The 144,179-nt window shown below is 38.5% G+C and overlaps 1 protein-coding gene, 2 long non-coding RNA genes and 1 other non-coding gene across 4 annotated transcripts; all 4 read left to right on the top strand.

Annotated features, from left to right (window-relative positions):
• Positions 1-6,613: 6,613 nt before the first annotated feature.
• LOC138819753 (endogenous retrovirus group K member 6 Gag polyprotein-like) lies at positions 6,614-8,502 on the top strand. The gene is made up of 3 exons (XM_070011296.1): positions 6,614-6,985; positions 7,134-7,278; positions 7,379-8,502. The coding sequence occupies exons 1-3, from the start codon at positions 6,614-6,616 to the stop codon at positions 8,500-8,502; spliced, it is 1,641 nt and encodes a 546-aa protein (XP_069867397.1).
• An 8,770-nt stretch (positions 8,503-17,272) lies between these two features.
• LOC138819755 (uncharacterized) lies at positions 17,273-47,674 on the top strand. Its single transcript, XR_011369610.1, has 4 exons — positions 17,273-17,538; positions 30,259-30,309; positions 40,510-40,750; positions 47,462-47,674. It is a non-coding gene; the product is annotated as an uncharacterized lncRNA (long non-coding RNA).
• Positions 47,675-74,469: 26,795 nt separating this feature from the next.
• On the top strand, positions 74,470-127,892 carry LOC138819754 (uncharacterized). The gene is made up of 4 exons (XR_011369609.1): positions 74,470-74,739; positions 75,781-75,888; positions 80,537-80,587; positions 127,648-127,892. It is a non-coding gene; the product is annotated as an uncharacterized lncRNA (long non-coding RNA).
• Positions 97,858-97,959, top strand: LOC138819758 (U6 spliceosomal RNA). Its single transcript, XR_011369612.1, has one exon. It is a non-coding gene; the product is annotated as a U6 spliceosomal RNA (small nuclear RNA).
• Positions 127,893-144,179: the final 16,287 nt, after the last annotated feature.

Below are 144,179 nucleotides of genomic sequence, written 5' to 3'. Positions count from 1 at the left end.
AAGACCTTCAGGGTCACCCGAGTCAGAGGGGTTAACTTTCATCCTCATTTTGACTTCCACTGGGCATGTTTCAGTGCATTCTTGGTTGAATTTGACCTGGTCCTTTTCCTTCTCACTTCCCAAGTCCTTCTGTACTCCTTCTAGGCCTAATGTTGCCTCCTCCTCCTTCTTCTGTGATAAAGCATTTTCCTTTCATGCCCAACATTGGGCACCAGATGTTGGGTCTTCGTCCATCCCATGAAAGATGGATAGGGTCTGAAGAAAGGTCAGTGTGGCGCTCGACCATTCCCTAGTCTCCCTCAGCCCGGGGGACAATCAGACACAGCCGGGAGCCAAGTCAAGCAGGAAGAAAAACTCATTTATTAACAGAGAGCAGCCTTTTTAAAGCCAAAAAAGGGCAGGTGGCATGGCAGGGGAGGAAGAGGAACCAATCACTGTCAAGGTCACACCTTATCATGCACCTAAGCTTTCACGGGGTGGTTCCCCACTGAACATAAGGCCAATTGGGCTCAGCCCACTCTATTCTCTCAGAGCCATCTTTGCTTCCCATGTGCTCTGTACCTAGGTAGAATGGTAGGTAGGTTGGTAGGTAAGTAGGTAGACAGACACACAGAACGAACAAAGGAAAGAAGGAAGGAAGGAAGGAAGGATGGAAGGAAGGAAGGAAGGAAGGAAGGAAGGAAGTAAGGAAGGAAGGAAGGAAGGAAAGAAGGACAGAAAGGAAGAAAGAAGGAAAGAACGAACGAAAGAAAGAAAGAAAGAACGAAAGAAAGAAAGAAAGAAAGAAAGAAAGAAAGAAAGAAAGAAAGAAAGAAAGAAGAGAGAAGAAAGAAAGAAAGAAAGAAAGGAAGAAAGGAAGAGAGAAAGAAAGAAAGAGAGAAAGAAAGAAAGAGAGAAAGAAAGAAAGAGAGAAAGAAAGAGAGAGAGAAAGAAAGAGAGAAAGAAAGAAAGAAAGAAAGAAAGAAAGAAAGAAAGAAAGAAAGAAAGAAAGAAAGAAAGAAAGAAAGAAAGAAAGAAAGATAGAAAGATGATAGATGAATCTGGTCTTGGATTTCAGGAGGAAAGTAGGGAACATTTCCCAGTCATTAGGCCTTATGCAGTGTGCCAGGACACCAGCATCGCCTTCACACACCCACAGAGTAGGAAGACTGTCTCTTTCCCACTTCTCAGGTAGCCAAGGGCCCCAGAGACAATTGGTCAGAGCCAGGTTCTAACTCCTGTGCTTGGAGAAAGAAGAGAAACATCCCTGACTCTAGTGGGTCTGGGGATTTGCATTAATTATGTGGAAAATGAAGGAAGGAGAAAGGACTGGCAGAAGTAGAATGGCCTTCAAATCTGACAGATGGAGAGTCAAAAGCCCACTCCCTAAGAACAGAGAGCAGGGTTTTTCTACTCTGTTCCTCCCCTCTCCCCCACTAAATTTGCTCTTTATTGTTAGCCAAAAGATATCCTGAAAGTCCCTTCACCTGTGGGAGGAAGGTTAATTAGAAATTGTTTGAATAGGCTGAGAAAAGCCTGACCCTGGTGTAACTCTAACAAATGTTTCAGGTTTCTCCCCATTGCTGGCAGTGCCTGGAATAAATGAAGTGGTTTTGCTGCTCACTTACCTGTTGAATGTGTACATTCTGCCTCCTAATCCTGTAGGCCTGTTTCTGCACCTAGCCTGGCATTTGAAACTGTTTTCCGTCCTTCAAATACAGTGTTACACTGGAGTTCTTCCTGCTAACAGGGCTAGGGCTTGGATCCTGAGAACTTCATCTGAACCCAGGATGGGTCAATAATGTTTCTTTCTTGCTTCTATAGCTCAAAACTCCAAGAATATTTAGAGTGCAAGTACTTCTCATCACCAAAGGAAACACAGGAAGCTCTTGAATATGTGACCTTTCAGAAGTGGAAGTCAGAGTGTCATAGACTTTTCTGCCTGGCTGGCTTCACCCTGTGATCCTCAGACCTCAGCCTCCTGAGCTAGGATGATGGGCTTGAACTACTGGTGTTCTGCTAGGTTCAGAACTGTAATGACTTTATCACAAAGGGCTTGAGGAGCATATTAAGCCTTTCAACATTGACCTTTCAGAACCCTGTAGGACATAAGATTACAATGCTACAGTCTGAGAGGCTGGGCAAATGGATATGTTACACTTGAACCTTAAGCTCTGAATCCAATTCTGGTATACATCAGTGTTCATTTTCCAAAGTATGATCTCATAATTAGCAAATAATAATTAGCAAAATTAGAAAAGTACCTGGATTAACCTTCACTTTTTTTTCCCAATAGTGTGTCTTGAACTCAAGCCTGGGCACTGTCCCTTAGCCCCTCAGGTCAAGGCGAACACTCTACCACTTGAGCCACAGTGCCACATGGGGTCTTTTCATGGTTCACTGTAGATAAGCGTCTAACAGGCTTTCCTTGATTAGGCTGTCTTTGAACTGTGATCTTCAGCTCTCAGCCTCCTGAAAAGCTAGAGTTCCATGTGTGAGCCACTGACATCTCATCTATTGTTTTTGGCAGTCCTTGGGATTGATCTTAGGGCATGGGTACTGTCTCTGAGCTCCTTTTCCTCAAGGTTAGCCACTTAGGCCCCTCCACAGCTTCTGTTTTTTCTGAGTATGTGGCACTGAGGATTAAACCCTGGCATTCCTGCATGCTAGGCGAGCTCTTTACCACTAAGCCACATTTCTAGTCCCACTCTTACAATTTTATCCCTCACTTGCCTATACTCAGGAAAAGATTTCTGACTATAAATCATTGAAAGAAATCCCAATAGGAAGATATTCAAAGATTGCACAAAGCTCATACTTGGGAGAGAGTCTAAACATGTGAAGACTGTGACAAATGCTTCCATTTAATTATGTATTATGTTTCAACACTTAATAAAATATTAATAAAAATGAGTACATATCCTAAATTATTGTATAGAATTTTATTATAGATGTGCAAATTGTAATAAATATTATGTGTATAATAATACTAAATACAATAATCAATCAATAAATGAATACAAGATAAATAAAATACAAAATCAATAATAAAAATCTTAATATGAAATTAACATACATATGTAAGTGTATATCATATATTAAACATGTATAGAAACATTTTTTGCATTGCAGAGCCTTCATTCAGGCCCTGGGAACTCTAGCCTGAATTTCTTTTCCTCAAGGACAGTGAACCTCGCCTTCAACCATGGTATAAAAGAGTTACCTGGTCAGTGATCTCAAATCCTAGCAATGGCAGAAATACTGGCCCCAGTTCCAAGACAGTGACTTTTTTTAAATGGAAACATTTATGGTTACTCAGTTCCATACTGAACATTAAAAAAAAGCAGTGTGGAATTTGTACAGCTATTCAGACATCCTTTCCTTACTTCTAAATTGCTTCTCTGAGAACAACATTGTTTCTCTTTTTTTGTACTTTTTTATTGCAAAAGTGTTTTACAGAGGGATTACAGTTACAGGAGCAAGGTAATGAGTACATTTCCTATTGAGCATTATTGACTCCTCCTTTGTTTTCCCCCTGCCATCCCTTCCCTCCTATCTCCACAACTACTTCCCCTGCCAAGGTCAGTGACTTAGTTTTTCATTTTTGTTTGGCATGGGGTTTGAACTCAAGTAGTGGCAACTGTTCCCTCACATTGCTACAAATTTGTCAACACCCTGAGTTCAAATCCCAGGCTACGAAAAAAAACTGGCAGAAATTCCAAACCAGGGAGCTTTATTTTTTATATAGTTAAATAATTAATATTTTTATTTTTATTTTTTGGCCATCCATGGGGCTTGAACTCACGTCCTGGAAACATTTCCTCAGCTTGGATCTCCCTAGGCTGGGGTACAGTCTCCAGACCCATAGCTGATCCTGAGATCCTAGGCCCAAAGGGCTTGCAGGAAGAAAAAAGAAGCTGGAAAACACAAAAAGTGGTGAGCTGCAGAGGGCTGGCACTTTATGATTTTTTTTTTAGCATGGTGACCATCCTGGATCTGAATGACATGGCTGCAAAGTGGACCTAACCTGCAATTGCTGATGGCTGGTGGGCTATCAGTGAAGCCATAGGCCAACCTGTCAACATAAGCCCTGGGTTCAAATCCCAGTCCTGACACCAATGGCAGGAGAACACAAGAGACTCATTCCTATTCATGGGAATACCAATTGAATGAGTTCATGCATCCGTCTAATCTAAAATTGGATGCAATTGTCCTAGAATGCTGATTGATCTTAGATTGATCTTAACGTATAGTTCATTAAGCATGAAAAGAATAATATTCCTTCAATGGTGGTATAATAAATACCTAAAAGTTGGTAGGAACGTAGTAGGTGTCATTCAATCATAGATAGATGGCTCTGGGACTCTTTAACAATATATATTTATTTGTATACCACTGTCTGCCTATCCATATATCGCTGTTTTGGCCTAAAGTGAGGGTCGATCTCAGCGCCTGGGAAGCACTTGACAGCTTCATTGGCTAGAGGCTCCCATGCTCAAATTCACCCATTCATGAATTGGGCCTGCTAGGCACTGAGTTCTCCATCACTGCCAGGCATGATTGAGAACACATCTAAAATCTAGATTCTATGTGTTAGGATGTAAACAATGTAATAAATGGTATAGGTGTCATCAAATTCAATAAAATAAATGGTGAATAAATGAATAAAACAAGAAATAAAATGAATAAATGCACCAAACACAATATGGACTGAAGATCTGAATGGAAATATAAATCCTATCGTTAAAATGTGTATAAGGAGTATGTTTTCCAGGACTAAGGCTTGAATTGAGTTTCCCTAGGAGGAGGAAATGGCGGGAGATCCTGAGATACTTGTTTCTGGACCTAGAAAGAGTCATGGCATGCGATTGATTTCATCCTTGAATGAGTAGTTCATGCATGATGTGAGTAGGAAATAATATGCAAGACTCATTGGGTATAGATTATTTGTAGAGAAGAGTTAGTAAAAGCACGACAATAATCATCACAGACATGAAATGGATAAATCAGGAAAGATCCAAATATAGGTACTCACAGATTGGATTCCACCACAGGTCACCATCAATCCTACTCTATACAAATATGTACTTATTTGCATTCTACCTTCAGCTTATGAATGGATGACTATTGTGCTCCCCACTCTCCCCCAGGGGGGCTCAAATTCAGGTACTGGGAATGCCTAGCTCCTTCGTTGCTCACAGGCTGGTGTGCTCATGTGGACTCATTCACCAATTGGGCCTGCTAGGCCCCGAGTTCAGATCCCAGCCCTGCCAAAGGATTCATCTTGATGTCAGAAGCCAATTGTTGCATCTGTTTTCCTTTTTTGTGCAAGTCTTGGGTCTCAGCTAGGATGGAGAATGCATGGGCCACCTTCTGGTTATGGGAATAAATTGTTATCCATGTCAGCCCAGTTATACCTGTCATCATATACATAAGAAAATACACAATACATCCATGAATAGCATACAAAATAAACACAATAAGTACACTCAATGAACGATGCAGTCCACACACGAATGTGAATATATATCCCATGTTTCAATGATGCATTGAGCACTATTTTGGCCTCCCTGTGGCTCAATCTCAGTTCCTGGGAAGAGCCCATCTCCTTAGTGGCTCAAAGTCTGGTGTGATCACATGGACTGATTGGGCAGTTGGGCCTCCTAGGCCCCGAATTCAAAACCCAGCACTGCCAAAAATTCACCCTGATGTGAGAAGCCAGTCGCACCTGTTTTCCTGTGCTGTGCAAATTCTGGGTCAGAAGCCAGTTGTTGCACACGTTTTCCTCTCCTGTGAAAGTCCTGAATCTCAACCAAGAAGAGGAATTCATAGGCAACCCTATAACCATAGGAACAGGTTGTCATCCATGTCAGCAAAGTTATACCTGTCACCATATTTAGTAAAATACACAATACCTCCATGAAATAGAGACAAAATAAAGAGAAGTTCACTAAATACAAGATGCTGTTTATGTGGGGAGCCGGGGCGAACGCAATTAGACTCCGCCCACTGCCCACTCCCTTCCAGTGTTGAGGTAAACAACTCCATATTAGGCAGTGCTTGGCGGGACGGTGGGTCCTGGGCTTTGCGCATGCGCGAGCCACGTACAGTCCCCAGCCAATCCCGTGGCACTTGGTGACGGTGAAAGGCAGACGACCAATGATAGGACGACACGTGTCCCTATTCCCTATATAAGCGGCCATTTTTTCTGTGCTCGCTCTCTCGCGCCCAAGCTCTCCTACAACTAAAAGGCTCTCCAATAAAGTGTGATCTGAGAAGACTCCTGGTGTGGTGGTCGTTCTTCCTCGCTGGTCGAGTAGACGGCCGCAACAAGTGGTGCCGAAACCCGGGACCCGTGCGAGAGGCTGAACAGGAGCCAGAACTCAACACACGGAGAGGAGACGTCGGTAAGTATCCCCCCGGAATGCTGTTCACGGTAGATTACTGGTTGCTTGCGTTGCTTCTTCCCTTGTGGTTTGTTTTTTTAGTGGTTCTCTGCGTTTGCCTACATTGTAGCGAACCTGGGAAGGCCTGCCGCTGTTAATAGCAAACAATTGTAAAGCGAAAGTAAAGCCACGGTAGATCACGTGGTTTTCGCCCCGAGAGATAAGTCACTCGTACATAAGGGTGCGACATGGGAAACGGACAAGAGAAGCCCTGCAGCTTAACGGACTTTTATGCACCTCTTCAGGCCTTGTTAAGGCAGCGGGGGCTTAAAGTTTCCAAAGCCACGGTCCAGAAGGTGCTGAGTGATTTTGACAGACAGGCCCCATGGTTCGCAGTTTCGGGAGACCTTACGCTCCCGTGCTGGGATAAGCTGGGTAAGGACCTGGCTAGGGCCCAGGAAGAGGGTCAAGTGACAGGTGCGACTCTCCCCCTGTGGCGAATGATTCGCACTTGCCTTGAGGAGGGTGGTTCTGATCTAATACGGGAGGGGCGTAGGGTTTTGATGCAACACCAGGATAGCCTTTCAGAGTCAGCATCGGAAAGGGAGGAAGAAAAAAAGGCAAAAAAGAAAAAAGAAAAAAGGAAAGGACTCTAGAGAGTCAAAACAGGAGGGACTGCAGCCCTCACAAGCTCAAAAGGAAAAGAGCCTTGACAAAACCCCTGAAAGGGAGACTCCAATAAAAAACTCTTTATACCCTTCACTGAAGGAATTTTCTAATCGGTTCTCCGCCCTACATGTGGAAGGGCGGGACCCACAAAGTGACGTTGAAAGTCACTCAGAGGGAGAGGAAAGTCAGCTCGATCCGGGCGATGCTGAAGATCTAGAAAAGGTAGCAGCCGAGTATGAGGCAGGCAGATATGGGGGGTGGCATGCTCTGACAACAGACCCAAGGCCACGACAAAAGGGAAGCGGCCAGACTGGCCTCTGCCCATCTGCCCCCCCCATACCCAGAAACGGGGAGGAGCCATTTTATAAAAGGCAATACTTGGTCGCGGTTAGCGGCCGCGTTTCCGGTCTTTGAAAATCCTACCACCAATGAGAGAACTTTTGAACCCGTGTCTTATACTCAACTTAAAGATTTAGTTGAAGCAGTCCGATCCTACGGGGTAACAGCTAATTATACTACAGCCCTGCTCTTGAGATTGACCGTACACGCTATGACACCCACTGATTGGTTTGAGGTAGCCCGGACTTGCCTTAATCATGGGCAATACCTAGATTTCCGATCCATTGCCCAGGATAAAGCCCAGGCCCAGTATAGACAAAACATTCGAGATGGGCACCCCGAATGGAACGTGGACATGCTTTTGGGGCTAGGGCCCTATACTGAAAACCAGACGCGGTACCCTATTGAGGTGTATCAACAGGTAAATGCCCTTTTTTACCAATCATGGAGAGCCCTCCCCAATAAAGGGGAAACGGCGGGTCCCTTAACAAAAATTACCCAAGGCCCTAGTGAGCCATTTTCTGATTTTGTTGCTCGCATGTTGGAGACGGCAGAGCGCGTCTTGGGAAACCTAGAGACTGCCATGCTGTTTGTACAACAGATCATTTTTGAGCAGAGTACTAAAGAGTGCCAGCGGGCTATTACCCCAGTAAGAACTCAGAGCTTGGAGGCATGGTTAAAAGCATGCAGGGAGGTTGGCGGTCCCCTAACCAACGCGGGGCTGGCTGCTGCGGTCTTGTCGGCCGCTAAAGCGGCCCGGGATAACAGCAAAAAGGGATGCTTTCGCTGTGGCCAGTTAGGCCACTTTAAGCGACAATGCCCTCAGAAGGAAAAACTTCCCCAGGAAGTGTCCCGACCCGCTAGGACCCCTGGGGTGTGCCCTCGATGTAAAAAAGGGAAGCATTGGGCTAATGAGTGCAGGTCAGTCAGAGACATTAATGGCCACCTTATTCCCCAGGCCAACAAAGATGTTAACCCAGATCAGGATCAAAAAAACGGGATGGGGGGCCCCCGTCCCCAGGGCCCGAAAATTTATGGGGCAGCTCAGGATCTGACTCCCAACCCACAAGGAGGGCAACCACAGGCTCAGCAGGGTTGGACCTCTGTGCCACCTCCCGACTGGTATTAACACAACAAATGGGAGTCCAGGTCATGGAGACAGACATGACAGGACCCTTAGATAAAGGCACTGTGGGAATAGTCTTAGGACGTTCCTCCTCTACAATGAAAGGTTTGATCATTTTTCCGGGAGTTACTGACCCGGACTATACGGGGACTATTAAGGTCCTCTGCCATGTCCCCCATGGGGTGGTGTCTATTTCCCCCGGGGACAGAATTGCACAGCTTCTGCTTTTGCCTTCCCTTCATGACAACTTCACTGCAAAGGCGATAGAGAGGGGAGATAAGGGGCTAGGCTCCACTGGAGTTGACCTAACATGCCTATCTATAACCTTAGACCAGAGACCCATGCTAACTCTCCAGGTGGAAGGGAGAAGATTTGAGGGACTGGTGGATACAGGGGCAGATCGAAGCATCATCCAAAGAGGAGAGTGGCCAAAGCAATGGCCAACTCAGAAATCCTCCCAGACCTTACAAGGGCTGGGCTATGCCGATGCCCCACAGTTAAGTGCAAAGGAATTGACTTGGAGAACAGACGAAGGCCAGGTTGGAAAAATGCAGCCATTTGTGGTAGACGTTCCTGTCAATCTTTGGGGGAGAGATGTGCAGCAGCAGCTAAAGTTGACCTTAACAAATGATTATTCTGAGGCCAGCCAAAACATGATGAAACAACAAGGATTTGTGCCCGCCCTAGGGCTCGGTCGGCGTCTCCAAGGATGCAAGGAGCCGATGGAGCCGCTCCCCAAACAGGATCGAAAGGGTTTGGGTTTTTCTTAAGGGCCTCTGAAAATAAAGCTTCCAGCACAGGTGCGGTGCCCATACCTTGGTTAACGCAAAAGGCAGTGTGGGTTCCACAGTGGCCCCTCTCTCGAGAAAAGTTGGAAGCGGCACAAACTCTTGTCCGGGAACAGCTACAGTTGGGGCATGTTGAGCCTTCAGTGTCATCTTGGAATACCCCAATCTTTGTGATCAAAAAGGCCTCCGGAAAATGGAGATTATTGCATGACCTTAGAGCAGTAAATGCCCAGATGCAAATTATGGGACCCATCCAAAGGGGACTTCCACTGCTCTCGGCATTACCTAGAGAGTGGCCTATCTTGGCTTTAGACATTAGGGATTGCTTTTTTCCCATACCTCTTTATGAGAAGGATAGGGAGCGCTTTGCCTTTACTTTGCCCTCTGTTAATCATGAAACCCCGGATGCTCGCTATCAGTTGAAAGTCCTCCCCCAAGGGATGGCTAACAGCCCAAAAATTTGTCAATTGTTCGTGGGGGCTGCATTAACCCCTGTTAAGGAAAAATTTCCAAAGGTGCGGATTGTCCATTATATGGATGATATCTTGTTGGCTGCTCCCTCGGTAGAGACTCTTCATGAGGCATTTGGGCAGGTAACGGAGACCTTAGCTGATAAAGGATTAATTATTGCCCCTGAGAAGGTTCAGCAGACTAGTGTCGTTCAATTTTTGGGAACCGTTGTTTCTCCTACTGAGGTCAAACCACAAAAACTTTCCATTCGGACTGATCACCTTAAAACACTTAATGATTTTCAACAATTGGCAGGGGATATTAATTGGATAAGGGGGTTTCTTAATCTCCCTCGGTCAGAGCTGTTACCCTTGTTTGCTATTTTGGAGGGCGACCCTGAAGTCACCTCCTCTAGATCCCTGACACCTTTAGCACTAAATTCCCTACAAAAGGTTGAGGCAGCTTTGTCTAGGGCTCAACTTTCACGGGTTGATTTAAACTTACCTATTGATTTATGTATATTGAAAACAAAAAATTATCCCACGGGGGTTCTTTGGCAAAATGGCCCCTTATTGTGGCTCCATGGTAATTCTGTGGGAGCAAAAACTGTTCAATATTTTCCTGAATTAGTGGCAAAACAGGCAATTTTGGGTATGAAGTATTGTTTGATACACTTTGCAAAAATTCCAGATAAATTGATTATTCCCTACACCCGTGAGCAAGTTGAAATTTTAGCAGCCACATTGGATATGTGGGCAATTCTTGTTTGCTCATTTCCAAATGTAATTGATAATCATTATCCTAAGCATCCTCTGCTTGCCATAGTTAACAAAAATTTAGTGTATTTTCCTGTTGTCACTTCAAAGGAGCCCTTGGTTGATGCTCTGACCATCTTTACGGATGGATCAAAATCCGGACAGGGTGCCTTTTTTGTTCAAGGACACAAACAGCTGGTAGTTTTTAATTTTCGGCCGAATGTCCCACAGGCTGTTGAATGTTTAATTGTGCTTGAAGTTTTTAAAAGATTTGATCAACCTTTTAATTTGTTTTCGGATTCATTATATGTTGTAAATGCCGTTGCCTTTCTTGAAGTTGCTGCTTCAGTTAAGCAGGCCAGTACAATTTCTAATGTTTTGTTACAGATTCAATCCTTTATTTTAAACAGAAAATACCCTTTTTATATTGGACATATTCGTGCCCACTCTATGTTGCCGGGCCCAATGACAAAGTGTAATGATTTGGTGGACCAGGCAACTCGGGCTGTGGCTCTGGTTGCTGCTGATCCTGTAGAATTGGCAAAAGACTTTCATAGATTGTATCATGTACCTGCTAATACCCTTAGGAAAAGATATAATTTGTCCAGGCATGTGGCAAGAGATATTGTTAAGGCCTGTAAATCTTGTGTTACCTTTCTTCATCCTCCCCATGTGGGGGTAAACCCCAGGGGGTTGAGACCAAACGCCCTATGGCAAATGGATGTTACTCATCTGACGGAATTTGGTAAATTGAAATATTTACATGTGTCTGTGGACACCTTTTCTAGTGTCATTCATGCCACACCTCTGGCAGGAGAAAAGGTGTCCCACGTCAGAATACACTGCTTGGAAGCTTGGGCAGCTTGGGGAAAGCCCCTTAGACTCAAGAGGGATAATGGCCCTGCTTATACTTCCCATGGTTTTCGCGCCTTTTGCGCACAAATGCAGGTTGCCCACACCACCGGATTGCCCTACAATCCTCAAGGACAAGGTATAGTGGAAAGAGCTAATCGAAGCATAAAAGAAGTGCTTCAAAAACAAAAAGGGGGAGTTGCTGAGTCTGCGTCCCCCAGGGAAAGACTTTCTCTTACACTCTTTACCCTCAATTTTCTGATTTTAAATGACAATGATCAGTCTGCCGCAGATCGGCATATGACAAGAGACTCCATGGATACTAAAGACATGGTCATGTGGAAGGATGTTATTAATAACAAATGGTATGGACCGGATCCGGTAATAACGAGATCCAGGGGAGTTGTTTGTGTTTTTCCACAGGATCAAGAAGTACCTCACTGGGTCCCGAGTCGGCTGACGCGGCTGGTCCTACAAGGTCAAGAAAAAATTGAACAAAATGACCAGGCTCCTGCTGTTGGTGATACAATTGATGATCAAGACTCATCTCAGCAGGGAGGAACACAGATGGGCAATTCTGTTGGCGTTCCCGAGGCCGCTGCCGGTTCGACATGATGCGAGACTTTTTCCCCGCCTGTTTGGCACCAATAGGACCATGGACCTTCCGTATCTTTTGTTGGACCCAGAGGAAGCCCCCATTGGGGAAAATAGATCCTTCCACTTGGGGGGGAGTCTTTGTTTTCAGTTAGTGAAAGACAAGTCGGCTCCCTCCTTTTCCCCATGCATTTTGCTTTTATCTCAGACTGCAGGCTGGTTTGATGTTCCCCACGGCGGCGGCCCCTGTAAACAGTCCAATGCCACTTGGTTTTCCGGCTGGTGGCCGGCAAAGCGTCAGGAAAAGGGTTTGCCTAGCTTTCCAAAGTGGGCCCCCTTTTGCATGGGTTGGCACTCTGGAGACACTTGGCCCTGGACGGGCTGTCAATCCCGTACGGGGGCCTGGGTTACGCAAGACCAAACCTTTTATTTCTCCCCCGGCATTAGCACAAGTTTTAATCAAACCTATAAGGGAAAGAATTATACTGACCAAAACCCTTCACAGGCCTATGTTTCCAATCCATTTGATATTTGGTTGCTGTGTGGCGTAAAAGGCAGTTGTATAAATTTAGAGCCTATGGCAATGATAGGAGGGGGAAAGATTGGAGTGAGTCGGTTTGGGTGGAGCACTTCCAAACCTTGGGCCTTTTGGGATCCAGAGATCGAGAGCCCTACCAGGACCGATAGCGTTGTCGCTTGGTCATCCACCGTGGGTTGTGGGGGGGATGGAGTTCAACCATATTATAATATTAGCTATAAGGCTACCCCAGTCTGTGTTTATCCCCCTTTTGTTTTTATAGTCAGTGACAAAGGTCTGCAGACCTGTACTAATGATTCTTGTTTTTATACTTCATGCTGGAAAGCTTCTAAATATGAGTATGCGCTTATTGCTCGCATTCCTCGCTGGGTGCCAGTACCTGTTAAAGCTTCCAGTGCCTTGACCCTTTTACGCCAAAAAAGAGATTTCGGCATTACTGCTGCCGTGGTGACAGCTATTTCGTTAGCTGCCGTGGGAGCTGCAACGGCAGCTGTTGCCATGGGGCAATCAATACAAATGGCACAAACGCTAAATGACCTTTCTGCCAATACAGCACATGCTTTGGATGTACAACAAGGGATTAATTCACAATTGAGGGGAGGGCTGATGGTGGTTAATCAGAGGATTGATTTAGTCCAAGAACAGGTAGATACGTTGTGGCAGATTGCCCAGCTGGGATGTCAGTGGAAGTATGAGGGGTTATGTGTAACAAGCGTACAGTATAACAACGCTACGCAGGCTGCAAACTTGTCTAAGCAGTTGTCAAGTTATCTTCTAGGTAACTGGTCTGGCGAGTTTGATGATATGCTTGACCAGCTGAGGATTGCCATTGTGACCGTAAACTCTACACGCGTGGACCCTAAATTCGTGGAGGGACTTCAATCTTGGATCTCCTCTGCTGTTTCCTGGTTTAAGGAGTGGGTGGGAGTTGGATTATTTTTGGCCTGCTGCTTGGGAGGATGCGTGGTCTGCCTATGGTTGGTCTGTCGCCTTCGAGCCCAAACCAGAAGGGACAAGGTTGTTATCTCACAAGCATTAGCCGCTTTGGAGAGTGGATCCTCACCCCAGATCTGGCTGTCGGCTCTGAGAGGCAATTAAGCCTTACCATTTTGCATAGCCTTAGCACCCCGAGGGATCAGGGGATCCCATTGCACCGGGACAGGTATGCAACTTGCAATTTGGGACAGGGTGCGAGGCAAGTGCACTGCACTTGAGGAGGACCATCGCCTCAAGAAGAGCATGTTGGGTTGCATGTGGGATGATGCCCAAGATCCCACCTCTGCAAAAAGGCATCGGACGGGCCTGGTCATCACTGGGGAAGGCGCCCCTCAGGCGAAGACCAGTGCAAGGTCCTCTCATTAATGTTTTAGACAGAGGCCCAACCTCTACTCTTACCTGTCGCCAAAAAACAAAAAGGGGGAACTGTGGGGAGCCGGGGCGAACGCAATTAGACTCCGCCCACCGCCCACTCCCTTCCAGCGTTGAGGTAAACAACTCCATATTAGGCAGTGCTTGGCGGGACGGTGGGTCCTGGGCTTTGCGCATGCGCGAGCCACGTAGAGTCCCCAGCCAATCCCGTGGCACTTGGTGACGGTGAAAGGCAGACAACCAATGATAGGACGACACGTGTCCCTATTCCCTATATAAGCGGCCATTTTTTCTGTGCTCGCTCTCTCGCGCCCAAGCTCTCCTACAACTAAAAGGCTCTCCAATAAAGTGTGATCTGAGAAGACTCCTGGTGTGGTGGTCGTTCTTCCTCGCTGGTCAAGTAGACGGCCGCAACATGTTTAGACATGTATATCAATATAGATTGTATGTTTAAATTATGAATTTATGACTATACTGGATGACTCTGGGGATCAATGTCAGATCCTGGGAATGGCCTACATCCTTAGTTGCTCACAGGTTGGTGTGTTCACCTTGACTTCTTAGCCAATTGGTCCTACTAGGACCTGAGCTAAGATCCCAGCACTACCAACAAGTGGGTTGTGGAGTAAAAAGCCAAGGGTGAAATTGTCTTCCTTTCTTTGAATATCATTTGTGAACCTGAGAACACTGACAAGATGGAGAACATTTATACAAATCTAGATGGTCTCTGATAGGATGTCATCAATGTAATAAACGGAATGGGTATCATCATAGTATAATCAATGGTAAATAAATGAATAAAACAAAAAATTCAAGGAATAACCACACACATGTATGGACTGAACATCTATAGGTAAGTATAAATCCTATCTTTACAATGTATATAAATATTATGTTTCCAGGGCTGGGGCTTGAATTTAGGACTAGTAAACAGGCCTGACTTTCTTATCTTCAAGTACAGTGATCTTCCCTTTCATCCACATTGCTGCTGATTTACCCAGATCCTGAGTTCAAATCCAAAGTCTAGAAGAATATACATCATGAATTGCAAGGGAGGGAGCTAAATTTTTTATTTTACTTTTCTCAGTACGGGCTTGAAGTCAGGTTGTGGCAACTGTGCCTCAGGTTCAATCACCCTAGGCTGGGGTGCAGCCACTAGACCTACAGCTGCTTCTGGGATCCTAGACCCCCTGGTCTTGCAGAGAAAGCAATGCACAGAAAAAATGTGGCCTTTTTATATTTTCTTCCTTTGCACGGTGATCCTCATGGCTCTGAATGACACTGTTGCAAAAGGTACTTCACCTTGCATTGCTGAGGGCTGACAGACTATCTGGGAATCCATAGGCCCACGTGGCAACATAGGCCCTGATGTCAAATCCCCCTCCTAACACCAATCAACGGCAGGAAATACTAAGAAAATGGTTCCCATCCATAGGAAGAACAATGGAATGTTATCAATGTCAAAGTTCAATGAGTTGATCATGAATGATGCTCCTATAAATTTAGACAGCATCATTTCAGGAGGCTAATTGATTTTATTTAATATTTGTGAAGCATAAAAAGAGTATTATTACTTAAAGGAACACAATAATTTCAGGACACTGATTGATTTCTTTAATAGTGTAAGGATGAAAATAATAACATTAATTACATGGATGCATGATTAATACCCAGGAATTGGAAGGAATGTAGTCTATATAACTGAATAATATATAGACATCTCTAAAAACTATAAAAATACATATTTATTAGCTTTCTGCCATCTGCCTGTCAATCTGTTCTTATTTTGCTAACACCTGTGGCTTGATCTCAGGCCCTGGGAACAGCCTGTCAGCTCAGTTTGCCCCAGGATGGCATGGTAACCCTCACCCATTCATGAATTGGGCCTTGTAGGCTTGTAGGCCATGAGTTCAGATGCTAGCACTCCCCAAAAATGAATTATGGAATAAGAAGTTGATCGTGACACATGTTTTCTTTTTCTGTGAATGTCCTGGGTGTCAGGTATGAAGTGGAATACATATGCAGACCTGTATCTTATGTAATCAATGTAATCAATTTTTATGTGCCATAATAGTAAAAATAAATGGTCAATACATGAATAAAACAAAAAAAATAACTGCACTGAATGCAATATGGAGTCAATATATGTATATAAATATAAATCATATGTAAATTGTACATGAATAGGATGTTTTCTAGTGGTGGTGATCTATTTCAGGCCTAAGGAACAGACTTGAATTTCTTGACTTCAAGGAGGCCAGTTTCCCCTTCCCACACACTGCAAGAGAGTTACCAAGTCCATAGGTTCCAATCCCATTCCTGGCAGAAAAATGGCACCTTTATATTATGTAATAGAATAGTAATTCTTAGGTATTGCATTATGATTCCGTATTATGAATGTGATTGTTTAAATGCTTCATAAACATTAACTCACATCGATCAGTTTCCTATAACATAATTGTATATAATTTTTATTTATTTATTTATTTTTTTTGTCGGTCGTGGGGCTTGAACTCTGGGCCTGAGCGCTGTCCCTCAGCTCTTCAGCTCAAGGCGAGCACTCTACCACTTGAGCTACAGCGCCACTTCCGGTTTTCTGGAGGTTTATTGGAGATAGGAGTCTCACGGTCTCTCCTGCCCGGGCTGGCTTTGAACCTCGATCCTCAGATCTCAGCCTCCTGAGTAGCTAGGATTACAGGCGTGAGCCACCAGCGCCCGGCAATTGTATATAATTTTATCATAGAATCATTCAGGAACTGCTCTTTCAATCAGGACATACATTATATTCCATTGGTAATCATATGGACAGGATTAAGTTTCTTAGGATCTCCTTCCATTTGGAAGTGGCAGAACCAGGATTCCATCTATGGGCTACAGCTCCCACCACTTAAATCCGAGGATAGGGAGCTCACCAGTCTGTCCAAGAACATCAGTAAGACCAATGATTAGGCACTCACCAGTGGCTCTCAGCAGTCTTCCTTGATACTTACAAGGCTGTGATGGGAGGATCATGGTCGAAGTCACCCTAGGCAGGAAAGTCCAACTTCAGTGCCAACAAAGCCAAAATCCCTATGGCTCCAGTGTGGAAGGCTAGCCTTGAGCCAAAGCAGCTCACAGACTGTGCCCATATCCTCAGTTCAACGTCTGGGACTGGGAACAAACAGACATACACAACAATCTGTGTGGTCATCCCGCTAAAGCAGGTTACCCTCTTGTCTCCAACTGAATTGGACATTGTTCCCCAGGAAAAGGACTGGGGGAGCTGCTATCTCCTTGACTCCGCCCATGCTGCTTGCATCACAGGATTCTGGCCACACCCCAATTATTTCATGGTTCTTTCTGACCAATGAGATACAAGAATGGTGGCCACGCTCACATTCCATGCTGCCAGGTAGCACCGGGATTCCCTCTGTTAGTTTACACCACTACCAGCAGTTGAGGAAGGTAGAGATGGCTGAGTGGTGAGGAAGAGACTCAAGGCAACTTTGGAATTTTGAACGAAAATGATATGGCTGCCCATGCCCCAGTGCCCTCCCTGCCCATGGTTCAGGATTTCAGACATCAGGCAATACCCTGCCAGGCCGCGTAAAGCCCAACCTGGTCCCTGGCTCTGAGGCCATGTGTCTGAAATGCAACTGCCATCACTGCTCGCCCCACCTGGAGCAGCCTCAAGCAACTTTTCACAGCAGCACATGTGAGTGGCTGGCCCAAAACTACCCCTACCCCGGGTCAGACACCCTTCTGGGGGCACCATGACCTCCTACTTCTGTCCAATCCCTGGCTCTGAGAAGCCACCTTTCTGTTTGGGGCATTCCTGAAACAGAGCCTCAATATATGCTCTGGCTGGGCTGGATCGAGGTCCTCCTATCTATAACATGTATGCTCCACCAGGCCTGGTCCTCTGTCGTTGGTATAGTAGATATGTAGCAACATGCTCAGTCATCAATTTAGATGGATTATCCCAAACTTTTAGTCCACATCAGGCGATTCTTTTTTTTTTTTTTTATTGTGAAAATACTGTACAGAGGGTTTAAAATTACATCGGCAAGATAATGAGTACATTTCTTATCAAGTATTGTAGCTTCCTCCTTTGTTTCCCCTTCTCATCCCATCCTCTCCCCGCCTCCCTTCCTGTCCCTCCACCTCCCCCTACCAAAGTTGTAAAGTTCATTTTCGACATACGACTTCTATGTCTCATTGTTGCAATGGGTCCACCTGTAATCTCTATTTAAATGATTCGTTTTTTCCCTTCCCCTCCATAAATTATAACAACATCAAATACAGTTAAAGCAGGGATTATACTGTGGGGGAGGGACATAAAAAACAACAAAGAAATAATCTTATAAATGTAATAGAAACAATCGAATGAAAGAAAAAATATTGAATACATATTTTAAGGTTCATTTCCCTAACATCAACTTATCTGACCTGTTTTGCTTGACTCAGACATATACTAGTTATTGCAAATAAGGCAAACCATGGAACCTATGTTTCTTTGGGCCTGGCTTATTTCACTTAATATAATTTTTTCCAAGTCTTTCCATTTCCTAACAAATGGAGCACTGTCATTCTTTATGATGGAGGCATAGAATTCCATTGTGTATATATACTACATTTTCTTGATCCATTCATCTACCCAGGGGCATCTGGGTTGGTTCCATACCTTAGCTATCGTAAATAATGCTGCAATAAACATAGTTGTCCTGGTAGCTTTAATGTGGTCTTGTTTGTGAACATTTGGGTAAATGCCCAAAATTGGGATTGCCTGGGTCATAGGGGAACTGTACATAGAGTCTTTTGAGGAACCTCCATACTGCTTTTGAAAGTGGTTGAACAAATTTACACTCCCACCAACACTGCAATAAAGTTCCCATCTCTCCAAATCCACTCCAGAATCTGTTGTTATCAGAGTTCTTGATTATAGCCATTCTAACTGGGATGAGGTGGTATCTCAAAGTTGTTTTGATTTGCATTGCTTTTATGGCTAGAGAGGTTGAGCATTTGTTCATGTGTCTATTGGCCATCCTTCTTTTCTCTTCAGAGAAGTTTCTCTTTAAGGTTTTAGCACACTTATTTATTGGGCAGTTGTTTCTTTGAAGATTTGTTGTTGGGGGATTTATTTTAGCTATGAGACCCTTGTCAGTTGTATGGCTAGTGAAGATTTTCTCCAAGTCTGTGGTCTTTCTATTGATCTTGCTAGCTATATCCTTTGCCATGCAGAAGCTCTCCAATTTCATGCAATCCTAATTGTCCAACCTTTCTTTGGTTTGTTGTGTTTCAGGGTCTCTATTCAGAAAATTTCAGCTTTTGCCAAGTAGACCTGGGATTTTTCCTATTCCATCCTGTAATGTTTTCAGAGTGTCTGCTTTGGCATCGAGGTCTTTGATCCATTTGGAGTTGATTCTGGTGCAGGGTGATATATAAGGGTCTAGTTTTAGTTTTCTACAAGTAGTTAACCAATTTTGCCAGCACCATTTCCTGAAGAAGCTTTCTTTCTTCCATTCTATTTTCTTAGCTCCCTTATCGAATATTAGATGGCTATAGGTCTGTAGGTTCATTTCTGGGTTTTCAATTCTATTCCATTGGTCCTGTGGTCTGTTCTTGTTCCAGTACCAAGCTCTTTTGATTATTATTGCTTTGTAGAGGAGTTTGAAATTTGGAATTAATATTCATCCAGGACTGTTCTTTCTGTTGAGGATCATTTTTGCTATTCGGGATCTTTTATTGTTCCCTATGAATTATTGGATTGCCTCTTCTATTTCCTTGAAGAATGAGGTTGGAATATTCATAGGAATTGCATTGAATTTGTAGATAGCCTTGGGAAGTATTGCCATTTTCATGATGTTGATTTTTCCAATCCAGGAGCATGGGAGTTTTTGCCACTTTCTAAGATTTCTTTTGATTTCCTTTTTCAGGTTTTTTACATTTTCATCATAGAGGTCCTTCACTTCTTTGATTAAGTTAATTCCTAGGTATTTTATTTTTTGTGTGGTATTACGAATGGAGATGCTTTCCTAATTTCAGCCACACTTTTCTCATTGTTGGCATACAGAAAAGCCATTGTTTTTTGAGGGTTAATTTTATACCCTGCTACTTTGCCAAAGTTTTAAATCAGCTAGAGTAATTTGGGAATGGAGTCTATGGGATTCTTTAAATACAAGATCATGTCATCTGCAAAGAGGGAGAGTTTTGCTTCTTCTTTCCCTATTTGGATCTCCTTTACGTTTGCGTCTTGTCTTATTCCTGTAGCTAGGCATGCTAACACTAGATTGAAGAGAAGTGGAGACATTCTTGTCTCATTCCTGAGTTAAGAGGAAATGGCATTAATGTTTCACCATTAAGTTTAATGCTGGCTGTAGGATTGTCCTATATAGTCTTTATTATATTGAGGAAAGTTCCATGGATTCCTAGTTTTCCCAGAACCTTAATCATAAAGGGGAGTTGGATCTTGTCAAATGCTTTTTCAGCATCAATTGAGATAACTATGTGGTTCTTACCCTTGCTCCTGTTGATGTGATGAATTATATTACTTGATTTTTGTATATTGAGCCAGCTTTGCCTCCCTTAAATGAATACTGTTTGATCATGGTGTATGATTTTTTGGATGAATTGTTGAAATCGATTGACCAAAATTTTGTTGAGAAGTTTTGCATCAATGTTCATCAAAGAAATGGGTAAATAGTTCTCTTTCTGTGATGAGTCCCTGCCTGGTTTGGGGATGGGGCTTATGATGGCTTCATAGAATGTGTTCGGTAGTGAATTTTTTCTTTCAATTTCATTGAAGATTTGGAGGAGTATTGGTGTGAGCTGTGTTTTGAAGGCCTTATAGAATTCTGCTCTAAAGCCATCTGGTCCTGGGCTTTACTTAGATGGGAGGTCTGTTATTGTGGTTTCTATTTCAATGCTTGATATGGGCCTGTTAAGATGGTTTAACTCATCCTGGTTTAGTTTCAGCATGTCAATATTTGCTAGGAAAAGGTCCATTTCTGTCAAGTTGTCAAACTTATTAGCATAAAGTTTTCAGAAATATTTCCTTATAATGTTCTGAATCTTGGTTGATTCTGTGGTGATGTTTCCATTCGCATCTCTGAGTTTATTTATTTGCGTGTGTTTTATTCTTTTTCTGATAAGATTTGCTAAGAGTCTGTCAATTTTGTTAATTTTTTGAAGTAACAAATCTTTGTTTTGTTGATTCTTTTGATGATTTCTTTTGCATTCTAATTCATTTAATGCTGATTTAATTTTAATTATTTCTTACCGTCTACTGGATGGGGGATTATCTTGCTGTTTTTTTCAAGGAGGCTCAGATGTCTCATCAAATGGTGGGTTTCAGATCTCTCGAATTTGTTGATGTAGGAACTCAGAGCGATGAACTTGCCCCTGAGTACTGCTTTTCCTGTGTCCCAGAGGAGCTGGTAATTTGTGTGTTCAAGAACATTTGAATTTCCTTTCTAATCTCTTCCATGACCCACTCGTGATTCTGCAGTGTGTTTTTCAGGCTCCATGTGTTATAGGATTTTCTTTGGTGGCTTTTGGTATTAAGTTTTAATTTTATTTCCTTGTGGTCTGAGAGAATGCAAGGTATAACTTCAATATTTCTGAAAAACGTGTATTCTGATGATGCTGTGTGAAATATTCGGTAGATGTCTGTGAAATCTAGTTGATCTATGCAGTTGTTTAGATCTGCGTTTTCTCTGTTGAGTTTTTACTGAGTTTATCTATCTAGTGAGGAAACTGGTGTGTTAAATACCCCACAAATTAATCTCTTTGGATCTCTGTCAGATTTGAGGGAAAGTAGTGTTTCTTGGATAAATTTGGGGGCTCCATTGCTTGGCGAATAGATATTCAGAATTGTAATATCTTCTTGAAGGATAGATCCCTTAATTAGTATGTAGTGACCTTCTTTATCTCTTTTCACAAATTTCATTTTGAAGTCTCTTTTATCTGATATTAGGATTGCAACTCCTGCCTGTTTATGGGGGCCATTTGCTTGGTAGATTTGGTTGCAGCCTTTCATATCCAAAATGTGTTTGTTTTTATATGCAAGATGTGACTCCTGATCCTAGCAGATAGAAGGATCTTGCTTTTAATCCAACTAGATAGTCTACGATGCTTAATTGGAGAGTTAAGTCCGTTAATGTTGAGAGTTAAGATTGAGAGGTATTTGGGAGTACCTGCCATTTTATCCACCTTCTTGAGTGCTGAGTCAACTGGGTTCTTCTTATGGTTCTTGGATTCTCAGTTTGGGTGCGATTTCTTGGCCTTTATTGTGATCTTGTTGGTTTTCTATGTGTAGGACATCTTTAAGAATGTTTTGTAGGGCTGGTTTTGTGGAGATATATTGTATCAATTTTTCTTTGCTATGGAAGGTTTTTATTTTACCTCCAGTTAAGGAGAGTTTAGCTGGGTACAAAATTCTTGTTTGATAGTTGTTTGTTTTTAGGGCATGGAATCCATCATTCTAGGCTCTTCTTGCAATGATTGTTTCCGCTGAGAAATCTGAGGTGATTCCAATTGATTTCCATGTATAGGTGATTGATCTTTTCTCCTCGTCATCTTTAAGGATCTTTTCTTTGGTCTGAATTGATCCTGTGTGGATTATAATTTGATGGTGGATGTCCTATTCTGGGCTGGTCTATTTGGAGTTCTACCAGCTTCTTGTATCTGAATAGGACTTTCTTTTTGCGTGTTTGGGAAGTTCTTTGCTAGGATCCTGTTACACAAATTTCCTAGACCATTAACTTCTGTCTCTAGCTTCTCCTCTACACCCGTTAGCCTCAGATTAGGCCTTCTGATGGTGTCTTCCAAATGTTGGATAGATTTATCATATTTCTTGGATTTGTCTTAAATAGTTGTATGTTCTTTCTCTATAATATCTAGGCTCTCTTCAATCCCCGAGAGTCGATCTTCTGCATGGTCTAACCTACAATAGAGACTTTATACTTTGTTTTAAATTTCTTCTTATAGTTGGTCAACTTTGTTGGCTTCAAATTCTTTGTTGCAGCATTGTTTTAGAACTTGTATGAACTTCTTTTCTTCCTTAATTTGGTTTTCAGTGTTTATTCTCAAATCCCTTAGTTGATTTGTTATTCCCATTCCTTCTGTTGGGGTTCCATTCAGCATTCCCTTTGTGGTCTCTCTGACTTCTTTCAGTTCTCTGTTTATGGATTCCATGAATGCCTTTAGTGATCTTTCTGCATTCTCATCTCACTCTCTCAATTCCTGTATTTTTTTTGATTAGCTTCTTCACGTTCACGCAGTTCCTGTAGTTCTCTTTGACTGATCTCAGCCTGCTCATGACATTCCTTTATTTCTCTTTGAGTGCTCTCCATCTGCGCATGCAATTCCTGTATCAATCTTTGAGTAGCTTCCTCACGCTCATGATATTCTTGTATTAATCTTTGTTTTGCCTCCTCTCTCTCCCTATCACGCTCATGCGGAGTCCTTTGCAGGTTTTCACTCTTTTCATTTACTATATTTACCAGTAGTGTTTATAGAGCTTTTTGAGAACTCTCCTCTGGATTATTGATTATCTTTTCTGACCCCTGATTACCATGAGTGGGAGTTGAGATACCCGGACTTGTCATTTTTCTTGTGTTTTTCCAGGTTGCTCTGCCCATTTGGGATGAAAGTAATGCCAGTTTTGTGCTAGCACACTATTTTAAGGCAAGCATCAACCAAAGTCTGTAGTTCCACACTCAAAAATCTGCAGATACAATCTAGTTCTACAGATATACCTATTCAACATCAAACAACTATGTATTAATGGGCTACAAACCGCAAAGAAGAATTTGGCAAACAGAAATGATTAAGTTTAGGGAGAGATATGGGTAAAACTAGGCACATAAGTATGTGGAAAGGCAGTGGGATAGTTAACTTAACTCAATCCTAATCTCAAAGCGGGAAATAGGTTGGATAGAATGATAGTAGAGAGAGAAATAAGAAGAAAGAGAAAGAAAAAAGACAAGAAAAAATAGAAAAACAAAAAAATAAAAATTAAGAAGTTCAACACTTAAAAATTATGCAAAATGAAAACGTAATATTCAGAGAAGAACGTGGATAGAATAAGAGAAGGGGATGGATAGAAAGGAGATGTGAAAAACTTAAAAATAAAAATTCTTAAAATATTATACAGGTAAAAAGGGTAGTACTGCTATTAAGAAATTTAAGGCTAAGAGGTTTTAAATTGAGTAATAAATTTCTGGATTAAGGGTGTACACAATGGGGCTAAGGTCTAATAATCGACTATTGGCATATCTGAGGATTAGCAGAATAACAATTAAGTCACGCAAAGAAGATAGGAAAGAAGAAAAAGTGAAAAGAGTAAGAAGGAAAGAAACAAAGGGCAAATGGTCAGTAGAGCTAAACAAAAAAAATTTTAAGAAGACAAGAGAAAAAAGTACACACACATATACCCCTAAAATGAAAATTCTGAGAGGAAGAAAAAAATGTTAACAAAAAACAAAAAAAATTAAAGTAAAAAATTCAAAATTAAAAAAAAAAACTTTTAGAAAAACATTTTTTATAAAGGTACAAAAAAAGAGTTCTTTGATATTTTTGGGTGGGGATGGTAATATAATGTATCTCCCTTGTGTCCTTAAGCTGTCTCTTGTTGCAGTCTCTGGTCTGTTTGTGGTTTTTGATTTTCCTGTGGCTTGAATGGTTTCTTAAGTCAGTTTGAGCAGGCAGAATAATCACAGCAGATGATTCTTGACCACAGGTGAAGCTCTGGGTAGGGTCACAACCATCAGACCTCATTCTCCTCTCAGGACAGTTGTGAGGAAACAAGGGATTTATACAGAGGGAACTCTGGAGCATGGCTAGGCACAGAGGGAGCAGCCTTCAGATAAGTTTCTCCGCAATTCTGTGAGCAAATGACAGGAAGATAGCTGGGAAGGGCTCAGGTGGGGCCTGTTATTAATTGTCCAACAGATGTGGGCTTATGAAACAAAACATGGCTCTCTTTCATCATTACCCTATCGCCATGAGGAAGAGGATCCTTCACTATGTTGAGTTTTGTAGCTGGTGAAACCAAAGCACAGAGAAGCCAGTTGACCTACTTATGACTTCAATTTCACAGGAAGCTCTGCCTGACTTTGATACCCTGCTCCCTAGGAGAATGGATGCTATTCAGTCCACTTCTTGTGTTAGGAAGTTCACTTCTTGTCAGTTGTGGGGCTGGAACTCTAGGCATGGGCACTGTTCCCGAAAGCCTCAGCAAAAGGCTATTTAGTGCTCTACCACTTGAGCACAAAGCACTACTTCTGATTTTCTGGTGGTTCTTTGGAAATAAGAGTCTCACAGACGTTTCTGCCTGGGCTGGTTATGAACCATGATCCTCATATCTCAGCGTCCTGTGTAGTTAGTATTAGAATTCTGAGCCACTAGCACCAGACTTAATTGTAATTCTGACTTTTTTTCTCTCTCTCTTTCAAAAGTACTGATCCCCATGTGGCTGGAACCCGAGGTGGCCCTCTCATTCTGGAGGTTGGCTGTGGGTCAGGAGCTGTCTCGCTCAGTTATTGAAACAGCTCCATGGGATAAGCCCCTCTGGCTAGACCGTGACAGTTATTCATTGTCCCTCCTGCCTTACTAGACTTATTGTATTGCTTTCTACATCATTTTCTAGCACCTGGCCAAAATTATGATACGTAGTTATGGAATGAAAAAGTAATGCCATCTTAAGAAAGTTATTTAGGGCTCTGGGAATGTGGCTTCATGGTACAGTGATTGCCTAGCATCCATAAAAGCCTGGGTTCAATTCCTCTAGTAACACATAAAAGAAAAACTGGAAGTGGTGCTGTGCCTCAAGTGGTAGAGAGCTAGCATTGAGCAAGAAAAAAAAAAGCTCAGGAAAACTCCCTACCCCTGAGTTTTAGCCCCTCGACTGGCAAAAAGAACAAAAACGAAACAAAACAAAACAAATAAACCATTTAGTTAGTAAATCAAAAATAAAGAACCCATACTTGGAATATATAATTGCTCCTTTCATACTGACACCTGACAACAGTCCCTAATTCATGTACTTTACTTATATGAGGATACTGTGTTGAAAAAATCTTTGTTCATTAAGTCACAGCAATTAATACTAGGAATGTGCTTAGATGCCAGGTAAAGTTTAATTCTGGAAATTCAACGATTCCAGGATTTGTGTCATCACTGAAAATCACAAAAAGAAGGGTAGGCTAAGTGTGATTTTGAAATTTTTTTGGTCCATTATGGCACCAAAAAGGCAGAGGCTAATTAATAGTTATGACAGAAAATAAGGAATAACTCCAGATAGAAGGAATAAATGATAGTAATTAAGGTATACCAGAAACTGGTCTTGAAAACAATTTTTGGTTATTGTAGAACTAGTTGTTAACTAGGCTTTTCCTCATTGCCTTTAGAATTCCAAATCTCTTAGGCTAGCTCTTCATCTCTGTGTGATAAATGTATCGCCTATGCTATTCTTTCATACCTTATCTCCTTTACTTTCTAAAAATCTCATTCTTTCTATATTTCTCTATGAACATTTCCTGATACTAAATACACTTATACAGATGGCAGAGGATGCTAATGTAAGGGTCCCATAGCTCATGAGTTATTAATGTCGGAAAATGGAAAAGGAGGACTTCAATTTTAATGTCATCATTTGGTTAAAATTTCCATTCTTTGTCTACACTGTGTCATTCAGTGCACATAAATGCAAATATGAGCCAGGTGCTGGTGGTTTACGCTTGTAATCCTAGCTACTCAGGAGATTGTGACCAGAGGATTGTGGTTCAAACCCAGCCTGTTCAGGAAAGTTCATGAGACCGTAACCTTCAATTAACCACCAGAAACCCAGAGCTGGTGCTGTAGCTGAGCACCCAGGATCAGAGTTCAAGCCCCACAACCTATAAAAAGGTGAAATATGACTTTAAGTTTCCCCAAAAGGAACGACAAGATCAATAATCTTCCCAAGCAAAAAAAAAATTCCAAAATGATTCAGTGGGCCTACTTTTGCTGAGTTATGTTATGGATTCTATGCTGGACATATTCTTTAAAAACAAATCGTTTAACTAGGGATACAGGTGGAACCATTGCAACAATGAGATGTACAAGTCATCATGTTGAAAAACGAACCTTACAACGTTGGTGGGGGGTGGAGGGTCGCCTGGGAGGAGGGGGTATATGGGAAGGGATGGGAAGGGGAAACAAAGAGGAGACAACAATGATTGATAAGAAATGCACTGGTTATCTTGCCCATGTAATTGTAACTTCTCTGTACGGTATGCTCACAGTAAAAAGGAAGTAAAAATTGTCAAATATTAGCTTTACAATAAAATTCATATAATATTTCTCGTTTGAAAAGAGAAGTCTATACAGTTGATGTCACTTGGCTTTCTTACTATCCTAGTTTAAAGCCAAACCAGGCAGGATAGTCTGTCAAAGTCTTATCTGTAATTACACAGGAAAAAAGCCAGAAGTGGAGTTTTGGTTCAAGAAGTAGAGTACTAGCTTTGGGACTAGGTGAGCAGGAAAGAAGACTGTTCAGAGACAGGGTCCAGCCTCTGGGTTCAAGCCCTAGAACCAACACCAGCTAAACAAAAAAGCAAACAAAAAACCAGATATTTCATTGGAACCCTCCTTAAAGGACTATTGGTGTGAGAAATGGCTCCTTTTGCTGTTCATACATACTGGTTGCTTTTTTGGAATCCTTATTGCTCTGGAGAACTCAGGACCAAACAAAAGGAATTGATAACTGACTCCTGCAACAAAAGAATCATCTCAGGGGTAAAATATCCATCCATAAAACACTTTAAAACCTCCATGTCTTTGTTTCTTTGCAGTAGATTTTTTGGGGGGTCCAGTCGTGGGCCTGAAATCTGGGCCTGGGCACTTTACCTCAACTTTTCAACTCAAAGCTAGCGCTCTACCACTTGAGCCACAGCACCACTTATGGCTTATATTTGCTTATGAGGTGCGAGGAATCGAACCCAGGGCCTCAAGCATGCAAAGCAAATGCTCTATCACTGAGTCACCTTCACAGTCCCTGCAGTAGAACATATTTAAAACAACGTTATTTCCTTTTGTTCTATGCTGGCCATCAAATGGCACATTATATCTTTTTGTAATATTCTCAATTTAGAAGTTTACAGAAAAATTATATATGAGTAAAAACACACTAAAAAAAGTCAGGGACAGAGTTTCCTTCAAGCCTTCGGATTCTCTTCTTTTACAGTAAAAAGGAAAGCACAAGTTAACTTGAACTTTGTCAATCCTCTATGTTCCATTCTTCTCCTGGGATCAGTTTCCACATCCAGTAATAGTTATTTCCAGGAACAATCTATGGTGCTGTCTAAGGTATAATGAATGTTTTCTGGCTTCACCGAAATAACCCAAGGACACCTTTGGACCTGAGGTAACACGTGTTTCAGAGACAACTTAGTATAGAGAAAATATGAAATTGACATTTCTTATAAATACATTATCCATGAGTATATTGAGTTCAAACTTTGTAAATTCTCTGTAAATTAAGGTGAATTTTAAAGGGGAATATGGTTCTCAGATAATTTTTTTCTGAGTGTATATGCTGCACATTATTTCCCAAGTTTACATAAATTTGTTAACTCATGTTAACTATAACAATAATAAGAGAAAGAGAAATTCTGTGTTTAAGACTCTACAAATAAGACCACGTTGAAACAATAAAGCCAAATCCAGTATGTAGATTTATGAGTGTGATATAGAGAAAGCATTACTCCTACGTGGAACACGAAGTGTATTCTAAATCACACTTGCTAACGACACATCTTTGTAGAAAGAAGAATGGAAGAATAATTCTGTTTCCAATGCAAGGCAGATATAAGAGCATGGACTTGTCTGGAAAAAAAGAGTCCATCTTGAGAGAGCAGGGATTATACTAGCCATGAACTGGTGGATAAGATCACATTTTTTCTTTCCTTTAGTTATATATTTTTTGTTGGTGGTGGTCTTGTCACTTGAACTCTGGGCCTAGACACTGTCCCTCTGCTATTCCGCTCAAGGCTAATGCTCTACCACTTGAGCCAACAGTGCCACTTCCAGTTTTCTTGCAGTAAATTGGAGAAAAGAGTTTCCGGGACTTTCCTACCTGGGCTGGCTTTGAACCCCAATCCTCAGATCTCACCACAACGTAGCTTAGGATCACATTTCTAACAGTGTACACTCAGCATATGTAATTTGTATATTCATCTATCTGTATATGAAATCTTGAGTTAAAAATCTGGACTACAGCTTAGACTTTAAACTCAAAAAATGTTTGTAGTTTAAAAGTTCATTCTACTGGATAAATGAAACCTAAGAATGTAAAGGAGTCTGGGAGGTTCAGTTTGCATCCAGCCTGGGCAGAAGAGTGTTTGAGACACTATCTATAATTAACCACCCAAAATCTGGATTGGAAAAATGGCTCAGGTGATGGAATAACAGTCATGAGCAAGAATGATGAATAAGAGCTTGAGGCTTTTGCATACATACATATAAACATATACATACACACAGAGGCACTTATATGTGCACACACATATACAAAAATGAAGCAACTCTCAAAATATGTAGAAAAGTTAGAAAACAATAGAAAATATGTCCTGAGTAAGACTGGAATCAAGTGCTAATTTTTAAAATTAGAAAATCCTCAAGTGAACTTTCTTCAAAATGTTTGAGCATATTAGAGAGGTAGGGACCAGAGATAGTAAGAGAGTCAAGTAATCAATATTAAAAGGATTGGATCCATGGAGGAATGAATCAGAGACCCCGCAGGTGCACTTGAAAATGTTCATACCCTGTGTCAAATGTTAGAACATCTTTGAAAATAGTACATGAACAGTCTGAGAATTCTAGCTGATAATATCACTAGAGAAGTTCAGAATTGCTAGTCAGTATCTAGATTAAATAAACCAAGAAGGGGCTGGGAAGGTGGCTCAATGGTAGAGTGCTGTGTTGCATGCATGAAGCCCTGGGTTCGATTCCTCAGCACCACATAAGCAAAAAGAAAATAGCCGGAAGTGGCTCTGTGGCTCAAGTGATAGATCGCTAGCCTTGAGCTGAAGGGCTGAGGGACAGCACACAGGCCCAGAGTTTAGGCCCCATTACTGGACCCAAAAACAAACAAACAAACAAACAAACAAACAAACAAAATAAATAAACCAAGAAACTATGGTTGGGCAATGTGATACAAGCCTTGAATTCGAGCACTCAGACTGACAGGAGATTAGGGACTGGAATTTCTACTGATACCTTCCCTAGACCAGGTAGTATAATTTTGTCTTAATAAAATAAACCAAACAAGAAAGGAATACACAGTTGGAAATTTGGGCTAATTTCTTCATTATGTTTTGAGAAGCCAAGATTTCTATTGAAATGCAACTGGTATATCATCCTCAGTTGTGTTTAAATGTTCTCTTTATTACAGAATATTCCTAGATGCAAAATGGTTCATTATTCCCATCCAAAATTTGAAAAAGTAAGTAATCATCATTCTGTTAGATTCCAAGGAAAGATGAAGGATTACAAAAGCATAAACCTGGAGGAATAGCAAAGTTCATCTAATGTAGGTCTTTATAGAACTTGCTAAATTAGAGTTTAGACTTCAAATAAATATTTCGGTTTTGTTTGTAATATCATATTCTATAGGATACTACAAAATTCTTTTTAAGTAGAGGGTTTAATTGGTGTGTGTGTGTGTGTGTGTGTGTGTGTGTGTGTGTGTGTGTGTGTGTGTGTGTGTGTGTGTGTGTGTGTGTTGTGTGAGAGAGTCAGACAGAGGTGAAGTTTGGGATAAAATACTTCTTCCCTTCAGCATTTAGTTTTGGTATCTATTGTTTGTCCCACCTCCCCAATCTGGAGTTCTAAAGTTGCCTTCTAAATACATTTATCCTTTGATCTTCTTGATATTCAGATTCCTAAGGTCTGCCTGTGAACTTCAACATTGGCTTCATGAAGGTGATGCCTTTATTCTAACTTGTATGAAGCCCATTGCTCTGTTTAAATGCAGTTTGTGCTGTGTTAATGGTTTTACTTAGCCCAGACTGTGGTGCCCCAGGCTGTGACTGTTAATTCTGAGATTAGTTTAGGCGAATAAGAGATACTATACTTTCAGGTATATCAGTGAAAGAAGTTCAGTATCTTTATTGAAACAATTTCCTGGCTGTAAATACAAACAAAAACATCCAGTGATATAAATGTACTATCTGTTGTTTTTAGTTAATTGTGCACCACTCTAATAAAAAAATCTTTTTAAACTAAAATGAGTATTTGTAATGGGAAAAATCAAATGTTACAAACCTTGAAAATTGATCAAGTACTAAAATAAAAAGAAAGACACTAATCAGGAATGAAGTACAAATGTAAGTGTTTAATAAATAAATACAATGTTTGAGATTCATATCCATGTAGCAAATACAAAGGAAAATAGAGGAAAGTCACTGAGATCCTATCTTACACACTAGAATAGCTATCACCACTCAAATAAATAAACTGCTGGAGAGGTTGAAATAAATCAGGAACTATATCTGGTTCTGTGGCATTGTAAACCAGCGCAAACCATAGGGATACCTTAATGGAAATTTACACAATATCAAAAAGACAGATGTGTTGATGTCCTTTACCGCAATTGGATACATATTGAAGGAATATAAATCAACATGAACATCCATGTTTATGGCAGCAATATTCCTAGCAACCAAGCTGTGTAATCAACCTAGATGCAACAGAAAGAAGGAATGAAGAAAATGTGCTACTCATAGCTATAAACATGTTCTGATATATGAGAAGTGAATGTTTCTACTGTATCATTGCTAAATATTTTGAATATATACCTAATCTTACTTTCACGACGTTTTGTGGCATTGTGTTTTTGCTTTAAGGAAGAATGTCCATATTGATTTTCAGACTAGTTACAATAGGTTGAAGATATCCTATAATATGTGGATATTAGATTAAAGTTTAAATATATCAATGAACATATAGAGTACCATCATATATAGTTTATGATTTGAAGCAATTTTAAGAAGGCAACAGTTGGGGAAAAAGATGTTGTTAGAAGCTTAACAAATACACAGACATGGAAAAATACAAAAAATGTGCAAGTAATTACTGCTAATAGTAAAACATTTTCCTCAAGTTTTAACAATGAAACTATTAAAATAATACTTAATAATATCAAATAAATATGCCATGGAAGAAAATGTACCATTGCTATACGTTTCCCCATAATTTGTTTTACTTTATAACAAATGGATTAGAAGAAAGTGTAACTACATGTCTGAAGATGCTAACACTTTCAAGTGTCATTGATTTAATCCAGCAAAGGAAAGTAACAGAGAAGTAGAGAGTAAGAACAACCTGGGGTATGGATAAAGATACTCAGTAGAACTTTGTGAGGAAAGAATGTGCTCCGTTTTCCTTATCACAATAGAGCTAGGACAGCTAACTTTTGACAGAACACTTGTAATGTAGAGTAGTGGAGTTAGTAATTTAGGTAGTAATTTATTACTTTTATTCCCTAATCTTATGATGTGATTCCCAAATGATGTGAGTGTTCCTAGATTTTCTTTCTTTTTCTTGGGGGGGGGGGTCCGGTGGTGGGTCCTGAACTCTGGGCCTGGGCGCTGTCCCTCAGCCCTTCAGCTCAAGGCTAGCGCTCTACCACTTGAGCCACAGAGCCACTTCCAGCTTTTTTCTTTTTGATTATATGGTGCTGAGGAATCAAACCCAGGGCCTCAGGCATGCAAGGCAAGCTCTCTACCACTGAGCCACTTTCCCAGCCCCCTGATCCTAGGTTTTCTGAGGCCTTTTTTTCACCAACAGTTTCTAATTCCTCACTCTGCCAATGGTTCTTCTGCTACTCTCATTTCTCCTTGTTTCTGAACTAAACTCCTGTAACATTTTGGTTCATGAGAAAGAGCTGGAGAAAGATGAAGATGGCTTGGAGTCTGAGCTAACATCCACTCCAGCTTGGAGGATCTGGTAAAGGACTTCCACCTTGGTCTCAGAATCAGATATTAATTGACATCTTTGAAAATGGAGAAACTCACTCCCTCAGGCAGAATCTGTCATTTCTTGACTTTCTCTGAAGTTTTGATACTAGGGCACAATTCAAAGAATGAGCTTTCCCATTGTCAGAAGGAACAGGTTGAAAACTAAAAGTGACCTCAGGTCCCAAAGGGCCAGTCAGAAACCAAGAGATCACACTTTCCTCCTCATCAGGGACCTTCTGGTAGGAATAGAGTCTGAGCAAAATCTAAGATAGAGATAAACTGAGACTGGGCCTAAGGAAGAAACAAAAGAATGACCCTCTCTTTGACTACAAGTGAGTTGTGTAGTGAGACATGACAACTTCCTTCATATAAGAAAATTCACTAGGTAAGTTATCTCACTGCCACTTTGCAGGAGGTCAGTTTCCCCAAAGGAGAAGTTGTTAAATGTTGTGAATGCCAGTTTGCTCTCTAGGCTGTTGTGTCTCTGACCCCCTCTCATGTCAGGAATGCATTGCTTCTTTCAGGCACTCAACTACTTGTCCTGACTCCTAGGCAGGAATACTGTAGGCTATTCTTTGGCTAACCTCTTACATTTAAGGTAGAATAGGCCCAGGCTCTCCTCATGCCAAGAGGTAGATGCAAGAAGTGAATATAAGCTTTGTACAGAAAAAACAATCATATTGAAAAAAATTAAAATAAATTAATAGTTGAGTAATTTAGGGTTTATAGCCACAAAAAATTAGGTAATTATTAGTAATACATCTAGAATTATGGATTAGGAAGGCAACAGTGAAGTAGGTTCAGGATACAATGGAAAAGACACACCATAGCCATAAGAAGAGATGAGAGTATGAAGGATCTATTGGCATAGGTCCATTTACTATCTTAGGAGTGACCTTTGATAGGAGGCTTTTAGAATAATATCTAAAAGAGAGGGACTTGCTGGGCACTGGTGGCTCAGACCTATAATACTAGCTACCCAGCAGGCTGAGATCTGAATTTTATGATTCAAAGGAAGCCCAGGCAGAAAAAGCCAAAAGTGGTGCTGTGGTTCAAGTGGTAGAGCATGAGCCTTGAGCTCAGAGACAATGCCCAGGCCCTGAGTGCAAGCTTTAGGATCAGCAAAACAACAAGAAACAATAATGATAAAAGAAATAAAAGAAGGACTTAAAGATATGCGATGGAATGATGATCATGTGTGACTGTTTAGGGAACATAAAAGGAGACAAAATTTGGGGCAAAATGATATCTATTTTTTTACTAATGAAGGATGCAAATCAAATGCCAAATTCCTCTTCTCAAAAACTTCAAACTTGGGCTGGGAATGTGGTTCAGTGGTAGAATGCTTGCCTTGCATGCATGATGCCGTGGTTTCCATTCTTCAGTGCCACATAAGCAGAAAAAGCCAGAAGTGCTGCTATGGCTCGAGTGGTAGAGAACTAGCCTTGAATTGAAGAGGTGAGGGACAGTGTTCAGGCCCAAAGTTCAGGCCCCTTGTCCGGCCTAAATAAAAACAAAAAAATATAAAATCAAACAAAAGAAACAACCTCCAAACTTATCTTTTCTCAAAATTGAAGAGAGGTTCCTTTTACAGAAATTCTCCTAATCTAGCTCAAGGTCATCAGAACTTTAGTAGACTTTTCCTGTTGAGATGTAATGCACCTGACTCTACTGAACCTAATCATGGCTAGGAAAGTATGGACATTGATACTTTTGTTGTATTTTTCCTTATAAATATATAACACTGTCAGTTATGATATATAATATATATTATAATATAGAATATATTATACATTATATAATATATTAAATATATTATAACATGTATTATGTATTAAAAGACTTCCTAATTTTAGATGTAGGAACAGGCAACATATTGAAAGAAAAATGTTTGAATTTCTGAGTTATTTCTCTACCACAGGACAATACCAGGTTTCATTCTTATTACCCAAAGAGCAACATAGGAAAGCAATGCCCATGAATGTGGTTCTCTGGATTTTGGAAATTGTGATCATATATATATATATATATGTGTGTGTGTGTGTGTGTGTGTGTGTGTGTGTGTGTGTGTGTGTGTGTGTGTGTGTGTGTGTGTGTATTCATATATATGAAATATCGTTTAATAATAGGGAATATGTAAAACTATAACAACAGATACACCTATGTGCACACACTCCCAGTCACTTTCATGTATAAGAATTTCTTTTCTATGCTCCTATTCACCTACACAGAGAGTACATGAGTTGCCCTTGAATTGTCCTGGAAGTTCTTTATTGGAATACTGTAGCTTCACATCCTTTGTTCCCTAAGTAGCCAGATTTTATGTATTCAATAACAAAACTGTTACAGGCAAAAGTATCCACTCTGACACACAGAGGAACTTGGATTTCAGAAATGCCACAAATAAGTGGGAGGTACAGCAGTACTTTTCAAAATTGAATAGATTACATATTTATTAGAAAGCTTGTAAGAAAAAAAAACTTCAGTGTAGGAGGATACACTTGAAGAAAACTACAGTTTAAATTACACATAGCCGGGTGCTGTAATAGACAATAAATAAGAATAAAAAAATTACATATGACAACAAATTACAAAGTTCCAGGGCATTTCCCTACTCATGAGAACTAAAGTAATGCAGAGTAAAAATAAATAAGTGAAAATGCAAATATTTTATACCAAATTTCAAAACATATTATATGTTATACAAAGGAAATGCAATAAGCATGCATATGACAGTCTAGTAACATCATATGGTATGATGAATCTGATTAACTGATTCATAAAAATTAATACAATGCATTACATCTGATATCTCAAGTGTCAACTTAGCAGAATACTTTCAATCTATGGTGTCTATTTTGCATATTATCCAGTCCTATCTATCCCACAATGGCAGAAGGCTCTTCCTGAGAATGTCCAGAGACCCGTCTACTGTGGTGCTCAATATAGACCTGTTCCAATTCTCTTTTATTTGGCATGTGACAGACTATCTGTTAACTTGCCAAAGGCACAATTTGGACAGGCTTCCAGTAATGATACTTTAGCTCGCAGATAAAAAGGGAAAATGAAGACAAAGGGAAAATCTACCAGATCCCTGAAAGTTTTCTATCATTGTGCTAAAACTGTAGCTTTCTACTGACACTTCAACAAACTGAAGTAATTGCCACTCCAACCACATGTCCAAATGGTAGCTTTCCAAATATTGGCCTATTTTCACTTTGGTAAATCAAGGCACACTACTGTGGCCCCGTTTCACTTAAACTATCAGCTATGGTTGGACCAAAGGATAGTTGAACCTATCAATTTCTTAATTTTAGGTCATCACACAATCAGTTCATAGCCTTAAACATTAAAAATACCTACCCATATAAGTCTGCATTACATACGTATTACTGTTTTTCTTCATTTGTCATGTTTTACATACTTGTGTATCCCAGGGCTTAGCTCTGTAATATTCCTTCTCATGGTTGTTGAGTGGCTTTCTTCACTGGGTGACTTTTCCCTGGGTGGAGCTGAGTCTGGCATGTCACGCCGTTAAGTTCTTGTGACCTGCTAAATGACTCCTTTTATTCCAAGGCCTGAGTTGGAGCTAGCAGCTCTGCCAAGCTTTGTCGGTATCCAAGATGGAGTCTCCAGTACTGGGGAGGGGGGAAGGGTGGCCTTCCCTCCTCTGCTCCCTAAGAAGGAGTGAGGACATCAGGCTTCAACTCTTGCCGAATCTTGGTTCCTGGATCATCTCTGGTCTGTGAACTGCAGGATGAAAATGTCTGCTCCTTGTCGGTTCTTGCTGGTGTTGAGTAGAATCTGCTCACCCGCTGTGTATGGCTCTTTCCTCCTGGACTCTCACTATTTCAGGTATGGCAGTAAGGCCGCCACCACCCCTGCTGCCGCAGTGGCAGCTGCTGGGAAGAGCTCAGATCTGTCCCCTTGCTTGGATTTTTCCTCTCTGGCCTAACTCTCTGTTGTGTGATGGCACACTTGGCGTGATTGTCTGGTTTAGGACTGTTCACTGGAACTCTAAAACTGCTTAATATGTGAGAGCTTGTTTAGCCTCCAGCTTGTCCTCCGCCATCTTCCTGGAACTCCACAATTTTAAATTTTCTTAATAGGCTAAGTTGTTAAAAATGTTGAAGAATTAAAATTTACCTGTCATAATTGTAAAACTCTTTTGAAATTCCTTTATCAGAATCGCAAATTCACCAATCCTAATTCCACCTTTACCATCAGAAACAGCTAACATTGTTTTTATGATATAGTGTCCATGCAACTATTCTTTTCCAGTGGCTTTGTTATGCATATATATTACCATAGAAGCTAATGCCGAGCAAAATGAACTACAAGATATGGAAACAGAGGCTTTTTTATTAGCTTGCTGTTTTTAATGTAGTATGTGATTTCTATTTTGCTTTGGGTTTTCTCCCTATAGTTTAATCCCTGCTGTATTTGATTTTGGTGCCCTGTATTTTGTGTATACATTTACCTTAATTAGGGAATGGAAGAGGAAAAACAAAATGGTGAGAAAAAAGACAAAAGGCAAACCAATGCAATAGCAATGCTCACAAGACAATATAGGGGAAATGTACATAACAACTTGTGAGAGGTATTGAGGAAAAGGAAAACTGTGAGAAAAATGAGGGAGGAGGTAAGAAGTATGAAAAGTTATGAATTAAGTACTTTAAAATTACTGACAGGATCATTGCAAGATAATGTTAAAGCATGCATAGATGCCTCACCAGCAGCCATTCAAGGAATGGCACATGCTGCAGCAATGAAAGGAGAACCCTTCAGTGCTTATGTACAAAAATTACATAAGAAATGACCTCAGGCCAGAAATGGGGTCTGTTTCTCATGTGACCAGTCAGAACACATGAGTAAAGATTTTCAACAAAAGAAAAATAAGCCTAGTAACAATAAAAAGGGTAAAGCGCCTGGACTTTGTCCACAATGAAATAAAGGCAATCATTGGAAAAATGAGTGTAGATCAAAATATCATAAGGATAGAATTCTCCTAACAGAAGAAGAAAAGGAGACAAAAAACAAGAAGAGGGGTGCTCCCTCAGCCCCGTAAACGAAAGAGGGGAAACACCTACTGTTACACAAAAATCCCCTAAGGGATCAGTTCCATTAAATCTCTTGTCACCTTCATTTGCAGTATGGGATTTGCCAAGAGCTACTCCAGGAAGTGCAGGGTTAGATCTGGCAGCAAAAAAGAGATTACATTGTCTCTATCATGTATGGTATTCAGCTAATAAACACTCAAGTTTACAGTCTTGTAATTGAAGGAACTGTGGGCTTGATAATTGGTAGAAGCTCAAATTATAACAAAACTTTGAGATATTACCTGGAGTAGTTGATGCAGATTATCAAGGGGAAATTAAAGTAACGGTAAGGTTTTTAAAAGAAAATATGTAAATACATATGGATCAAAGATTATCTCAAATCTTAATTTTAAATTATGTCCATCTTCGAAATGAAATCCTAAAACAAGATCGAGGTACAGGAGGTTTCAGTTCCACAGAAACTGTGGCCTGGGTACAATCTATTTCTAAGGATGGACCCATGAAAACCAAAAAAGTGGATACAAAGCCTGTTAAAGGTCTCGTGGACACAGGGTCAGACCCAACATTTATTGCAGGAAAAGACTCGCCCTCCTCCTGGCCAATTATGAAGACAGAATCTACATTAATGGGATTGGATATGGCTAACAATGTTGCTCAAACTTCAAAATTTTTAAAGTGGGAGTGTGAAAATAGATTTGGAAACTTTCAACCTTATATTATATCTTTTTTGCCCTTACATTATGGGGCAGAGACATTATGCAAAACATGGAACTAAAATTAGTTACCGCAGATTACATTAGTGTACAAAATTTTTCATAGGGGCCGCTGATGAGAAGTTTGCTGATGCAATATCATGGAAAAATGATCAGCCAGTGTGGTTTGATCAGTGGTCCCTAACTCAAGAGAAGATACAGGCTGTAGAACAATTGGTAAATGAGCAAATACAGAAAGGATATTTAGAGGAATCCAATAGCCCTTGGAATACTCCAGTTTTTGTAATTAAAAAGAAATCTGGGTAATGGAGGTTGTTACAAGACCTCACAGCCATTAATAACACCATGTATGACATGGGGACTCTTCAGCCAAGACTTCCATCTCCTGTGGCTCTTCCTAAAGGAGATTATATAATAATCATTTATTTTCAGGATTTTTCCTACAATAAAATTGGATCCTAATGATTTTCAAAGATTTGCATTTCGTGTGCCCTCATGTAATTGGAAAAGGCCCTGGCAGAGATATCAGTGGAAGGTCTTGCCACAAGGCATGAAAAATTCTCCTACATTGTGTCAAAAATTTGTGGATTAAGCTTTACAAAAAACTAGGGAAGAGTTTTCTAATGCTTATATTATTCATTATATGGAAGATATTTTAATAGCTGCTGAAAGTAAACATTTAACAGAACAAATTTTAACAATTAACCATTGAGCAATTAAACAACTTTGGTTTGCTTATTTTTCCAGATAAAATTCAACATAATAAACCTTTAAATTATTTAGGAAAAATAATACATCATGTCACAAAAATGAGTATTAGGCTAGATAAATGAAAAACATTAAATGATTTTCAAAAATTACTAGGAAACATAAATTGGGTTAGACCCTACTTGAAAATTATCACAGGAGAATTACACCCATTGTGTGAAGCCCTAAAAGGTGATTCTAATCTTAACTCTAAGAGACGATTCACTCCAATAATGTTAGAAAAATTTCATTGGTGGAATAAAAGTTACAAGCAAAAGTGGTCCAATTGGACTATAATAATGACTGGGATTTTATAATATTAAAGACATCTTATACCCATACAAGATGTTTATGGCAAGATGCATTCCTGGAATGGCTTCACTTGCCTCACAGTCAGACAAGAATGATAGCTTCTTTTGTATATTTGTGCAGCCAACTCATTGCCAAGGCAAGGAGTAGGTGCCTAGAGTTATTTGAGAAAGAAATGAATAATATAATTATACCTTATTATAAAAAACAATTAAAATATTATTACAGAATGATGAGAATTGGGGATTAGTATTATTAAATTATACAGGACAAAAAAAATTTCATGTTCCTCAACATCCTTTATTAAAATTTGTGGAAGAGATAAAAACCATTTTCCGTTAGTGGTAAGAACACCTTTAGAAGGAGCTCTAACAGTTTTTACTGATGGGTTCTCAAATGGAACTTCGGTGGTATACATTCCAGACCACTTCCCCATTACTAAAAGGGCATCCGACATTTCAGAGCAACAGGCGGAAATTATTGCTGTAATTTTAGCTTTAACCATATTTCCCCAGCAGCCTAACATTTACACAGACTGTAAGCATGTGGTTAACTTATTTCCCGCCATAGAGACAGCTCTTTTATCATGACAATAAAAAATTATAGACTTGTTACATCAGTTACAAAAATTAATTCAACTTAGAAAAGAAAAATTATTTATTGAACACATAAGAGACATACAAATTTACCAGGTCTTCTTTCATTTGGAAATATGATGGCTGACCTATTAACTAGAGAAACCATCATGCTTTATTTGTAATTAATCACAAACCCAGGGGAAAAAAAAAAACAACAGAAGATGCAAATGAAGAAAGCGATGCAAAAGCTCAAAATTCTTCACCTTTCTCCTGAACAGGCGAAGACAACAAAAGAAGCCCAACCACCAACCTGGGAACTAATTAAGAAGCTCAGCCATTCTGCGGAGGAGATTGTTGTTTCTACAGGAAAGACTATCACTGTTGAAAATATGTTTCTTGCTATGCTTGCCATTATTGCTGTGCAGGCAGTGTCTGTTTCAGGAGAACAATACTGGACTTATGTTCCTAATCCTCCTCTTCTACATCCCGTGGGATGGGAGGGATAAGGATATAATACAGGTAATGACAAATAATAGTGACCTGCTAGGGGGTTTGGAGGACTATTCTAATTCTCATATGATTTCTCAAACAATTAATTATGAAGGAATGACAGATACCACTCCAATTTGCATAACGCTATCAGGAGAAAATCTCCCCGGGTGTTTGCCTATAAACTATAGAACTTTTTTTTTTTTTGAATTGTAAAGATGCTATACAGAGGGTTACAGTTACATGAGTGAGGTAATGAGTACACTTCCTATTGAGCATTGTTACCTCCTCCATTGTTTTCCTCCTACCATCCCTTCCCTCCCTACCTTCCCCGAGGTTCTTTTTTTTTTTATTGGGATTAAGTGATTACATAATTTCCCATATTTCACAGTATTATGGAATAATGATGCTCATTTAAAGTCATAGGTTCATTCTAACTTTCCTGGAGCAAATTGTCTATCACAGTCTGTAACATATAACGGTGTTCACATGTTATACACCATACATGTGATCAGCAGCATGGGTTATTTAGTAGTGGTTCGACCAGATGATTGGGAGTTCTTTGTTTCTTAAGTCCTGTTGGTTTTGTCGTATAACCTAACATTTTGGATTTAGCATACACTTATCAGGGAGACCATGTACCATTTGTCTCATCGTTCTTGGCTTACCTTGCTCAACATGATTCCTTCTAGCTCCATCCATTTCCCTGCAAATGCCATTATTTTGTCATTTCTAATGGCTTCATAATACTCCATTGTGTATAGATACCACAATTTTTGGATCCATTCATCCGTGGTGGGGCATCTGGATTGTTTACATATCCTAGCTATTGTGAATAGTGCTGCAATAAACATGGAGGTGCATGTGTCCGTTGTTCAGGGTAGATGCCTAGAAGTGGTATGACTGGGTCGTAAGGGAGGTCAATCTTTAGCTTTCTAAGGACCCTCCAGACTGCTTTCCAAAGTGGTTGTATAAGTGTACATTCCCACCAGCAATGTAATAGGGTTCCTCTTTCTCCACATCCCCTCCAGCATTTGTCGTTGGCTGATTTGTGGATGTGGGACATTCTGACTGGGGTAAGGTGGTATCTCAGGGTTGTCTTTATTTGCATTTCCTTCACCACCAGGGATGATGAACATTTCCTCATGTGTTTCTTTGCCATTTTTATTTCTTCATTTGAGAAGTCCCTCTTTAGTTCCCTTGCCCATTTAGCAATTGGTTTGTTAGGTTTGGGAGGGATTAGTTTCTTGAGTTCCCTGTATATACAGGATATTAACCCCTTGTCTGATATATTGCTGGTAAATATTTTTTGCCAATTAGTTGGTTGTCTTTCTAGCTTAGTTGCGATAGATTTAGCTGTGCAGAAGCTTTTTATTTTAAGGTAGTCCCATTTGTCGAGTCTCTCTCCAACTTGTTGTGACCCTGGGACTCTGTTCAAGAAGTTCCTTCCTGTGCCTATTAGTTCATGTGTTTCTCCTACTCTGTCCTGCAGTAGTTTCAGAGATTCAGGTTTAATGTTAAGGTCTTTAATCCATTTTGAGTTGATGTTGGTGCATGGTGATAGGCTGGGGTCCACTTTTAGTTTTCTGCATGTGGCCACCCAGTTTTCCCAGCACCAGTGGTTGAAGAGGCTGTGTTTCTTCCATTGTATGTCTTTGGCTCCTTTGTCGAATATCAGCTGGCTGTAGGCCTGTGGATTTATTTCTGGATCTTCTATTCTGTTCCATTGGTCTTCGGGTCTGTTTTTGTGCCAGTACCATGCTGTCTTTGTTATTATAGCTCTGTAGTAGAGTTTGAAGTTCGGCATGGATAGCCCTCCCATATTGTCTTTATCCCCTAGAATTGTTTTGGCTAGTCTAGGTCTTTTGTTGTTCCATATGAATTTTTGGACTGTTTTCTGTATTTCAGTGATGTATGTCATTGGGATTTTAATAGGAATTGCATTGAATTTGTATATTAGTTTTGGAAGTATTACCATCTTTACTATATTAAGTCAGCCTATCCAAGAGCATGGGAGGTCTTTAAATTTCCTAGTGTCTTCTGAAATTTCTTTCTTTAACTTTTTATAGTTTTCATTAAATAGTTCTTTTACACCTTTGGTTAGGTTAATTCCTAAATATTTTATTTTTTGGGAGGTTATTGTGAATGGGGATGCTCCCTTTATTTCCCTCTCTTCTTGTACATTGTCAGTATACAGGAAGGCCACTGATTTTTGTGGGTTTATTTTGTATCCTGCTATTTTGCCGAAGTGATTAATGATTTCTAAGAGTTTGTGGAGGGAGTTTTTTGGATCGTGACGGTATAGTATGTCGTCTACAAAAAGTGGTAGTTTAACTTCTTCTTTCCCTATGCGGATCCCTTTAATGTCTATTTCTTGCCTTATTAACCTGGCTAAGGGTTCCAGGACTATATTGAAGAGGAGTGGAGAGAGTGGGCATCCTTGCCCTGTTCCTGATTTTAGGAGAATTGGTTGTAGCTTTTCCCCATTAAGTATAATATTGGCTATTGGTCTGTCATAAATGGCTTTTATTGTTTTTAGAAATGTTCCTTCTATTCCTATTTTCTCCAGAGCTTTTAGCATGAATGAATGTTGAATTTTATCAAAGGCCTTTTCTGCATCTGTGGCGATAATCATGTGATTCTTCACCTTGGCTCTGTCGATGTGTTGGATTACATTTATTGACTTATGTATGTTAAACCATCCATGAGTCTCTGGGATGAAGCCTACCTGTTCATAGTGTATAATTTTTTTATCTTGTTCAATAGGTGTTGCATTCCCTTGCTCTGGAATTCCTCACCTTCTTCCACTCCAATTATACGAAGGTTAAATTTCTTGGCATTATCTGCTTGGTCTTGAATTTTCCTTTGGTTTAATTTGAGTGATTTTTCCATATCTGTCACTTTTTGGTCCAGTTGGTGTATTCTGTCTTCTGTATCTGACACTCTACCTTCCATTTCATTCGCCTCACCTCAGCTCATCACTCCCCACCAACCCTAGCACTTGCTCAGGGGATCGAATCTCCCCTCAGCTCCACTACTAGAGGAGACACTCCTCCAAGCCTTTCCACTCCACATATCAAGAACGTGCACAGTGACTGAGTGAGAGAGAGAGAGAGAGAGAGAAAGAAAGAGAGAGAGCCTGAGAGACTGAGATACTGAGAGATACTCAGACTCAAGGACTCAGAACATAGCATCCTTTGAGAAGACTCAGCACACAGCATACTTCAAAAAACAGCACAAAGTACCCTGAGTAATAGACTCAGCACAATGTGCCCTTTGAAGGACTTAGCATATAGTAGCCTTTGGGATGATTCAGCACACAGCACCCTTTGAATGAGGGAGTCCATAGCACGCAGTGTATAGGACTCAGTGCATGGCACGCTTTGAAAAACTCGGCACGTAGCACTCTTTCCCAGGACTCAGCAAATAGCACCCTGTGTTAAGACTCCATACACACCACACTTTGAAGGGCTGAGTATGTAGCACCCTGTGTAAAACACTCAGTGTCCAGCACCCTTTTAAAAATTCAGCACATAGCATAGTTTTGAAGGACTCTGCACATAACACCTTGTAGAAGAACTCAGCACACAGCACCATTTGAAAATCAGTACAGAGCAAACAGTCTACAGGACTCGGCAGACAGCACTCTCCTCATTCTTCTCTTCTCAAGGATGCAGCATATTGCACCCATTGGGATAACTCAGCACACAGCCTTCTTTATTGGAGGCTTGTTTTTCCTTTGAAAACAATTTATTCTTTGTGATAAGCGTAACATAGCCCTCTTCCCTGGCCACCAATAGGCCACTAGATGCCCCTTGAATTTGGGCCACCTCCCAGAAGCCTTTGCCCTACCCAAACCGCAGTTTACCATTACCATGACCCAGCAGATGTAGGCCTGAGAGAAGGCCACTTGGCCACCTACATATGTTGGCTGCTGAGGCCTTGAAGAGTCATGTCACATAGTCATCATCTGCATCACTCTACAGAAGAAAGGGAGGGAGTGCTCCTCACCTGAGCCCATGAGCTGTGGGTGTCTCTAGATGTGGGGCAGCCGTGGCAGGATGTGCTTTGTGGGGGAGTCCTCTATGGGGTTGGGAACCTCGATCTCTCCTCTTGCAGTTTCCACACTGTGTTGAAGTGGTAATTCTTCAAAACTTTTCTGCTCCCCCCTCATTTCGCCCGCCCTGGAGCATGGAGGCATCCAAAGCGGCGGCAGCGACAGGAGGCTCAGCCTGTGCTGGCATCTGGAGCCCGTTGTCCATGTCTTCCCCTGTGAGGAGTGACAGCGGGTCCTGCAGCTCTCTCCTCTTCTCCATCTTCTCCTAGGACAGTTGGTACACACGCTCAGGTTTCTTCTGACACAGCTCAGCCAGAATGAACATCTGCTCTTTACATGCCACGAGGGACTCCTCAACAGTGCAATGTGTGCCGAGCTGGCTGTATCTATGTTGAGGATCACCCGCTGGACTATGGAAGTCCATCTCATCAGGCAGGTCGTGGACAAAGTATATTTTCTTCTCGGACACCCAGGTGTCCCTCTTCCCATCCCCACACAGGCTGTGGTGCCAGCTCATGGGATGGAGGGCCTGTGGCTCAAGCTTTCTCTGGCACTTGAGCTGCCAGGTGAACCGGTTGCCCACAGCAGGCCTGCCACTCCCACTACAGGAGTTTCCCCCTGTGGATTTCAGCCACTAAGAGTGCTCACAAATCCACATCCCTATCAATTTGGGGAATGTCTCCATCCTCTGCAATGTTCATGTGTATGGGGGGAGTCGACTCCTCAACTTTTGCTTCTCCAGGGTTTTTGACTTCCCTTTCCCCAGGGAAAGCCAGGAAGCTCAGCTGGGCCTGCCGCCCCTCTTCCTGTGGTCTGATTGCTTTCAAGCACTTGAGAGTGTCCTGCCACTTTGGTGGCACCACCTAGTCTCCCCAGTTGGTCGGGCCGTGCACTTGCTTCAGCTGCTACAGGTGTTGGGTCTGCCTCTCTAGGTGCTGCTGCAGGGCCTCCTTCTTGGAGCTCAGCCGCTAATTGGAGATGCTGTGCTGTTCACAGGTGGCTCTGAGCTCCTGCAGCTGGGCCAGAGACTGTTCCTGCTGGTCCTGAGATGCTTGGCTTTCTTTCTATCTCAGCCACTTCTTTCCATTCCTCTATCTTCTCCTCTGTGTGGACCAGCTGTTCCCGCAGGTGTTTCTTCACCTGCTGCTCTGTGTCCAGGATGCTCCCAAGCTCCTCCTTCTCACCGCTCACCCTGTGGAGAGCATCCCTCAGCAGGGCCAGCTGCTCCTCCAGCTGTCCGTCACACATATGTGCGCATCATAGGGTTTCAGGGATCTCCTGCCAATCCTTGGCCTTCTCCTCCAGTCTCCACCATTGCTACTGCTGCTCCGGGTTCTGGAGACGGAGCCTCTGGTTTTCCTGGACCTGGATGTGAAGTTATTCCTCCTGGTTTTTCAACTCCATGTGCGTGCAGTAGGCATGGGCCTGCAACTGTCACTCGACCTGAGATGGGCCATAGTTCCTCCAGCCTGTTCTCTAGGCCAAACACCTGCCTCGCCCCTCTCCCTTTTGCTCCTTCTCCTCTGTCAGTTCGTTCATCCACTGGGTCAGCAGCCGGGCCTCCTCCTTCCACGTGGACCTCTCAATGCTCAGGTCTTCTGTGAAGATGTCTCTCTCTAGATTCACTGTGCTCACCAGTCAGCTCAAGTTGTCCAGAAGTCTCTTCAGTACCTCATGCCCACCAGTGCTTGTTGGAACTTGCAGATTCCTTTCTTCCTGTTGTCCAGAGCACTTCCAGCTCCTCCTATAATTTTGAGTTTACTTGCTCCAGGTAATCAAAGATTCTGGCCTTTTCCTTGAGCAGAAGGTTCACATCATGCAGCTGTTCAGAGAATATTTCAGTCTCATTCTGTGATCATTGACCACAGAAGCCGACATCTTCAGCTCTCCCATGCACTGCCATTTTTTCTGCCACAGCTAGGATTCCAACTCAGATCTGGGTAACACTATAGCACTGTGGGTGAAGGGGAAGATCACCATCCTTGAAGACTACAAGGTCAGGTCTGCTCCCAGGGCCTGAATTGAAGCCCCCGCATTGGCAAAATTCATATACCCACCTATTTCAAACATATGATCTTTATTTAAATACATGTCTGGAATGCATCATGTGTTCACTGTAGTTATTCTTTTTATTGTGTATCTTAGGGATGCATTTTGTATTTTATTGATTATGATGAGAGATATAACTGTGCTGGCAGGGATGAGAACTAATTCCCATGTCTGTAACATTGCTTAAGCCTTCTGCATCCTAGCTGAGACCCAGAATTTTCACAGGGCAGGAAAACAAGTGGATGTATTGGATTCTCACATCTGCATTCCGCTTTTGGCACTGTTGTGGTTGGAACTTAGAGCTTAGCAAACACAACAGGAGAAAGGGTCAAGGTGAGGATACCATGCTGAGAGCTAAAAAGTAACTAAGCTGTTCCCAGGACCTGAGATTGAGCCCCAGGAGTGGCAGAGGGAGAGCACAATACTCATCCCTTCATAAGCTGAAGGTAGTCTGCATATTTGCATACATTAGGAGAGATGGCGACCTGTGATGGAATCCAATATACCCCATGACTACCGATTCTTGGATCTTCCCCGATGCCTCCATTTCATGACTGTGATGATTATGGTCAAGCTTCATCAACTCTTCATTGAAAATAATCTATACACAATGAGTCTTGCTTATCATTTCCTAGGTGCATCCTGCAAAAAGTACTCATTCACAGATGAGATTGATCAAATTCCACGACCCTTCCAAGTGCTGGAAAAGAGTATCTCAGGATCTCCTGCCATTCCCTCAATGGAGGGGGACTGACTTGGATTCGACCTTGAGGTCTCCGATACCCCGATGCCCTTGGGCTTCCGCGAGAGCCAGCAGACCTTCAGCCACTCCAGGTCACCTTCACTCTGCAGGCCGCTGAGTTCGGACCCAGCATGATCACCATGCAAAGGAAAATGAACATAAAAGTGCCAGGTGGAACTTCCTGCAACTTTCTTTTCCCTTCGCGGCTATTTTTTTTGTTCCTGCAAGCCCTGGGGTCCTAGGATCCGATGATGGGTTGTAGGTCCAGAGGTTGCAGCCTAAGATGTTCGGAACTGATCAGAGTTGCCACAACTTGAGTTCAATCTCTGACTCTGTTAAAAAAAATTATGAAGGAAGCACCCTAGTCCGAATACTCCCCATTTTACTGCCAGAGCTGGGATTAAAACTCAGGTCTGGGTAACTCTGTTGCACTGTGGAAGAAGGGGAACATCACCTTCCTTGAAGACTACATGTTCAGGCCTGATCCCAGTGCCTGAATTAAAGCCCAACACTGACAAAAATCATATGCCTACCTATTTTACACATAGGATCTCTATTTACATACATGTGTGGAATGCATCATGCTTTCAGTTTAGTTATTTATTTTGTTGTGTGTCTAAGTCAGAGATGAATTTGGTATTTTATTGAGTGTGATGATAGATATAAATGTGCTGACATGCATGACAACATATTCGTATGTCTATAGAGTAGCATATGCCTTGTCCATCCTAGATGAGACCCAGGACATTCACAGGACTGGAAAGGAGGTGAACTGATGTACTGCTCACATCAGGATTCATGTTTTGACAGTGTTACGATTTGAACTCAGGACCTAGCAGGCCGAATTGGTGAAAGGGTCAAGGTGAGGACACTGGAATGTGATCAACTGAGGAGCTAGACCATTTCCAGGACCTGACATTGAGCACCAGGGAGGGCCAGGATGATCATAAATTCATAATTTAAACATAGGACCTCTATTGATATACATGTGTAGACAGCATCTTGTGTTCAGTGCACTTCTCCTTAATTTGTGTCTAATTCATGGAGGTATTGTGTACTTTACTGAGTATGGTGCCAGGTATAACTGTGCTGACATGGATGTCAACCTGTTCTCATGGCTATAGATTTGCCTATATAGAATGTTCCATTCCTAGTTGAGAAGCAGGACTCTCACAGCACAGGAAAAGAGGAAGATCACTTGGCTTCTCACATCAGTATTCATCTTTTGACAGTTCTGGGATTTTAACTCAAGGCCTAGCAAACCAAAGTGATGAATGGGTCATGGTGAGTACAACATTCTGTGAGCCAATAGAGGGTTAGGTCCATCCCGGGACCTGAGATTGAGCCCTGCCCAGGCTGGCTTTGAACCATGATCCTCAGATCTCAGCCTCTGGAGTAGATAGGATTACAGGCATGAGCCACTGGTGCCCAGCACTAATATGATTTCTATGTACTCCTTTTTATGCCCCTGACACAAGTCTGTTTCATGTACTCATCACTGGTCACCTAGTATTAAACAACTTTTTACAAAGTATATTTTTTCCACATAGTGTTTTCATATTGGTCCTCTCCATCAACAAATTACTGTTCCTTGTTAAGTGTGCAGAGGGAAGAGCTCAGACACAAATTCTAGTATCATTATTTACTCACTAAATTGACTGTTGGCCTTACATTTCTCATCTATAAATGGATGTAATCTACCAGAAATATTGAAGAATACTTTGCTTACTCCTAGAGGAAGAAAAAAAGAAAAGTGAAGAGTCCTTACATTTTCCACCTTAGCTTACAAATAAGGAAAGAGTCAAATTCAGTTTGTTGGTATAAAGTCACAAATTGCTTCATGCAGAAATAAAAATAAATTTTACCTCCTCGCTCTAAGGGCTGTGTCCTTTTAAGGCAACCACAGATATGTAATTGATATTATGTAAAGTAGGTCATGTGTCTACATTTGTATTGAAGAACATACTCAACATATCTCTGAAAAACATTGGTTATTGAATAGTATGTATATGAGAAGTTACTTGAACTAATCACACTAGGTTGAAAACTAATCTTAGTCCATCAGAATTTTCTTATTGCTTTATGTGCTGCCAAGTGTGCTTCATAAATTTATACATAGATTTTCTTCAGTGAACTGGATAGAAACTAAAACTGACCAAGGATTTCTGCCTAATGAGTGAAGCATGCTTGTGGCATGTGTTGTTACCTTCTAGGGATATATAACTAAGCCACTGGCTATGTGGGTGGTGAAAGGCTTTCTCCTAAGTTCCCAAGGCTAGAACAAACAAGATCATTTGATAACAAAGCAGTCAGCTTATTATATTTTATCTATGTGGGATAATAAACGTGAAAATAAACAATTTTATTTATAAGAAAACAATACCACCAAGAAAAGTGAATATACATTAGAGAGACTACAAGAATAACATTAGGGATTTACTGTCTCACATGATTATGTGATTGTTATTTCTTGATATTGAAACTCTCCTATTGTTATTCTTTTTTTTAATTTTATTTTGTTTTATTTGTGAACATACTGTACAGAGGAGTTACAATTACGTGGGCAGGATAATGCATACATTTCTTACCAAGCATTGCAGCCTCCTCCTTTGTTTACTGTTCACATCCCTTCCCAGCCTCCCCCCTCCCCCCAATCCCAATCCTTCTCTTCCCCCCCCTGCACCGACATTATAAAGGTAGTTTTGGACATGAAAACTTGTACTTCTCATTGTTGCAACAGGTCCACCTGTATCCTTAAACAACTGGTTTTTCCCCATCTCCTCCACAAGTTATACTGACATCAAATATAGTGAAAGCAGTGGTTATAATGTGGGGGAGGGATATACAAAGCAACAAAGAGATAATCTTATAAATGCATTAGAACCTCATGCATGAAAGAAAAAAAAACATTAAAGTACACATCTAAGGGTTCATTTTCCTGACATCACATTATCTGACCTTTTCCGCTTGACTCATACCTATACTAGATATTGCAAATAAGGGAAACCATGGGACCTATGCTTCTTTGGGCCTGGCTTACTTCACTTAATATAATTTTTTCCAAACCTTTCCATTTCCTAACAAATGGGGAAATGTCATTCTTTCTGATGGAGGCATAGAATTCCATTGTGTATATATACCACATTTTCTTGATCCATTCATCTACTGAGGGGCATCGGGGTTGGTTCCATATCTTATCTATGGTAAATAATGCTGCAAAAAACATAGTTGTGCTGGTAGCTTTAGTGTGGTCTTGTTTGTAAACATTTGGGTAAATGCCCAAATGTGGGATTGCTGGGTCATAGGGGAGTTCTATGTGAAGTCTTTTGACAACCTCCCTACTGCTTCCTTATTGTATGTAATCCAACACTGTTTATTATTATGTATTCAATGTGGGAAATCTAAATTCAAAGATGTCTAAAATGTATTCCTTTTCAATTATAACATTGCCATTATCAAAGTCATTCTTATCATCATCTTCAACAAAATTATTATTAGGATCTTAAGTGTTAATTATTGAAAATCTGGTATGTGCCTATGATTTTGTATTATTTGTATTTTATTAATAATTTTATTATTACCACTGTGCATGCATCCGTGTTAAATTTTTGAATAAATAAGAAACAAAAAAACTAAATCATAACAGGTAGCTTGATTATGTGATTATAACAAATTATTGAACAGATTTTAGAAGCATTGCACATTTCTAACCAGTGTGAATTAACTTCCCCTCTTCCTCCCATTACAAACAAATATTTAAGGGTTTGAACAGAATTTTTCAATTAATATACTATAAATATTACTACTATATCATGTGTATATCTAAAATTACCTTAAAAATAATATGTTCGACTTTCTATTGAAACTTTAGTCATTTTACTCTAGGAAACTTTTGGAAAAATAGACTATATCTTTGAAATGAAAAGGGTAAAAAAATAGTAGCATAAAAATTTTAGAGGAAGTATATATATTCAGAAACATCTATATGTGTGTGTGTATAAATGTTATGTGTAGAAAGTCATACATTTTTAGAGGGAATTTGTCGTCATATATATATAAATTTATCTATAGAATTATGTGCATTATAGTGAAACAAACATCTTAAAACATAATTAAAATTAAAAAATCATCAAACCAAGTGCCAGTAACTCACGCCTGTAAATCTAGCTCCTCTGGGTGCTGAAATCTAACAATTGTTTTCACATCCAGCCCAAACAGAAAACTACAGTTGAGTTTCTTATTCTCCAATTAACCATTCAAAAACAGAAATTAGCCCTGTGATTCAGGTTGTGCAGTACTGGCCTTGAGCACAAAAATGCTTAGGGACAATGCCCAGGACTTGCAAACAACAACAACAACAACATGTCTCACATTAATTTCACAAAAGCATTTTTTAACTGCTGTGCACATTTCTTAGAATCATGAATGTATGACCCTGGAAATGTTTAGGTAAAATTATAGAATATTTATGTCTATGTTAAAGACATGACTATTTAGATTGTTTAAGATATTTAGGTAATGATTAGAAATTAAGCATAATGATAGGTAGGTAATAATTGGGACTGCTCTTTTATTCTGTTTTATGATAGTGATAAAATGATACTTGTAATGATTATATAAAATTACTCTTGCTTGGTATTTGAATTATAATAAGTGAAGATTTTTATTGTGAAAATACTCTACAAAGGGGTTATGATTACATGAGCAAGGTAGTGAATATATTTCTTTTCAAGCATTGTTGCCTCCTACTTTGTTTCCTCTTCACATCCCTTTCACCTCCCCCCCACACTCATCCCCACTCCCTCCCTCCCCCATTCCCTGGCCAAAGTTGTAATGTTCGTTTTTCTACATAACAAAAAACAACTCCAGTTTTCACTGTATTATAGTTGGTATAATTTGAATAGGGTTAGAGAAAAAACAAATTGTTTAAATAGGAATACAGGTGGAACTATTGCGACAATGAAATATACAAGTCGTTATGTTGAAAATTGAACTTTACAATTTTGGTGGGGGGGAGTGGATTGGGTAAGGTGAGTCTGGGAAGTGATGGGATGCAGAAACAAAGGAGGAGGCAATAATGCTTGATAAGAAATGTACTCATTATCTTGTCCATGTAATTGTAAACCACCTGTACTGCATTTCCACAATAAAAAAATACCTCTCAGTACTATCTCTCAACATTACCGGATTTAACTCTCCAATTAAGAGACGTAGATTGTCTAGTTGGATTAAAAAACAAAATCCTTCCATCTGCTGCCTTCAGGAGTCACAACTTGCCAATAAAAACAAACACATTTTGAAAGTGCAAGACTGGAACAAAATCTACCAAGCAAATGACCCCCATAAACAGGTGGGAGTTGCAATCCTAATATCAGATAAAATAGGCTTCAAATTAAAATTAGTGAGAAGAGAAAAAGAAGGTCACTACATACTAATTAATGGATTGCTCCTTCAGGAAAATATTACAATTCTAAATATCTATTTGCCAATCAATGGAGCACGCAAATTTATCCAAGAAACACTACTTTCCTTCAAAGCTCACGTAGATCCACAGACATTAATTGTTGGTGACTTTAACACACCACTATCCACACTAGATAGATCTACTCGGCAAAAACAATAAACTTCAGGCCTAAACAGCTCCAAGGATCAACTAGATTTAACAGACATCTAACGAATATTTCACACAGCAATATCAGAATACAACTTTGTCTCAGCAGCATATGCCACATTTTCAAAAACTGACCACATTTTGGGTCACAAAACAAAAGCATAAATTCAGAAACATTGAAGTTATACCTTGCATTCTTTCAGACCACAGGAAATAAAATTACAATTCAACGCCAAAAGCCACCAAAGAAAGTCCTGTAACACATGGATGCTGAACAACATAGTGTTGAATCACGAGTAAGTCATGTAAGAGATTAGAAAGGAAATTCAAATGTTCATGATATTCAACAAAAACCAGCAGACAAATTACCAGCTCCTCTGGTACACAGAAAAGTCAGTACTCAGGGGCAAGTTGGAGATATATGAAACCAACAATTTAATGAGCCATCTGAACCTCCTTGAAAAAGAGCAGCAAGATAAACACCAATCCAGTAGATGGAAAGAAATAATTAAAATTAAATCAGAATTAAATGAATTAGATTCCAAAAAAAATAGAAAGAATCAACAAAACAAAGAGTTGGTTCTTCTAAAACATTAACAAAATTGTAAGACCCTTAACAAATCTTATCAGAAAAAGAAGAAAAATCACCCAAATAAATAAACTCAGAGATGAGAATGGAAACATCACTAGAGAAACAACCAAGATTCAGAACATTATAAGGTTATACTTCTCAAAACTATGCTAATAAGTTTGAGAACTTGGCAAAAATGGACCTTTTCATAGCAAATATCGACATGCTGTTGAAACTAAAACGAGATGATTTAAACCATTTTAACAGGCCAATATCAAGCATTAAGATAGAAACAGCAATAAGAGAATCCCTATCTAAAAAAAATCCCAAGACCAGACAGATTTACATCAGAATTCTACAAGGCCTTCAACGCAGAGCTCACACCAATACTACTCCAACTCTTCAATGAAATTGAAAGCGAAAGTTCACTACAGAACTTATTCAATGAGGATATTAAAACCCTCATCCCAAAACCAGGCAGGGACTCATCAAAAAAGAGAAGTTTAAACACATTTCTTTGAAGAACATTGATGCAAAACTTCTCCACAAAATTTTGGTCAGTTGACTTCAACAATTCATCCAAAAAATAATACACCACAATCAAACAGGATTCCTTTCAGGGATGCAAAGTTGGGTCAATATATGCAAATCAATTAATATAATACATCGCAACAACAAGAGCAAGGATAAGAACCACATGGTTATCACAATTGTTTGAGAAAAAGCATTTGACAACATCCAACAATCCCTTTATGATGAAGGCTCTGGAAAAATTAGGAATCCAGGAAACATTCATAATAGAATAAAGGCTGTATATGACAAACCTACAACCAGCATTATACTTAATGGTGAAAAACTAAAGCCATTTCCTCTTAAATCAAGAAGGGGACAAAGGATTGCTGGGTCATAGGGAAGCTCTATGTGGAGTCTTTTGAGGAACCTCCATACTACTTTCCAAAGTGGTTGAACAAATTTACACTCCCACCAACAATGCAGTCAGGTTCCCGTCTGTCCATATCCCCTCCAGAATCTGTTGTTATTAGAGTTCTTGATTTTAGCCATTCTAACTGGAGTGAGGTGGTATCTCAATGTTGTTTTAATTTGCATTTTTTTATGGCTAGGGAGGTTGAGCATTACTTAATATATCTATTGGCCATCCTTCTTTCCTCTTCAGAGAAGTTTCTCTTTAAGGTTTTAGCCCACTTATTTATTGGGCAGTTGTTTATTTGAAGATTTGTTGTTGGGGGATTTAATTTTTTGATTTCCAGGTATATTTTAGATATGAGACCCTTGCCCATTGTATGGCTAGTGAAGATCTTCTCCCAATCCGTGGGCTTTCTACTGATCTTGCTAACTATGACCTTTGCCATGCAGAAGCTCTGCAATTTCATGCAATCCCCTTTGTCCAACCTTTCTTTGATTTGTCGTGTTTCTGGGTCTCTATTAAGAATATTTCAGCCTATGCGGCATTTACCCAAATGTTCACAAACAAGACCACACTAAAACTACCAGCACGACTATGTTTATTGTAGCATTATTTACTATAGCTAAGATCTGGAACTAACCCAGATGCCCCTCAGTAGATGAATGGATCAAGAAAATGTGGTATATACACACAATGGAATTCTATGCCTCCATCATAAAGAATGATATTGCCCCATTTGTTAGGAAATGGAAAGCCTTGGAAAAAATTATATTAAGTGATGTAAGCCAGGCCCAAAGAAACATAGGTCCCATAGTTTCCCTTATTAGCAGTATCTAGTATATGTCTGAGTCAAACAGAAAAGATCAGATAATTTAATGTTAGGGAAATGAACCCTAAGGTATGTATTCAAATATTATTTTTTCCTTCATGCGATTGTTTCTAACACATTTGTAAAATTATTTCTTTGTTGCTTTGTATGTCCCTCCCCAACAGTATAACCCCTGCTTTCACTGTATTTGATGTCGGTATAATTTGTAGAGGGGAAGGGGAAAAACAATTCGTTTAAATAGGGATACAGGTGTACCCATTGCAACAATGAGACGTACAAGTCTTAATGTTGAAAATGAACTTTACAACTTTGGTGCCGGGGAGGGGGGAATTGGGTGGGGGCGGGGCGAGGATGCGTAGGGATGAGAAGTGGAAACAAATGAGGAGATTACAATGCTTGATAAGAAATGTATTCCTTATCTTACCCATGTAATTGTAACCCCTCTGTAAAGTATTTTCACAATAAAAAAAAAAGAAGGGGACAAGGATGTCCACTCTCTCCAGTTTTTTTCAATTTAGTATTAGAATGCCAAACTACAACAATAAGACAAGGTGCAAACATAAAATGTATCCAAATAGGGAAAGATTAATTAAAACTTGCCCTCTTTTTGATGACATGATCTTGTATTTAAAGAATCCCATGGAATCCACTCCCAAATTACTCATAATGATTCAAAACTTTGACAAAGTTGCCAGGTATAAAATTAACCCTCAAAGACAATGGCTTTTCTCTAATCCAACAATGAGAAAAGTGTGGCTAAAACCAGGATAACAATTCCATCTATAATAGCCCCCTCCCCCAAATAAAACACCTAGGAATTAACCAAAAAGGACCTTTATGATGGAAACTTTTTTTTTTTGTCAGTCATGGGTCTTGAACTCTCTGTCCCACAGGTCTTCAGCTCAAGGATAGCTCTCTATCACTTGAGGCACAGCAACACTTCCGGTTTTCTACTGGTTTATTGGAGATTAGAGTCACATGGACTTAACTTCACTGGCTAGCTTTGAACCATGATTGTGAGATCTCACACTCCTGAGTAGCTAGGATTACAGGCGTGAGCCACCAGTGCCCAGCTGATGAAAACTTTAAAAACCTGAAAAAGAAAACAAAACAGTACTTAGAAAGTGGAAAAAGCTCCCATGCTCCTGGATTGGAAGGATCCACATAATGAAAATGGCAATACTTGCCAAGGCTACTTACAAATTCAATGTGATACCTATAAATATTCCAACCTCATCTTTCAAGGAAGTAGAAGAGGCAATCCAAAAATTCATACAGAACAATAAAAGACCCTGAATAGCAAAAATGATCAAAAACAGAATGAAAAGTGCTGGAGGTATATCCATACCAAATTTCAAACTCTACTACAACACCATTGTAATCAAAACAGCTTGATACTGAAGACAAGAACAGACTTCAGGACCAATGGAATATAATTAAAAATCAAAAATTAACCTACAGACCTATAGCCATCTATTCTTCGATAATGGAGCTAAAAATTAGAATGGAAGAAAGACAGCTTCTTCAGTAAATGGTGCTGGCAAAATTGGTTAATCACTTGTAGAAAACTAAAGCTACATCCTTATATATCACCCTGCACAACAACCAACTCCAAATGCATCAAAGACCTGGAGTCAAAACAGACACTCTGAAAATATTACAGGATGGAATTGGAGAAACTCTAAGTCTCTTTGGCACAGGCCGAAATTTTCTTAAAAGAGACCCAAAAACACAATAAATAAAAGAAAGGTTGGACAAATGGGATTGCATGAAATTGCAGAGTTTCTGCATGGCAAAGGATGAAGCTAGCAAGGTCAATAGAATGCCCAAGGATTGGGAGAAGATCTTCACTAGCCATACAACGGACAAGGGTCTCATATCTAAAATATACCCAGAAATAAAAAAATTAAATCCCTTAACAACAAATCTTCACACACACAACTGCTCAATAAATAAGTGGGCTAAAACCTTAAAGAGAAACTTCTCTGAAGAGGAAAGAAGGATGGCCAGTAGACACATAAAGGAATGCTCAACCTCACTACCTATAAAATATATGCAAATCAAAACAACATTCAGATTCCACCTCACACCTGTTATTATGGGTATAATCAAGAACTCTAACAACAGATTCTGGATGGTATGTGGACAGAAGGGAACCCTACTTCATTGTTGGTGGGTGTGTAAACTTGTTCAACCACTTTGGAAAGTAGTATGGAGATTCCTCAAAAGACTCCACATAGAGCTGCCCTATTTCCCAGCAATCCCACTTTTGAGCATTTACCCAAATGATACAAACACGATTATTTTAAAGCTACCAGCACTACTGTGTTTCTTGCAGCATTATTTACGATAGGTAAGATATGGAACCAACCCAGATGCCCCTCAGTAGATGAATGGATTAAGAAACTGGTATATATACATAATGGAATTCTATGCCTCTATCAGAAAGAATGACATTGCCCCATTTCTTATGAAATAGAAAGACTTGGAAAAAATTAATTAAGTGAAGTAGGCCAGGCCCAATGAAACATAGGTCCTATGGTTTCCCTTATTTGCAGTAATGTATATTTGTGAGGCAAGCAGAAAAGGTCAGATAAGTTGATGTTAGGTGAAATGAACCCCAATATAAGTATTCAAATGTTTTTTTTTCTTTCTTGTGATTTTTTCTAACATTTATAAGATGATTTCTTGGTTGCTTTGTATGTCTCTCCCCCACAGTATAACCCCTGTTTTCACTGTATTTGATGTTGGTATAAATTGTGGAGGGGAAGGGAAAAAACAAATAGTTTAAATAGGGATACAGATGGACCCATTGCAACAATGAGCTATACAAGTCGTTATGTTGAAAAATGAACTTTACAACTTTGGCCTGGTGGAGAGTTAGGGGGAGACATGGTGGGGGCATGAGAATGGATGTGAAAGGGAAACAGAGGAAGAGGCAAGAATGATTGATAAGAAATGTACTCATTACTTTGCTCATGTAATTGTAACCCCTCTGTACAGTATTTTCACAATTAAAAAAAGAAATATATACTATTCAGAAAAAAATATACGGAATTAGGGGCTGGGAAGGTGCTTCAGTTGTAGACCACTTGCCTTGCATGCTTGAGGCCCTGGGCTCAATTCCTCGGCACCACATAAGCAAAAAGAAAAAATCAGCAAATGGCGCTATGGCTCAAGTGGTAGAGCACTAGTCTTCAGCTGAAGAGCTGAGGGACTGTGCCCAGGCCCAGAGTTCAAGCCCCATGACCGGACCCCAAAAATATATATATACAGAGAGAGAATTATAAGATATAAAAAACTTAAGTCTTACGATCATTGTATCATTAACATTGTAGCATTAACACATATGTGCCCTGTATCTGTTGGATATATTTTCACTTCTGTTATAGTGTCCTTTGAATTATGAAAGGTTATCATTTGATGTTATCCAGTTTATTCTTGCTTTTCTTTAGCCACTAATGAGCGTCCTCAGTATGTAGGATTACAGACATGACATATTGGTGCATGTTTGTCTTTCAATATTTTAAGGGTTTTCCTCTTTCCTTTGAATTCAAACATTGTCCTGTCAGTACTTCTGCAAATTTTCAGACTGCTGTTCTCAAACATGATAAGCCTCTGTTTGATGGGTAATTGTCCTGTTCATTGTGTTTGACATAGTTTTCATTGTTTCTATTGATTTGCCCTTCCTAATTGTTTCATATGATGATTAGAATATTTAATATATAGATTTCGGTTGTGCCTCTTTGGAGATTGTCAAAAGAATGTTTTAAAAGATTCTTGTAGAGACAGCATTGTGAACCTTATACATAAAAACAAAAAAACTTTTAGTTGGTCATTGTTCCTACGAAGAAATTTTAAAAATAGGATTTAAATTATATGGTAATATATTTTTAAATGCCATATGAATAAAAATATGATAATCAGCAAAATTTTCCCTAGGTGACTGTCCCATTTATTCCCCCACCCCACTTTTCCCTGTTCTGGAACCTAGAAAGGAAATTAAAAGTTTGTTTTGATAATTAAACATTGTGATATTCTCAAACTAGCTTTTTAGAAGCTCTAGAGGGTTGGGATGTAGAACTGTGTTAAAGACCAAGCCATTTATATGCAACGCCCTGCGCTGGATCTTCAGAACTGAGAAACGAGGAGGAGGAGGAGGAAGACGAACAAGAAGAAGAAGAAGAAGAAGAAGAAGAAGAAGAAGAAGAAGAAGAAGAAGAAGAAGAAGAAGAAGAAGAAGAAGAAGAAGAAGAAGAAGAAGAAGAAGGAGGAGGAGGAGGAGGAGGAGGAGGAGGAGGAGGAGGAGGAGGAGGAGGAGGAGGAGGAGGAGGAGGAGGAAGAGGAGGAAGAGGAGTAGAGGAGGAGGAGGAGTAGAGGAGGAGGAGAAGAAGAAGAAGGAGGAGAAGAAGAAGAAGGAGGAGGAGGAAGAGGAGGAGGAGGAGGAGGAGTAGAAGAAGAAGAAGAAGAGGAGTAGTAGTAGGAGGAGGAGCAAGACGTACAGAATCAAATTTATCCACATTTTATTTAATGAATAATTATGGCAAAATAAGAGGTTCAAGTTTCATTTTGATCGTTACAGTAGTTCCTGTTTAGCCTCTGGATATACATTTCAAGTGAATACCTGAAATCCATGAAGTACTTTATAGAATTAACCCTCAGTATCCAGAATTTCCACATCTAGGTATTCAATCAACCAGAAATTTAAAATATTCAGGGAAAAAATGTTCCCCAAACATTCAATATAGCAACTATTTACATACTGTTACATGTATGTTGGTAATACATATAACCTTGATGTGATTTATAGTGTAACTTATTTTGTATAATATACTATGCTATTTTCTATATGGGACTGGACCCTCTGCTGATTTTAGTATACTCAATCAGTTCTGGAAGCAACACTGTAAATACCGAGATGACCATTTTATGCTTTTACCCAAAGAAATATAGTTACAATAAAGCTTCAAGTATAAATTAGGTACAGTAAGACAAATATAACAGTAACTAATAAAAATAGAAAAATTGTAACAATATACTGTAAAAATAAAAAGTAATGTGAAATGGATGTGGAAGTGCATACCTGTAATTCCAGGAAACAGAAGCCTAGGCAGGAAAATAATCAAAGATATATACAGTGAAACTGTAGCTCCAAAAAGAACCCCCCCCCAAAAAAAATAAAGATATTATGTGAATGTGGTCTCTTTCAAATTATGAGATGTTTTTCCATTAAGCTTTTCAGAGCACAGTTGAGCACAGGTAACTGGTTGGCTCTTTGTCCATCCAGCAAACAAGAAAGACAGAGGGGTCTGAGGAAAGGTAAGTGCGGTGCTCGCCCATTCTCCAGCCTCCCTCATCCCAGGAGACAATCAGACACAGTGGGGAGCCAAGTCAAGCAGGAAGAAAACTCATTTATTAACAGAGAGCAGCCCTTTTTAAAGCCAAAAGAAGCAGGTGGCATGGCATGGGAGGAAGAGCAACCAATCACTGTCAACGTCACACCTTATGATGCACCTAAGCATTCACGGGCTGGTTAAGCACTGAACATAAGGTAAATTGGGCTCTGCCCACTCCACTCCCTCTCAGCACCACCTTTGCTGCCCATGTGCTCTGCAGTAACTAACTACAGAAGGGGAAATTACAGTGAAGTGGACTACAGTATAATTGTTTTGTAAAGAGAAAAACGTATCTTATTTAAAGGTTATTTTCTGAGAAGAACAACCATGCACAAATCTTTTGCCTTTTTCTGAAACTTTAAGACATTTCTCCCCTCCCAACTAACCAGCTTCCCACCTGGGTGCTGGAAAGGACAAGCACTCCCAAACTAGCTTAGCTGTGCCATCAAGTCTTTCCATAGCAGCAATGCTTGATAAGAAATGTACTCATTACCTTTCTCAGGTAATTGTAACCTCTCTGTATGGTATTTTCACAATTAAAAAGAAAAAGCATGAAAGATTAAAAATTAGAATTACATTTTACAATTGCTAACTGCTGATTTTGCTTTTGTAAACTTGCTCGTCCTAGCACTAACCCTCCTCCCTTCTGTACGGGAAATAAGGAATTGAGTAAAAAGTCTCGGAGCCCAGATGCCGGAGCCCAGATGCCGGCCCCTGGGACAAGGCTTGTGGTCATAGATAAAGAACACACAGGTATGTTTTCCTGGTTCCTGTTTGAAAATTCCCTAAGTGGCCAAATGGGACCCAAGATAGGGACCCAAGATAGGGACCCAAGATAAGGACCACCTGGCAAGTCCAGCAAACTAGGCCAAATGTTAATCAATCTCAACCCTGTAATTCTGTAAACTACCTGACCCTTATCTCCCAGAGTGACTATCTCCTTTGAGCATCCGCGCCAATTGTTTTATTACAAAGAGTGTTATAAACTTCCCCATGTAGTAAAAAAATGACTGGTAGAGTGTATGGTGACCCATAATTACCAGACGCCTTGTGTTATGTGTAAATCTTGGGGTTTCTGCCTTTAAAAAAAAGCCTGTAACCACTGCTTGGGGCTCCCTGTCTGCTCGGGACAGAGAGTCCGTTTGCGCAAACGGACTTGTAGATGCTTGTTGCATCTACTGGTTTAGAGTCTTGGTCTCTGGGGCACCCTCCCATAGACGAAAGTGTCCCAGGAGTCTGGGGTCTTTCATTTGGTGCGTTGGCCGGGAAGCTTGTGCCCCCAGACCCCGAATTCCAGGACCGGTAGGAGGTAAGATAGAGCTCTTGCGTTTCGAGTCTTCTGTGTTTGTTATCTCTGTTCTGCATTCTGTACTCTGTGATCCAAAGAAAAGTGCCTGTACAGGTCCTGTATTTTGCCTGTATTTGGGCCAGTGGGGGAGGCAGATGCAGACGTGCCCTGAGACCCCAGGCCCGACTCAGGCAGACGTGCCCTGAGACTTGGGGGGGAAGAGGGAATGTGGAAACTCTCTCTTCCTGGCCCTGCCTGGGAGTCCTACTCCTGGGTGACCTGGAGGAAGGAGGGAACGTGGAATCTCTCTCCTTCCCGGGGAGTTTAGCCATGGTCGGCCACTCCCATCTGAAGTTGCTTTTTCTGTTTGCAGTCCTTCGACTGCTGCGCAGCGCCTGTCTGGTTTCCTCTGTTTCTGTTTAGTGTTAATTGTCTCTGTTGTCTGTCTTGCTGTCCTTAAAGGGAAGGGGCAGCAACTAACAACCCCCTTAAATCTGACTTTAGATGACTGGAAAAAAGTTACAGCTCGAGCCCAGATTGTCAGGTTTTAGGAACTTGCTTGTTTGTCAATTATGAAATTGCCACTGACCACCTGCGAGTTGCCCCAGTTAGATCTCAGCCTTGGGCCTTGGCTCAGGGGGTCTGAGTGTGGGGGACAGGCGCTAGGGATTTTTCTTTTCCCTTGCCCCAAGATGACTGGGAATTCTCCTCTGCCTTGGAAGGCCCCTGGGTCAACGTCTGCAGGAATCTAAGAGAAAAATCCTCCAGAGGTGAGTAGGGGGGTTGAGTCCCCTAGTAAGTGAATGGTGGTGAGATGTCGCCCCATTCACTGAGACCTGATTTTGTCTTTGTGGCCTGTCGTTTGTCTTGTTAACTTTAGTGTGTGTGTTTGTTTTATGTTTTCTGGGGTAGGGAAGTTCTGGGTGAGTGTGGCAGGCTCACTCAGCAGACTCTGGATTCAGCTTGCTGAGTGGGAGCAGCACAGAATTCCGGTAGGGATAACCTGGGGCCCATTAGTCCCCAACTCAGCCTTTGGTTCTTGTCTAGTTCTGTTTTAAAATTGGTACCAGTTTTAAATGTGGATCCTTGGTTTTTGTGTTTATCTGTGTTTTTGTTATTTATTTATTTAAACATCTGTGGGGGAATAAAAGTTCCAGCTGGGCTCGGTCACAGACCTGCTATGCCCACCCTCCCTGTGAGTCATGGAAGGTTACTGGGCTAGTTTGGTTCCCTTCAAGCCTCAGGCTGCGTTTTCTCCTTGTGCAGGCTGCCAGCAGTGAGGGTGTAAAAGGCTGTGTGCCTGGTTTGGACTTTTTCAGCTAGTCCTGACAATGTAACAAATTGTGAAGTGCTCTTGTCTAAAATTGGATTAAAAAATTCTGGCCAGTTTGGTTTTAGGTGACCCCCTCTCCAGCCCTCCTCCAACAGAAGGGATTCAAAAGACTAATTAGTGAATTGCCTTGCTAGATAAGCAAGCTCTGGGAAAATAAAGCCCAACAAAGGTACCCAGTTAAAAAAATACTATCATAAATTTTTGTTTAAAAACTTTAGAAGGTGTACATACAACTGATTTTGATTTTTGCGCACTTTAAGATCTGTGTGAATGTTTTGTGTGTGTCTGTGAACGTGTTCAAAGATAAAATTGTCAGCATGCTGTAACAATTGGGTGAATTTTAATTTAAAAATTCAGAAGGTTATGAGGTTTGGACATTACCAAAAATTTTTTAAAAAAATCTTTGCATTGTTTTAAATGGCTTTTTAAAGATTCTTTAACTTGCAAATTAGAAAATCTGGTATTTAAAAAACTAATGTTTTAAAATGCATAAGACTGTTTATACTGTAATCAAGTTATATGGCTTAACATAAATGCATTGGCTGTTTGGGATCTAGTTCCCTTGGCTAAAATTTGGGATAAATATTAAAAATTTAAATGTAAAGGTTAGTTTAACACTGTCAAAGATGGTACCTGTTCTGTCTGTCTAAAACTGATGATTTCATTCAAGAACCAAGAGAAGAGACAGGGGGAAAAACTAGAAGCCAACAGAAGACCTATCTTTAGGGGTGAGAGGTGAACAAGCACAAGTGCAGTTCAGCTGGTCATGCATGGTGGGACAGGTCCTGGGAGGAGTCCATGCATGGTGAAAGAGGGCAAGCTGGCAGTTCATCTAACCCTAAAGAGTCGGATTGGGTGTGTGCCCATTCCATAGAAGGGGCTGAGTGGCCCATCTTTGTTCTCTCTTTTCCCAGCAGATAGACACTGAAAACATGATGGTTAAAATGAGTGATGTGATGATCTGATTAGTATTGCTAAAACCTCCCCTTGGATGTGTTAACATTAAAATTAAAAAGGCCTTAAAAAGAGGGTTAAAAATTATTTGTATAATGTGACTTGTTTTTAATGTTTTACAATTAAGATATTTTTAAAAGTCATAAAGATGCTAAGTCTAGCTTTTTGGGTCAGTTATGATGATTGTTATTTGTGTGTCTGTTTTAAAACAAGAAGCCAAGAGGCAATGAGTGGCACTTGACCTCAAGATTTCAAGGGATCTTTTCAAAATGCAAATAAAAACTAAAGTATACAATATTAAAAAGAAGATTAATAGGAGACTAAAAAATAGGGAATGGATTTTTGGATATAAAGTTTAAAAGTAAAGTTGTTTTTAACATTGGCTTCAATGTGCATGGAGGAAAAAATTAGGATTACCAAAATAATTGCTATTCCAGTTTGGTCTTATAGGTTGTTTTTTTTTTTTTTAAGTTTCCAGCAAGCCCAGAGCAAAGCACAGAGGATTCTTACAAGTTGTCCGATGTAACTTTGACTCTTAATAAGTTTCAGGTAAGAGCATGCTTAAAAGCTACTTATATGTTGACCACCTTGTTGCTTTTAATTGGAGTAAAATGGCCTTTTTAAAGACTCATTGATCTGCAAACTGGTTCAAAGCCAACCCGGGCACAAAAAGGTTCCTGTGAGACTGTCACCTCTATTCAGCCAGCAGAGTACTAGCCCCGGACTAAAGAGTCAGGGGACAGTACTCAAGCCCCAAGCTTGAGACTCACAGTGGCAGAGTACTAGCCTTGGACTGAAGAGTTAGGGGACAGTATTCAAGCCCCGAGTCTGGGACTCAAAGTGTCAGAGTGCTAGCCTTAAGCTGTAGAGCTGAGGGATAGTGCTCAGGCCCCAAGTTCAAGTCCAGTGACCAGCTAAAGGGAAATACCAATGAAGCATTTATCCCAAAGTAAAGAAGACACTCCTGGGACAAAAGCATTGGAGGAGCATCCAGAGGCAGTAAACCACTGCTTGTATGACAGAAATGTCAGATCCTAGAGTCATTTCTGCGTGGCCCTTCAAAACAGGTCAGAGCCAGGAGGTCATAGGAAGATAGTTTGGAAGCATGCCTAATGTTCATGACTACCTTGTAAGGGACAAGAACTTGCCAGTCCTCTGTGATAGTAAAAAGCTAATGTTATAAAATGTGGGGGATAGTTTAAATCTCAACCCCTTTATGTACCAAAAGCTCTAATTGGCAGTAATATTGAGCTGACACCAGCTACATGAAATTCATCTGCTGAGGAAAGTTTGTAATCCTGAGAGAGTGTGTTTCTATTGATATCTGTCTAAAGGCCTGCAAAGGTAAATTAGGCATTGTTTGGGATCATTAGAGATCACATTCCAAAGCCATCTAGAAAAATGCTTTTGCAAACCAGAGTGCTAAACAAGCTACACTGCTGTAGCTGGAGAAAAGGTCTGTGCAGTTGTCAAAAGTTAAATATTGTTCTTAATGACATCTAACCCTGATGGCCTCTTTGTAAAATAGGCTAAGGTTATAGGTTCCTGGCTAGGTAAGATCAACGCCCCTGAAGTCAGCTTGAAGAAGTTAGAAGATGGACCTTCACCCTTCTACCCCCATTTTAAGATCAAGGGTGCAGAGTCAGTTTTGGAAAAATAAAGCAAAATAGATAAAATAATTTTTAAAAAAAGGCATAAAAAATAGTGTTAACAGTTGTCGGTGTGCAAGGTGTGGAGACTGCTTTTGTCAGAGATGGTTACAAGACTAAGCCTTCTGAGCCTTTTGTGTCTAATTACAAAAATATCTGGTTAGTAAAAAAAGTTGTGATGGGTTATTGTTTAAAGATCTTAAAAACCAGCAGGATCAAAGCCTGCCAAGCCTATGCAATGTATCTTTAACCAGTCTGTGTAGGAATTTACAGCCCAGCATGAGGTGTGACAGTCCCTTGGAGCCACTGAGAGACCCTGCTGCTGCTGCTGCTGCTGCTGCTGCTGCATACCCTAATGGGTAAAGTTCAACGACGGCCTGACAGCCACCTGGAAAAACTCCTGCCTGATTCCATCACCTGAGTCTGCTTCCTGGTTGACTGCTGCTAAATCTAAGATCTTGTGGGACATTCTTTTGGGTAATATCCAGAAACCCTCTATTCCCACAGTGGATATTGGGGACAAGTATATCACTGGCTTGCTTGCCTTAGGCACTTCAGTGCATAGTGACTGGAAATCCACTCTATGGTCGCAGCCTAGTTTGCCTCTGGTATGGTGATAACCTGAGTGTGTTATCAATGGAGGTAATACTCTTAGCCTTAAACTATAGCAAGCTTCTGCATCACAGTGGTGCCTTAAAGCTGTTCTAAGATAAAGGTTCCACAAGCCAAAGGAAAATTGGGCAGTTTTAAACTGCAGCCACAAAGATGCTCAAGAAATTGTAAAGAAAGAAGGTAGTAAAGAAAGCCTTGGAAAGGAAATTGGGGAAATTTGAAAAGTAAGGATTGTCTTCAAGACAAACCTCAGAAAGCTTAAGTATGTAGCAGATGGTATGAGTATGTCTTAAAATTGGAGCTTACAAGTACAGCTGGTATAAAATTAACTGTGATACACAGAGTCAGGACTGGTGGGAAAAAAATGTAAGGGGCCCTGGTACAGTTAATTTTGTTACAATCAGACATTGAATACTCAACAGACTGGTGTCTTTTGTATAAGAAAAAGATCAGCGCAGTCTGTCTATTAGTTCTGAGATCCAAATACCAAGCATTGAGAACGACTGACATCCCACAAGATAATATAGAGACACCCTGAATTTTAAGATTAAAATTAGCCCAAAGAAAAAGGAGGGAATGAAAGATTAAAAATTAGAATTACATTTCACAATAGCTAACTGCTGATTTTGCTTTTGTAAACTTGCTCGTCCTAGCACTAACCCCCTCCCTTCTGCATGGGAAATAAGGAATTGAGTAAAAAGTCTCGGAGCCCAGATGCCGGAGCCCAGATGCCGGCCCCTGGGACAAGGCTTGTGGTCATAGATAAAGAACACACAGGTATGTTTTCCTGGTTCCTGTTTGAAAATTCCCTAAGTGGCCAAATGGGACCCAAGATAGGGACCCAAGATAGGGACCCAAGATAAGTACCACCTGGCAAGTCCAGCAAACTAGGCCAAATGTTAATCAATCTCAACCCTGTAATTCTGTAAACTCCCTGACCCTTATCTCCCAGAGTGACTATCTCCTTTGAGCATCCGCGCCAATTGTTTTATTACAAAGAGTGTTATAAACTTCCCCATGTAGTAAAAAAATGACTGGTAGAGTGTATAGTGACCCATAATTACCAGACGCCTTGTGTTATGTGTAAATCTTGGGGTTTCTGCCTTTAAAAAAAGCCTGTAACCACTGCTTGGGGCTCCCTGTCTGCTCGGGACAGAGAGTCCGTTTGCGCAAACGTCAAATAAACTCCTCTTGCTTGTTGCATCTACTGGTTTGGAGTCTTGGTCTCTGGGGCACCCTCCCATAGACGAAAGTGTCCCAGGAGTCTGGGGTCTTTCAAGCAGAAGTACAAACATGATTTATTCCTGAACAATCAAGCTTCTTGTAGCCTGTTTCTCTCTTCCTATTTTGCTCCCAGATGCCCTGGAGACCCTGGTTTGAAGACATATTCTGTATTGTCAGGTGTGTGAGATAAATGACTTCCTTAGAAGAAAATGTGAATTTGAAGATTGAAATTGAGAAGGGAAATCAAACTCTTCCATCTTTTTTACTAAGGACCAGAAAACAATGATAATGACCTTACATGCTGAGATTAAGCAACTTTTGCCACCTGTGGTAATGAATTTAATTTTGATGCTGTTGTGAAATGTATCTGACATGTGTCCTGAACCCTAATTTCTTATTTTCTGAGAGCACCACCTATTCAGAAATTCTGATTTGTGCTGTGAATATTTACTTCCTGTAAAATGTAGTTGATTGGATATTTTGATTTTGTGAAAGCTTGGTTAGTTTGATATTGTTCTCTCATTTAAATTATTAGCAAGTAAAAATGAATTGAACCTGATTAAATGAAGTTCTTTCTGCCCATTTACTCTGGTACAGATTTCTCTGATTTAGGAAATCTACATTTTAAGTCATTCTGGATGCCTCACCAGTTCTGTGTATGTGGATGAGTCAATAAGAATTGCAGACTTTGCCACATTGATTTTGGAGCAAAAAATATCAGCTGGTAACTAAGCAATGATTCAGAAGACAGATGAGGCTGAAGCCATGAGCCCTCCTGCCTGTGTTCAGCTCCAAATCTCTTCTAAAACACCCCTCACTTTCCATGCAGTGGTTACTTTTTCTATCCAAAAAGGTTTCTGGAGCTTCATCTTATGCTGGCCTCCTAGTATGCCAACATGAGGTGAGTCAAAGCAAGCAAGGCAGATGTGGCAGAGGCATTTTTTGGGTCAGATTTGGGGCCTGAAATCTGGGACTGGGCATTGTCCCTCAGCTCTTCAGCTCAAGTCTAAAACCGCTGATCTAAACAGCTGCATATATCAAGTAGATTTAACAGACATCTATTGAATATTTCACCCAGCAGCATCAGAATACACGTTTTTCTCTGCAGAACATAGAACATTTTCCGAAATAGACCACATTTTAGGTCACAAAGGAATCTTGTCCAAATTCAGAAACATTGAAGTTATACCTTGCATTCGCTCACACCACAGGGAATAAAATTAGAACTAAACACCAAAAACCACCAAAGAAAGTCCTGTAACACATGGAGGCTGAACAACACACTGTTGAATCACCAGTGGGTCAGGGAAGAGATTAGAAAGGAAATTCAAATGTTCATGATATTCAACAAAAATGAGCACACAAATTACCAGCTCTTCTGGGACAGAGCGAAGGCAGTACTCAGAGGCGACTTTATAGCTTTGAGTTCTTTCATCAACTAATTGGAGAGATCTAAAACCAACAATTTAATGAGACATCTGAACCTCCTTGAAAAAGACCAGCAAGATAAACACCAATCCAGTAGATGAAAAGAAATAATTAAAATTAAATCAGAATTAAACTAATTAGGATCGAAGAAATCCATAGAAAGAATCAACAAAACAAAGAGGTGTTTCTTCGACAAAATTAACAAAATTGACAGACCCTTAGCAAATCTTATCAGGAAAAGAAGAAAACTCACCCAAATAAACTCAGAGATCAGAATGGAAATATCACCAGAGAAACAACCAAGATTCAGAACATTAAAAGGGAATACTTATGAAAACTATGCTAATAAGTTTGAGAACTTGGCAGAAATGGACCTTTTCATGGCAAATATTGACATGCCGAAACTAAAACAAGATGAGTTAAAACATTTTAACATGCCCATATCAAACATTGAGATAGAAACAGCAATAAGAGAAGTCACATTTAAAAAAGCCCAGGACCAGAAAGATTTGCAGCAGAATTCCACAATGCCTTTAAAGCAGAGCTCACACCAATAGCCCTTCAATGAAATTGAAAGAGAAAGTGCACTACCGAACTCATTCTATGAAGACATCATAACCCTTATCCAAAAACCAGTCAGGGACTCATGAAAAAAAGAGAATTATAGGCCCATTTCTTTGATGAACATTGATGCAAAATTTCTGACAAAATTTTGGCCACTCAACTTCAACAATTCATGCAAAAAATCAAACACCACGATCAGACAGGACTCATTTCAGGGATGCAAACCTGGGTCAATATACGCAAATCAATTAATAAAATTCATCAAATAAATGAGACCAAGGATAAGAACCACATGGTTATCTCAATAGATGCAGAAAAGGCATTTGGCAAGATTCAACACCCATTGATAATGAAGACTCTGGAAAAACTAGTAATCCAGGGAACATTCTTCAATACAATAAAGGCTGTATAGGACAAACCTACAGCCAGCATTATACTTAATGGTGAAAAACTAAAGCCATTTCCTCGTAAATCAGGAACAAGACAAGGATGTCCATTCTCGCCACTCCTCTTTAATCTAGTATGAGAATGCCTAGATACAGCAAAAACAAGATTCAAACATAAAATGGAAAGATGATGTAAAATTCTCCCTCTTTGCAGATTGAATGATTTTGTATTTAAAGAATGCCACTGACTCCACTCCCAAATTATTCAAGCTCATTCAAAACTTGGGCAAAGTAACAGGTATAAATTTAACCCTCAAAAATCAATGGCTTTTCTGTATGTCAAGAATGAAAAAAGTTTGGCTGGAATCAGGAAAGCAACTTTATTCATAATAGCTCCACAAAAATGAAACACTTAGGAATTAACTTAACCAAAGAAGTGAAGGACCTCTATGATGAAAACTTTAAAAACCTGAAAAAGGAAATCAAAACAGAACACAAAAAGTGGCAAAAACTCCCAGGCTCCTGGATTGGAAGGATCAACATCATGAAAATGGCAATATTTCCCAAGGCTATCTACAAATTGAATGTATTACCTATCAATATCCCAAATTCATTCTTCAAGGAATAGAAGAGACAATCCAAAAATTCATATGGAACAATAAAAGACCCTGGATAGCATAAAAGATGATTAACAGAAAGAAAAGTGCTGGAGGAATATCAATACCAAATTTCAAACTCTCCTACAACACCATAGTAATCAAAACAACTTGGTAATGGCACAAGAACAGACCTCAGGACCAATGGAATAGAATTGACATCATCCTGATGTCAGAATTTAGAATTGACATCATCCTGATGTCAGAAGCCAGTTGTTTCACACGTTTTCCTCTCCTGTGAAAGTCCTGAGTCTCAACCAAGAAGAGGAATTCAAAGGCAACCCTATAACCATAGGAATAGGTTGTCATCCATGTCAGCAAAGTTATACCTGTCACCATATTTAGTAAAATACACAATACCTCCATGAAATAGAGACAAAATAAGGAGAAGAAATTCACCGAACACAAGATTCTCTACACACATGTGTATCAATATAGATCGTACGTTTAAATTATGAATTCAAGACTATAGTGGACCACCTTGGCAATCAATGTCAGATCCTAGGAATAGCTTAGCTCATTAGTTGCTCACAGGTTAGTGTGTTCACCTTGGCTTATAGGCGAATTGGTCGTACTAGGACCTGAGTTAAGATCCCAGCACTACCAACAAACGGATGGTGGAGTAAGAAGCCAAGTGTGAAACTTGTTTTCCTTTTCTCTGAATATCCTGGGTGATTTTGAGAATCCTGGCATGATGGAGAACATTTCTACAAATCTAGATGCTCTGTGATACGATGTCATCAGTGTAATAAATTAAAGGGGTTTCATCTTAGTACAATCAATGGTAAATAAATGAATGAAACAAAAAATACCAGAACAACCACACCAAACATGTATGGACTGAACATCTATAGGTAAGTATAAATCCTATCTTTACAATGTATATAAATAGTATGTTTCCAGGGCTGGGGCTTGAATTCAAGACTAGTGAACAGGCCTAACTTTCTTTCTTTCTTTTTTTTTTTTGTTCGTCATGGGCCTTGAACTCTGGGCTTGGGCGCTGTCCCTCAGCTCTTCAGCTCAAGGCAAGCGCTCTACCACTTGAGCTACATCGCCACTTCTGGTTTTCTAGTGGTTTATTGGAGATAGGAGTCTCACGGTCTTTCCTGCCCTGGCTGGCTTTGAACCGCAATTCTCAGATCTCAGCCTCCTGAGTAGCTAGGATTACAGGCGTGAGCCACCGGCGCCCGGCTGTGAACAGGACCAACTTTCTTATGTTCAAACACGGTGATTTTCCCCTTCATCCACTTTGCTGCAGATTTACCCAGATCCTGAGTTCAAATCCAAAGCCTGGAAGAATAAACAGTGTGAATTGCAAGCCAGGGAGAGTAATTTATTTTACTTTTCTCAATATGGCGCTTGAATTCAGGTTGTGGCAACTCTGCCTCAGCTTTGATCACCCTAGTCTGGGTTTCAGCCACTAGACCTACAGCTCCTCCTGGGATCCTAGACCCCCAGGTCTTGCATGGAAAGCAATGCACAGAAAAAATATGGCCATTTTATGGTTACTTCCTTTGCATGGTGACCCTCATGGGTCTGAATGACACTGTTGCAAAGGGTACTTCACCTTGCATTGCTGAAGGCTGCCAGAATATCAGGGAAGCCATAGGCCCACGTGGCAACATAGGCCCTGATTTCGAATCCCTGTCCTGACACCAACGAATGGCCAGAGATAAAGAAAATGGTTCCCATCCATAGGATTAACGATGGAATATTGTCAATGTCACGGTTGAATGAACTGATCATGAATGATGCTCCTATAAAATTAGACAGCATCATTTCAGGAGGCTGATTGATTTGATTTAATATTTATGAAGCATTGAAAGAATATTATTACTTAAAGGAAAGCAATAATTTCAGAACACTGATTTCATTAATAGTTTAAGGATGAAAACAATTAATTAATTACATTACATTAATTACATTAATTACATGGAGGCATAATTAATACCCAGGGATTTGAAGGAATGTAGTCTATATAACTGAATATTGTATAGACATCTCTGACACTCTATAAAGATATATATTTATTAGCATACTGCCATCTGCATGTCAATCTTTTCTTATTTGGTCACCCCTCGGGCTTGATCTGAGGTCCTGGGAACAGCCTGTCAGCAAAATTTGTCCTAGGATGGCATGCTAACACTCACGCATTCATGAATTGGGCCTTGTAGGCTTGTAGGTCTTGAGTTCAGATGCCAGCACTACCAAAAATGAATTGTGGAGTAAGAAGATGATAGTGACACATGTTTTCCTTTTTATGAAAGTCCTGTATGTCAGGTATGAAGTGGAATACATATGCAGACCTATATCCTGTGTAATCAATGTATTCAATGTTTTATATTCCATAATAGTCAATAAAATAAATGGTCAATACATGAAAAAATAAAAAAAATAAAGTAATTACACTGAATGCAATATGGAGTCAACATATGTATATAAATATAAATCATGTATGTAAATTGTACATGAATAGGATGTTTTCTAGTGGTGTAGATCTATTTGAGGCATAAGGAACAGAACTGAATTTCTTGACTTTAAGGCGGCCAGCTTCCCATTCCCACACAGTGCAATAGAGTTACCAAGACATTGAGTTTCAATCCCAGTCCTGGCAGAAAAATGGTACCTTTGCAGTATGTGAGGCCCAATTCTTAGGCATTTAATTATGCCTCAATTTTATGAATGTGATTGTTTAACTGCTTAATAAAGAATTAACTAAAATTGATCAGTGTCCTATAATATAATTGTGTATAACTTTATCCTGGAATCATTCAAGAGCTGCCCATTCAATCATGACATACATCACATTCCATTGGTACTCATATGGATAGGAATGAATTCCATAGGCTCTCCAGCCATTTGGAGGTGGCAGGACCAGGATTCGAACTGTGGGCTCCAGCTCCCTCCACTTCAACCTGGGGATAGGGTACTCACCGTTCTGTCCAAGAATATCAGCAAGACCAATGATTAGATAGGTACCAGTGGCTCTCAGCAGTCCTCCTTGATACTTACAAGGCTGTGATGGGAGGATCATGGTCAAAGTCAGCCTAATCAGGAAAGTTCCTGAGACCTTTTTCCAACTTCAGTGCCAACAAAGCCAGAATCCCAAGGCTCCAGTGTGGAGGGCGAGCCTTGAGCAAAAGCAGTGCACAGACTGTGCCCAGATCCTTAGTTCAAGGTCCGGGTCTGGCAACAAACAGACATATACAACAATCTGTGCAGCCATCTGCCTAAAGCAGGTCACCCTCTTGTCTCCAACTGAATTGGACATTGGTCCCTGGGATAAGGGCTGGGGGAGCCGCTGTCTTCTTGACTCAGCCCATGCTGCTTGCATCACAGAACTCTGGCCACACCCCCATTCTTTCATGGTTATTTCTGACCAATGGGATACAAGAATGGTGACCACGCCCACATTCCATGCTGCCTAGTAGCACCCTGGATTCCCTCTGTTAGTTTACAACACTACCAGCAATTGAGGAAGGTAGAGGTGGCTAAGTGGTGAGGAAGAGACTCAAGCAACTTTGGAGTATAGTAGGAAATTGAGATGCCTGCCCGCACCCCAGCTCCCTCCTCCCCTTCCCAAGTTGCAGGATTTTAAACCTCAGGCAATGGTGCACTGCCAACCAGGCCTAAAGCCCTGACCTGGTCCCTGGCCCTGGTTCTCTGCTCTTGGTCCATGTGTTTCGCTGCCATTGCTTCTTGCCCCACCTGGAGCAGCCTCCAGCAGCTTTTCCCAGCAACACAGGTGAGTGGCTTCCCCCAAATCACAACTAACTGTGATCAGACACCCCTCCTTGGGCACCATGACCCATGCTTGTTTCCTCACCCTGGCTCTGAGGAGCCATCTTTCTGTCTTGGGCATTTCTGAAACAGAGACTCAATATATGCTCTGATTGGACTGGATCGAAGTCTTCCTATCTGGGAAAGGTATGCTCTACCAGGCCTGGCCCTCTGTAGTTGGGATGGTAACCATGTAGCACCATGCTCAGTCATCGATTTAGATGGATTATCCCAAGCTTTTGGTCCACAGCAGCCAATTCTTGACCACAGGTGAAGCTCTGGGAAGGGTCACAACCATCAGAACTCATTCTCCTCACAGGACAGTTTGAGGAAACAAGGGATTTATACAGAGGGAATCTCTGGAGCATGGCTTGGCATGGAGGGAGTGGCATTCAGAGAAGGTTCTCTGCAATTCTGTGAGCAAATGACAGGAAGATACCCACAAAGGGCTCAGGTGGGGCCAGTTATTAATCATGCAACAGCTGGGGATTTTGAAACAAAACATGGGTCTCTTTCATCGTTACCCTATACCCATGAGGATGGGGATCCTTCACTGTGTTTAATTTTGCATCTGGGGAAACCGAGGCACAGAGAAGTCAGGTAACCTCCTTATGACTTCAACTTCACAGGAAGCTCGGCCTGACTTCACTACCATGCTCCCTAGGACAATGGGTGATATTCAATCCGCTTCTTGTGGTAGGGAGTCCAGTTCTTGTCAGTTGTGGGGCTTGAACACTAGGCATGGGCGCTGTTGCTGAGCTCCTCAGCAAAAGGCTAGTGCTCTACTACTTGAGCCCACAGCACCATTTCTAGTTTTCTGGTGGTTCTTTGGAAATAAGAGTCTCAGAGACGTTCCTGTGGGGGCTGGCTATGAACCATGATCCTCATATGTCAGCCTCCAGTGTAGTTAGGATTAGAGTTGTGAGCCACCGGCACCCAACCTAATTTTAATTCTGACTTTTCCCTCTCTCTTTCATAAAAACTGTTTGAATGGGTGCTGGTGAAGGGGGCCCAGCATCCCCATGTGGCTGGAATCCAAGGTGACCGTCTCATTCTGGAGGTGGGCTGTGGGTCAGGAGCTGTCTAGCTCAGCCTGTTGAAACAGCACCCTGAGGTAAGCCACACTGTGCCCTGGCTAGATCATGAAATTCATTGTCCATCCAGCCTTACTGGACTTATTGTATTGTATTGCTTTCTACATCATTTTCTAGCACCTGGCCAAACTTATGATACTTAGTTATGGAATGAAAATGTAATGCCTTCTTAAGAAAGTCATTTAGGGCTCTGGGAATGTGGCTTCATGGTATGGTGATTGCCTAGTATTCATGAAACCCTGGGTTCAATTCCTCAGTAACAGAGAAAAAAGAAAAACACTAGAAAGAATACTTGGCCACAAGTGGTAGAGTGCTAGCCTTGAGGAAAAAAATGCTCAGGAATAATTCCCTACCCCTGAGTTTAAGCCCCTGGACTGGCAAAAAAATTAGTAAATGGAAAAGAAAGAACACATACTTGAAATATATAATTGCTCCTTACATACTGACACCTGACAATAGCCCCTAATTCATGTACTTTAGTTATGTTAGGATACTGTGTTGAAAAAAGTTTTGTTCATTAAGTCACAGCAATTAATGCCAGGAATGTGCTTGGATGTCCGCTGAAGATTAATTCTGGAAAGTCAAGGATTCCAGCATTTTGTGTCATCACTGCTAATCACAAAGTGAAAAGTAGTCTGCGTGATTTTGAAATCTTTTTGGTCAGTTTTGCCATCAAAAAGGCAGAGGCTAATTAATAGTTATGACAGAAAATAAGGAGTAACTCCGGATGGAAGGAAAAAATGATAGTAAATAAGGTATACCAGAAACTGGTCTAGAGAACCATTTTTGGTTATTGAAGAACTATTTGTCAACTAGGCTTTTCCTCATTGCCTTTAGCATTCTAAATCTCTTAGGCTAGTTCTTAATCTCTGCGTGGTAAATGTATCTCCTTCTATGCTGTTCTTTCATATCTTATCTCCTTTGTTTTCTAAAAATCTCATTCTTTCTATATTTCTCTATGAACATTTCCTGATACTAAATACACCTATACAGATGTCACAGGATGCTAATGTAAGGGTCCCATAGCTCATGATTCATTAATGTAACAAACTGGAAAAGGAGGACATATTTACTGCTACCTCAATTTTTTTGAAAAGCTGCAATGTCATCATTTGGTTAAAATTTCAATTCTTTGTCTACACAGTGTGTCAGTGCACCTAAATGCAAATATGAAATGGGTGCTGGTGGTTTACACCTGTAATCCTAGCTACTCAGGAGTTTGAGACCAGAGGATTGTGGTTCAAAGCCAGCCTTGTCAGGAAAGTCCATGTGAACCTAATCTTCAATTAACCACCAGAAACCAGGAAGTGGTGCTGTAGCTAAAGTGGTAGTGAGGTCAACTTGAACTGAAGAGCGGAGGGTCAGTGCCCAGGATCAGAATTCAAGCCTCAGAACCAACAAAAAAGGTGAAATATGACTTTAAGTTTCCCCAAAAGGAACGACAAGATCAATAATCTTCCCAAGCAAAAAAAATTAATTCCAAAATGATTCAATGCACCTACTTTTGGTGAGTTATGTTATGGAATCTGTGCTGGACATATTCTCTAAAAACAAATCGTTTAGGGATACAGGTGGACCCATTGCAACAATAAGATGTACAAGTCATTATGTCAAAAAATGAACTTTACAACTTTGGTGGGGGGAGGATGGGATGGGGGAAGAGGGAGAGTATGGGAAGGGATGGGAAGGGGAAAAAAAGAAGAGGCAACAATGCTTGATAAGAAATGTACACATTATCTTCCCCGTGTAATTGTAACTCCTCTGTATGGTATTCTCACAATACAAAAGAGAAAAAAATGTCAAATATTAGCTTTACAAAAAACATCTAATATTTCTTCTTTGAAGAGAGATGTCTATACAGTTGATGTCACTTGGCTTTCTTACTATCTTAGTTCGAATCCAACCATGGCAGTAGAGTCTGTCAAACTCTTATCTGTAATTACACAGCATAAAAACCACAAGTGTAATTTTAGTTCAAGCAGCAGAGCTTTGGGGGCAGGTTAGCAGGAAACAAAACTGTTCAGAGACAGGATCCAGCCTAGGAGTTCAAGCCCCATAACCAACACAAACTAAAAAAACAAGCAAATAAAACCCCCAGATATTTCATTGGGACCCTCCTTAAAGGAGTACTGGTCTGAGAAGAGGCTTCTTTTGCTGATCATAATCACTGGATACTTTTTTGGAATCCTTATTCTCTGGAAAATTCAGGACCAAACTAAAGGAATTGATAACTGACTCCTGAAACAAGGGAATCATCTCAGGGGTGAAAATACCATCGATAAGACACTTTAAAGCCTCCATGTCTTTGTTTCTTACCAGTAGAATGGTTTTGGGGGGGTCCAGTCGTGGGCCTGAACTCTGGGCCTGAGCGCTGTCCATCGGCTCTTCAACTCAAGGCTAGCACTCTACAACTTGAGCCACAGCACCACTTCTGGCTTATTTTTGCTTATGTGGTGCTAAAGAATCGAACCTGGGCCTCATCCATGCAAGGCAAGTGCTCTACCACTGAGGCAACTTCCCAGTCCCTGCAATAGAACATGTTTTAAACAACGTTATTTCCTTTTGTTCTATGCTGGCTTTCAAATGGCACATTATTTCTTTTTGTAATACTCTCAACTAGGAGTTTACAGAAAAGTTATATATGAGTAAATACACACACGAAAAAGTCAGGGACAGAGTTTCCTTCAAGCCTTGGGATTTTTTGAACAGTAAAAAGGAAAGCACAATTTAACTTGAACTTTGTCAATCCTCTATGTTCCATTCCTTTCCTGGGACCAGTTTCCACATCCAGTAGCAGTTACTTCCAGGAACAATCTACGGTGCTGCCTGAGATATAATGAATGTTTTCTTGCTTCACCGAAAAAACACAAGGACATCCTGCTCTGAGGTTACACGTGTTTCAGAGACAACTTAGTAAAGAGAAAATATGAAATTTATATTGCTTTTAAATACATTTTCCATAAGTATATTGAGTTCAAACTTTGTAAGTTCTCTATGGATTAAGGCGAATTTTAAATGGGAAGAAGATTCTCAGATCATTTTTTTGTGAGTGTATGTGCTGCGCATTATTTGCCAACTGTTCATGAGTTAACAGTAAGGAAACAATAGCAATAATAAGAGAAAGAGAAGTTTTGTGTTTAAGTATAAGGGTTCATAGAAGACTCTACAAATAAGACAACATTGAAACAATAAAGCCAAGTCCAGTATGTAGATTTATGAGAGTGATATAGAGAAAGCATTACTCGTACGTGGAACAGGAAGTATGAGGCCACTCCCTTTCTAAATCATGCTTGCTAATCACGCAACTTTGTAGACAGTAGAATGGAAGCATAATTCTGTTTTCAATGCAAATCAGATATAAGAGCATGGACTTAATTGGAAAAAAAAGATCATCCTGAGAGAGCAGGGATTATACTAGCCATGAACTGGTGGATAAGATCACATTTATTTTCTTTCCTTTACTTATGTATTTTTTGTTAGTGATGGTCTTGGCACTTGAACACTGGGCCTGGGAGCTGTCCCTCTGCTATTCAGCTCAAGGCTAATGCTCTATACTTGAGCCACAGTGCCACTTTCAGTTTTCTTGTAGTTAATTGGAAAAAGAGTCTCCAGGATTTTCTTGCCCAGCCTAGCTTTGAGCCCTGTCCTAAGATCTCACCACCACCCAGCTAAGGATCACATTTCTAACAGTGTACACACAGCATATATAATGTGCATGTTCATCTATCTTTATATGAATTCTTACGTTGAAAATCTAGGCTACAGCTTAGCCTTTACACTCACAAAAATGTTTGTAATTTAAAAGTTGATACTACTGGAGAAATAAAACCTAAGAATGTAAAGGAGTCTGGGAAGTTCCGTATGCATCCAGCCTGGGCAGAACAGTCTTTGAGAAACTATAATTAACCAGCCAAAAGCTGGATTGGAAGCATGGCTCAATACCAGCCATGAGCAAGGTTGCTGAATAAGATCTTGACGCTTTTGCATACATACATACAATCATACACATATATACAGAGACACATATATGCACTCACAAATACACATATGAAGCAACTCTCAGAATATGTGGAAAAGGTAGAAAACAATAGAAAATATGTCCTGAGTAAGATTGGAATCAAGTGATAATTTTTAATGTTAGAAAGTCCTCAAGTGAACCTTCTTCAAAAAAGTTTAAGAATATTACATAGATAGGGACCAGAGTCAAGTAATCATTATTAATGGGATCAGGTCCATGGAGGAATGAATCAGAGACTCCTGCAGGTACATCTGAAAATGTTCATATTCTGTGTCAAATGTTATAACATCTTTGAAAAGAGTATATGAACACTCTGAGCAGTATAGTGGATAATATTACTGGAGAAGTTCAGAATTGCTAGTCTGTATCTCGATTAAATAAACCAAGAAACTATGGAGGGGAAATGTGATACAAGGCTAGAATTCTAGCACTCAGACTAAGACAGGAGATTAGATAGTGGAATTACACAGTGATACCTTCCCTGGACCAGGTAGTATAATTTTGTCTTAATAAAACCAACCAAACAAGAAAGGAATACGCAGTTCGAAGTTTGGGCTAATATTGTCATTATATTTTGAGAAGTCGTTTCCTGTTGAAATGCAACTCATATATAATCCTCAGTTGTGTTTTAAATGTTCTCTTCATTACAGAACATTCTTAGATGCAAAATGGCTCATGATTCCCATCCAAAATTTGAAAAAGTAAGTAATCATCATTCTGATAGATTCCAAGGATAGGATGAAGGATTACAAAAGCTTAAGCCTGGAGAAATAGCAAAGTTAATCTAATGTAGGACTATGTAGATCTTGCTAAATTAGAGTTTAAATTTAAAATAAACATTTTGGTTTTGTTTGTAATTTCATATTCTATAGGATACTACAAAATTCTTTTAAGTAGAGGGTTTAATTGATAAAGTTACAAATGTTTCTTGCAATCTATTTGCCTAGAATATTCTTTCATGAGAATTAGAACTCAGTTAATAGATAATACCAACACTTCATGTATAAAATGAAAATGTGAATAATGTAGACAGAGTTGGCAAAAAATGGATGATATTAATTTATAAATTTAGAAAAGACGATTTTTTGAGGTTTTGGTATAACATGGTATGAAGAGAATAATTGTGTGTCATCTGTCTTCTACCTGTATGTAACACAGGTAGCAATTTCCTTAATAACGTCTTCTGTATACAGTGAGAAAACTGCTAGGTTTGGGATTTGTTTTTTTTGTTTGTTTATTTTATTAGTTTGACCTAGGGCTTGAACTCGGGGACTAGACACTGTCTCTGAGCCTCTTTGTGCGCAAGGCCCATGCCCTACCACTTCAATCTCAGCTCACTTGTGTCTGGCTTTTGCTGGAAAGTTTATTGGAGATAAGAATCTAGAGAACCTTCCTGCCTCGGTGGGCTTTTGTCAACGTCTAGTGCGTTGGAGTCCCTGGGTAAGGGTAACAAAATCACCAGGACACAGGGGATGCAGAGTGCAAACAGCAATTGCCACTGCATGCTGTGCTTTATTGTTAGTGGTATTTAATGACAAGCAAGCATGATCTTTGCCAAGATTTGGTCAGAAGACATTGACACAAAAATTTCAACAGATACATTTTTACTTGACCTATGAGACAATGTCTTGATATATTATTATCTAAACTATTTTAGAGCATGTTCAAACCAATCAGGAAAATGCTTGACCAGCTGGTCAACTATGATTAAGCAATCAGAAGAGCTACTTCCTCAGCTCCCAGGAGTCTGTGACATGTGTTTTGAGATAGGGAGAGAGAACATTTTCCCTCTCTAGCCCGGCATGCCAAGAACTTTCCTAATACTCAAACACAGTCCTCAGATAATCCTGAGGCCGGAGTCTGCACCATTCTGCCCCTTCAACATAGACCCTGAGTCTTCACAATTTCCTTCTTTTTTCTTTTGTTTTAAAAGTAAAGCTTTCCACAGAGTTATCATAGACGCTTGCATTGGTTTCATAAATATCAAATATAACAGTACAAGTGCAAACAAAATAATAACAACCATAATTTCCACACCACTAGCAGTATGTGAAATGCTTTGTAGTATTTCTTTTGGATCCAACCCTTCCAATTGTTTAATAAATGCATCAGCAATATTAGAAGCATCATCATTTGTAAATTGTTTACCAAAAATATCATGTACATCAAATTGTAACTGAGCAATCAATTGAGCAGCAGTAGAATTTCCATATAAATATTGCTGTATTACATTCTAATCATATATATATATATATTATATTTTACATTAGTAATGAAAAAGGTAGTAAAATTGCAATCACATTTTAACAATAACTTTTTTTCACAACCAATAACTTGTTTCCTAACCATCCCACTGTCTGTTTAAGAAAATTAATCTGTGTTTGTAATAGAGTATCATTTTCTACCTGTGAGACCCACAATTCATGTGAATCCCGGTGACATTCTTCCACAAAGTGCTAATTTGTAAGGAAGTGTGTAGGGCAATTCCAGACACCGCAGCAACAGTGGTAATAGCAATTAAGTTTAAGATGACAGCTACCATGGCTCCAATCATGCACTATGTACATTGTAGTAGTTTGGTAAAAAATTCAATAACAACACTATCCAAAGGATTTTGGGACCATTCTCTTCCTAATTTAACAGTAGCCAAATATGAGTTCTTTGTTGTAATATCATGGTACTATACTGCCATTAAAATTAAGAGAGGAATTAATGCAAGAACACAGGCGACAATTAAAACAAGAAATAGTAGGAGAAAATGTATAATTTCCCACTAAAAATGCATAAGGCAGAGCTACACAAGCAGTTGCATCATAAGATTTGTACAAAGTAAAATTATAAGTGGATGCAGAGTTCACCGTCCCTGAAAACGATCCATTTGATAGCATCATGGGTTTCAGCGCCGCTGCGACCTTCCAAAGATGAGTCTGAACAGCATTGGGTGCAGCCATGAAAGCCCATAGAGCATCTGCAAAGCCTCCATCTCCCTAGGCCATCAATTGAGCTCCAGTAAGCTATCCATTAATGGCTTCCGGCATCCTAGTAACATTTGATAAATCACATCTGGTAATATTCCATTCTGAACATGTGTTAATAAACTGTCCAAAAGGTCCTCAATTAATAAAATTATTGAACATTTTCCCAAATGTTCCTCTACCCTCTTGCCACACAAAAGGCTGATATTTTAAATCAATATAAGTAAAATCAGGGCACATAGGTAAGGATAACTCGCCATCAGTGACACTTTCCCAGCTACTATTAATGGCCAAGTAGTTAATTGGTGCAGCTGTGTTTTAGAATTGGAAGTGCGTTTCCCAGGTAAAACCCAATGTTGCCAATTCATTACTAAACATGGAGGAGGCCCCAGAAAAACAGGCAAGGAATGAGTATAGTAAGTAAAATTTAAAAAGTTACCATCATCTTTATTGCAAAATGTGAAATTATTCCAAGGAGGAGATAAAACAGCAGGAACAGTATAGACTGTTATATACATGTCTCCCCAAACAACAGGTTCCAATAAAGGAGGGTTAGGAACAAAGTCCCAATAACTTACATTAGCATTAGCATGGACAGAGTTTACAATAAGCAGGGCACATGGCCAGGAACAAGTTCTCAGCCGTGACAGGTTTACCATTAAATTGTAACATCTTTTGTCCTTCTCCAGTCAACTTTTTAACCTGCCCCCAGGTGGGCAGTGGGGATTTCTTTTTCCTCAACTGTTGGCGGATTCCTTGCAAGATATGGGGCTGTCCTCACTGGGCCACGTCTGTATCCATCAGGCAGGAAGCTAGTATTGTTTGCCATCCTGTGTAGACACAAAACCTTATCCTTGCCCCTTATGTAATAATGTTCCTAGTTGCCATTCTGCATCCAATGCAATCTTATTCCATACGGGAGCATTTAAATAAGGTTTTTGTGATATTTGCTCAAAATGGCGCTCAGCTCTAGTTAAAATATCTCCTTGTGGTTAGTTTAAAAAATTAAGAACATAAAGAGCTTGATGTAAAATTATTTTAGGATTTTGCATGGAATACCACAAAATATCCATACTTTCATCCAACCTTTTCCTCATTTTAATTTTTTCATTTGTTGTTTTAGTGTGCCATGAACACATTCAATAATGGCTTGTCCTTGGGGGTTATATTCTATTCCTGTAATATATACCACATCATAAAGTTCACAAAATCTTTTAAATCTGATACTTTTATTGGCTGGTCCACGTCAGTCTTCATTTTGGCAGGCACTCCCATAATGGCAAAATCTTCCAATAAGTGTTCTATTACATGGTTAACAGTTTCTCCCATAAGGGCAGAAGCCCAAACAAATTTGGAATACGTATCTATTGTAACATGTACAAAGGAAAAACAGCCAAATGCTTATACATGGATTATATCCATTTGCCAGAGCTCTATAGGTTGTAATCTGGGAGGATTTACTCCAGCAGGTACAACTCTCAAAGCATTGGTCTGCAGATAGGACACCTTTTTATAATTTGTTTACCTTGAGAATAAGGTATTTTATAAAGCATATGTAAATAGCTAGAATTTGTATGTAAATGAGAATGATCCTGTTTAGCAGAACAAAATTAATTTATCAACCTGATTATTGCCATATACAAGGTACCCAGGTAAGGAAGAGTGAGCTCTAATGTGAGCTACAAACACTTTGGCATTACGTTGTTGCAGTGATGCTTGTAATTGTTTAAATAATTGGTTTAGCTGGGGTTTAGATGAATGTGTAACTGCAGTGACTATATTACTCACAACTCCTACAGCTTAGGCAGAATCAGTAACAATATTAACATCTCCCACAAAATCTTGTAACACCTTAATAATAGCAAAAAGTTCATTTTGTTGAACTGATGCTTAAGTAGTTCTTTGTACCCAATATTTATTTGTTGTCTAATAGCACTTTTTGTTTTGGAGCCATCTGTAAAAACAGTAATAGCAGTTGAAATAGGGGCCTTGGTAATTATATTATTAATGATAAGTTGTTGTTTACCCAAGCAATCCCACAATCTACCTTTGGGAAAAATGATAGGAAAATTGCCCAGTAAAATTTACTAATGCTCTTTGTAGCATTTCAGACAGGTTTAACAAATATTTTACTTGGTCTTTTGGCAAAGGAAAGATGATTTCAAATAAATCATGCCCTGATAGGATAAATACCAGTTGCCTGGCCTGTTGAATAATAACTGCCAACTGTTGTTCATAAGGCATAATATTTTTTGTAAATCTATGCCGTGTATAAATCCATTCTAATGGTAGCTCATTTTGTCTTATAATTCCTGTTGGGTATTTTCATGTATCTAAAATATATAAATTTATGAGTTGAATAAGCGTTACTCGATGTAAAAACATTTTTTTTATTCTCTGTTCTACAAATTGTATTTCTCTTTCAGCTTCCTTAGTTAAAGTTCTTTTGCTATGTCAATCAGGCTCCCTTTGTAACATTGAAACAAATTATGTAATAGATAAGTAGGAATTCCTAAGGCTGGTAGCATGCAAATAATATTTCCTAGTAACTTTTGAAAATCATTTAATATATGTAATTGATCACGTCGTAAAGATATTTTTTGAGTTGTCACTGTTTGTCTACAAACAATATATCCTAAATATTTTACCACCGTATCTTTTTGTATTTTTTCAGGTGCTATTATTAATCAAAAATCTTTAAATATAAAGTGTAAACACTGTAACACCATTTCTAATTCTGTTATATTTGGTCCTCCAAACAAAATATCATCCATATAATGAAAAATATAAATGTGAGGCCATTTTTGTCTAACAGGTTTTAAGGCTTATCAACATATATCTGACACATAGTTGGAGAATTCATCATTCCTTGGGGCAACACCTCCCATTGGAAGCGCTGATGAGGGGTTTGATGATTTATTTGTGGTAAAGAAAAGGCAAATCTTTTACAATCTTTACATGTACAGGAATGGTTAAAAAAAAAAAAAGCAATCTTGTAAATCTATTACTATTATTGGCCAATTTTTAGGAAGCATGGCAGGCGACGGTATACCAGGTTGTAAAGCCCCCATAGGGTACATGGATGCCTTACCTCCTCATAAATCAGTCTGCAATCTTCATTTCCCTGACTTCTTTTTAATAACAAATATTGGAGAATTCCATGTTGACATAGAAGGCTCAATATGTCCTTTGGTTAACTGTACTGCAACTAATTGATGAGCTGTTTCTTATTTTTCTTTAGATATAGGACATTGTTCAATCCAAAGAAGTTCCTCAAATTTCCCTAATATCTTTATGGGCTCCATCTAAAAATGTTAAAATTGAATATAAGCTCCCCATTGTTCCAGTACATCTCTACCAATTATGTTAACTGGAACTTCCATAATATAAGTTTTAAGGATAGCTCTCTGTCCGTCTTCTGAGGTTATAGTAACATATGACACTGTTTGTCCTATAAAATTTACAGGAGTATTGCTAACTCCTTTAATATTACAGGGGATTATTTTATATAATAAATGATTAGGCCATTCATGAGTTTTAATAATTGTAATATCTGAGCCAGTATCTATTAGTCCTGTCAATATCTTTTCCTGAATATTAATCTTAATCTTAGGCTGCATTTTAGTAATATGAGTAGTCCAAAACACATTTTGTTGGTTAGTACTTTCAAATCCCCCAATGTGGAGTGTAAATGACTTTCCAATAGATATATATGATAATAACAAGATTTGAGCAATTCATTCTCCCTTTTTAAAGGAAATATGTGCAGCAGCTGACATTAAAAATTTTATTTCCCCAATATAGTCAGCATCAATAATTCCTAAATATATTAAAACTCCTTTTGCATTAAGACTGGATCTACAGGTCAATAGGCCAAATGTTCCTTCAGGTAAAGGCCCATAAATTCCAGTAGGATATTTTTGTGGCTTATCACCACCTTTCAAAATAAAATCTTTTAAGGCTGGTATGTCCACTGCGGTGCTGTGGGCTGTGGCAGGAAGAAGGGAAAAAATGGTTGGCTGCCCTCCATTATTAATCCTGGGCCCCGGGGCTGTCCCAATGGAGACTTTCCCTGCATAGGGTAAGCATCTTTTATAGGAATTCCTTTATTGTCTATTTTTGATCAAAACTCCCTTGCCCAGTGCTTCCATTTTTTACATTTAGGGCAAATTCCTGGTCCTCTCTTGTTAACGTCAGTAGCCTTTTTGACCCTATCCAAAACACTTTAGAGGGTTTTGTTTGCAAGCATGCCAGGTTAGTGGCCATAGATTTAGCAAATACCTGCATACACCTGGATTCAGATGTAACGTCTTTGCAGTCCCTTAAATATGTATTCACATCCCCAGATTCTTTAATACGCAATAGGGTCCGTCTACAGTCCTCATTAGCATTCTCATAAGCCAACATGTGTAGCAGTTGTTGCCCTGCAGCCTCTACCACAACAGTACATTCCAAGGTCAATTTCAATCGTGATAAAAATTCAACATAGGGTTGATTAGGTTTTTTAATTTCTTTAGTCCAAAAGCCATAATGCTCTCCTACTGGTCAAATCCTTTCCCATGCCTCAATACCAATGTCTCTTAACTCCTCATGGATCTCTTCAGGAGAGTTCACTTACATATGAGCATCCGCATATTGTTCTGTTCCACTTAACATGGGAAAGGTTATGATCTGCAGGTGTGGATTACTGCTCTGTGCATTTTGTTTAGCCCTTTTTGTACATAACTCAGTAAACCACATTTGCCATTGTAGGTATTTCAGTTTCTTAAGCAAGGCTCTACAAAGCATCTTCCAATCCTAGGGAGCAAAATTATTGTAATGTCAGGCAAGCCCATTAAGCAATTCCTTAACATAATGAGACTGAGGACTGTTAGGTTTTTAAAAAGAGGAAGCTGAGTAAGAACAGCACCACGAACGTGGTATTCAGGTAAGGGGTAGTTTTATTCAGTAGACCTGCTGGGACCAGGCAAGGTTGGAACTCCACGAGGCTGGGAAAAGCCTAGGAAAGAGAGAGCTGGGAAAGAGAGAGGAAAGAGAGAGAGGAGAGAGCTAGAAAAGAGCAGCAAGAGAGCAGAGAGCTAGAAAAGAGCGCGAGAGAGCAGAGAGCTAGAAAAGAGCAGCAAGAGAACAGAGAGCTAGAAAACAACAGTGAGAGAGCAGAGAGAGAGAGAGCAGATTGCTAGAAAAGAACAGTGAGAGAGCTAGAAAAGAGCAGAGAGCAGAGAGAGCTAGAAAACAGCAGCAAGAGAGCACCTCTGGGTCTGGGCTAGGCATTATCTAGGGTATGGGCGGAGAAAGGTGTGGCCACATCAAATTCAGATGTGATCTCAACGGATGCAGATGTGACCTCTTCCAGGAGTCCCAGTTGCATAGGTAATGCAGGTACTGGGTGGAGACTTTGCTGCGAGGAGGGTGGAGTCTGCTCACCATCCTGTAGCGGACCTTATATTCCAGCCTTTTAATAATCATAAAATAGGGCATGGATTCTCTCGGGCTACTTCCTGCTGACAAGGGGGCATCGACAATAGGGGTAAAAGGCTGGAATTTGGTCCCCTCCCAGAGAAGGCAGTGAGCAGCAGTGGTACCTTGGTGGCATGAGTCCTTAGATGAAGCCTGGAGAAGTCTGATGAGCATTGAGAGGCTGGAAAAAAATACTCCAGAGCAAATAAATGGCAAGAGGAAGGACTTGGGGCTGAAAATGTAGAAATGTCCCTAGATACTTCTGACATCTGGCGACTAGGTAGAGAAGTCAGGTGACAAAGGCAAGAATATAAATTCCTGTTTAGTTAATAGGTAGACAGGTATAGACATTTGATGGGCAGGCTTCTTACTTCCACTGACCTCCTGGCTCTGGTAAATTTTGAAAGGGCAGGCACAAAGTAGCTGATGTGACATCTCCTCTTACTCCTCTCCATGTTCCCTTGTTCCCCAGACTGGCTGAGTCTAGGTGCTCATTGCTGGGATGGCTTGCCCAAGTTGGTATTCAAGGAGGCTTGAACACAAGGCCTGGGCACGGTCCATGAACACTTCTGCTCAAGGCTAGTGCTCTACCACTTTGAGTTACCTTAGTACTTCCAGTGTTTGGCTGCTTAGAAATAAGAATCTTGAGCCATGATTCCAGCCGGGCTCTTTGTAGGTTAGTTGGGAGATGGAGTCTTAGGGATTTTTCAGCCTGGGCTGACTTTGAACTGCAATCTATGCCACAAAAACCCTTTATTATTTTCAATTAAAGCAACAAGGAGATCAAGTAGAATAAGTAGAACTGACCTGGTTCTTATCAATAATTGACAGACAAATATTCTGAAATGACAAAACTCAGTAGATGTGATGAGAATTTCAGCACAGATATGCCCAGTATTTTAGAACCATGTAGTCAGTAGAATTCACAACACAAAACAAAAAGGCTTATCAAGAATTGCCAACAAATATTCTGAAATGACAAACCTCATTAGATGTGATGACAATTTTAGCACAGATATGCCCAGTATTTTAGAACCATGTAGTCAGTAGAATAAACAACACAAAACAAAAAAGGCAAAACTCAAAACCTAAAATTTTAACAACAATGTTTAGACATCTTTGCTAACAAAGGCACATCACATGGTTGAGCCTCAGTTACCAGGGCCTGTGAAGAGCGCAACTTGTTAGCAAGGCACCTTAGAATAGATGGATGGAATAGTAAGTTTGGTGGAAGGTTAAGGGCTATATAGGGCCAAACCCTAAAGTCACCATGTGGCCAAGATGGTGAACTCAAGATGGTGAATTTCTGAAAAAAAAAATGCAAAGACACCTTGAACAAATAGACCAAGACTACAATTGGCTAGCCTTTGAAAGAGAACCTAGAGGGGGTCGTTGGGACCCAGCCTGCGTCACACTCTTCAGGACACAAGCCAAAATGTAGAAAAAAGACAGCGAGAGATAGGGAAAGTTGGACATGAATGGCAGAGAGAGAACAGAGAGAGCCCAAAAGTAAACAGACTTCTGACCATTTACCATTGAAGTAGCAAAAACTGTCTACATCTGAGAATGGCATAAAAATGAGGCACTCTGGCTTTCCAGGGAGAGCAGGAGACATTTTAAAGGGGTTTCACGGCTCAAGCGTGATTCGCAGCACCCCATTAAAAGAGTAGGAGAGTCAGTCTGGTGAGTGAAGTAGAGCTGACGAGGCGGAAGCGGCGTCCCAACATTCCCCAGAGCCCTCTAGAGAGAGCAACAGAGAACCATAGAGTAGCTTCACTTACCAGAGTAGAGAAGTGGTGTGGACGTGGATTATGAAGGCCAGCAATGGTATCGATGAGCTCTGTCCGCAGCAGACAGTTGGGTTCACAAAAGGCCATCAGAATTGTGCGTATTCCTCAGAGCAAAAAGGGTAAAAACAAACAGAACAAGAAAAAAGACGAAAAAAAAAACAGAGAAATCCCAGCAATCCTGAATTTAAGCCCTTTATCCGAGTCACGGCACCATTTATGTTAGGTTTTTAAAAAAAGGTAGCTGAGTAAGAAGAGCACCACACACGTGGTATTCAGGTAAGGGGTAGGTTTATTCAGTAAACCTGCTGGGAACAGGCAAGTTGGCACTCCACGTGGCTGGGGAAGGCCTAGGAAAGAGAGAGCTGGGAAAGAGAGAGGAAAGAAAGACAGGAAAGAGAGAGAAGAGAGAGTTAGAAAAGAGCAGCGAGAGAGCAGAGAGCTATAAAAGAGCTGGGAGAGAGCAGAGAGCTAGAAAAGAGCAGCAAGAGAGCAGAGGGAGCTAGAAAAGAACAGTGAGAAAGCAGCGAAAGAGAGCAGAGTGTTTGAAATGAACAGTGAGAGAGCTAGAAAAGAGCAGAGAGCAGAGAGAGCAAGAAAAGAGCAGCAAGAGAGCACCTCTGGGCTTGGGTTAGGCCTTATCTAGGGTATGGGCAGAGAAAGGTGTGGCCACATCAAATTCAGATGTGACCTCAGGGGATGCAGATGTGACCTCTTCCAGGTGTCCCAGTTGCCTAGGTAACGCAGGTACTGGGTGGAGACTTTGCTGCGAGGAGTGTGGAGTCTGCTGGCCATCCTGGAGTGGACCTTACACGGACCATACAACATTACTGCCTTCTTAAGTTTACCAATATCATCTACAGCAGCACCTTAATATCTGGCTGGTTGAGATATACCATTCATAGGGGGTCGTTGAATTACAGGATAAGAAAAAATAGGCATTTCATCATCAAAGTCACTGTCTGAGCCCTGTGTTTTGTGAGGGAATGATGCTGTAAAAATTGCATTGGCCAGTGAACGAGCTGAAGGCTGCTTTACTTTCAGTTTCTCAGGTTCTCCTTTCACTCTGCTAATTTCCAACCCCATATGTTGTAATTTTGATAATATCCATTCCATTTGCTCAGACATTTTGTTTACACTTTCAGTTTGTTCCTTTTCAGCCTTTTTTACCTCTTGTTTTTTCTCTGTGAACTGCAATGCATCCTTATCTATTGAGTCCTTAACCTCAGAGTCCAATTGTAAATCTACTATAAAAGGGGTGGCCTCTTTCTTTAAGTCTGCTTTTAATCTTTCCTCATTCAAAGCTTTAAAAAGGGTATGTAAAATAGCCCAAATGGACCAAAATCTAATAGGAATCTTTTCCCCTTCTCGAACAGCTCTTTCTACGTTATTCTTTACTCATTTCCAATTATCGACATCTAATGTTCCTTCATCGGGGAACCAAGGATTCCATTCCCTAACTACATTAATACAGATTTCTATGTCAGAAGAAGAAATATTTAGACCATAAGCAGCAAGTAAATGTTTAAGCATAGTTAAGTATGGAGTAGATTTAACTTGTCCCATCATCCTGTAATTAAAAGTACTTACCTGAATATCCCTTCCTGAATTCAACCATGAAGGGTCCCTGTTTGGGTGCCAATTGTAACGTCTAGTGCCTTGGGGTCCCTGAGTAAGTGTAACGAAATCACCAGGGCACTGGGGATGCAGAGTGCAAACAGCAATTGCCACTGCATGCTGTGCTTTGTTGTTAGTGGGTATTTAAAGACAAGCAAGCATGATCTTTGCCAAGATTTGGTCAGAAGACATTGACACAAAAATTTTAACAGATACATTTTTACTTGACCTATGAGACAATGCCTTGGTATATTATTAATTTGGGGGGGGGGGTCTGGTCATGGGGCCTTAACTCTGGGCCTGGGTGCTGTCTCTCATCTCTTCAGCTCAAGGCTAGAGCTCTACCACTTGAGCGACATCACCACTTCTGGCTTTTTTCTTTTTGCTTATGTGGTGCTGAGGAATCGCACTCAGGGCCTCATGGATGCAAGGCAAGCACTCTACCACTTAGCCACCTTCTCAGCCCTGTCTTGGTATATTATTTATCAAAACTATTTTAGAATAAGCTCAAACCACTTTTCCAATCTCAGGAAAATGCTTGACCAGCTGTTCAACTATGCTTAAGCAAGCAGAAGAGCTACTTCCTCAGCTCCCAGGAGTCCATGACATGTGTTTTGAGATAGGGAGAGAACATTTTTCCTCTCTAGCCCGGCATACCAAGAGCTTTCCTAATACTTAAACACAGTCCTCAGATAATCCTGAGGCCGGAGCCTGCATCATTCTGCCCCTTCAACATAGACCCTGAGATTTCACAGTCTTGAACTGTAATCTTCCAAGCTTAGCATCCTGATTATCTTTGATAGTTAAAAAGTATAAATATAAGTAATATTTGCAAGAATTCCAGTGGAGGAAAAATGATGCAACCCAGTTAATAGTGGTGTTCTTTCCAGAACAAGGAGGGCATCACATTAGCAGAGATGCAGTGTATTTTCACAATGGAGATAAGCTATACTTGATGTGAATTAAGGGAATTTTGAGGTACACCCTACAAATTGGAAACTGGTGGGCTAGGATGACTTTATGACATAAATCTTGTGATTGATGGTCATGAAATAATAGCTTAATCTGATAAAAAACTGCTTACTCTTGAAGAATTAATTATAACATGCTTCATAGTTTTATCCCATATCAGAATGTGGCTCTTTTTCTGTTCACTTCTCAGTCTGTAACACCCCATTGGAAAATGAATCTATTGCAGAATTACATAACATGCAAACAGGTATATTTTGAGTCTCTCAGGTATGGAATGTTCAGAATTTTAAAATGAGTAGTTATTAGTCCTAGGAATTTTGAAGAACAAATACATTCTGTCCTCTTAACAACTTATTTACTTTTAAAAGTTATGGGTTTCCATAGAATGAAAATGTTTTCTGTGTTAGTATAAGAAAGTAGTAAATTTATTCTATTTTCAAAATATTGGCAAGTATATTGTGAAAAATTGTCTAGTTGGATATTCAAGTTGGTGATCCTGTGATAAAGAAGAGGTAATTAATTCAAATTAGATGCCAAATAATACTGATTTTTAAAAAGTTACTACATAAAGAATAATATTTACTATACCAAAACAGTGAAATTTTATTTCATCAGCTTATTTTTAATTTAATTTTATTATGAAAGTTATGTGCACTGGGGTTACAGCCATTGTAAGGTACTGAATACATAACTTTTCAAACTTGCTATCCCCTCTCTCATTTTTCTCACAAAAGTTGTAATGTACATTTCCAACTTATTGTGTTGTGTGAATTGCCATTGCATTGGTTTGCTCTTTGTCTTTGCCTCGCCATTTTTTTTGTTCCTCTTCCCTTCCCTAATTAAGGTAAATGTATACACAATACACAGGGTACGAAAATGAAACACAGCAGGGGATTAACCATAGGGGAAAATCTCAAAGAAAATAGAAATCACATAGTACATCAAAAACAACAACCGCAAATTAATATCTCTCTTTCCATATCTTGGAGGTCATTTTGCTCATCATCAGCTTATATGAACATATATATGCATAAAAAAGCCACTGGAAAACAGTAGTTTCATGGACACTATATCATGAAAACAACATGTTAACTTTTTTTGATGGTAAAGGTGGAATTAGGATTGTTGAATTCGCGATTCTGATAAAGGAATTTCAAAAAAGTTTTAAAATTTATGACAGGTAAATTTTAATTGTTCAAACTTTTTAGCAACATAGCCTATTAAGGACATTTAAAATTGTCTGGGAAAATAGGCTTTCATGCAAAGAAATCCTTGGAGACTTAGCTGGGAGGGAGCAATGTGGGTGAATATGGCTCATTTTCACACTAAACAAACAAGCCTCACAAACCTTGCTGTAAATCCTGTAGGTTCCCTTGAGAATTGTCCTTACCCAGGAAATATATTTTCACTGTGTGAAAACAAGGTTTTAGTGGAATTTAAATTCAAAGTTCTTAAAAAAAAAGACATCAAAATTTGTGAATTGACATTTAATTACCAAACAGTAATTCTCTCAAAAAGAAGGAAAGATGTAATTCAAAATCACATTATTAAAAGTATGAGAAAAGAGTAGTGGAGAAAGATGAGAAAAACCATAGAGGACTGTTATCTCTCCAGTGGTGTAATGGGTTCTTTATCTTGTTTCTTCCATTCTATTTTCGTCAGCTATGAAGAGTGTCTCAGGACTGGAGTAACCAGTTCAGACAAAGAATACTCACAGAATGGGGACGGGGAAAGTGGCTCAGTGGTAGAGCGCTTGCCTTGCATGCCTGAGGCCCTGGGTTCGATTCCTCAGCATCACATAGGCAAAAAGAAAACAGCCGGAAGTGGAGCTGTGACTCAAATGGTAGAGCGCTAGGCTTGAGATGAGTAGCTGAGGGACAGCGCCCAGGCCCAGAGTTCAGGCCCCACGACCGCCCCCCCCAAAAAAAAAGAATACTCACAGAAGAAAATATTTTCAGTCGATGTAGGTGATTTATAACCTTTGACAGTCTATTCAAATCTGTTCAAAATTCTCCCCTACCCTAACCTGCCATCTTTGAACAGCTTTGTTTGCTTTTCCCAAGACTGCCCTTCATTAACTGCTTAAAATTTTGTGAGGTCATATAAATACTTTCTAGAGATTGCTGTTTGGTTGTGATTTTTGTGTGTTTTTGTTTGTAGTTGTGTTTTTAACTGAATTTCAAAAGGTTGCACAAGTGGGTTGGAATTAAATATGTCCACCTAATTGTCCAATGCTCCTGGATCAGAGGCAATACTTCTATCATTCTTAACCAACCCTTTCTCCAAGACTTATTTCAGATTTACCACTTCCTTTATTACATGTGTACATTGAGTATTCTAGCTGTACTTGCCCCTTGTTCCATTTTTCATTCATTTTATGTCTTTAATATTATTCCTTTCTGGTTTCAATATCCTGATAGTCATTCTGTTAAACTGTCAGTTAATAGTTTGAAAGGCTTATATACATTCCATGGAGTTTCAATCCTGCATATACTTGAACTGATGTCAGCTTATATTTCCATAATTCATTCATCTGCAATAACAATTTGTAAGACTGGAGACGTGAAGCACCTAGACATGATTTTATTCTCATCTTTTTGGAAGATTAATCTTTAGTCAACAAGAAAGTTTAAAAATCACTTAGAATTTATAGCTAGCTACCAGTTTTTATAAATGGCTTTGTACATTGGTGTGTGATTATTTTATTTTACATGGGATGATATTTTCTGCTACCTATAAGTTTTGGACAAAGAAGAAAACTAAATTTTATTACTGTAGAGTAATATGATAGAAATAGAAGACAAATTTTACGTTTATCACATATTTGATCAGTACCCATAATCAAGACTTAAAGTCATATTTCTTACTATGTTAGACAGATAGGGAAAATATGATAAGGCAACACATGATTGGGCAACTATTAGTAACTTTTTAAAGTGTGCATTCTTATGTGATGAAATTTACTTTATTATCCAATATTTGGGTTTGAATTATGGGAAGCTGATCTATTTTACACATTTCTGGAAGGCACCTACTGATCAACGCAAATGGTGGGAGATACTATTTCTACACTTTAATGAATGGTTGAACTTATTTGGCATTAGTGCTGAGTAAATAAATCAACTCTATTGTAACTTGATTCCTACACTTGAAAAACTTAATGTCACTGTCATTTACTTGTCAAGTGTTATTTTGGTGAATATGATTTTAAAAAGTTTATTTGAAAAGTTATATACTTTCAAGAGATTAAATGTAGGTTATCATTGGTTTGAGAATGACAACATTTTTATACTACAGAACCAAGATTTACTGAAGTACCAGTGTTTTGAAGTACTAAGGGTCTTCTCAATTAATGTTTTTCGAAATTATATTGGACCTCTAAGTCAAGTTTTCCTAGCCTTGGTAGAACAATTATGGATCTATCATTCCAGGAATTATTTTTTTGCCTACTTATGCTGGACTGCAATCTTTCATTCATCATTAAGAGAGGGGTATTAAAAATAATCTTGTGACATTTGGGATTTTGTTTACTCATATGGGCTGCTCATCTGTAAATTGAAAGTTTGAACTACATTACTTTCTCTCATATTTTGTGATCTCATCATTCATTTTAAGTTGCCTTACATTTCACAATTGCTTACTGCTAATTCCTGCAATGAATTGCGGCACTGAAATATCATAGGAAGTGAGAAATTGAGATGGGTCTTTAATTACTTTCTGTTAGCATGTTGCATGGGCCAAGATGAGAAGGTTTGCCCATGTTACCTGATGATGCAGATAACTGGGACCTGATATCCTCAGACCCGTGGGTACTGCAGAAGAATAATAGCTTTTAGGCATCATATCAGCAAAATTTGGGTATAATCAGTAAGAATGTTTCAGAAATATGGAGAAAAACACTTTGGGACTAGTGAGTTAACACAATATACACAGCAGCAGTGTAAAATCTCTTCTAGATTAGAGGAAAACAATACTGTTTTTTTTTACTATGTGAATTCAGAAGACCACGAACACTTAGAAGGTATCACAAGTTTATACCGAGGACATTGCATTGATACTTTTTATATTCTATTATATATTCTAAACCTAATTATTCATGTTTCAATCTATTTATGGGAATAAATTTCAATTTATTTGTCAAATTATCAATCAATTCTAGTAAGAGTCACTGTGTGAAATTTAAGATCAATACATATAAATATAAAATATATAAGTATATATATTATGAGAAATTGTTATTCATTGTTCTGTTGTGGTTAGGGTATCAAAGGCAACTCTGCTTTAAAGTATTATTCCATTATCTCTACCTCAGTTTTCAGTAGAGTTAGACCTAAAACTTTACCATTTGTAAATTTACAGCCTGGAGGCAAGAGGAAACACTTTGATTAAAACATAACCAATTTAAGCCTAATATCGAGGAGAAACATATGGACTTCTCTAGGAGGTATGGAAATATCTGGTGATAGAAAGTCAGTAGTGTAAGTTCCTGCCTTGTTGGATGGTAGACAGGCCAGGATATTAGGTAAACATGCATATGAACAATTTTTTCACATTCTTGGCTTTAGCTACTTTTAAAATGATAGGTATAATAAACAATTATATTTTGATAAAATACCTTCTATTCTGAATATTTCGGTCTGCAGTGTTCATCTCTCTATGAACCCTTGTAACTAAGATTAATTTTGTTCCAGTAAGAAAACTATGCTGTCTGGGTAAGATATTCTGGTTGGTCTGTTCCTACATGGAAGAAGGGTGAAGGGTAAGGAAGACATTTGTACCACTGAGACCTCATTTAGGAAATTTTAAGCTGCAGAAGTTTAGAAGTAGCTCTTATGCAAGGCTTACTTTGAATCCATTAGCTCCACAACGCTAACTCCGTTGATAAGTACTTGAAAAGCCATCACCTTTGGACTTAGCTATAAAGGCTTCAAAATATGATCAAATTTCAAATGAAAACGACAAAATAGTCATTGACAAAAAATTGCAAATGTGAGCAATCGACCAAACAATATAAGTTTTTCCCACTATATACAGAAATTTATAGAAATAAGATCAATAGCATATTTAGGAACAATAAAGGTTCCTTGTTACAAATAGGCAACCAAGGATATATGCCTGTATAAAGATTGCATCATTAACTACTTAAACTAAGAGGATACTCCATGCTTCAGCAGTCGGTCTACCCAAATTACAACAATACAGAGATTAACATGGCACTTGCACAAGGATGATATGAAAATGTGTGAAGTATTCCATATTTTTCATTCTTCAAATGCAAGAAATGAAAAACAGTTATTAAAAAGTTGATTACAAAAATCAAGTGTAACAAAACCTGTAATTCATAGAATTACAGGTTAGTTTGACATCAGTGTATTAAATCTTCACCTTCGAACGGCCCTTACATAGAATAACCTTTAAAAAACTTGAAATTAGATAACATTATCTTTTTATCCCAAAGAAATAAAATAATATAAGGACCTCGGGAAAAAAGGAATCTTAAACTTTTTCTATATAGAATGTAATCTGAAAGGACACATTTATTAATGAACCTTTATATTATAAAACAATATAGACTGCAAAGTATTATATCTAGAAGACAATGAAATAGATTATGAACTTTATAGAAACATAGATACTTTTTTCAGACAATCACCAGGATTATCTTTAATTTCTATACTATTCATTTCAACAGAAAAAATAAAATTAAAAATATTCCAAACTCTGCAGAAATCATTATAGATGCATACAAACAACTCTTAAATACATTTTGAGACCAAAGTCATGCAATTCACGTGGAAGAATACCATGGAATCCATAAATTTTTAAATTAAGATATTACTGTTGTTTTGTATTATGAAAATATTTTGTAGGGACAGAAAGGATGGACTGGCACTTTTGAAATTTAAGAAACTTAACCAAACCATTACTACATAGGAGTACAATTTGTACAGCCTTCCACTACTTCAAAAGTAGTGATACATACTTATCCTTTTGGCAATATCAGATGAGGTTTCTTCCAAGTTGTTTTTCAGATCCGGTTTGATATCATGATTCAACAGAAGGAGGTACAGCATATCTTTGCTATTTCAATTCCCAGCAACAAGATTCAAGGGGGTCAAGAGGACTTTAGTTTGGAGATTGGTATCTGCATCATGATGAAGTAAGAAAGAATCCATTCTGGTATTATTCCACATATAAGCACTGTGCAGGGTTGCCAAGCCATTCAGAATTATAGCATGAATATCTGCCTTGAGCTACCAACTCATGGACAATGTCTAAATGTCCACTTTAGGATTCCTGATGAAGAGGGGTATACTTACCTCATCTCTAGTGTTCATATGAGTGGCCTTTTTGAAAAATAGTCTCGGTACTGTAGTAAGCCGATTCATTTCGACATCCCAAAGAAGAAATTTGCATGGATTCTTCTCCATTATTTTCTTGCAATTGATACCTTTCTCACGTTTTCATCTTGTTCCTTGTCTTCATCAGAATTGCCTAACCAGAGACTTTGAGTACCAGTGGAAATGAAGTGTCCATGTATGTCCCCAATAGTTCAGGTTGGTTGTACTGGTCAGAAAAATCTGGTGAATTTTCTGCATATGTTAATCCACCATGATTTATTTTCTCTTTTTCCATTTTTACTATTTTAAATTATTCTAACTGGAGAGTAGTGAATTGATAGAGAGCAGAGGAAAGATTTTCCTCCGTATTCAAATGCACAGACTGAAAATGAGGACCAGTGCTGTCTTCATAGGCAGCTTATTCTAGAAAGGAGAAAATAGGAAACAATGCCTTCTATGTAAATGATTTGGAAAATACCAAGATATAGTGTAAGAGAACTTACTATTCAATATATGAGCTTTAAGTGCTTTCTAATAGATCCATTATTTACTGGTAACCAACCTTAGAAAAAAATGTATAGTGCAGTAGTAAAATAGAAGTCCTTTGTATGACTACCTAAATTCTTGTTTTTTTTAAAGACACTTGTTTTCATCTAAAAAATAGGCCTATCTATTTTCTTCAGTTGATTTTGATGATTGAAGATGCTTAATGAGGAGTCCACATGTATTAGTAGTCCTTTGATATCAATTAAATTTCAGTTTTTCTTCTTGGATAATATAATGATCAAAGCAATAGGTCAGAATCAGCAAACAATAGTTCAGCATCATACTTTCAATGCAAATGGATCACCAGTAAGTAATCTTTGATACCATTTTCCACAAAGTTTTGTCACAGATACAATCTGCCTGTCTTTTCTAGCTGCTTTCCTAGCCTGGATCTCTTCTTTCATTGTGCAAGAAAAGTGTGATTCAACTGATTTCAGTCAGAATTGTTAATAGAATCATCAAGGATTTAGATTCTTTATTAAAAAAATTAGGTGTGGGGCCTGAACTCTGGGCTTGGGCACCGTCCTTGAGCTCTTCAAATCAAGGCAAGTGCTCTACCACTTGAGCCACAGAACCACTTCTGCGGTTCTGTTTATGTGGTGCTGATTTGGAAAATGGCAGAGCAGAAAGTGAAATGATGCAACCAAAAATATAAAAGCAAAATAAATTAGGATAATTATGGATCAACTTATTGTCTATGAGAATCATGAACGAGAGAGAGGAAGAGAGATACAGATGTTCAATGACCTAGCTGGCCAAAAAATCCATGCTTCTGATCCATTTACAAAGTAAAGAATTTTATTTTTTATTTGTTAAAAGAGATTGAAATAGAATTTATGTATTTATTGAAATTAGTAAATACATTTTAGTAGCCTACATAAAGAGACATAGCTTTGACCAAATTATAAATAAGAATCTTAATCCTTGGACTGGGTTGCTGGCTCAGTGGTAGAGTGCTTTACTTGCAACTTACTATAGTGCAGAGACTACTTTCAAAAAAGGCCAGTCATATGAATACTGAGGATGAGGATGAGTATACCCCTCTTCATCGGGAAGCCTAGAGTGGACACTTAGACATTGTCCATGAATTGGTAGCTCAAGGCAGATATTCACGCAATTACTGTGAATGTCTGGACACCCCTGCACAGTACTTATATGTGAAACATATTGCAACAGTACACACACACACACACACACACACACATACATACACACACATATACACACATACACACACATCATCAGATTTCTTCGTATGTATTTTTTGTGTATGGTCTTAAGAAGAAATTTACATTACTAACTTGAATTTCTGACAGAACAATATAATCACTATACAACTTGCTTCTATACTCTCAATATTAAATTGCTAAGTATGTGCAATATATAAGTATAGGAAAAAGTAGGAGCCACATTGGTGGCTCATGTCTTTATTCCAAGCTAATCAGAAAGACGAAATCTGATTATTGTGGTTTGAAACCAGACCAAGAAAAAAAGTCCATTAGATTCTGGTTTGAAAGTAACCAGCAAAAGCTAGAAATGGTACAAGCAATAAAATGATAGCCTTGAGAAAACTAAAACAAATAAAAAAAAACAAATTCTAGGACAGAGCTAGGCCCTGAGTTCAAGCTCTAGTATTAGTATTTAACTAATGAAGGAATGAATTAGTTTAATAATTACCTAAAATAAATTAAGTGGTCACAGGTGGCGGGGCAGATAAAATGTTACTACCATGGTGACTGGATTATGTATTATTTTGTAATAAGGCAAATTATCATTTTCCAAATCACTAATATTTTATTTGAACTTTTTTGTACAATAAACCCTGAATTTAGCATGTGTGTATATGTGTGTGTTCGTGCACACACATGTGTGTTTATGTGTGTGAGTTTGCTCTTGCAATATTGCTTGCCAATATGAACAGGGCGAGGCTGCAAAGAGCTGTGTTGCAATGTTTTTTATTTATAAGTGTTCTGTCCTGTCATTTCAGTAAATTTTATTTGTTAAGTAATAAAATCATCATAATCAAAGCATTTACAACATAAGTTAGATAAAAGAGATCATTTTTATTTCTTAATATATGTTAGGTAAAAATATACACATATAATTAGGTAGTAAGTTATTCTGTAAGATGACTGTACAAAATGTGTATTTGACTTCTTAAATTGGTTATATTTTTAAGAAATATTCATGGAGTGATTTTGACCGACTTGACCAAATAGGTATTACTCTCAGGGTATTTCTGTGAAACTCAAGGTGGATAAACTCTTTCCGGATTTCAGTTGAAAATAACTTTCTTTGTAAGACCTTATCTATTCACACCAAGATAATAAACCCCGTATTTTTAAGGTTTGAATATCCCATCATAATGACTGAAAATCAGTATTGTATCTATACTTGTTAGATATATATTTTTAAAAAAACAAAAACATGTGTTATCTCCAGATTGTGGATGCATTTGAAGTTGTTTTGTACATACAAAGCTTTCTTCATTAATAGTTCTTTTGTGGGAGTAACTATCACAACTTTAACAAATAAGGCTTTTCTAATATCTTTTCCAATATAAATAACACCCCAGAGAGAGGTTTTTTTTTTTTTGTTTTTTTTTTTTTTTGTTTTGTTTTTTTTTGCCAGTTATGGGGCCTGAACTCGGCCTGGGCACTGTCCCTCAGCTCTTTAGCTCAAGGCGAGCACTCTACCACTAGAGCCACAGTGCCACTTCCAGCTTTTTCTGCTTATGTGGTGCTGAGGAATCGAACCCAGGGCCTCATGCATACAAGGCAAGCACTCTACCACTGAGCCACCTTCCCAGCCCCCCCAGAGAGAGTTTTGCAATTTCATAAAAACATATAAATGTTTTAGTAATATTTTAGTTCTTTGACTATACAGCTAAAGACATTTGTGAAATAAATATTGTTAAGATCTGAAAATGTAAGTGGCTATATTGGCTTTTTATGCATCATTTTATGTAAAGCCAGTTTTTATGAAACTAAAAGAAATAGAATAAAAGAATGTAAGTGAATTGGGTAACCTAATTATAAGTATAATTTTGTTTTCTATTAGCACAGTCCTTTGAATGTACATGATGCAGTTAAATTATTTTTGTGTCACTGTGCTTCAGTTATTTTTAGAATCTTTGTAGTTATGAGTGAATTTGTAGTATAAATAAAGGTCTTTTAATATGATTAGGATTAATCTTGTGTTTTGTGTTCTACTCCCATGAACATGAGTTATTTTCATTAGTCTTCAGTATCATAAGAAATTTTGAAAAAATTTGGTAGTATTGATGTCTTTATTTTGGGAGGGGAGGGGTCCGGTAGTGGGGCCTGAACTCAGGGCACTATCCCTCAGCTCTTTAGCTCAAGGCTAGCACTCTACCACTTTAGCCACAGCGTCATTTCCAGCTTTTTTCTTTTTGCTTGTGTGGTGCTAAGGAATCGAACCCAGGGCTTCATGCATATAAGGCAAGCGCTCTACCACTAAGCCACCTTCCAAGCCCTTCATTTCTTTTTAAACCAATAGTATTCACAAGTTGGAGAGTCTTTTAATTCATACTTAGGTCTTGGTGTCTATGATTTTTTATCCTCTCATTCCTAACATTAATGATAGGTCAGAATGCATTTTTGGGTATAGGAAAGGTAACATATTTATGTGGGGTCAAAGGTGATTTTTATATCAGTCTTGCTTTAACAGCATTTTAAAGTAGTAACTTTCTCTCAAAATGTTAGGTACAAAAAGCAATCAAAATACTTCGAATGGTAAACAACTTAGTTGAGCTGCAATGTGAAAATGATTGGTCCATAAGACCTGCAGTCTGTTTCCATCAGGAATTGGGGAGGTCATTCTTTCAGTAAGACAGTGTTAAACAGAAATATGGTCCCCAGGCATTGCAGTGTTGAGTAAAGGGATAAAATATGATTTTTACTATTTTGAGCTAGAAATCAAGAATGTAATACTTTAGCAGTTCCTTTCACCAAGGAGGTATGCATTGATTATTAACTTTGACTTTTCATATTACAGTTCCCTATTTTCTAACAAAGATAAAGTGAAATATTGTGAAACTGAAAACAATAATTCTGGGAAATTTTCCTAGAATTTGTAGACTAAGTGCTGATATTTTAGTCATAAAATAGAATGAGGTTAATTGATACAGTGGGACATGATCCTCAGGTTAACACTTACCATGTGTGCAATGTTGTACTAGTAACTCCAACTCTGAAGACTTCAATATTATTAACTGAGAATTAAAAATGTAAGGAGTTCCACTTTATGCAATTATTGTGAGGATTAAATTATATACCATAGGTAAAGTACTTGGAAAAACAATCAATTAGCATTTGACACATTCTACCTTTTATTTTATCATGTTGTGAATTCTAACATTTTTACTGTGATTTAATATGTGCAATGTAATGTATTGATATTCATTGCATTGATCACTTTTCTGTCACTATGAGGAAAATACCTACAAAGAAAACTTCTGAGGAAGAAAATATTATATTGACTCATGGTTTAAGAGAACAGGGTTTAAGATCAAATGTCTCCATTGTTTTTAATTGTATTTTTATTATCTTAACTAGGTATACACGGGAATTTCCATTCAATAAATGAGTTTTTAAGTTTGGATCTTTATATAACTTTTCCCTACCCTTCCAAACCTCACCCCACTTTAATATTTTCTATTTTCATATTATTTGCATTGAATATAATGTCTTCACTCTTACTCCATAACTCTCTTTATTCCTTCCCTTTGTCTTCCCCTCACATCTTCCAGGTGATAGTTTCCTGGTATTCATTTTGTTGGATTAAAAGTTCAATTTTATAAGATACTACTACACCTTTTAAATACTGCTCTGAAAAATGAAAGCTTTGGTTAATACTGTTGTTTAACTTGCATAAAATTCTGGCTTCCAAATATGCGACAGAACATGGGTCCTTTGTGTGTCTGATTCTGACTTCGTTTACTTAGCATATTTTTAGATCTATCCATTTCTTTGCAAATAATGTAACAGTCCTCATAATGGATGCATGCAATCCAATTGTGTATATATGACACACTTTCTCCAACCATCCCTCCGCCAAATGGCATCTTGGCTGTTTCCATAACTTGGCTGTGGTGAATAGAGCAGTAATGAACAAGGTTGTGAAAGTGATTTTACAGTAACCTTTTCTAAGAATTCATCAATATTTTTCTGTGAGCAATCCTCTAGCCAGTTTTTCAGAATAAGCACATCCTTCCTTTCATCTCCATCACAACGTATTGCAAGTCCTCAAAAACACACTATCCCATACATGTCTCAATAAGCTAAAACCACACTATGCCCATATTTTTTCAATATATTTTTAATACATAAATTTAGTGAGAACCTTCTATGTACTTTCGTAATGTGCGAATGAGAGACATAACAAGAGTAAAAGTAAGAAATATTCATTTTAATTAGCTATTATCATATTTAAAATCTTTTTCAGCTCTAACTCATAGCCTCACTTACTATTATTTTAATCTTTATTTGATTACTTCATCTATCCCCTAAATTATAATAGGTGAGTTAAATACATACAAAAAGTGTGGTTTGATTTTGACACTCATGTGTGAGGATGCACAATATGGGCAAATAGATGGATTAGAATTAATAGAAATTATCCATTTTGTTAGAGATGGTTTTTCCAAACTGATTCATATTTCATTCAACAAAAAGAAACGTGTAACAATTCCCTTTGTTTTGCTCCTTATTAACTTTTGTTTCCATTTTATTTTATAATGGATGATTTCATATATGTACTGTAGATACAAAAATATGTTAAACTATTTCTATCCATATGTATTGATATATATACATAAATACATATATTACACAGGTTACAACGATAATTTTTAACTTCTGTAACTATACAATTTACTAAATTATTAAAAACATCGACGGCTCATGCCTAGACTCCTGGTTACTCGGGAGGCTGAGATCTGATGAACATGGTTTAAACCCATCCTGGGCATGAAAGTCCATTAACCTCTTATCTCCAAACAACCAACAGAAAATAAGAACTGGAACTGTGGTTTAAAGTAATAGAGTGGTAGCCTTGAGAGAAAAAGCTCAGGGACATAACCCGGCTCTTAGTTCAAGAACTACAATCTACACAAAAATTCTATTTAATTTACACCTGTGTAAGTAGAGTATTTCCATAACCCAAATGCATATCCATGCTCATTTGCAAGGTAACTCTGTTTTGTGTGAAGAACCACTAAACATTATCACTAAAGTAGCATTGGAAAGTGGGTTCATTCTATCTCTCTAATGGATTTTTCTCCACTCAAATACTCAAGTGTTACAATTATTCCAATTATTAAAATCATAGCTTTTTTCTTTAATATCCCTAATATTACAGTATCTTGTGCCCACTAAATGGGTGTTCTTACCACTTTGTCATGTGTCCTGCCCTAAATTATCCTGATAATTTTTTCAGATAGAAACTGGCTTCCTACATGTGTATGATCTTGGTCTCAGTCCACTTTATGTTATTCTTCCTGGAATTTAGAATAACAAGTGCATGGTGTTATGTACAGATTTTTCTGTCTAGTCTGGGCCTTAGCCAATGTTCTCACAACAGTGCACTCCCATGTAGTCAGGATTTTCATAAGCTTGTCATAGATGATTTTTAAAAAATCTTTGCATTTCCTGCAGGTTCTTGAGTACTGAATTAATTTGTGTTTTCTTGTCTTGTTTTGTTTCATTTGAATGTATGTGTTGAGTTGTTCCTAACTTTACTTTTTGTTTCTTTCCCTGATGTTCTTACCTAACGTGCTGAGAAACGAATTCTTCTTTCTCAAGATAGTCAGGGTGAACGTTATTTATTCCAAAGCAATTTCAGTAACATTTAAACACCTTCATATCTATGAATGGTATAAAAATGCTAAGCGCTGAGAAGGGTGTTTTTACTTTCACGGTAGTCTTTGCCATACACAGATCATGAAATATATGAAGATAATATAACTACGGATGCATGCCAGGAGGAGAAAAACCTATTATTAATTTTTTGACAGAGGCTTCCCTTCTAGTGAAAGAAATATATTATTTGATGCAGGATTTCTCAAAATCATATTGCTAGGAAGAACCTAAACAATCATCTAATACTATAGACTTGAGAGTGATGAAGACTTCCTGAATAATTTACTTTTGGGTCAATTAAAAGCAAGCTTCCAAAAAGAAAGTAGATTTTAGAGAAACATGATGAATTTTATGTAAATAGGTCCTTAGCTGATTTTGTTAATTTGTGAACTAATACAGGGTAATAAAGTACAGCAAGGTAAAAAAGAACTTCACATTGAAATGCTCATTTGTGTGTGTGTGTGTGTGTGTGTGTGTGTGTGTGTGTGTGTGTGTGTGTGTGTGTGTGTGTGTTCATGCGCATGGGAGTATGCAAACACACATGTGCATGTGCTCATGCATGCATTCATCATTCTTGAGGCTTGATAGTGCCTGGGAACTATTCCTCAGCTTCTGTGCCCAAGGATAGTGGTCTACCCCTTCAACCACTTCTGTTTCTTTTGTTTGTTTGTTTAGATAATCACTTGTATTTTCATGCTTGGACTGGCTTTGAACAGTGGTCATGAGATTTCAGACTTCCGTGTAGCTAGTTAAGTGTATTCAGCCTCTGAGTAGCTAGTTAAAATTCTGCCTGTCCTCTATGCTTCACTGCTCTTTTATTCATTTCCTGAGGTAATCACAAGCCTAAGTCATATATATGTCTAATTGCTTTAAAAATGCTGTTACTGCTTGGCACCATGGGCTCCTATCTGTACTCTTAACTACTTAGGAGGCTTGAGAACAGAACCCAGGCCAAAAGTTTAGTGGAATTCCTTCTCAATCTATAGCTGGGTAAATTGGAACATTTCCACCATCCTTCACTATCTAATTACTACGATGGAAAGGACTGTGGATCCAGGCCAATCAAGGTAGCAGGCTGGACAAGTTGATGTTCATCTCGGATGCCATTGATGATGGGAAGGCTAAAAGCACAGATCAGGTCCAAGTTCTTGTGGCAAGGAAACCCCTATACTAAAATGAGCCACTGATATGATGCCAGCCTAGCAAGAAAAATATACCCCAAGTTGAAATACCCACAATTTCCCACAACCAAAATAAATATATACATGAACATTCAAAAAACTGTTCTTTGCTCTAATATCAGCTTTATCTGACTATCATATGATGTGACAGAATAGTTTCTTCATTAAACTTATGATAATTTAAAAAGACCTAAAATATTCTTTCTCCCTTATTAAGTGCAAATTAATGGCAAATTCCCTCATTTCTTACATATTGGACTACCACTATAAATTAATCTTATGTTTATTATTAATAGTAATATATTCTGATTTATTACTTTACTTTGTAACAATTTTTAAACTTTTGGCTTTTCTGCTGAAGTTGAAGTAAATAAATAATATCATCAAATATATTCCTTGGGTATTTATGGCAGTTTTTTACAAAGTTTTTAACCAATGGCTTCTACGAATTCTTAATTGGTATATCATTTGGGTTATTTTTAATTTCAATTTAATTTTATTTTAATGGTAATGTACACAGAGGTTACAGTTACCTAAATAAGGTAAAGTATTGAGTACATTTAATAGGGAAGGAACATTGTAATGCCTTCCATTGAATTTTGTATACTCAAAACAAGAAATACTGATGCTTTTTTTGTTGCTATTGATCCATGGGTACTTCTGCTTTCTTTGTTAATGCATTTTTATTATAAAATCGATATACAGAGGGTTTACACTTAATTGAGTCAACTAAAGAGCACACTTCATTTTATTTTCTAAATTTCAAATTTTGGGCTTAAATGATTTCGTTTCTTTAGGGTAATTCATTTTTTTCAGAGTTGTAGGATTAGTTAATTTATTTTTGCATGATTTTTACACATGTAAATTATTCAGACACATGTATTTTTCTTTTATAATATTTAACATGACTATTTAAACAATTTTTTCTTAATTTTTATATGGTTAATGATTTTAAATAAATTTATTTTCTTATAGTTATAAACATATTTGTCCAGGTAACAAATCCTTACTGTATTTTCAAGAAGCACATACTTTATTAAGAAATGCTTCATTACTTGGCCACTTTTTGGAAATAGTTTTACTTGAATTAAAAAAAAAAAGTTTGAGCTCGGCATTGTGATTTGTGGCATCCATTTTCTAGCTATGGTGGGTAGTGTAAATAGGGTTTGTAATTCGAGAGATACTGAGAAACTCTGACCTTATTATAAAACTATTCAGAATGAAATGAATAGATATATAGCCCTCGCTACTGTTATATAGGGCACCTCGCTATCATATTCTAAATCTTGAGTTAAAACACCAGTAACATCAATCTTTTGTCAAAATAAAAGGACATTTGTTTCAAAATGCTTATTTTTTAAACTTATTTGCAAATATTCTCATGTCTTCTATTAATTTTCAATTTACTTAATCTATTAAAATCCAAGTATATTATGACTATTTTATTTCTACTAAACTTTTAAATAGTATGAGTAATATTATGATTTCATATATTAACATACTTTTAGTATTTGTGATAATTTCCTCTGTTTAATATGATAATATGAATATTCCAAATGTGTGTATGTGTGTGTTTATGTGGTTTTTGTGTGTGTTTGCTTTGTGTGTACTTTGTAATGTTTGGGAGATCACACCATTGCTTCACACATGCTAGGCCAATGTTTTACCATTGAGCTATACTGCCTAGTTATAATCCAAATAGTGTTGCAAATCATGACATTGAAAATTTCATTCCTAGTATGTTTTTTCAAAATTATATATGATACAATGTGATCCTTATTCTATCCATGCTAGCAATTTTTATTGTTATATAGAATATTCCCACTACCTTTCCACTTCCAAAGTCTTGTGTTTGTTATTGATAAATGTTTTACTTTGCTTCTTTTCTCTCTTCATTCTTTTTCCCTTTAGAGTTTAGCTAATTTTTCTCTTATTTCTTTGCGAATTAATTATCATATTCCTATTAAATTTCCTTACATTGTAACAGGTATATACAATGCTTTATTTTCTATTTTCTTTTTTCCCATTTTCACTGACTTTTGGTCCAAACTATTAGATGGATTAAAAAGAAACTTGACTCAGGACACTTTACTTTTCTCCTTTTCTTCTCTGAAGTCTTTCTGTTTTTTGAAACACCATAGCAATGACATATAGCTCCTATGTGTTCCATCATTATTTCCCCTCTCACTCTCCTCTGTTGTACAGCTCAAGTTGTTATCATTCAGTTTGATGATGCTACAGCATTATCTAAGTCTTAACTCATTCCTAAATTAATTTTAGTTGTTTCCAGTATTCACTAAAGACATTTCTCTATGTATAATATCTGGGGTCTTGTGTTTTTACAAGGTACAAAATATGAGTGACTATCAAACATCTAGATATCTCTGTAGAATATTGGTCCACCTGCTCAATAAACTCGTATGTAAATTCAAGGAATACAGGTCAGTCAGAACAATCTTGTAAAATTGTGTAGCTTCAGCCTTCATACTAACTTTGAATCGTATTACCATGTTTAGTAGTGAAGACTAAATAGTTCTACTATAAGAGCAGATACATAGAAGAATGTAACAGAGTTGTCAAAAATGAATTCTTAGTTTTATGATCAATAGATTTTGAAAACTATCCTATGACTTTATGAAAAAAAATAAAATCTTAAATGGGTGTATTGACACTATTGTCTCTCGAGATTTAAAGAATGATCTTAGACTACTACCTCAATCCTTTTTTGTTTTGTTTTGTTTTTTTGACATTCATGGGGCTTGAACTCTGGGCTTAAGCGCTGTCTGTGTTCTTCTGCTCAATGTGAGTGCCCTACGGCTTGAGTTACAACACCAGATCTGGTTTTCTAGAGGTTTATAGGATATAAGAGTATCATGGACGTTCCTTCCCGGCCTGGCAGGGTTACAGATATGAGCCTACTTCCATCCTTATACAAAAATTTAATATAAAAAATGATTATCAAACTAAATGTGAGATGTGAAAACCTATAATGCATAAATGTAAAAGGTTTCTAAAATTTTGACATGGAATGCATTAGTGGCTAATGAAAAGCAAAAATAATCTGGATTATATCAAGTGATAGCTTTTCATAATTCAAAGGACACTATAACCGAAGTGAAAACGTATCCAAGAGATACAGGAAACATATTTGTTAATGCTACAATTTTAATGCTACAATATTACTGAATCTTAAGTATTTTTATATCTTCTAATTCTATATAAATTTTTCCCGAATAGGGTATTTCTTTAAAGAACATATGTAAATTGATAGTCAATAGGAGGAGCAAATGAAATAAGTTCCTCTTTAGTATCTAAGAATAAATCAAAAGAAAACTCACTAGTATGACCATAAAATAAAAAGATTACACAAAATATAGTAGTGCAATTATGGAGAAATTGATATACTCCACATAGCAAATCAATTTGTACAATACTACAATCATTATATCAAGCAAGTTTTCAAAAGGTCAAAGAAAATTTACAGGATATATTTATTACACTTCTATGTATATATTAAAGAGAAGTAAAAAACTTGTTTGGACAGGGAATATAGCTCATTGACAGTACACTTGAATAATATGTGTTAGAACCTGGAAATAATCCCCAAAAACAAATTTGAAAAGACACACTATAGAGGATGTATGCTGGACAAATTCCTGTAAGTGAATTTTATATCTATTTTAATGTCTGTTCTAAAATTTATGGCATTTCTATTTGAAGAAATGCAAGTTTGTGAAAATTAGGCTTGGAAAACCTATTATTGTACAATTTACTTCCAAAGCACTACAATGTATACAATAAAAGGAGATTATATATTGCATGTGAACTTCATGTCAGCAAAAAGGAAAACTATTGTTAAAAATACTTCACACAAATTGCAGAATACCTAAAAAGATGTTTTCATTGTTGGCTAAAAAGTCTTTGTAAACTACAGCGTTTAAAACAACGATGTGATTTCTGTGTTTTTTGAGTTTTTTGGTCGTTTTTTTTGAGTTTATACAGAGATAACTCAATCAAAAAGTGTATATGATAACTGTAATATCTAGGAATTATGCATCACTTATAAGTAATTGATAACCTTTTCTGGAAGAAACTTTTAGCAAATGACAAATGACCCAAATCTATGCATTTGCATTCTAAGAAAGTCATATGTTACTTCTTCAATCCAATTGTATTCTCTACTTTGCTAGGAAAAAAATTATTATCAAGGTAAGAACCAATAGCAATGAAAAGAATAAAAATACATAATCATCTTGACTTATTTGTGAAAATAACAAATGAAATAAAACAATTTCACTTAAGCAACTCCAATATTAGTACATATAAAGATGTTCCTGAATACCAATATCCATTGAATTTTTGGAATTTTAATTTCGACCAACATATAAAAACTAGAACAAGAAAACAAATATAGTCTTAGAGCAAATCAGCCTTCGACTAATTTTTTTAATTGTTTTGTAATTACTAAAGTATTGATACACTGGGAAGGGATGTGAAGGGTAAACAAAGGAGGAGGCTGCAGTGCTTGATAAGAAATGTACTTATCTTGCCCATGTAATTGGAAACCGTGTGTACAGTATGTTCACAATAAAAAATAAAATTTTTTAAAAAAAGTGAGGAAAAGGAAAAAAAGAAAAAGAAAAGAAAAAAAAGAATTGATACCATTAAGAAAATGATTTTTTCCTATGGAAATCAATTTAAAATGTTTATTACTTATTATAACTCAAATAGCAAACAAGAGTATTTTTATACAATCATTACAAATATCATTTTAATACTATAATAAAATAGAATAAAAGACCAGTCCCAATATATTATCATTATTCTTAATTCCTAATCATTACCTAAATACCTTAAACTGAATAGTCATGTCTTTAACATAAACATAAATATTCTATAGGTTTTACTTAACATTTTCCAGGGGAATGTATTCATGTTTCTAAGGAATGTTCACAGCAGTTAAAAGGTGCTTTTTTGAAATTAATGTGAGGCACAGAGGTAACTCCTGTTTTTAGTGGTTAAATGGAGATAAGAATTGAACAAGTATTTTTTTTTGCGGGATGGAGGGGTCCAGTCGTGGGGCCTGAACTCTGGCCTGGGCGCTGTCCCTCAGCTCTTCAGCTCAAGGCCAGAGCTCGATCACTTGAGCCACATCGCCACTTCCAGCTTTTTTCTTTTTGCTTATGCCGTGCTGAGGAATATAATCCATGGCCTCATGCATGCAAGGCAAGCGCTCTACCACTAAGCCACCTTCCCAGTCCCCTAAAAAGTACTTTCCTGTCTGGGCTAGTTTCAAACACAATTCTAAGATCTCATTACCCAGAATCGCTCAAATTATAGGCGTGAGTCACTTGGTTTGATGTATTTTTTTTAATTTAATTATGTTTTAAGATTTTTGTTTCACTATAATGTACATCGTTCCACACATAAATTCAAATATATGTATTTATTTCTGATGACAAATATTCTCTAAAATGTATGTCTTTCTACATATTATATGTATATATATATATGTATATATATATTGCTGAAGACAGACTTCCTCTAAAGCTTTTATGCTACTATTTTTTGACCTTTTTCATTTCAAAGATATACAGTCTATTCTTCCAAAAGTTTCCTAGAATACAATAACTAATATTTCAATAGAATGTATAATCTATTACTTTCAAGGGAATTTTAGAGATACACATGATATTGCAGTAACATTTACAGTATATTACTTGAAATAATTCTGTTGCCACTCTTAAATATTTGTGTGTAGTGGTGGGGAGAGAAGAAACTAATTCATACTGGTTAGGAATTTGCAATAATTCCAAAATCTATTCCATAATTTGTTATAAGCACATAGTCAATCTACCTGTTAAGGTTTAGTTTTTTTGTTTCTTTATTTGTGCAGATTTTTAATATGGATGCATGCACAGTGGCAACATTAAAAATATTAATCCAGATTTTGTGGATGATTTATATTTCTCTTGGGTAAACTAATGAGCTCCAAGAAAATGTCCATAAGGTGCCTTTCAATTCTAATATCACTGTTTGTCTTAAAATGCTTTAAATTCTACACACTTTAATGTGGACACAGGGTCATATTGTGGAACTTTTCTCCGCAGAGAGTGAGCACTACCCTATTGCTTAACATGGACAATGTACCTTCATACATAGACTGGGCATGTGCAAAGAAGAAGTGGTAGTTGAAAAATTTTCTTAGCAGTTTTTACAGATGAAATGTAAATAGAGCAACTACGAACTCAAAAGGAATGTGCAAAGAAGACAAGGGCACAAAGTAGAATGTGCCAAGAAATGCTGAAGTATATTTTCAAATAATGTGCTCAGGTGTGAGGGTGTGTTCAAAGTACAGATTCAGACAATGTACTTGGATATCTTGGGGGGGGGGACTGCTTTAACCTATTCTGGGATAAATGTACAAGTACAAGCCGCTAACTCTGACTCTAATCAGACACAATATCATCAACTAGGGATAAATTCCAACTGCAAAGTAAGAAAAAAAAGGCTTATCACAGTTGGTGTTCAGGTTGAAGCAATGGCAATCACATAACTTTTCTTACAAATCTTCCATTGTTTTGGAGCATTAAAGTAGGAAAAAGCCAAGTAATTATTTTGCATGTACCTAAATTAAATGAGATGTATTCTATTGGTCTCTCTTTAACTTGAAAGTTATAGATTATGTCTTTTTATACTCTATCTTTGGACAATGATCTGCTGTCAGTTGTTTTCTTCTCGTCCCCTTCTTTTGCCCTTCCACTTACATAATTGTTATTTAAAGAGACATACTTAAGCTTGCATTTCTAAATTCTTCAAAATTATCTGAACTACTTTATACTTCTGGCAGCCTCCTATATCTTTCTCAAGGGACATATTTTTGACACTACCATATTTATCTTCTGATATTGGATATCTTCCTGCCTAATTAAGTGCAAGATATACATGAGACTCATCCAGATTTCTCAAAACTCCTACCACCATAAAATCCTATCTTACTTAGAAATCATGCTTTTAGAATGTCTGGGGAAGTGGCATCTCTCATTTTTGAATGACCCTAAGTGATAATTACATGCCGTCATGTTTTAAACCAATATGCGACTCAGTAGATGAACTAAGTGACAAAATGTGGTTTATGTATGCACGGTGGAATTCTTTTTTTTTTTAATATTATTTTATTTTATTTCAGAACATACTGTACAGAGGGGCTACAATTACATGGGCAGGATAATGCATATATTTCTTACCAAGCATTGCAGCCTCCTCCTTTGTTTACCCTTCACCTCCCTTCCCAGCCTCCCCCCTCCCCCCACCCAATTATACCCCCCTCCCCCCCCCCGACATTGTAAAGCTGGTTTTGACATGACATTTTGTACTTCTCATTGTTGCAACAGGTCCACCTGAATCCTTAAACGACTTGTTTGGCCCCATCTCCTCCACATGTTATACTGACATCAAATATAGTGAAAGCGGGGGTTACACTGTGGGGGAGGGACATACAAAGCAACAAAGAAATAATCTTATAAATGCGTTAGAAACATATGCATGAAAGAAACGAGAACATTAAAATACATATTTAAGGGTTCATTTTCCTAACATCACATTATCTGACCTTTTCCGCTATACTAGATATTGCAAATAAGGGAAACCATGGGACCTATGCTTCTTTGGGCCTGGCTTACTTCACTTAATATAATTTTTTCCAAGCCTTTCCATTTCCTAACAAATGGGGAAATGTCATTCTTTCTGATGGAGGCATAGAATTCCATTGTGTATATATACCACATTTTCTTGATCCATTCATCTACTGAGGGGCATCTGGGTTGGTTCCATATCTTAGCTATGGTAAATAATGCTGCAATAAACATAGTTGTGCTGGTAGCTTTAGTGTGGTCTTGTTTGTAAACATTTGGGTAAATGCCCAAAAGTGGGATTGCTGGATCATAGGGGAGATCTATGTGAAGTCTTTTGAGGAACCTCCATACTGCTTTCCAAAGTGGTTGAACAAGTTTACATTCCCACCAACAATGGAATTCTATACTTCAAATTCATACGGAAATGGAAAGACTTGGAAAAATCCTACAAAGTAAAATAAACAAGACACAAAGAAATAGATTCCGTTGTTTCCTCATTTGTAATAAGTAGGAAATGTCTAGGATAGTGCTAGCAGTTGAGCAGAATTGCTCAATAACTATGTATGTATGACCATATAAGATGATGATGAGCAAAATGGACTCCTGGATATGGGAACAGAATTTTCTGTTTGTGGTTGTTGTTTTTAATGTACTATGTGATTCCTTTTTTCTTTTGTGTTTTCCCTTTGGTTTATCCCTGTTATATTTGATTTCAATATCCTGTGTATTGTATATACATTTATCTTAATTTAGCAAGGGAAGAGGAACAATGAAATGGCAAGACAAAGAACAAAGGGCAAACCAATGCAATAGCAATACTCACAAAACAACATGTTGGAAATTTACATTAAACTTATGTGGTGTATTGGGGTAAAGGAAAAGTGTGAGAAAAATGAGGGAGGGGTAAAAAAAGTAGCACATATTATGTATTCACTACCTTATAATTACTGCAACCCCTTCTATATATCACCTTGACAATAAAATTAAATTAAAATTGAGCTGTATAAAATATAATTTCACTGTATTGGTATAGTAATTTTATTCTAAGTGTATTACCTTTTAAAGAAATGAACATTTTGGCTGCTAATTTGATTTAATTATCCCTTTATGAGAGGGTCATCAACTTGAATATTATCAAACAATACAATATTTTTAGAATATACTTGTCATTATTTTGGAAAAAAATTGTTTTAGTATTGTCTCATACTAAAACAGAAAAAGTTCAATTCTATGGAAACACTTAACTTTTCAAACTTAATAATTGTTAGGAGGACAGAATATATGTGTTCTTCAACATTCCTATTATTACTAGCTATTCATATTCAAATTCTGAACATGCCACACTAGAGACATTCAAAACAGTACCTGTTTGCATTTTATTTAATTCTGTAATAAGTGCAGTTTTCAATGAGGCGTTACATATTTAAATTCAACAGAAAAAATAACCACAGTCTGGTAGAAGTTAAAACGATGAAGTATCTATATTAATTCCTCTAGAGTAAACATTTGTTTATCAAGTAAGCCATTATTTAGATAACCATCAATCCCAAGATTTTATGCCATAAAGTCATCCTAGCTCAACAATTTCCAACTTGTAATGTGCACGTTAAAATTCCTTAAATTCACAACATGACTAGCATATAAGTATTGTGAAAAATACTACACTACTGCTAATGTGATGCCCTTCGTACACTAAACACTACACTAAACTTTGCTGCATCATTTTCCACCCAGTGTTACCCTTGAGATCAGAACACTTGCAAATATTATTTATAATTACATATTTTATCTATCATAGATAATCAGGAGATCTGAATGTCTGAATATTAAGATCTGAAGATTCTGGTTCAAATCCCACCCAGGAAGGACGGTTCCTTAGATGCTTACCTCCAATAAACTGGTCACGAAAAGCCTGACACAAGTGGCACTGAGGTTCAAGTGGTAGAGCAGTAGCCTTGAGCAAAAACAGTCTCAGGAACAGTGCCCAGGCCTAGAAGTTAAGCCCTAGGACAAACCAAATAACAAAAACAAAATAAAAACAAACCCTAACCGTAGCATTTTTCTCATTGTATACAGAGGTACATAATTAAGGAAATTTCTTCCTGTGTTATGTATTGGTAGAAAAAAAAAAAAGATGTCACGCAATTACTCTCTTCATACCATGTTACACCAAAGTCTCAAAAAGTTGCTCTTTTGGTAAATTTATAAATTAATAGTATCAATTTGTTGACAACTTTATCTAGATTATTCACATTATCATGTTACTTATGAACTGTTGAAATTAACTGTTAACTAACTACTAATTATACCTTACTTGAAATAATATTTTAGGCAAATAGAATGCCATAATAATTTGTGAATTTGTAAATTAAATCTCTACTTAAAAACAATTTTATACGATCCTATAGAATATTAAATTACAAACAAAAATATTTATTTTAAATCTAAATTCTTATTTAGCCAGGTCTACAAAGTCCTACATTAAATGAACTTTCCTATTTCTCTAGGCTTAAGCTTTTGTAATCCAACATTTCTTTAGAATCTAACAGAATGATGGTTGCTTTTTCAAATTCTTGGTTGGGAATATTGAGCTCTTTTGCATCTAGTAATATTCTGTAATGAAGGCGACATTTAAACACAACTGTAATATTCTGTAATGAAGGCGGCATTTAAACACAACTGAGGATTATATGAGTTGCGTTTCAATAGGAAATTTGACTTCTCAAAATATATTGACAAAATTAGCCCAAATTTCCAACTGTGTATTCCTTTCTGGCTTATTTTTTATTCCTCTTTTGTTTGTTTTATTGAGACAAATTATACTACCTAGTCCACTGAAAGTATCACTACGTCATTCCACTCTCTAATCACCTGTCTTATTCTGAGTGCTAGAATTCCTGGCTTGTATCACATTGTCCTACAATAGTTTTCTTTTTTTATTTAATCTAGATACAGACTAGCAATTCTGAATTTCTCCAATAATATTTTCCGTTAGACTGATGGCTCAGATTGTTCATGTACTATTTTCAAAGATGTTCTAACATTTGAAACAGGATATGAACCTTTTCAGATGCTGTGAAGGGGTCTCTGATTCATTCCTCCCCGGATCTGATCCCTTTATTAATGATGAGTTGACTTTCTTACTATCTTTGTTCTCACCTATGTAATATTCTCAAGCTTTTTGGGGAAATTTCACTTGAGGACTTTCTAATATTAAAAATTATCACTTGATTTTATTCTTACTAAGGATATATTTTCTAACTTTTCTACATAATCTGACAGTTGTTCCATATGTGTGTTAGAACATATAAGTGCCTCTGTGTGTATGTGCGTGTTTGTATGTATATATGTATGCAAAAACCTCAAGCTCTTCTTCAGCACTCTTGCTCATAACTAGTATTCCATCACTTGAGACATTCTTCTAATGCATCTTTTGGCCGGTTAATTATAGTGTCTCAAAGACTGTTTTGCCCAAGCTGGATGCAAACTGAACTTCCCAGACTCCTTTACATTCTTAAGTTTTATTTCTCCATGGGTATCAACTTTTGAACTACAACCATTTTTGTGAGTGTAAAATCTAATCTGTTTCACAGATTTGTATCTCGAGTTCATATAAAGACAGATGACTATACACATTACTTATGCTGAGTATACACTGTTAGAAATGTGATCCTAAGCAGGTTTCAAGTGGTTCACACTGGTAATCCTAGCTAATTAGGAGGCTGAGATCTGAGGATTGCAGTTCAAATCCAGTATGAGTAGAAAAGTTTCTGAGGCATTTATCTCTAATTAACCAACAGAAACCTGGAAGTGGTGTGGGGCTCAAAGGTAGAGAAAAAGTTTTGAGCTGAACAATAGAGGGACAGGGCCCAGGCCTAGATTTCAGGCCCCACTACCATCAAAAAAAAAAAAAAAGAAAGAAAAGAAAAAAAAAAAAGAAATGTGATCTTAGCCACTAGTTCATTGCTAGTATAATTCCTGTGCACTCGACATGGCCTTTTTTCCAGTTAAGTCCATGGTCTTATATATGAATTGCTTGGAACCAGAATTATTCTTCCATTCTACTTTTTACAAATTTGAATGATTAGCTATAATGATTTAGAGCTATTAGAAGAAAGAGAGTGGTCTCATCCTTCATGTTCCACTTAGTAGTAATGCTTTCTCTATGTCACTCCCATAGATCTGCATACTGGCCATGGCTTTATTATTTCAAAATTGTCTTATTTGCAGAGTCTTCTATAGTGTATAGAACCATTTTACTTAAATACAGAATTTCTCTTCTCCTATTCCTATTGTTTCTCCTTCTGTTACCTTATGTACACTTGGGTAATACTACACAACACAAACACTGAAAAAATTTTTCTGAGAACCTTCTTCCCACTTAAAATAGGTCTTTTTTAAAATTTAATTTAATTTTATTTGAGAAGATACTGTACAGAGGAGTTACAATTACATGGGGAGGATAATGCGTACATTTCTTACCAAGCATTGCAGCCTCCTATTTTGTTTACTCTTCACATCCCTTCCCAGCCTCCCCCCTCCCCCCAATCCCAATCCTTCTCCTTCCCCAACTTCCACCTCGCCCCCCGCACCGACGTTGTCAAGCTCATTTTGGACATGACAACTTGTACTTCTCATTGTTGCAACAGGTCCACCTGTATCCTTAAACAACTGGTTTTTCCCCATCTCCTCCACAAGTTATACTGACATCAAATGTAGTGAAAGCAGGGGATATACTGTGGGGGAGGGACATACAAAGCAACAAAGAGATAATCTTATAAATGCGTTAGAAACACATGCATGAAAGAAAAAAACATTAAAATACACATCTAAGGGTTCATTTTCCTGACATCACATTATCTGACCTTTTCCGCTTGACTCATACATATACTAGATATTACAAATAAGGGAAACCATGGGACCTATGTTTCTTTGGGCCTGGCTTACTTCACTTAATATAATTTTTTCCAAGTTTTTCCATTTCCTAACAAATGGGGCAATATCATTCTTTCTGATGGAGGCATAGAATTCCATTGTGTATATATACCACATTTTCTTGATCCATTCATCTATTGAGGGGCATCTGGATTGGTTCCATATCTTAGCTATGGTAAATAATGCTGCAATAAACATAGTTGTGCTGGTAGCTTTAGTGTGGTCTTGTTTGTAAACATTTGGGTAAATGCCCAAAAGTGGGATTGCTGGGTCATAAGGGAATTCCATGTGAAGTCTTTTGAGGAACCTCCATACTGCTTTCCAAAGTGGTTGAACAAGTTTACATTCAAACCAAGAATGAAGTAAGGTTCCATTCTGTCCACATCCCCTCCAGCATCTGTTGTTGTTAGAGTTCTTGATTTTTGCCGTTCTAACGGGAGTGAAGTGATATCTCAATGTTGTTTTGATTTGCATTTCTTTTATGGCTGGGGATGTTGAACATTTCTTCATGTGTCTATTGGCCATCCTTCTTTCTTCTTCAGAGAAGTTTCTCTTTAAGTCTTTCACCCACTTATTTATTGGGCAGTTGTTTCTTTGCGGATTTGTTGTTGGGGGGTTTAATTTTTTGAGTTCCAAGTATATTTTAGATATGAGACCCTTGTCCGTTGTATGGCTAATAAATATCTTCTCCCAATCCGTGGGCTTTCTATTGATCTTGCTAGCTATGTCATTTGCCCTGCAGAAGCTCTGCAACTTTATGCAATTCCATTTGTCCAACCTTTCTTTGATTTGTTGTGTTTCCGGGTCTCTATTCAGAAAATTTCCACCTGAGCCAAGGAGACCTAGGGTTTCTATCACCCTCACCTAGGAGAAAATAAAAATAAGAGCATTGTAGTATAAGAAACAAATTATATTAAAAGATGCCAATATAAACTATCATGAACAACACACACCTAGTATTTGTTTCTCATACCTGTAACACTAACTATAGCAAGGATTATATATGTGAGCCCGAGGCACCAAGCAGTTCATCATTTCAAAAATGTCTATTTGAAGACAGGTGCCAGTGTCTCATGCCTATAATCCCAGCTACTCACGAGGCTTAGATCTGAGTATCACAGTTCAAAGCCAGTCCCCATAAGACTCTTATCTCCAATTTGCAACTCAAAAACCAGAAGTGGCCTGTGGCTCAATTTGAGCACAGAGGCACAGGGAAAGTGCCCAGGCCCTGAGTTCACCCCACAACTGACTCAAAAAATAAATAAACTTTTTAATGGCTGAATTTCTTGTGAATTAAAATGACAGGTGTGTTATACAATTCTATAGACTACAACAGATTTCGTTATATTTGCAGTTAGAAAAAGCAACAGCACCTAACTAAAGGATTTTTTTTTCATAAACTGGGGCAGACTGGTCTTTAATTAGAGGAAATTGCTGGACTCATATATAGTTTTTTTTGGTTGGTTTTTGTTTTAATTTTAGAACAGGATGAGAAACATTATTTCTGCCAATGGTCATTTGGATATGTTTAACATCATTCACAGGCCATGTAGAATTAACAGTAAAGACAAGACACAGTCAACTGGCAATAAACCTACTCGTTTTTATGCCATGTTCCAAGGGAATTGTTTAGCTTATATGTCCCTATGGCCTATAGTTTCAATTCTTGTTTTAATCAAAATACAAGTATGTTCTACCAATTCAGATTTTAGCCAGGCAATATGTAGTATTAGTGCTAAGAGTCGAGGAAAATTGTAACACAACCAGGGAAGCATAAAACCAACACTTTAGTAGCTGGACACTGAAGACTCAGGCCTATAATCCTAGCTACTCAGGAGGCTGATGATCACAGTTCAAAGACAGCAGGAGTGAGAAAATTTGTGACTCTTCTCTTCAATTAACAACCAAAAAGCCATAAAGGAAGCTGGGGCTCCAGAGGTAGAGTAGCCTTGATTAAAAAACCCAGGGGCAGCACACAATCATGATTTCAAGCTGAAGGTCAGGTACACAAATAAAAAAAAACATCAACAACAACAAAAAAAGAAACTGGGAGAAAGCTAAGGAAAGGTTGCCATTGTCTATAAGAAAAATATACACATGACATGAATTGTGGAATGGTAAACTCACTGTACACACCTTAGTAACAAGTACATTTAAAAAATAATCTGAGAAAACCCAAAGCCATGGGCCTTATGATGTGCATCTGCTTTCCAGAATTTCAAAGTTCCATCATCTGAGCTGGTACCTCACGGGTTGAAGCCCAGGAAGATTAGTAAATATGAGGGCAGAGATCTTTTCAGAATGTCCCACCAAATCTTTGCTTATGTTAGGCAAAAAACGAAACAAAGCAAGGAAAATAGACTTTAAGGTTAATTAGGCTGCTATTAAAGATTCAGATGTTGGTATACTTTGTGGAAGGGAAGGGAAAAATGGTTTAAATAGGGATGCAGGTGGAGCCATTCCAACACTGAGATGTACAACATTTTATGTCAAAAAATGAACTTTACAAATTTGGCGGGGGAGGTGGGGGATGGGAAGGGATAGGAAGGGGAAACAAAGGAGGAGGCAACAATGCTTCATAAGAAATGTACTCATTACCTTGCTCATGTAATTGTAACTTCTCTGTATGGTATTTTCACAATTAAAAAAATTTAAAAAAAAGATTCCAGGCAAAATTATACTGTTACATGATAAGTTAGTACATATGTTTTGTAGATACTGAACACACATGTGTCAGAAAAAATATCCATGGATTCAAAACTGGAAACACTGAAGTGTCAAATCCCACATAAATCCAAAGACATTAATTGTTGGAGATTTTAACACACCACTCTCCCCACTAGATAGATCAACTCGGCCAAAACTCAACAGAGAAACCACAGATCTAAACAGCTGCATAGATCAACTAGATTTAACAGACATTTCCCGAATATTTCACACAGCAGCATCAGAATAAACGTTCTTCTCAGCAGTACATGGAATATTTTCTAAAATAGACAACATTTTAGGCCACAAAGCAAACTTGTCCAAATTCAGAAACATTGAAGTTATACCTTGCATTCTCTCTGACCACAAGGGAATAAATTTTGAACTCAACACCAAAAGCCACCAAAGAAAGTCCGGTATCATATGGAGGGGGAACAACACACTGCTGAATCACGAGTGGGTCATGGAAGAGATTAGAAAGGAAATTGAAATGTTCATGCTATTCAACAAAAATGAGCACACAAATTACCAGCTACTCTGAGACACAGCAACGGCAGTACTCAGAGACAAGTTTATAGCTCTGAGCTCCTACATCAACAAATTGGAGAGATCTGAAACCAACAATTTAATGACACATCTAAACCTCCTTGAAAAAGAGCAGCAAGTTAAACTCCAATCCAGTAGACGGAAAGAAATAATTAAAATTAAATCAGAATTAAATGAATTAGAATAAAAAAAACTATAGAAAGAATCAACAAAACAAAGAGTTGGTTTTTCGAAAATATTAACAAAATTGACAGACCCTTAGAAATCTTATCAGAAAAAGAAGAGAATACACCCAAATTAATAAACTCAGAGATGAGAATGGAAACATCACCACGGAAACAACCAAGATTCTGAACATTATAAGGGAATATTTCTCAAAACTTTATGCTAATAAGTTTGACAACTTGACAGAAATGGACCATTTCCTAGCAAATATTGACATGACAAAACAAAACCAAGATGAGTTAAACCAGCTTAACAGGCCAATATCAAGCATTGAAATAGAAACAGAAAATAAGAGACCTCCCAGCTAAGAAAAGTCCAGGACCAGATGGTTTTCAAGCGGAATTTTACAAGGACTTCAAAGCAGAGCTCACACCAATACTCCTCCAACTCTTCAATGAAATTGAAAGAGAAAGTTCACTACCGAACACACTCTATGAAGCCATCATAACCCTCATCCCAAAACCAGGCAGGGACTCATCAAAGTAAGAGAAGTATGGACCCATTTCTTTGATGAACATTGATGCAAAACTTTTCAACAAAATTTTGGCCAATCGACTTCAACAATTCATACAAAAAATCATACACCACGATGAAACAGGATTCATTTCAGAGATGCAAAGACGGTTCAATATACGCAAATCGATTAATATTATACATCACATCAACAGGAGCAAGGATAAGAACCACATGGTTATCACAATAGATGCAGAAAAAGCATTCGACAAGACCCAACACCCCTTTATGATGAAGGTTTTGGAAAAATTAGGAATCCATGGGACATTCCTCAATACAATAAAGGCTGTATATGACAAACCTACAGCCAGCATTATACTTAATGGTGAAAAACTAAAGCCATTTCCTCTTAACTCAGGAACAAGACAAGGATGTCCACTCTCTCCACTTCTCTTCAATCTAGTAATAGAATGCCTTGCTACAGCAATAAGACAAGATGCAAACATAAAGGGGTTCCAAATAAGGAAAGAAGAAATAAAACTCTCCCTCTTTGCAGATGACATGATCTTGTATTTAAAGAATCCCATAGACTGCACTCCCAAATTTCTCAAACTGATTCAAAAATTTGGCAAAGTAGCAGGGTATAGAATTAACCCTCAAAAATCAATGTCTTTTCTCTATGCAAACAATGAGAAAAGTGTGGCTGAAATTAGGAAACTAACTCCATTTGTAATAGCCCCTCAAAAAATAAAATACCTAGGAATTAACTTAACCAAAGAATTGAAGGACCTCTATGATGAAAACTTTAAAATCTGAAAAAGGAAATCCAAACAGAACTTAGAAAATGGCAAAACATCCCATGCTCCTGGATTGGAAAGATTAACATCACGAAAATGGCATGACTTCCCAAGGTTATCTACAAATTCAATGCAATACCTATCAAAATTCCACCCTCATTCTTCAAAGAAATAGAAGAGGCAATCCAAAAATTCTCATGGAACAATAAAAGACCCCGAATAGCAAAAATGCTCCTCAATGGAAAGAACACTGCTGGAGGAATATCAATACCAAATTTCAAACTCTACTATAAAGCCATAATAATCAAAACCACTTGGTACTGGCACAAGAACAGACCTCAGGACCAATGGAATATAAATGAAAACCCAGAAATGAACCTACATGCATATAGCCAACTAATCTTTGATAAGGGAGCTAACATAATAGAATGGAAGAAAGACACCCTCTTCAGAAAATGGTGCTGGCAAAATTGATTAACTACTTGTAGAAAACTAAAACTAGATCCTTATATATCACCCTGCACCCGAATCAACACCAAATGGATTAAAGACCTCGAAGTCAAAGCAGACACTCTGAAAACATTACAGGATGGAATAGGAGAAACCCTAGGTCTCCTTGATTCAGGCCGAAATTTTCTTAATTTAGACCCAGAAACCCAACAAATCAAAGAAAGGTTAGACAAATGGGATTGCATGAAGTTGCAGAGCTTTTGCATGGCAAAAGTCATAGCTAGTAAGATCAATAGAAAGCCCACAGATTGGAATAAGATCTTCACTAGCCATACAACGGACAAGGGTCTCATATTTAAAATATACTTGGAACTCAAAAAATTAAATCCCTCAACAACAAATCCTCAAAGAAACAACTGCCCAATAAATAAGTAGGCTAATGACTTGAAGAGAAACTTCTCTGAAGAAGAAAGAAGGATGGCCAATAGACACATGAAGAAATGCTCAGCATCCCTAGCCATAAAAAATGCAAATCAAAATAGCATTGAGATACCACCTCACCCCAGCTAGAATGGCTGTAATCAAAAACTCTAACAACAACAGATGCTGGAGGGGATGTGGACAGAATGGAACCTTACTTCACTGTTGGAGGGAGTGTAAACTTGTTCAACCACTTTGGAAAGCAGTATAGAGGTTCCTCAAAAGACTTCACATAAATCTCCCCTATGACCCAGCAATCACACTTTTGGGCATTTACCCAAATGTTTACAAACAAGACCACACTAAAGCTACCAGCACAACTATGTTTATTGCAGCATTATTTACCATAGCTAAGATATGGAAGCAACCCAGATGCCCCTTAGTAGATGAATTGATCAAGAAAATGTGGTATATATACACAATGGAATTCTATGCCTCCATCAGAAAGAATGACATTTCCCCATTTGTTAGGAAATGGAAAAACTTGGAAAAAATTATATTAAGTGAAGTAAGCCAAGCCCAAAGAAACAAACGTCCCATGGTTTCCATAATTTGCAATATCTAGTATATGTATGAGTCAAGCAGGAAAGGTCAGATAATGTAATGTTAGGAAAATGAACCCTTAGATAAGTATTTAAATGTTTTTTTTCTTTCATGCATTTGATTCTAACTCATTTACAAATTATTTCTTTGTAGCTTTGTATGTCCCTCCCCCACAATACAACCCCTGATTTCACTATGTTTGATGTCGGTATAATTTGTGGAGGAGATGGGGACAAATATGTTGGTTAAGGATACAGGTGGACCCGATGCAACTATGAGAAGTACAAGTTGTCATGTCAAAAACGAACTTTATAACTTTGGTGTGTGGGGGGCGGGTTTGGGTGGGGGGGCGTGCAGAGGCTGGGAAGCGATGTGAAGGTTCAACAAAGGAGGAGGCAGCAATGCTTGATAAGAGATGTACTCATTATCTTGCCCACGTAATTGTAACCCCTCTGTAGAATATGTTTACAAAAAATTAAAATTAAAATTAAAGAAAAAAGAAACACTGAAGTGTAAGGTATATTAATTAGGTAAGTTTCATTAGGTAGCCATCGAAATGAACACCACATGGTATTCAGTCAGGTAAAGTAGTTTATTTACCTAACTGCTGCCCATGCCATACATGGCAGAGCGGCATGTAAAAAAAGGTGGAGCAACCTAACCTAGTGTCAGGACATATCTAGGCCAAGGATTGGATGAGAAGTGTTACCAGAGGCTGACCAGGTTGTGACTTAGCAGGAGGGGGAGGTGGCTATCTCCAGGTGTGTCAGATACCTAGTTAACACATAAAGGGTGGAAACAGCCAAGAAATGGGTGGGGGGTGTCTGCATAGGGTCTGCACGCTGGGGCAGACCTAATACCAAATACAGGTAGTTCCTCTGGCATGTGACTTCTGACTCCATTCTCTATCACTTTCTTTCTTTCTTTCTTTCTTTCTTTCTTTCTTTCTTTCTTTCTTTCTTTCTTTCTTTCTTTCTTTCTTTCTTTCTTCCTTCCTTCCTTCCTTCCTTCCTTCCTTCCTTTCTTCCTTCCTTCCTTTCTTTTCTTTCTCCTTCCCTCCCTCCCTCTCTCTATCTCTCCTCTCTTTCAATCAACCTCCCACTCTCCTCTACCTCAGTATTCTCAACTCTCAAATAATGAACACTTGCTGAGTTGAACTCACAGGCTGGGAAGAACAGCTCAATTGGCAAATGTGAAATTTAATTTAATATTTCCTCACACCTCTACCACAGGTCACTGGAATCAAATTGTGAACACTTAGCAGCATGGCATTTCAAGCCTTTTGGAAGAGGAAAGCAAGCAAATACATTGCATTCTGTGAGGTCCACCCAGGGAAGATGAGGCAGAGTCCTTCCTCCTCTTGGCTAAATCCCAGCCCAGTTTCTGGATCAGGAGAGGTGACTGCCTCCAAGTGAACCAGGGATCTATATGACACAGGTACTGAGCAGCAACTTAGCCTCTTGTGGTGCTGAGATGAATGGCATGATTCAACATGATCCACTGTTTTGTTGAGATTGATACTTCCTAAATTTTTGGTATATATATATATATATATATATATATATATATATATATATATGTATATATATTTATATATATATTTATATATATATATATTTATATACTAAGTGACATGTAAATAAAATAAAATGAATAAATTACAATGAATAAATTTAACGAACTGATACCATTTGCAAATAATTATTGTACCTTAATAAATTAATGTCTTAAAGTATCCAATGCTATATCACACTTACATGGATGTTGATCTTCTTCAGCGTTTTAATTTAATTTATTTATTTTATTTATTTTTTTTTTTTGGGTCCAGTCGTTGAGTCTGATCTCTGGGCATGGTCGCTGTCCCTCAGCTCTTCAGCTCAAGGCTAGCACTCTACCACTTGAGCCACAGTACCAATTCCGGCTTTTTTTCCTGCTTATGTTGTGCTGAGGAATCAAACCGATGGCCTCATGCATGCAAGGCAAGCGCTCTACCACTGAACCACCTTCCCAGCCCCTTCAGCTTTTTTATGATATTGTTTTTTTTTCTTTGTTGTTCAGATGAAAAAGCCTGCAAATAAATATACTTGTCTGACGTTCCTTTCTTTAGAAAATGAAAGGCAGTTTCATAATCTGGCTCTTTATGTGTCATCAAAATAATTTTTTTATAATTTCAAGTATATATTGTCTTAGACTTAGATCTCACTCATTTTCTTCTAAAAATACCTATGGGAAGGAGAAAATGAAGGATCATTCTGTTACTTTGGGAGCTTCTGTTCTTAAACACTGCAATAAATATTATGAATATCAACCTCTGAAACTATTCAGAAAGATGACTTGAAAGTTAACTTTCTACACACGCATGCTAGTCCCTCATCTAAATCACAGAACTTAAAATAAATAACATTTTAGCTGGGAGCCAGTGACTCATGCCTGTAATCCCAGATACTCAGGAACTGAGATCTGAGGATGGTAGTTCAAATCTAGCCCTAGCAGGAAATCTGTGACACTCTTACCTCCAATTAACCACCAGAAAACCAGAAGCGTCACTGTGGCTCAAGTAGTACAGTACTAGCCTTGATCTAAAGAGCTTAGGGACAGCACCCAGGCCTGGAGTTCAAGCCCCATGACCAAGAAAAATAAAAAAGGATAAAAAAGGGGGAAAGCAATTTTAACGCTATTATGCACATATGCACAAAAATTGTCTAGAAATAAAATTATAACAGCCCCAGGACTGGCAAAAAAAGAGATTAAAGTGAAATTGCCTTCAATCATTCATTTAGTCAATCTATACACAGGGCAGGCTCTTGGAATTCACATCACTAACTAAAGGGGTAGAATTTGAGAGGATCACAGTTCAGAACCAGTGTGCAAGGAAAGTAATAAGATTTTAATATCATCCTAAAGTCTTGCATGTTGGAATTCATTTGTGTTCCCAGCTGCTTTGAAGAAAGAACTGTGGAACTTAACCTTTGTTCAGCCATCAGCAAAATTGATAACCTATGAGCAAAGTAACTAAATTGATAAAGGATTGTTTTAATGGTAGAATACTTGTTGAGCAAACAAAATATCTAAATTCATACTCATTTCCTAAAAGAGGAAAGAAAAGTGAAGAAAGAAAGAGAAAAGAAAGAGAAAGAAAAGATAATAGAGATGGAGGAGGAGAGAAGGGAAGGAAGGAAGGAAGGAAGAAAGAAAGAAAGGGAAGAAGAAAGAAAAGGAGAAAGAGAGGTATAAATAAACATCTCAGCATGTGTCAGATGTTAATAATAACCGTAAAACATTTTAGCTATAAATGCCATCATTTAATTCTCTGGACAGAGACATTTTGTATCAAGCCCTGTTGTACGGACTTGGGACCCCCAAATGTCCACGAGGGACCACAACCAATGCGAACAGCAAAAGAGTCGTTTATTTGCAAGCTCAAGCTTGGTCTTCCGTGCACTCGGTAACTGGTGCCGGTCAGAGTCCCCAAGCACAAAATCAGCATAGCTTTTATAGTATTGAGCAAACACTTTTAGGGAATTTCCACACAAGCAGTTACATGATTGGACTGAGTCCACCCTAACTGCACTGTCCTTTTTCTGAACTATTGCCATATTCTGTTCCTGGAACACTTGGGCAACTGCTCTGATTTCTTAATGGTGAGCAGAGTTGGTGGTAACCTGTGTTTTTTTTTTTTTTTCTTTCTCTTGGGGTTAGTCTGAGGGCAGCCTAGCACAAGATGGTGGGGTTAATCTCAAATTGGAGTTACTTTGGCTCTTCATTCCCTCCTCTTCCAGACCATCGGGGACCAATCATGGTCCCCTAATTGGCACAGTCTTCTATATTTACAGATTGGTATTGGGATCTCAGAACAAATAGATGGACTCTGCCGATCCTTTCTTTTACAAAGGACATCACTCTACAAGGTCCAATTGTGAGTAACAAAATTAACAGTACCAAAGGCCCTTTCATTTTCTTCCAGCAATCCTGACTCCATATATCACAGCTCACTTAATTTTTTGGGGGGGTCCGGTTGTGGGGCATGAACTCTGTACCTGGGCGCTGTCCCTCAGCTCTTCAGCTCAAGGCTAGCGCTCTACCACTTGAGCCACAGCGCCACTTCCAGCTTTTTTCTTTTTGCTTATGTGGTGCTGAGGAATCGAACCCAGGGCCTCAGGCATGCAAGGCAAGCACTCTACCACTGAGCAATCTTCCCAGCCCCAGCTCAATTAATTTCATACCAGCTGTACTCATAAGTTCCAATTTTAAAATATACTCATACCATTTGCTACATACTTAAAATTTCTGTGGTTTGTCCTCTTTACAAACATTTTAAGACATTCCTTACTTTGTAAATCCTTTCTTATCCAGAGTATACCAATTTTTTTTCCAATTCTTTTTGTAAGGCTTTCTTTACTACCCTCCTCTTCTTTATGATTCCTTGAGCTTCTTTGTGGCTAGAGTTTAAATCTGCTCTGTTTTCCTTTGACTTGTGGAAACAAGTTATCTCAGAAAGCCTCAAGGAATGGGATGAAAAGCTTGCTAGGTTTTAAGGCTAAGATTAGGGTGGGTCTCATTCCTTTTACTACCTCCATTGATTTAAAAAAATCTCTCCTTTATCTTTAAAAAACACCCAGGAAGAAGCAGGTTATTACCATACCAGAGACAAACTAGGCTATGGCCCTGAAGTGCCTAAGGCAAGCCAGTGATATCCTTGCCCCCAATATCCACTGTGGGAGTAGAGGGGCTTACTAGATATCAGCAAAAAATGTCCCACAAGATCTTATTTTGTAGCAGATTTCAACAGGGAAGCATTCTCAGGTGATGGAATCAAGCAGGAGTTCAGTCTATTTTACTGCGATGGAGGTGGTCTGGGTGATGATGTAGATTTCCTCCAGGTGACTGCCAGGCTGTCGTTGAACTTTACCCATTAGCATGTGCAGCAGCAGCACCAGCAGCAACAGCAGCAGCAGGAGCAGCAGCAGCAGCAGCGGCAGGGTCTCTCAGTGGCTCCAAGGAACAGTCACACCTCGTGCTGAGCTGCAAATTCCTACACAACCTGGTTAAGGACACATGACATATGCTTGGCAGGCTGTGACCCCACTAGATTTTAAAACTATTTAGACAACAGCCCGGGACAATTTACAAAGTTGCCAACATTTTAAACTAGATAGTTCTTTTAATAAGGCTAGGATTTTCTAGGCAGATATAGAGGGCTCAGGCCCATAATATTATTTCCCATGTCTTGTCTTTTCCTTCTGTCTGTTTTGCCACCTTTTTAAAAAAGTGAATCTGGTCCCTTGTTCTTAAAAGGGGATGATGGGCAAAGATTCATCTTCTGTCACTTCTTCAAGCTGACTCAGGGATGTTGATCCTAGTTAGCCAGGAGTCAATAACCATAGCCTATTTTACAAAGAGGTTATCAGGGTTAAATGTCATTAAGAACAATCTTTTAACTTTCAAAAAATGCACAGACCTTTGTTCTGGCTACAGCAGTGGAGCTTATTTAGACTTTTGGTTTGCAAAAGGATCTTTCTGGATGGCATAGTAATGTGATCTCTAGTAACATAAGAATGTCTGAGTTACCTAAGCAGGCCTTCAGACAGATATCAATAGAAACACACTCTCAAGTTTACAAAGATTTTTTTCCTGAGCAGATGAATTTCATGTAGCTGGCATCAGCTCAAAATTTACTGCCAATTAGAGCTTTTGGCACATACAGGTGTTGGGATCTAAACTATGTTCCACATTTTAAAACCTTATCTTTTTAGTACTATCACAGATGACTGACGAGTTCCTGTCCCTTACAAGGTAGATAGGCATAGACATTAGGCATCCTTACAAAATATGTTCCCATGACCCCCTGGCTCTGACCAATTTTTGAAAGGCCAACCACAAATGACTCTAGGATCTGACATTATTTCTGCCATCCAAGCAGTGGCTTATGGTCTCTGGATGCTCCTCCATTTCTTTCATCCCAGGAGTGTCTTCTCCACACTGGGAAAAATGCCTCATTGGCATTTCCCTTAGTTGCTGAACTTGAACTCAGGGCCTGAGTTTTGCCCCTCAGCTCTACAGCTCAAGGCTATCACTCTGCCACTTTGAGTCCTAAAGCAACTCTGCTTGCTCTTTCAGATATCTTTTGGCTGAGTAGAGGTGACAGTTTCACAAGGACCTTTTTCTGCCTGGGCTGGCGTGGAACCAGTTTACAGTTCAATAATTCTCATAAAAGGCCACTTTCCTCCACTTAAAAGCAACAAGGTGGTCAACATAGAAGTGTCTTTTAAATATGTTCTTACCTGAAAATTACTAAGAGCCAAAGGTACATCTGATAAACTTACACGAATCTTCACTCCTTTTTGTGGACCTGCTGGGAACTGTTACAAGAAAAACCTATGAGAGCAAACTAAACTAAGTATTAAGCAATTATTTTGGTAATCCTAATTTTTCCTTTTAGCACTTTGAGGCAAATGATTAGAACATTTTTACTTTTAAGCTTTATATACAGAAATCAATTCCTAATTTGTAATCTCCATTTTAATATTCTATACTTTAGTTTTTAGTTGCATTTTGAATAATCCCTTGACCTCTCAAGGCTAGGTGTCACTCATTTCCTCTTGGCTGCTTGTTTTAAAACTGATACACATTAAAACATTTAAACTCAAATAATAATTTTTTCTTATTGCAAAAATTATAATCACCATCACTGTACCAAGAAGCTAGACTTAACACCATTATGCCTTAAAAAATATCCAATAGCAGAATATCATTGAGAACAAATCGCATTATATAAATAAACTTTTTAACCCTTTTTAAGGCCTTCTTAATTTTAATTTTAACACATCCAAGGGACAGTTTTAGCAATGCTAATCAGATCATTACATCATTCAGTTTTACCATCATGTTTCCAGTGTCTATCTGAAGGTAAAAGGTACAGAATAAAGATGACCCACTTAGCCCTTCCTGTGTAATGGGCACGCACCCAGTCCGATCTTTAGGGTTAGATGAACTGCGTTTGTGCCAGCTTGCCTTCTTTCACCATGCATGGTTCCACTGTGCATGACCAGCTGACTTGCAGTTCTGCATGTTCACCCTTCACTCCTAAAAATAGTCCTTCTCCTGTCTTCTAAGTTTCTCCTTGTTGTTAAGCCAGATAACTTGATTACAGTGTAAAGAGACTTATGCATTCTAAAATACCAGATTTTCTAATTTTCAAGTTAAAGAATCTTTAAAAAGCCATTTGAAACAAAGTAAAAATTCTTTAAAATTTTTTGTTAATGTCCAAACCTCATAACCTTTTGAATTTTAAATTTAAACTCACCCAATTGTTACAGAATGCTGAAAATGTCTATCTTCAACATATTAACAAACACATACAAAACACACTCACACAGATCTTTAAGCATGCAAAAATAAAAACAACTTGTACATACATTTTCTAAAATTTTCAAACAAAACTTTAAGATAATATTTCTTTTAAACTAAGTAACTTTGTTGAGCTTCATTTTTCCTGGGCTTGCTTGTTTATGAAGGCATTTTGCCAATTAGTCTTTTGAATCCCCTCTGTTGGAGGAATGTTGGGGGGGAGGGTCACCGGAAACTAAACTGCCCTGATTTTTATCCAATTTTAGACAAGAGCCCTTTACATTTTCAGGACTAGCTGAAAAGTGAAACCCAGCCACACAGCCTTCTCTGTGACTGAGCTCAGCTGGAGGCTGGAGCTTTTATTTCCCCAGAGATGTTCAAATAAATAACAAAAACACAAAACCCAAAAACCCACATGTAAAGCTCATACCAATTCTAAAACAGAACTAGAAAACTCAATACCCAAAGGTTGAGTTTATCCCTATCAGAACTCAGTGCCGTTCTCACTCAGCAAGCTGAATCCAGAGTCTGCTGAATGAGCCTGCCACTCTCACCCAGAACTTCCCTACATCAGGAAACATAGAACAGAGAACAATCAGGTCTCAGTGAATGGGGTGATGTCTCACCAGCATTTGTTGACCCAGGGGCCTTCCAAAGTGAAAGAGAAGTCCGTCATTTTGGGGCAAGGGAAATAATTCCCTAGCGGCCATCTACTCAGACTGACAGATTCTCCCCCATATTCAGACCCTCCTGGGCCAAGGCCAAAGGCTAAGATAAACTCCAAATGACAAACAGAACACTCAACACAAAGACAGAACTTACAAAGACACAGTGCATCATTGTAAATTGTAAACCAGACAGTGCCAAACTACAGATGGAGAGTTTCCCCAAAAATGGAAAACTTCCCAATACAGATGGAAAGCTTCCCAAAAAGTGTCTGCATGAAAGTGCCAGACTACAGACAGAAAATTTCCCCAAAAAAGTCCGTACTGAACAGCACTCTACCCCGAGGGGTCTGGGGACATCTTCTCACAGACCCCGTTGACAGTCTTATAGTACGTCTACCAAGAGTCCTTACAACCAGAATACAGACCCTGTGGGAAACCAGAATTACAGATACAGAAATTGCAGGCAACCAAATATACAGAACAGCAGTGCGTTGACTTAACATCTGTTTTTTATGAGTCTCTGTGGTGGGGAATCTGGATAGTTTTATGAGGGGGATTCCACATGAACACCCAGAAATTTTGTACAGATTGAGACTCCCAAAAGACCCCCAGAGACCACGACCAATATGAACAGTATAAGAGTCCTTTATTTGCAAGTCCAAGCTGGTCCTCTGTGCACTCACTAACCGGTGATGCTAAGAATCCCTGAGCACAAAATCAGCACAGTTTTATAGTATTGAACAAACAAATTTAGGGACTTTCCACACAAGCAGTTACATGATTGGTTTGAGTCCACCCGAACCGCACTGCCTTTTCTCTGAACTATTGGTATGTACTGTTCCTGGAACACTTGGGCAACTGTTTTGATTTCTTAAGGGTGGGCAGGATTGGTGGCAACCTGTGTTCTTTTTTCTCTCTCTCTTGGGATTACTCTGAGGGAAGCCTAGCACAAGATGGTGGGGTTAATCTCAAATTGGAGTTACTTTGGCTCTTCAGCCTGAATAAACCAGAGCATACCACATACAAAGCTTTGGTAAAACACAGGTCTGGCTTACACTGTTGGACCAATAGGAGTGTATGTCTACTGCGGTTGCAGGTGTGTCTTAAGGTAGGTGGAGTTTTTCATCCTGATGATCTTGCAATGATGAAATTGACTAACAACACAATTACCTGGGCAGATCTCTGCTGAGACTTTTAATATTAATTCACAGCTTAACAAAGAACAATATTTACAATGAAATATATTGAACAACCAGACGTAGTAACCAAAATAATTTTTACCTGATTCAGTGTATTTTTTACACTCTATATCACATGTACAAGTTCTTCATTCACTTCTGTGTCATTATGTTGTCTTTATTTATTTTGGTTTTGTTTTCAGAACCATGGTATAACAGGGCATTTCTTATATTTTTGTCTTCTAGTCTTCAGAAAGTCTACAGTTAAAGGCTTAAGTTCCCTTAGTTAGAAAATTAAAAGCACATTGGGTGGGGTCTTTATCATAATTTTGTTATGATCTAAAATACGTTTTTATTTCTGGCATTTTATCTGTATAATCTCATTTCAATCTTTTCCAAAGGACACTTTAGTGGAAGGAGGAAATTCTAAGTGGATTCTGTTAGAAAATTTCTTATTTCCTTTTCTTTTGGGGGGTGGGTCCAGTCGTGGGGCCTGAAATCTGGGCCTGGGCGCTGTATCTCAGCTCTTCAGCTCAAGGCTAGTGCTCTACCACTTGAGCCACAGTGTCACTTCCGGCTTTTTCTTTTTTGCTTATGTGGTGCTGAGGAATTGAACCCAGGTCTCATGCATGCAAGGCAAGCACTCTACCACTGAGCCACATTCCCAGCCCCCTGGTAGAGAATTTCTGTTGCTAAAAACTCTGGTACATAGGAAGGTAAGCAACTCCAAAATTATTTATTATAGAGATGAGTCATCTAATACTCTTTCCTCAACGAAAAAAGAGGATTTAAAATAACTAATATTTTTTAAATTAATGGGGACAAATATGCACGAATTTGCGAGAAATAAAATGATCATTCATGAAACCTTACTGATATTTAAAGAATGGTTTCCAATAAGAGGAATCACCTTCATACATTTTCACACAATGTGTATCTGCCTGGTAACAGAACCCCAAAATAGAATAAGGCATCTAATAGCTATCTAATTTTTGTTGCCTTTTAGCAATACTGCTTTCTTATCATATTGGTTAGTATGAATTCTATGGCCAGTACAAAATCACATTTGTAATAACAGTTACTAGATTGGACCTTCATGGATGAGATGGTGTGGGTTTCTGGTGGAGCCCTCTCTGGTTAAAAGGAGGAGTTGGTATTGGCACAGTCTCTGTAGTTGAGCAGGGTGAGGCTTAGGGGGTGAAGACCAGTCTGTGTAGGGCTTTGAGACCGCAGAGAGGAGACAGGAAGTACTAGACTTGTTCGGGGTCTGGTCTCTTGTAGAGTAGGCGGGACTTTAGGAAGAAGGCTGGGTCACAGGGCTGGAGGCTGATTGGGGCAGAGCTTTGAGAAGGAAGAACAAATCTACAAAGGAGGAGGTTACTTAGAGGAAGGGTGCTGTGGGAGCATTGTGAGCCCTTGTGGGATATGCAGGATGAGGTTTGCCATAAGGCAGGGCAGTGAATGTAGGCAAGAGGCTGACAGAAGGTGGGGATTCTGGTGCAGGAATGTGGAGCTATGAGGGAGAGGCTTTTCAGGGTCTGGCTTTGAGAGGTCAGGGTGGTAAAAGGAAGACATGGACTAGTAAGGCGCAGGGTTACTGGTGGACAATGGCAGGCCTTTGGGGAGTGTGTTAGGGTGGAAGTGGGGTTTCCTGAAGAGAAGGGTGTAGTCACAATGTATGGAGGAGATTTGCAGAACCAGAGCTTTGTGAGAGCACTGATAGGATCAAGTGCACTAGAATGGTTAAGATGGGGTTTCTGGTATAGTCAGTCACCACTTTGAAAAGAGGAGTAATGTTGGGTGGGGATTTCAGTGTTGCAAGGCAGGCCATGGTCTTTGGATAGGGTTTCCAGTAGGGCAAAGCAACCTTCAAAAAGGGAATACGTAGGGACAGGGACAGGGACTTACAGTTGAGCCTGTTGAGGCTGACAGATGGAGCCCAACTGGTGCAGTTGTTTCTAGTGGAACAATGTGGGTGTTGAGAGATGGGATAGTGTGGGGGGGTATTCTAGTGTGGTTTTTCTGGAGCAAGGCAGGGCTTGGAGCCCTGGGGTTAGTTGGAGGAGGGGCTTTGAGAAGGAGTGCAAGGGATACAAAGTGTAGATAATTATGGGCAGGGTATCTGGTGGAGTAGGGTGTGGATCTGCGGGAGGAGCCAATAGGGGTCGAGTTCATCTGGAGACTAAGGCAGGGCATTGAGAGAATACTTGTGGGAGGTGGAGAGGCTTGTGGGGGAACAGGACTGGCTTTCCAGTCAGGAGATGGGCTGTGTGAGAAGCTTCTAGCCAAGCAAGGTGTGGCTTCAAGGGCAGTTATAGGGAGGTGAAGGGTTTTTGTTATTGCATGATGGGTTTTGTGAGAATATGTAGGTTCAAGGCTGGGTTTGAGAGGTTAGCCCACTTAGAAGTAGGCTAGTTATGGACGGAGGTTCTGATGAAAACAGGAGGGGCTCCAGGGAGAAGGCTAGTTGGGGGTGGGGTATGAAAGGTAAAGGAAGAGCTTGGAAGTACTAGGAAAGGGGAGCAATGCAACTATGAGGGACTAGAGTAGTTAGGGTGGGGTATCTGGTGGATGAGCTGGGGATTTGAGGGAGGAGCCTGATGTAGGTAGTGTTCTTGGTGCAGCAAGGTGGGACATAGAAGGAGATATGAATGTGGCCTGGTTTCTGGTGGTGCAGAGCAGGTATTCCAGGAAGGTTTTGAGTGGAAGAGAGATTTCCCTATAGCAGAGGAGGGCTTTCAGGAAGGAGTTTGTTTGCAGTCAGGCCTTTGAAAGTTTATAGCAGAGCTACCAGGGGGTAGGTTAGTTAAGGTTGGGCTTTTTAAGGAGGAGGCTGACTGGAAGTGAGTTTCCATTCGATCTAGTCAAGTTTTATGGGAAGGAGGGATAGGAAAGGGGCAAGACTTAGTGAAGAGTGGGGCTACAAAAAATAAAAAGTTACTACTAATAAATACAATAGAAGAACACTATTTTCAGTCAGTGTAGACTTATATTACTTTTATGTATGTGAGAGATACTGGAGAAAGTAACCAAGTAATAATTCTTTCCTAGGGAAGTTTTTCTTTATTCCAGTTGAGTGAAAATAAAACCACAGTTAACATCAAGCTCAGAGGCACACAGTAGACTAAAACACATGAAGCACTGGACTTGATTCCCCAAAACCACCATAAAAGATCACAAATTAAAAGTTTAATATGTCTCACTTGGTCATAAGGGACACTATTGTCTTAAAATTGTGAATGAATAGAAATTTTACTCTGACCATTTTAGAAATCCTAAAACTAAGTAAATAGTAATGTTTTCACTTTATGCAATATTGTAAAGTATACTAAAAATAATTAGGAAAATATAAAATTGTACGCAGAAAGTTCATTCTCAAGCATCAATTCTAATCTAAAAGAATTTAAAACCAGAAAATTGCAATATAGTGAGGTTGCAACATGGTTTATTGCAGTCATCAAAATGGTGATTTAAGCAATGTGCCTTTATCATTGGATGCATCGATGTTAAAACATACCTAAGAATGGGAAGCACTACTATACAGACCCTGAAGAAAGTCAGAAGGATCTGTGAAGTTATGTTGGAATAAAATAAATGACTAATTACAGTAGAAATTGATCTTCACTAGGCCCATAAATACATTCCAGAAGAAAAGGCTACAATGAAAAATAAACAATGAAAAGGAAGCAGGCAGGCAGATCTTGAAGTAAACATTATCCAATGAACAACAGCTATTGAGGAATGATTACAATCTTCTTTTACCTAAGTTACAGTTACTGACCTATATTCTTCCCTAATGCCAATCGAAAGGCCATGAAAATGCAGTAATTATTTTCAAGGTATTAGACTTTACAGAAAGAATTCAATGAATGTATTTCTAGAAAGTATAAAGATAGATGTCTTAGCTAAAGATTGAATAAAATATCCCCATCTCTGGCCCTCCGGGGGGGGGGGGGGAAAGGTTAAGCCAAAGCACAATGAGAACGGAAAGAAGTACAGTAGTGCATACCAGTAGTTCCCAAGATGAAATGATGAATGTACCAGCGGGGAAAATCAACAAGATCATCACGGGACTTAGCACTGTAGAGTATAGAAAAGAGCAGGAGAATTACAAAGGATGCCCTTGAATATTTGGCAGTAGAGCACATTGCATTGAGATCTAAAATAAGTGTAGTTATTATACAATCTACCTGTGCTCATAAGGTGCCACAAGAATGATGAACTTACGATTTACAGGACATGGAATAATCATAAACGTCTTGCTTCAGTAGTGAAGAGTTAAACCTTGATAAACTCTGTTTTGAAACACCTAACAAACTGTAAAACCAAGAGAAGAAGATTCAAAATGTGTATGTTACTTGACTGTTTGTAATAGTAGAGATAAAAAAATCAAATCACATAACGTGGATGCAAAAGGATAACATTATTAAGGTAATCTTTAAACAACACACATTTTATGTGAATAGTCCTCTTTATAAATGATTTGTTTTCCTTACAGATTTTGGATGCACAAAAACAATAAAAAACAAAAACAAATCAAAGCAAATACACTTGGCAATAGAGCTGGTTGCTAGTGCCTTATCCCTATTTCTAGATAGTCATGAGCCTGAGATTGGAAGTTCATAGTTCACCGATGGCTGGGGTAGCAATCCATGAATTATTTATGTTCAGTTGTTCAATCAAAGACAGATTGAAACCTTGTATCAAATAGTACAGACTCAGTCAGTTATTAGTGAAAAAACCAAGCAAGAGTTTGAGGCTCCACGTCAAGTTTCATTGCTGGGCGGTGCGCGTGCACGCACGCAGACACACACACACACACACACACACACACACACACACACACACACACACACACACACAAATGGAATGAGAGAGGAAGAGGGAGAAAAAAGGGAATATTAAGAGTTTAAAATGGGAACCTGTCTGCCAGGACTATCCTAAGCATATATTAATAAAAATGAAGGAAACCATGGAACTAGGTTCCATGACTGTTTTCCCAAGACTTTCCATTTTCTTAAGAAAGGGGCTGTGTCATTCTTTCTGATAGAAACACACAATTTCATTGTGTATATATACCACCTTTTCTTGATCCATTCATATACAGAGGGGCTTCTAGATTCGCTCAATATCTTAGATATGGTAATAATGCTGCCAAAATCATAGTTGTAGATTTAGTGAGTTTTAGCTTGAGATCATTTCCACAAATGCCCAGAAGTGGGATTGCTGGCTCCAGAGGTATGTACATTTGACCTTACGAAATGATGCTAATTGAAATGAACTCCAAGATATGGAAACAAGTCATTTTTTTTCAGATGTCAACCTTGATATCTCTAAAGTAGTGTATCTAGATCTTATTTTATTTCATTTGTCTTTTTCCATTGATTTATGTCTGGCAATCTCTGTCTTAATTCTGGTACCTTCCATTTTGTATATACATTTATCTGATTTGGAGAAGGAAAGGAAAAACATAATGATGAAAAAAGTACAAAGAGCGACCCACTGCAACAATGATATTCACAAGACACTATGTCAGAAATGAACTTGACAACTTTGGGGTGGGGAGAGGGGTAGGATGGGGGAAAGGATATGAGAACAACAATGGAATGGGTAAGAATATACAACAAGGAATTTACCTTACTCATGTAACTGTAACCACTCTGTAAAGTATCTCTGAAATAAAATAAAATTTAAAAACTGAACCTATCTTAGAAAAAATATCCTTTTCAAAATAATACATCCCTCACCGTACTTGTGAGAGATTCTAGAGTCAAGCTTTTAGACCAGGAAAGGGATATATTGGGAAGCCATCTCAAACAGCAATCAAAAGGCTGAGAACTGGGCTCTGGGAAGGTCAAACAGTCAAGGGAAAACAGGGGTATGAGTTATTACCTCAAGGGTATTTAAGATAGAGCTGTTGGACACTAAAAGATTAAGACTTTGGAGACAAGATGGATGTCTGTGCTATAGTTGTAATGACTATTGCTCCCTTCTGCTCCCTAACAATAAGGGATTCAATTATCACTATATTTACAAACAATACCTCATGTTAATAATTATAACTACAAGCTAGATTGATGCCTTAGTTTGTGGACATACATGTAGCCACTGACCACCCCCCTATACTAGAATGAATATAAAGTCTGTTAAGCAGGATTTGGGGATCCAGAAGCTGGCAATGAGGCTTTGCGTCATCTGGTGTCTTCATTCCTATCACTTCCTGTGATTACTCATTTCTTTGGCCAGGTATCCCATCATATTTGCTGTCCCAAGGTTGTGGTTAATGACAGTACTGATATTCTGAATAACTCAAAACAAACTACGTAAAAAAACTTCCTCAAAGAAGACTGACAAATGTATAGGATCACCTGGAATGATACCAAACATCAGCAGTTAACCTGTGATCCTCTAGCAAGAAAGTACAATTCAGGACTATCTTTACTTCTGATAACATAAGAGATGGATCATTGTCCCTTTTGTATATTTGGTATTTGGTATTGCACATATTTTCAGAAACACATATACATTGTGAAATAATGTTATTTATTTCATAGGTCAGAACACGTCACTGGAGTGATGACCCAGTTGCCTGAATTACACTTAGGTGAGTGTGAATTGCCTAATTACTACTGTTTCTTCATGAAACGCAACAACACAGAATGAAGTATCAGGGTCAGCCCATTCCATACCTGTGAGGATTTATACGTAGATTCGAGTAATATACACCTCTCAGCACTCATGGCACATTCGTATGTTATAATTGTCTTCAGATCAGAAAAATGCTAGAGCTTAAAGTAGAATGGTGGGCAATACATTTTCAATGCAAGAGTGATGATCACCCCTGCAGTTATTCTCAGTGGAGAATCCTTCCTATACATTTTACTGACTTAACTTCTACTCTGTACTTTACCATTATCAGGCAGGGTGGCACTGTATTGAGCTACAATACTGCAGCAACCTTAACTGCTTTGAATGTTACCTCCAATGTTGGTACTAAGGTCAACACTGCAACTTTAAACACATAAGTTAGTGGATACCCGAACTTTTCAAGCCTGGTTAAAATTGAGCTATCACTGCTCATTGCCAGTATTAAAGATCTCACTTTTTAGATTTATTGTTTATCTTCTTGTATTTCCAACACTGCCTTATCTGTTAATTTTTGAAGTAGAACTTTTAATTTGCTTCTGATTTATGGGGGTGCTAGTGATGCCAGTTGAACTGCATATATGATAATATAAGTAATTTGATGTTTTGACATATGAATTAAATTTTGGTAATTGAGGAAGTGAATACACATCACTCACAATAGTTTCTTTATGTGTATTTGTATTGCTATATTGTGAACTTCCTAAAATCCATCCATGGGAGCACATGTCCCTAATTCCATCACTTCTGTCACTGAGACAAGGCTTGAAAGGTCCAGACAATTTGGCACCTCATAGTAAGAACCTTCTACAAAGAAGGGGGAGAGAATAGCAAAAAGAGCAAATGAATCTTCCAACAGTTTTGTTACATATTCATTATGCTTAGCCATTAAGACCACCATAATAGTATTGTTTATGACTTCTTACCTACTGTTTTCTGTTCTGAGCAGTTTTATTTATGGATCTTTATGAAATCATAAAAGAATAACATAAGAAATCTATATAAATCATATAAGAAATCATAAAAAATAGTCTGTTAGGTATATATACTAGACCAGATAAATGGACCATTAGACACTTATCTTCAATTAAGAACCAAAAAGCTAAAAGTGGAGCTGTGGCTCAAATGGAAGACTGACAGCCTGAGCACAAAAGAAAAGTAAAAGTACCTAGGCCCTGAATTTAAGTCATAGTATTAGCACTCATGTACTATATATTCTGTGAGATAAATTGTCAAAACCTGGTCATAGATTTCATATGAGGTGTGAAAATGTATGCAAGTCTGAAATGACCCCATGGTATTTTGACAAGACAACTAAAAGAGGTATCACTTAATCAAATAGTAATGAGGGATGGGTTTGTAGATTAAAGATTAAAGCTCACTTTGGAATCTTTTGAGTTTGCTAAAATAAATAGCTAGGAGTTGTCCGTAGACAGGATGCTATTAAGGACTTGAATTAAAGAAAGAACAGAGCTGGAGGAGAAAAAAATAGAAATAATTACATGTACTCAGTGGTAAAATCATGAGAAGGAAGATTACAGAACTACGACCTGGGATACACAAATATGTAAAAGATGACAAATGAAAAACAGTAATAAGTATGTAATGCAGACTTATATGGATACACATTTTTAATGTTTAAGGGCTATGAAGTGATTGGGTGATGACCTAAAATTTAAGAAATTGGTAAGATCAATTATCTCTTGGGCCAACCGTAGCTGATATTTTAAGTAAAATGGGGCCACAATAGTGTGTCTTGATTTGCCAAAGTGAAAACAGGTCAATATTTGGAAAGACATTTTTTGTACATGTGGTTGGAGTGACAAATACTGGTTTGTTCAAGTGACAATAGAAGGGTACAGTTTTAGCACAATGATAGAAATTTTTCAAGGATCTGGCAGATTTTCCTACTGTCTTCAATTTCCT

The sequence above is a fragment of the Dipodomys merriami genome, unplaced genomic scaffold (genome assembly GCF_024711535.1).
Source record: "Dipodomys merriami isolate MVZ:Mamm:240054 unplaced genomic scaffold, mDipMer1.0.p SCAF_815, whole genome shotgun sequence".
Lineage (NCBI taxonomy): Eukaryota > Metazoa > Chordata > Mammalia > Rodentia > Heteromyidae > Dipodomys > Dipodomys merriami.
The sequence above is the reverse complement of the archived record's forward strand: the minus strand, read 5'-3'. Positions and strand labels throughout refer to the sequence as shown.

Excerpts from the sequence above, each read along its gene's own strand:
- LOC138819753 (XM_070011296.1), top strand. The coding sequence starts at position 6,614 with ATGGGAAACGGACAAGAGAAGCCCTGCAGCTTAACGGACTTTTATGCA. Across the intron at positions 6,986-7,133 it reads AAAGGGAGGAAGAAAAAAAG|GAATTTTCTAATCGGTTCTC; the intron begins GCAAAAAAGAAA and ends CCTTCACTGAAG. Across the intron at positions 7,279-7,378 it reads AGCAGCCGAGTATGAGGCAG|AAACGGGGAGGAGCCATTTT; the intron begins GCAGATATGGGG and ends CCCCATACCCAG.